Below are 144,179 nucleotides of genomic sequence, written 5' to 3' on the forward strand. Positions count from 1 at the left end.
CGCGATAGGGAGATGACCAGTTGCGTGTCGTCTGCGTATGACACGATTTCCAGACCATGACTCGCGGCAATCGAAGCCACTGGGGAGATGTAAAGATTGAATAGGGTTGGGCTCAGGGACGATCCTTGGGGAACGCCCTGTCCCAGACCCATGGCTCTCGAGTAATGGTCGCCCAGGCGGACTTGGAAGCTTCTTCCAGTCAGGAAGGATTGGATCCATAAGAGTGCAGCTTCAGATATTCCCCCATCATTTAAACACTGTAGCAAGTTGGCGTGAGCTACAGTGTCGAATGCTGCGCTCAAGTCCAATAGGATGAGGGCCATAGTATGACCCTCATCCGCACCCTGACGAAGAGCCTCCGCTGCAGTTAAGAGAGCAGATTCTGTGGAATGACGGGGACGGAAACCGAATTGTGTCTTGTGCAATAATGCCGCTTTTTCGACGAAGTCCATCAGTTGTGAGTTGACCAATTTTTCGGCTACTTTGGCCAAGTAGAGGAGAAGAGAGATAGGGCGAAGGTTCTCAAGTTTCTCGAAACTGATGGTCGGTTTTTTCCTAAGGGGTAGGACCACCGCCTTTTTCCAATCTTTAGGTACAGTGGAGCTACTAAAAGATGTATTAAGTAGGTGCCTGATATAGGGTTCTAATACCACTAGGCTGTCTGCCAGGCGCTTAGGTGTAGTGGGGTCTCGAGGAGAACCCGACTTCACTGATTTGCAGATTTTTACGAGGTCTTCAGGTGGAGGGATAGAAAAGTGGGTCAGTCTGATTCTGTTGCTCCATTCCCTGGGGCTTTCGATGAATTCTGCACCCGCTCTGGGTTGTGTTGGGAACGCTGCGTATATTGTTGCTATTTTCTCGGAGAAAAAATTGGCGATTCTATTGCAAGCGTCGGGGGAACAGTCATCTGGGACACTGGATGATTTCCCGCTCGAAAGGGTTTTGTAAAGCGAGAACAGCTCTTTAGTAGAATTACTGGCTTCACTAACTCTAAGCGTGTAGTATGCAGTTTTGCACTTTCTAATTTGACCGTGGTAGAGTCGCCTCTCGGTTAGGTAGGTGGCGCTAGAATCTTTAGAGAAGGTCTTGCGCCATTCTCTTTCGAGTTTCTTCAGTGCAGATTTCAAGGATCTAAGTTCATCGTTGAACCATGGAGCTGTTTTTTGTACACGGCCCCCGGAATTAGTTTTTTTGATTTTTTGAAGAGGAGCCGTGCAATCAAGTGCCTCAGTGATACGTGTGCACAGATTAGTGTTGGCTGAATCTGCGTCAGCCCCCCCCGGGCTTCCCCCTTTAACCAGTGCCTCGCAGAATTTACGCTGGGAAAAGGTGGCCCAGTTACGCCTAAGATGATATAGCAAAGCCGGCTGCGGGGGTCTATATCCAGGGATCCGAATGATAAAGGCAACTAAATAATGATCCGACCAGGGGATAGGAATAGGGGGTTTAGATTCTACTTCCTCCCAATTTGCGAATATGGGGTCCAAAAGATGACCCAACTGATGTGTAGGGCCGTTCACTATTTGAGTCAGCTGGAGAGCACCTAATGCCTGGCTGAAATTCGTGCTTGTACTGTTTGATGGGTTGTTGAGATGCAAGTTGAGATCACCAAGTACCAGAAATTTATTGTTGCATAAAGCAGTCTCCATGAACCCTTCTATTAGGCTTTCCTCAAACTTGGCAATGGGACCAGGGGGTCTGTAAATTAGCATGCCCTTTAGCGTGTAGCTGTTGTTCACTTTAATGGTGAATTTCCCAGCCTCGCTGTCCAGGATAGGGGCACTTTCAAACTGGCATTGCAGACTTTCACGGGCAATAATTGCGATGCCTCCTCCTCTACCAGTGGGTCTATCTTGTCTATATATAGTGTATCCCACTGGTAATGCCTCAAGGGCATTGGCTGTAGACTCATTATCTAGCCATGTTTCTGTAAGGAACATAAGGTCCCATTTAGTCTCAGAGAGAAGATCATGTAGGTCCAACTTATGTTTCCTTAGTGAACGCACGTTGAGTAGTCCACAGTGTATAATGTGGTCGCTAGTGTTCGGGTTCTTGTCAAGGACATAGTGGAATTGGCAATGTTCACAGCCTGCAGTGTTTTCTACATGTAGCTTGTGCATGCATGACACGGTGACCGTACGACGTAAGGCAAGTAAATCCTGCTTGCTCCATATATAGATGTATACAAATATAAAGCATTGGAGGAGGAGGAACAATCAAATGAAATATGTACTACCAACAACATCTCAAGTTGTACAAAGTGTCAGTTGGGGAAACTAAAAGAATTTAAAACTATAGCTCTATTATAGAAGTTACTTACAAATCAAAAGAACTTTAAGAACATGGATTATTATTTGGGGTGGGTGACGTTCCACCTTTAAGAATAATACCACTTCTTGTCAGGGTGAACCCTCAAAGTCACTAAATTAACCTGAGCTCAGCCCCTTTCTAGTTGTGGCACAAATCAGACAGGCATAACTTAGGCAATGTCCAAAATATTTATGCAGTATGAAACTATTAATAAAGCCAGAACAGGGGGGCGTGGCCTAGCGTCAGCCATGATGGCTGTGTGAACCGGGATCTCTGCCGGAGCCGCGCTGAAAGCCCATGATATCTGTCCCAAATCCTGTTCCTGCAACGTAAAATCGCCAGCAGGGAAGCGGGACGCCGAGCGCTATTGCCTAGTGTTCGAAAACCGGAGCCACGCTGTACATGACAGCGAGGGGACGGCATAGAGCTGATCGGGCTGGCTGACGTGGAAGGCCTCCGGAGCGAGTGGGCAGTGCCAGAGTTGGCCGCGTCCGGTGGTCGCGATATCCCTGGCCTCGAGTGTGGCCGCGAGGTTGACCAATCCAGACAGCACAAGAGGGCTTTAAATATCTGGGGATTTTTATCACCTCTGATGCTAAACGTCGCTACAAAGCAATCTCCTCAGTGGGGCAGCGGAGTCAGCCCCACCCTGAATGGATGGAACGGGTTGGTGGGGCAGACACATAAGAGAAGCGGGCCTGGTTGAGCTCTGAGTGAATGCGCGGTCCTCCTATTTAGCCAGTACTGCAGCTTCACCCCGGCACAGCGAATTGCGATCAGCTGGACGACGCTTTTGACAAGGACACTTGAACTGATGGCCTAGACGTCGTTTACCCTGCAGATTTCACAGGGGTGCTCCTTCACTATTCCCGTTATGCCATTATGACACCGGGGAGCCAAAGGGGCATTCATCACTTCGCATCTATACTGAGGCCCTATCCAGTGTACTATGAAGCCCAAGGGAGCCGTGCCGATACAGTCCAACAAACTGGACATATATGCAGTTCTGAAGCACCCTCCCACGGAGTAGGGGGCAGTTGGGGGCCAGGAGGAGACATCCGAAACATCATTAAGCTCCATAATGGTGGCTATCCACATTCTTGGAACGACACTGGAGACAAAGATTGATAAAGTTTCAATCGAAATGAACTTGATCCGTGCAGATATGAACAAGACCTCTGAGAGGGTCACGACGGCGAAGACGAACATAGTAGAGTTGCAATCCACCACATGCAGGTTGGGAGAGCGGGTACAGCTATTGGCGCACCAGCACAAACAGGTGTCCCTGCAGCTGGAGGACCAGGAAGGTAGGGCCCGACGCAACAACACATGAGTAGTGGGGGTCCCAGAGGAGGTGGAGGGCCCTAGTACGTACAGCCTTCCAGACAGCTCGTGAGCCAGTCTGAGGTATCGACGGACAGAGCGGTGCCTCCTTCTCCGAGCGGTCAGCCGGGTGAGGTGAGGCTTTTCTCCCACACAAAGCTGGGAATGAAGACATCGTTCTTACGCTCTAGTTTGAGCCTTTTTTTGGTAGGGTGGCAATTGCCACACCGGTATCCCACATTCACATTTGGTGTATGGGCATAGGTTTACCACTTTTTCCTAAGTTTTTGCAGTAGCACTTTTTTATGGTCCTGAAGAAAGCCGGGTAAATTTACCTCAGCGGCTGAAACATGTCGACCACGCGCTCACATGAACCAAAGACTAGCCTGTAGAAATATATGACAGACTATAGGTTCTTTTAGTCATGAAACTTGGTTGATCCCCATTAAACATATTTTTCGACCAAGTATTCATTTTTAACTTCACTTCACTTCTTTGCACTGTACATCACTGGAGCCCTCAACTATTTGGGCACAGACCCTGGCAGGAGTTGATTTTATTTTCTTTTGGGGTATCACTGTCCGGTGCACCTAGGCAGAGTCTCTGCATTCATGGGCCAGGACAGCGTTTCCCAGGAGTACCAGATGACGAGGCTCCGCCAATAAGGGTGGGCTGATGGACTCCTACCTCCTGCGGAGGGCTTGTCTCATTTATTTGTAGGAACTCTCTTGTTTTCTCTACATTAACTACTGTTCCGCCATTTTGCTACGGACTGTGCACCTTGTTGTTGTTTTCACTGTGTACTTCTGGGATTGGAGGTGTTTCAGTCCTTAAACCAAGTCCCTCACTTTGACCCTCGTTTAAATTTGTTATTTGGGCCCTAGTACGTACCTTGTTTTGGTAGACCTCATAGTGACTCATCTTAAACCCAAACGGCTCGCCACCCTTTTTACTGTGGAGCGGGCCCACAGAGCTCCAGTCCCTCCGCCGAAACCAGGGCTCCCCCTAGGACAATTATTGCATGGATCTTGAATTATAGGGACCAGGATGTTATTCTGCAGGCTGCTCGCATCCAGGGCGATCTTGCCTACGAAAACTCAACTGTTAGATTTTTCCCAGATTTCACTGTGAAGGTTCAACAGGAGGGCCGTACTTTTGATGGAATCAAGCGTGCCCTGAGGGAGCAGGGAATCAAGTATATGATGTTCTTTCCAGCGAAATTGAAAGTCATTGACCAAGGCAGATCCTGGTTCTTCACGACCCCCTTGGATGTGCAGGCATGGTTGGACCAGGGGTGGCCACAGCAACACAGTCACCACAGGGAAGAGGGCTGTAGAGACACTCTGAATTGTATGTCCGGCTCTTCCAGTGGGACCGAAGGACTAGAGCGGCAAGGGACACGACAGCGGCGGTCCCCATCGTTATGCCCAGCGGCATCAGAGACTGGTGGAGAACGACACTTGGTGCATGAACATGGGGGTGGACGCGCTACCGGCTGCACCTCGTAACATATAAAGAAGTACCAGTGTAATGGGTCTTGGCAATCGTCATGTGGGGTGGCTCCGTGAACTGTGATAATGTTTTGCAAAGGAATTGTATTGGACTCGGGATTGATAGCAGCCCCGGGGGAATTTAGGGTGGTGACCCTAGGCAGACCCCTTTTGTGATCTGGGATTGTTCTCTGGATGACAAGCACTCTGCTAGTTGGGGATGTGGGTAGTTCCAGGACTACGAAGCAGGGTAGCAGGGTAGCAGGGAGAGGGGTTGTTGTTAACAGGATTTTTCTTTGTTCAGTGGTGTTGAACTTACTTCTGAAAATTCTTGCCATTCGCAGAATTCCCCGATTGTTTTGGTTGTTTGTATGCATGGGCACTATCCTGGGCCTCCAACAACACTGCACTGCAACATGGATTGAGGGAGGGGGTGGTCTAGTATTGGGAGGAGGGGGGTAGTTCTTAGGTTGCCACAAAGAGTTTTGAGATTTTGGGAGGGGGGTTGTTGGGAGGAAATTGTATAGTCACGCTTCACACGAACACTAGGGTTAGGACTCAGCTCCAGACGACGAATAACAGACATTTATCACCTTACCCACAATGAGTACGCATTGGGACAAGAGCCTTAAGCTCCTGAGTTGGAACATCAATGGGCTTGGAGACAAGATAAAACAGAGTCCAATACATCAAACGTCACTCCCCAGACATAGTCTTACTCCAAGAGATCCACTTAGTCAGAAACACTTGCAAGGCCTTAACCCCTTCAGTGCCCGCCCCTTTCCCCGCCCAGTGCCGGCCGTTGCATTAGCGGGCGGGGTCTATGACGAGCTGGACTCGTCATGGGCACAGCGCCACCGCGGCCCATGACGAGTCCAGCTCGTCATGGGCACTGAAGGGGTTAAACAGATGGGGGTTTAAACTTGTTGCCCACTCCGGGTTCCCCTTAGGCTCAAGGGGAGTGGGTATTCTTCTTAAACACTCCTTCCCATTCTCTGTACTACACACTTGGTCTGACGAACTGGGTCGCTACTCCGTCATCTCAGGACAATGGGAGAGTCATACACTGACAGTTGTGGCGGCTTATGTGCCTCCGAGACTACAAGGCCAGACATTCAAAGATCTAGGCACTCTCATCCTCTCACTCCCAGAGGGCCAACTGATTGTGGGAGGAGACTTCAGCTCAGTGGTCTCTGGCGACCTGGATTGCTATCCGCCTCGAGACATCGGCACTGTGAGCGGCTGGCTTACAAACTTCCTTGAGGCCCTTGGCCTTACGGATCTTTGAAGGGCATACCACCCTGAGTGCATCTTGTACATATTCTATTCGGGGGCGCACAACACCTTCTCTAGAATAGACTACTTGTTAATGCCTGCCTCCCAAACGACGACAGTACGTGAAATACGACACATGGCGAGAGGGATCTCTGACCACTCTCTGGTGTGGATACATCTTGCCCTGCGTGAAAACAGAGTGGGGAGTGTAGCACCTATTAACCTGTGGTACCTCTGTAACCCAGCAGTTAAATCTGCACTTCTAGAGGCTTTAAACCACTATTTCCAGGACAACAAAGGGTCAGTCGGGTCTTCCCTGACTCTTTGGGAAGCATTTAAAACAGTAATCAGGGGGCAGGCATTATCCGCTATAGCCGGAGTGCGTAAAGAGAAATTCAATGACATGGTCCGCCGCGAAGCAGATCTCCTCCGTCTTGAGGAAGAAATGGGAGAAGGGAACCGGCAAGAGGTACTCCATACCCTACATCTTCAAAGGGAAGAGTACAAAGCAATTGTCACAGATATGGCTAAGACCTTGGCAAGAGACAGGGATGGCAGACTATATCATCAGGGAGATAAGCAAGGGAAACTGATTGCATGGTTAGATCGGAAGGAGAGAGAAAGTAGGCTGGTCCCAGAACTACAGGGTCGCTCCGGCGATATGCTATCAGATCCCCAGGCCATAGTTAACGAATTTGCAGATTATTACAAAGTGGTATACACAAAAGGCTCGGACTTACCTGAGGAGGACTCGACAGTGCTCCTTGCTGATATCACCTTACCTACCCTGTCAAATGATGAACGTCAGACTTTAGACAGTCCCTTTGCAGACAGCGAAATAGCACAGGCGATAGGGAACCTCCAACCAGGCAAAGCCCAAGACCCTAATGGGCTGCCCATTAAGTTATATAAATTAAACCCAGACAAACTCGCCCCTCATCTCAAAGCCATGTTCGAGGAAAGTAGAAAACGGGGTCAACTCCCTCACGACCAGAGAGTGGCAAAGTTGGTCGCCATTCACAAGGAAGGAAAACCAAGGGATGTTTGTTCATCCTATAGACCAATTTCCCTCCTGAACGCAGAACCCCAATCCTAGCTAAACTGCAAACTGGTGTATCCTGATCAATCCGGCTTCATGCCTCATCGTAACACAGCTTTAAATTTGCGCAGGCTACATGGTGTTCTGGGAAGACTGGACACGATCCAGGAAGATGCGATTGTGTTCTCACTGGACGCCACAATGGTGTTTGATTTCATTGAATGGCCATACCTTTTTGCAGTACTTAAAAAGTTGGGCCTCGGCCTGGGCTTCATCGGATGGGTGGAGCTCCTCTACTCAGCCCCACTAGCACAGGTAGTAGTTAACAATAAGAAGTTGGATGTGTTCATCCTGGGTTGTGGCACTCGGCAGGGCTGCCTACTCTCTCCCTTGCTCTTTGCTCTATCCTTGTAACCACTAGCGACATGGATACGCAGAGACTCATCATTTACAGGGCTTAAGTGGACGGAGGTGTTGGAGAACCGCATATCTTTGTATGCTGATGACATTGTCCTTTATCTCACCTCCGCGAAAAACATCACTGCATGGGGTTCTCGAGATCTTTACCAACTTTGGGAAAAACTCTGGGTATCAAATAAACTGAATCAAGTCTCTACTCTATGTCTTGCATGGGGATCCTCCTACCCCACCCAGAGGTTGCCCAATCCAGACAGCACAAGAGGGCATTACATATCTGGAGATTTTAATCACCTCCGATGTTAAACGTTGCTATAAACGCAACCTCCTCCCCCCACTGCAAAGATTAAAGCGCAATGCTACGAGCTGGAAGGCGCTGCCGCTATCACTTCTCGGAAGAGCTGCACTCTTTAAAATGATGCCCTGCTGCGCTTCCTTTATGTCCTGCAGAATTACCCGGACTTGGTCCCGGCCAAGTACTTTAAGGAACTAGAGAGCATTCAGAGAGAACTGCCGTGGAACGGTAGACCCCGCATTGCTTTACACAAACTCATACTTGGGTGCTATGACGGCGGTATAGGACTACCAGATATTATAAAGTACTATTGGGCTGCCTACTTGGCAGCGGTGAACCACTGTACCTACCGCCTTAGAGATGACACCGGTACAGAATGGATAGATGGATACTCCCTGGTGGGAACTTTAACAGAACGCTCTACTCCAAACCTCGCAAATAGTTCCTTACAGGACTGACAAAACACTCCGTCCAAATCGGGCACACCGTGAACCGTAGCTTAGGGTGGGACCGAACACTCACATTAGCCACCCAACTATGGGACTCGGAACAATTGGGTACCCTGGGAAGGCCAAAGGGGTTTGACAAATGGGACCTTATAGGGATATCACAGATCGGCGACTTATGGGAATCAGACAAAGTGGTAGAGTTTTGCTTCACTCCAGCGCACACACCAACTGGCAGACACTGAATATTTTAGATACTTGCAAGTCCGACACTCCCTCCAATCAAATCTGCCAGAGGGAACTTCTACCCCAGAAACCTCCCCCGTAAAGAACAGATTGCCTGATGGTTACCTGCCAGATAAAGTAATCTCCCTTACTACAAAAATCTTATTAACAATACTGCAGATCCTCTAGTAGCTCTGCTGGAGAGATGGATGGGTTGCAACTGGATGACAAGGAGTGGCAGGAGGCAGTAGCCCCCCCACGGGAGGTGGTTATCTCATCCAGATTATGGCTTGTCCAGCTGAAAATTTTACATAGAGTCTATGTCTCTGGACCAAGGTTGCCACGTATGGGCAGGGCGACAGACGACTAATGCAAGAGGCGGTGTGGTCTAGAGGGCTTTTTTATGCACATTATATCAGAGTGTGGGTACATCCAGAAATATTGGAAGGAGGTGCATGACTGTATGAGCGAAGTGCTGGAAATGGTGATTAGGCCTGAAGCAAAGAGGTGCCTTTTGAACGTGTGGGAGCCCACGGACCTCAACAGTAAAGATCAGCTATGGGCAACCTTGGGCCAAATGGTAGCAAAAAGGAATATTGCATGACTATGGGGGGCAGCAATACCGCGAAGATTAAATCCTGGAAGGCAGATATGGACTGGTGCTTGATCAGGGAAAAAACTGTCTATGTGGCACGAGGATGCCCTAAAAAATGGACCGCTATCTGGGACAAATGTAATGCGTATCGAGGGTATATCTGTGTGCCACTTGTCCTTCCTTCCCAAGACGATCCAACATCACTGTAACTAGAATAACTTATTTTGTCTCAATGTAAAGGTGCTTCGAAAATGTTTCTGTCATGTCCCCATAACTGTAATATTCATCTAAGTGACTGTCTGAAGCTGTGATCAACCATTGGTTAATAAAAAATTATTATTAAAAAAAAAAGTAAAGCCAGACCATTAAGCAATAAAAATCACAAACGGAATTAGAAAAATACAGCACAATTTAATAAACAAAATGACACCAAATCAATAATCCAATACGGGGAATCGGAGATAAACAATATTACATTTTAAGTAGAAATAGAGTCAAAAACCACAAAGCGCTAATGATAGTCTATGAAACTGGTAGTCCAGTGCCTAGGTAAATCAATCAGCATTTGTAGAGTGTGGCACTGCCACCCCTGGGGGTATCTGGGTGCTGGGGTGCGAGGTCTCTGTCGAAAAGCCTGGTCTTGAGAAAATGGCAAGAAGAGGGAAGAAAACAGCAGAAAAAGGCAAAACATAGGTGCTTGCCATGATGGAGCCTGGGCCAGATACACCAGTTGGATTAGTCCCAGTAAAAAGTCTGCAAGTCAAATAGTTAGAAAATTTTTCTAAGTCCAAATTCAGAAAGAGACTTTGCTAAGTCCAAATTCAGAAAGAGACTTTTTCACTTTTTGGGAAGAAAAATCCTCCCCCAGAGGGCTGCCACTAAAATTGTAGCCGCTGCAATGGAACTAAAGACTGCATACCTGAAGCAGACTACTTTCGCTGGAGCTCTGGAGCTTCAGAGATGTCTCAGTGAAATTTCTCTGCATGGCACTTTTTTTCAGCAGTGCTGGGAGCCTTGGGCAGGACCAAGTTGAAATTCAATCCTTCTGAGGCTTCCAGGATCTCAAGGGATGGCACTTAGAGACTTTCCCAGTGCAAGGAAGAGACCAATAACAAAGTCCAGTCCAGGTTCAGTTGCCCTTGATCAGCTGGGCACTTCAGGGAGAAGGTCTCTTGCTGTTTAATGTGTCTCTTTTGACACACAAAAGGTCTGCCAACTGACCCTTGGAGTCTACTTCTTTTGCCTGAGTACAAGAGGGAGCAGGTCCATAATTCAAGACTCATTTCATGGCACAGACAGCAGGTCCAGTCATCTTCTGATCCTCCAAGGGTCTAGAAGGTGTTCTAAAAATGGTGCCTTGGGATGCCACATTTATGCCTGGCACCAGCTAGTGACTTCTTGGCATTCTCTAACCAATGGGGTTAAAATTCCCATGGGCATCCCTACCTACTCTTTCAGCAGTTCCTGTTTACCCCACTTCAACAATTCCATAGTGCCCCTCGCTCTCAAAGTTCAAGATGGAGTAAACCTTTCTGCCTTGCGCAGAGGCTGCGTGCCTACCGAGAGGTGAAACTATGATAATCAGTGGTCTTCTCCTCTGTGGTCACTCTGCACCAGTTCTGGGGAGCTTTCTTTCCAGTGGATTTGGTGCCAGCCTCACCAGGGAAGCAAAAGACTGGGGCCTTTCTAGCTGTCACCTAAAATTCACTTATGACAGGGCAAGCCCCTTTAAAATAAATTAGGTCCCTGGGCCTTCCCCAGCTGATATTTCTGCAAGGAAAGAAAATAACCTCCCCACTCCCAGCCATTCTCTCTACTCTGGCAACTGTTTTCACGCCTTATTTAGGCCAAGTACAGGCTGAGCAGTGGATGGAGAGCTAATGCAAATTAGCCCCCAGTAGCTTCACGCAGGGTAAAAGTAGCTTTCTAAAATGTTAATTTACATTATATTTAATAAACATCTGATTACATTATTTGATTGGATTTTTATTAAATATAAGCATAAGTGTTCCAAGGGAGTTTGTAGCTGGTACAGGTCAAAAGTTATTGATTAAAGTGTGTAATTTATACTTTGACTTTTCCTATGTGCCAGCTATAGCTTGACCATTCCTAATGTCACACATGTTCCACTCCTAAATATTATGCTCCCTACCTACTAGGGAGCAATGTGTGTGTTTAATATTTAAAATCAGGGTGTTTTTGACTGGTGTGCGCAGCAGGGAGCAGGTTGCTGCTGTCAGGCCTCACAAAGTAGTCCTGAAGCCATGCTTTCACTGCCACTATAGTGGACGGCACAAAAGCTGCTGTAGTCCACAGCTGACATTTAACTTTCCATGCCAAGGGTTTATTCTTGCACCATATACTATGGCCTTGTAAGAAAGTTAATGCAATCAGGTTTACGCTAATGTCAACATGTTTAAAGAGGGACCAAAGGCACATTACTTCTGTTTAGCAGGGGTAAAGTGCATAGAATTCTAAAGCCAGCAACATAGATAGGGAAAAACTAAGGGGACATCCCATGAAAGATTACAATTTCATACAGGAACTTTTTTTAAAAAAAATCTCAGAGTTTTAATGTATTATGGCATCCACAATGGGTGTCAATCTTTTGCAACCTATAACAATTCAGGGTCTCTACTTGACCCTTGCCTATGGAAATATTCAAGTGAATTATTTCATTAACAATGGCTGCTGTTAAGAGGACAGATTTAGAAAGTGGACATACATCTCCTCGTATTGCTTTGTGTGTTGATAGCCTGTGCCTAATACTCGTCTGGGGTGGGTGACAGCTACACTTTGTGCATTTCCTCTAGACAGCCACAAACACAGGAAGTGTAGGTGTGACAGAGGACTCTTCTACATTCATCTGCATCTTAATAGCTCTCCCTGGGCAGGAAGATAGGGAAGATAACACTTACACCTGAATAGGCAGTGTCCTGTTTCCCATACAAAGGGTTGATTACCCCTTACTGATAGTCTGGAGCCAGGCCTGTGAGCACTTCAAAGACCCTTCTTTGAAGTCACCCACGCTTAAAAGGCACAACTGGGTACAAGTACTATGGCTCTGACCCTACCAAAACAGTACACTACTAGACCTGTGAAGAACTCTGCCAGGAATAAAGACTGTTGTGCTACAAGGATCGCCACTCTGCGTGACTGCTGCTCTGGAAGAACTGCTTTTCTGCTTTGCTCCTCTGTCTTGCTGCCTGCTGATCTCTGCCCTGCTGCGGACAACAACTGGACCCATCTCACTTAAACTCAGAGTAACTCTAAGGGCTTGCTGGCTTGCCCCCTGTTCTGAAGTCTCAAGGCCATCAAAGACTTCCTTCAGCAGCACCTGGACTAAGCCATCTGTGAGTGCTGCCCTGCCAAGTGGTGCCAATCCAGTCCTGAACCCTGAAAGGTGATTCCTGATATGCTGATCCATCAAAACTGAAGCACCGACTACTTTGCACTGATCAGAACCGACGCATTGCCCTTCGACACAGATGCAGCTGCTGCTCGACAACATCACTTCAATTGACTGCACAGCTCGATGACAACGGACTGCTCGGCTTGACAATGATGCATCGCCTGCATCATAAAGGGGTTTGTCAACAAAACCTTCAGCGACTGCACGGATCACAACTTATGCATCACCAGCATCCCCTGCTCCTCGCACTGAGTCTTAGACGTTGATGATTCCTCCACCAAAGGTACTTTTTCAGCAGAACCTGCATGAGTCCTGTAGCTGACCTGCCCGCTATCATGGTCAGCCTGAACTTTAGATTTACCCCAGTCTAGCATCACCAAATGTCCCTTTTTGGTGCTTTATGACTCTAAGTACTATAATTTGATTTAATCTTTAAAAATTCATAACTCCAGTTCTATTTATGGATTTTGCCATTTTGGTCTTGATTTACTCATAACATTATTATCTATTATTATAACCCTATGTAGAGTATTTTATTGGTGTTTTCATTGTGTTACTGTGTGTGTGTGTGTGTGTGTGTGTGTGCGTGCGTGCGTGTGTGTGTGTGTGTGTATGCATTTATATATTTAGATGTGCACACACACACATAGATATAAAAAAATATTCAAAATGTATCTATTTTTGTTTTTCCTTGCTCCCTTCTAAGTGAGGAAGAGTAAGTAAGTCTAAGTTCATAGAATTTCTATAAAGTACATTTTGAACATGAAATACAAAACCCTTTTAATTCAGAGTGGGTTAGTACACCATAGCTTTTCAAGTATTACACACACCTCCCTTTGTTACTGTCTAGTGGGAGTTATACCTTTTTTTAGGACCTGTTAGATACTGTAACTGCATTGTCCTCAGCTTGGCAGTAAATATAAGACCCACACTGCTTATGTCAAGCTTTGCTGGCTGCGTTGCAGTGGCACAGTTACAATCATCATCATCAAGCTCAATTTCTTATTCAATCTTTCCCATCCAAGCACAGTGTCACGTGGTTTTAGGCCACTCCCTATTTACATTGCTAAGTTAGCTCAATCACGTTAGCTGTTAGACAGCCATCTTGCTGCTTTTGCTGCCTTTGCACCCGACACTGTTGTTACATGTTATTCATTTGAGAAATGCAGACTCGCTCTTGTCTCAAGTGAATGTTATTTATACATCCTTAACAGTTGCTAGTGCCCTTGGTCTGTACATCGAGTAAAGAACTGTTCTAGGACACTAGACGGTGCCGGCTGATTGTGTTCAGGGTGATCGTACCACTGTTTAGTCATAACATGCACGCAGCTGCAAATACCAGAAAGTCGTAGGCTTTAAAATTACAGCGCAGCAGGTTTTTAGACACATTCGATAGAAGAGCTGAAGCAGAGAACACTGAGCTGATCCTGTGATGTGATACACCTAAGCTGATCTATACGGTATGGGGTCCCCTATGCAAGCCTATGAGACCTTCTAATAGTCTAATAATATTTTATTAGTTGCTAGAGAAAGGAGGGTGGTTGTTTTCCACTGTCATTATTAATATGATCGCTCCTTTCATTTTCTATGGAATTGTAACAATGCTAATGGTAATGATCTTAACCATTTGTCTGCTTATGTTAGCCAAAGTACTGTATAACAGGACTCGAGGTTTATGAATAAATTCTTTAAACTTTACCGTGTCTTAGTTATTCTGTTGTGGACTGATATATATGTGCAAACGGGTATTTCGGGTTCCCACCATTCCTGAGAATAACTAAGTTGCATGTTCTGGGTTGTCTATACATTGGGACCGCCGAGCTAAATCTCGGATAACGAATGGGACACTAAGCTAGTCGGATAAGGGGTTCTTGGTTCTGAGGGGAGTTTCTGGTACACCACAATTCTCTAAGGTTCTGGTTTCCTGCGCATAGTTCTGTGCATACGCAGAATCCCTACAACATGGCGCACCTAACGTTTGGTCTTAATATCTGAGATGCCTTAGAAGTGCTTTTATTAGTCCACAACGCCCTCACTCTGGTTTCCGGATAACGGGAGTGACGGTTTAACCTACCTAGGTTTTAGGCTATAGGTTCTTTCAAGCTTGATAATAAAAAAGGTTACACTAATCTAAGCCCAAGTGCTACTGAAGATCTCGTTGTATCTTCTTTTTAATCCTAATGGCGGTAGAAATTCCCGCTCATAGTAGGGTGTCTCTGCGTGCTCATTTGAGGACATATGGGGTGCCTGATGACGGGATGGCAGTGGTGTTTGTCGTTAGTGCAAGTGCCACTTACCCTTATGAGTTGTTTTACTCTTGGGTTACCTTTGAGGCTGTGGAAGATACCGATAAAACGTTCCACAAATACACTGCTACGCAGGTGCCTCTTCGTTATACCCCATATATGGCTTTAGAAATTCCTATTTCTACCTGGCAACACACTATTTGGTTTAATGGCGCCCTCCCCCACACGGTCACCCCGGCGAGACTGGGCCCTTTGTCAATTGAAGGAGCTACTTGGCCGGTGCTGGCCGGACATACACCTCATCCACGCTACCTGACGGTAGGTGTGGATAGCTTACGTATACTACACACAACCCTGATTACGGTCCATAGGGCTTTAGTGCAGTATGTGTCGCGCACTGTACAGGTGGGGGCACCTGCAGTTGCGGGACACGGGGCTGATCACCATCATGCGGTGGTGATCAGTCCTGTAATGGTAAACGCGGTTGTTGGCAAGCGCCCCCAGAATAAGGATGAGTTTCCTTATTGGCTTGCAGAAAAATTCGATCAACTAGAAGCCGTGTTTCCTAACACTAGTCCTGTGGAAAAGCACAGGATACTCACTATTACTTTGCCGAAAGAACTAGTCCCAGACATTGTCGATTGTGACAATTGGGGCAAGGTCTTTGCCGCGACCTATTCAAAGTGCTTCGGCACTACGTCTATGTCGGTACTACCTTCCGTTATCAAAAAAGTCCAGGAGGATCATGGTGCGGAAGCAGCTATTGAGTTGGGAATGCGGCTTATCGACAGCTTCGATGTGGTATGTTCCATGATTATGGGAAATCTCAAAGGAGATGCCATGCAGTTTCAAGTGGAAAACATGATGGAACTAATTGCAGAAGAAGATAAGCCGAGGGAGTTTGCAAAAGTTATTGCAAAAGCCTATAGGATGGTTGGACGTAGTGCACTAGGCGTGAAACCCAACATCAAAATTCCTGATGTAGTACAGCACACTAAAGTGAGTTCGTCTACAAAAGACGTTAACCCAACTTTCCAAAACAAAATTGGCGAGCTAAGAAACAAGATAAACAGCAACAGAAACAGGATACTCGTCCTGCCTCTCCTGTTCAGGCGTATGTTGAACGCACTTATGATTTGCGTGATCGTTCTCGTATTAAGTCACCTGATAGATTTCAGGTTCCTGACCAGCGCTCTCCTCGTTCTTCACAGGAATCAACGGCTTCACACTTTGGTGGCGGAGACCGTGGGAGAGGCCGGGGTGCTCAAGGTCGAGACCAGCCCCGACAGGCAGACGGAAAAGGCAAGCAAGAGGAATCTGCACGTCCTCCGTTTCAGAAAAAGAAAGTTGCTGCAATCTCAGCGAAGTATGCCTCAGATGGTACGGACACAGCTTCTGAACATGAAATGGGCGCTGACGCTGCTAGACAGCGCGGCGGAAGTTACAGTAGTGCGGGGAGCACTGCGTCCATTTCTGGAGGCGACAGCAACTAAAATCTATGTGACAGTAGAAACTGCTGATACTCGCGTAGCCCCCCTGAGAGATTATTTGACGTAGTCCTCAATATTGAGGGTGACATACAACGAAAAATTAACGCGGTATTTTGGGATAATCTGACGACCACCTATGATATACTATTGGCGGAGAAAGATTGGCCCCCGGCTTTCGTTCTAAACGCTCCAAGGGGGGAAGAAGTAATTCTTCCTTCTTTTGGACACATAGTGCCCAAGGAGGAGTCTGGGAAGTTAGCCGAGGAGTGGGCGCGGGTGCTAGCACCTGCGTTGTATCGTAATCAGGTGGGGTGGGATAAATGTTCTGCCCTCCACGAAATTCCATTGCGGTTCGACCCCCAGCCACAACCTCAATACCCTATGCGTCGGGAAGCTAGGTCTCACGTCGTGTCTATCCTTGAACAATTGGAATATCAGGGAGTAATTGAAACGTGTGTGTCACCCATGAATAATCCTTTATTCACAGTAACGAAGCCTGACGGATCGTACCGCCTAGTTTTGGATTACCGGCACTTAAACTCGCACTGCCGGAATTGTGCGGTGCAAAATACACACAGTTCGGCTCTCGTCGATAGTCTTGTGAGAAAAAGGTTCAAAACCACACTCGACTTGTCCAATGGCTTTTATTGCCATAACATTTCCCCTCATAGTTATGAGTGGACCGCCTTTACTTCGGGTGGTAAACAAAAAGTGTTCAAAAGGCTTCCTATGGGCTATAAAAATAGTCCTGGGGTATTTGCTGCCCGTGTGGTCTCTCTATTAGAGATGGTAGACCCGGAGGCATACTCGTACGTTGATGACATATACTTAACAGACGACGAGTTGCTTCCACACCTTGCTCGCGTGGACAACATAATTACTATGTTTGCGGACTTTGGTTACAAGTTTAACTTTAAGAAGACCCACATTGCCGAGTACACAGTATTATTCTTGGGGTACGAACTCAACAATGAGGGCCGCGGCTTGGCTCCGCAGTTCCTTGAGAAATGCGCACGCCTTCGTATCCCTGCAACATTGAAACAACTACAATCATTGCTGGGCTTTCTGAATTTCGGTCGTACCTACATTCTTGAATATGCCCAGCGTATCAAGACACTATATGCCTTGGTACAACCAACTTTTACCAAATCTTGCTGGCTGCCAGAGCATTCAGCTGCATTGCAATCTTTGCAGTCTGACCTTCTTACTGCGAAATATTTACAAACTCGTGATAACCACACAAACCTGGTCATAAGAATTGTACCGGGTGTGGAGGGGTTCACGTACTTAACATACAATGAGGGCGACACAGTCCCCATTGCTTACAAATCTCATTTATATACTTCGGCTGAAATGCGTTTCTCCACTGTCGAAAAGGTTTTGACAGCAGTTCAGATGGCAATCCTGAAAGAACGAGCGCTATCACAGGGGAAACGCATGATGGTGGTGACACCATTTCCTGCCCTAGAGGCGGTCACTAAAGCAAGTGTGCCGAATTCTAAAGCTTTGCATCCAAGGTGGATACAATGGGCGACCTCCTTAGCCTCGCCTGACGTCGAATACATCTTTGACGCAGGGCTACAGACTCAGGAGAGTTTGGAGTATGAATTAGTTCATCCGGCTCCACTTACAATGCGCCCGTTGGAGGAGTTCCATTGTGTCATATACACTGATGGGTCCGCGCAGCCCGCAACTGGATCAAGGCACGCTTATTCAGCGGCTTGCGCAATTGTTGTTGGTACTTTCGTGAATGGACAATTGGCGGAGCTTCGGGCTCTGGTGCTTGCACTGGAGTTTGCTGATTATAGAGTCACAACTCTTATAGTGAGTGATTCTTACTATTGTGTTCAGTCTTACAACGACAATCTGATGTTTTGGATCGCGAATGGATTTCGTGATTCAAAAGGTAGCACAGTGAAGCATAAAATGCTTTGGGCTAGTGTGGCTGAACTAAAAGACAGTCGGCCCCTTGTGAATGTTATTCACACTCTTGGTCACCAACAAGTTGGCGTCCATGCTGTCGGTAACAGTTTGGCTGACGAGGCAGCTAAAACAGCAGTGGCAACATACTTGGTAGCAGCAGTTACAAGATCCAAAAGTAAGATCGATGATGACATCTTGGCAGCCATTGCTGCTTCAAAGACTGGGACAGACTTCCCTAGAGGTTTCCCTTCTCGATACCATTATCACTTAAGTCCTGATAACGTCCCGTTAGTGAGGATAAATGATGTTGGGGATAGAGTTATTCCCAATGCAGACTGCAGGCCTGCTTTGGTGCAAGCTGCGCACGAGGGTGTTGCGTCTGCGCACGCCGGAGTGTCCGCGACTGTGTCACTGTTGCAGCAGCGTTATTGGTGGTACGGTTTGTACAAACATACGCGGACTTATGTCCTCAATTGTGGTATTTGCCAACAAATAAAGCCGTCTTCTGTGGCGCGTCCACCACAAACGCAGCTGCATATATCTAATCAACCACTAGCGTGTGTTTATTTAGATCACTGCGGTCCTTTTTCCTCTGACACTGCGTACAAGTATATCTTGGTTGCAGTGGATTCGTGCACACGTTTTCTTTGGGTGTGGCCACACAGGAGTGCTGACGCCCGGACTGTCATCAAAGCATTGCGTGTCTTTATAGGGTGTTTTGCATGTGGAACCCTTCACTCTGATCAGGGCCCGGCGTTCGCCTCTAAGGCGTACAAAGAAGCTATGAGAAGTTTGGGGGTCCAAGTCAAATTTTCGTCTCCATACCGGCCTGAGGGCAATAGTGTTGTGGAAAGAATGAACCGTGACCTAAAGCAATCATTGACAGCCAGGGTGTTAGGTACTGGCAAAAACTGGCTAGCTCATTTGTATGACGTCCAACGTGCACTTAATAATCTCCCTAGAAGGTCTCTGGGTGGGAGGACCCCGTACATGATGCTCTTCGGGGTTCGAATGTTTGTCCCAGACCTTGAGGGTCTAGACATGGCGGCGGCGGCCGCGCCTTTTGACTTAGATGACCACTGTACTGTCTTACAGAATCTTCAAGAAGCAAGAGACACTCTAGCAAAAGAGCACATATCCTCTGCGTCCGAAGCTGGACTTCAGATTCCGGTAGTCGGCTGGCTACCCAGAGTTGGTGATCTGGTCCGTGAGAAGGTGGAAAAGAAGAAAGAGTTTGGCCCCTCTTATCGTGCACCAGTGCCGGTGCTTGGAGTTGAGGGTACACGTACAGTTGTTTTACCTCCACTTCCTGGTCACAGAGACAACAGGTACATTTCAGTTGACAATGTCAAGCTACACAGGGTGGCCGATACTCCATAGTCTGACACCTTCAGTTTCTTGCCCTTCAATGATGCGCAGTTCTGTTGTGGTGCCACCATCTGACATCGTGCCTGAGGTTGCCATTGAAATGCAAGTACTTTCTGATTCTGCTGTATCGCCTGCGGATGGTGATTTGCCTGATGATGCTGAGTATTCTTATCCTGCTGATGTTCCATTGCCTCTTTTGCACTCATCAGAAATTCCCCAGTCTAATTCTTCCTTTGGAACTGAATCATTGACTTCCACTGCCCCTTCCAAATTTTCAAAATGTTTTGCCTGGTTCAAGAGACAATTTTTGATTCCCCCCTGGATTTACATTTGGCTGGTGCTCATTTGCATTTTTTTGTTCATGTCCATTGGTTTTGTGGTGGTGTTTTTTAGACTTATAAATGGACACTACCTGAATGAACGTTCTACAATTAGATTAATTAATGGAACTTTGGCCCCACATTCTTCGTCGCACATCATGAAGAGGGACCAGACTTTTGTGAACATCACCGCCTGGCCTGTCCGTGATGGGATAGCATGGGATGCAGTAAAAATTTCAAATTCATGGGCCCACGGAAGTGATTAATGTACCATCTGTATATCGTGTTTCTATGGGTGATGTGGTAAAACAGAACATTCGATCTGATGATTGGGATGTAAAAACTATACAGACACTGTTTTCTGATTTAAAATACTATGCTGCATTTGATGCTGAGGATTTGTGTTTGAATACTGAAAACTATGCAGAGCAGTTTTGTTATCAACATTATGGTACTCATTTTCTTCATAGGGCTAACACATTTCGTAGTTTAGTCAACTTTACTCAGTGGGAACATTGCCCTGCCCCGAGGATTGGTAGTTCAAAAACTTTGGTCAACAAATTTTCATATTTTTCAGATTTCAGTGTGTCCAATAATGCATCCTTTTATTTTAAACTTAAGGACGAACCTATTTCAAAGGTGCGTTTGACACACACTAAATTGTTGTTTTCTAAGTCCTTTATGGACGATTTGGCAATTGGAGGGTATGACGTTTGGAAAGATACTATTGATCTCAAATCGGTTTGGGGCACTAAGTCTTGGCAAGTACAAGGAACAGAAGCTTTACATCGTGCCTGCCTCATCCCAAACCACATGTTATTTTTAAATTCCACAATTTTTCAGACAACCTGTTTTGGATTGGCTATTTCTAAAAAATTAACTTCTCCCTCGATCCCGGATCTGAGTGCTTATCCTGGTTGGGAGAATCACACAGATCTGTCCCTTGCTATGTTGCAGTCTTTTCTTTCGAATTCCACCTTCAATATTAGTGCATTTGACCCTAAAGGTTGGTTGATATGGCAGAGAAGTTCGGATACCTGTCAACGCAGATTTTTGGGGTTGGTTTCGGGATACATACAGGATAGAGTAGACCCTCGTTTTGTGTCCTCACACACTGTCACTACCTACTCGGTAGGTAAATTGTGCCAGACATGGCTGCAACATTCCACATTGGATTCTGTAAAAATTCACTTGTCCCGTTTACATGACAAAATAGATTTGAATGATTTTGTTAAAGGTCCCGCATTGGGAAGATCCAAAAGGTGGGTGTATGCTGTTTACAACGAGGTTTGGAAGTTGTCGCAGATTGAGGCTGCTTCCAGGCTCCGTGCTATTGACCAAGCCAATATGGAAAAAGTACTGGCAGTAATAGATAATAGTATTAACACCTTATCTTCGAGAATATATACATTGGATAACATTGTTTCATCTGTTGTAGATATTGTCCAGGAGGATGTGTCTGTGTTATATCATGGTCAAAATCAATTACGATCGATTATGCAATTTGCTTGGACTTTGCAGACGTTAAAGGCGGGGAAAGTACCTTGGGATTACATGAATGTTTCTTCTTTATTCCGCCCATTTAATCTGACAGAAAAGCAGCAATTCATGTCCATGAAAGATGCTACGTATTCACTACTGCATATAGAAAAGTTAGAGCCTTTGCCTTTTTCAGTGGCTGAGTCTGATTATGCAGTGTGGCTAATCCATGGGATGGTCACTCTCCCGATTTCTATGTATAAGTTTAGTTCGTGCATGAAACATTACGCATTGGGCAGATATGAAAAACTAGGTTCTGCATTCTTGCATGAAGTCTGGTCTCTCCCATTTACATATCGATGTGAGAGAGAAGGCAAAGAAGTTTATTTGAAGGGTGAGGAGTGTACGTCTGCTCCTGATCATTCTGTAGTGTGTAGACATATCCAATTACATGGATCGTGTAATATGAATGCCCCTAATTTAGCTTGCGTGTTGAAGGGCATTCCTGTGCCAGTTATAACGCCGTCATTTACGCTGCTTGCTAATGGTAGTTATCTGCTTTTAAATAGTGAGGCTTGCTGTGGGATGTTAGCTGGTATTCCCTATATTGTTTCGGTTTCACGGAGGGTAATTTGCTGTAATAACGTGCTCTTCCCACCCCCGCAAGGCCGGCTTGATATATCCATCTGGCCGACGATTCCAACCTTGAAAGCAGAGTTCAATAGGATGAGCAGAATAAGGGCTCTTTTGTCTCAAAAGGAGGTTGCGTTGACTTCGTCTCGTGAAACATTTCTCCTTCAAGTGGCGAACACTCGCACAGAAGTTCAAGCTCTTTTGAATACTGACCTCCCCCTGCATTTTGGCACATTAATACACACTATCTTCAATGCTTATTCCACGACTGGTCTGGTCCATTTTTTTAAAATTGTAGGCTCTGGCCTTGTGACGTCTTTCCAGTCTATCTTTGGTATAATACCAGCTATTTTTCATTCTATTTTTTCTGGTGTTTTCGGAGGGTTTCCTCTAATTCTCGCTTTAATTGCTGGCAATCCCTACAACAACAGAACACGCCTGATGTTGAGGGCGTGTTCCCACAGTTCACTATGAGTGTTATCCTTTCACATAAAGAACTTGAGTAACAACCATTTTTGTAACCATAACATTCTTTCACATAATTGATTGAAGGACAACACCTAAACACGTGAAGTGGCTTTGGCGGTTAGTTGAATGGAGGTCCAATTGGGTGGAGATCCAGTTGACTGGATGAGTAAAATTTCTGGGGAAATTGTTTGTAATAAGACTGGGGGTCACAAGCTTGATCATGTCCAAGTGAGGGGTCAGGCTTAATGAACATGCCTTGAGTGAGGTCTCAAGGTATATCAAGTCTTTTCGTCTTTGGCTGACACTCTGGAAGAACTTAGTTGTAGAGAGTGCCTGTATGTTTCTGCTGGATGGCTAATATTCCAAAATGGCATGCTCCGTGCCCCTTGGCTTGTACCTTGATGTAGTGATGACGACCTGTCACGTGCTCTGTCACTGTCATATAGTTTTGTAGAGGCTTCAGAGTCAAGACCTTGATAGCTCTTATATGCAGACACATTCTCTTTAATGTGGATAATCCTTTTGACAAAACCATTGCATTTCTCTGGGTAGTTTCCCTGAATGATTATGATGTGAAGGGCATCCTGAGCTTTGCTCCTGGGTATTGCATGAGATTTCCTACCCGGATGTATGAGATTCTGGTGCATCTCCACTGCTTCACCTTGTTATTACTCTACTGGTATTTGACCTCCGTTCCCTCTGTCAAGGGAGAAGGGTAGCTGGATGCCAGGATGAATGAGCAGAGATGTTGACGGCAGTGAGACTTCTCATGACAACAGCAGTTAGGAAAGTGTGTGTTGCCTCTTCTGTGGGAGTATTCTATAATTCATTTATAGATACAGAGACTATTTGTCGACAACTATTGGCAACTATCTCTCATTGGTGGTGACACAAAAATCGGCACTCATTTTTTCCAGGAGATTCTTTGAAAACTTGTGTGATGATTTTTCTCCCAGTTCTGTTGCCTAACTCCTAGAAGCACATTGTCGCCTCGCTTTCCACCAAAGCATCAAATCAGAGAGCAGCACCCTCTTGTAGATTCAGGACTTGATCACCGCTAGAACCTAGTGTCTCACAAGTGCTAGCTTAATGGTGGGAAGAGGCAATGTGTGAGGCAGCACAATGCAGGACCCTGAAGACCAGATATTTCTCATACATAACATAACTGGGGTATTTGTAAAGCAGACAATTCACCCGGCACGGGGAGTGGGAGGGCTTATTGTTTTGGACTGACAACAATTATTTATTGTTATCTGACTCAATGGTTCTCATTGTATCGATCTCCCAGGAATTAAATTCTCAATGAATTGATTTATATTTGAAGCTATGACCTTGGGAGCAAATACATACCTTTGTAGTAGATCCATTAGTGCACTGAGTCACCACAACTAGCCTATGTTTCTTTCCAAGTGGTGATGATAAATGTTAGCATCTTCCGGGCCCATAGTGTCTGCTCCATTTGCTAATCAGATGTTCTGAGATTATGGTACGCACCAATTTACCCTTTTGTGTGAGTTCTAAATGACTCTTCCAGCTTCAGGGCTGTAATACAGCAAATTTGGTGATTGGCTTCACTTCCTCGGTACTGTCCACCTCTTCTTTTCCTCTGATGAACCTATCTAGGGTGCCTTTGGGAAATCAGCAGGCTTATCTGTAGGCCTATTGTTGTACCTGGCTCTTCTTACAGGTTTACCCCCTGACATTTTGCCTCCTATTTTTCTGACTTGTTTTGGTTGGCTTTAGGACTCTGGGCACTTTACCACTGTGGATCAGTGCTAAAGTGCATATGCTCTCTGAGTAAATTGTACTTCTGATTGGTTCTCCATAACTAGCATATTTGATTTACTTGTAAGTCCCTAGTAAAGTGCTTTATGGTTGCCCAGGGCCTGTAAATCAAAAGCTACTAGTGGGCCTGCAGCACTGGTTGTGCCACCCACATGAGTAACCCTGTAAATATGTCTCAGGCCTGGCATTGCAGTGTCTGCATGTGCAGTTTTTAACCTGCTATGTAGAACTGGCAAGTTCACCCACTTGCCAGACACAAACCTTCCCTTTTACTACATGTAAGGCACCCATAAGTTAGACCCAAGTCGCCCCACATGGGCATGGTGCACTGTATGTGAAAGGTAGGACATGTACTGGTATGTTTTACATGTGCTGATAGTGAATTACTGATAATTCTGTTTTTCATTATTGCAAGGACTATCTCTCCCATAGTTTATCATTGGTTATAATTGGAGCTGCCTTGCAACATTTTGAAAGTGTACCTTTCAATTGAGAAGAGAGAGAGAGATTTGGAGTTTGGGCCCAAAGCTCAGGATTTAAAAATACATCTTTTAGTGAAAGTGGTTTTTAAATTGTGTGTTTGAAAATGACTCTTTTAGAAAGTGGCATTTTCTTGCTTTATCATCCTGTGCCTATTCCTGTTGTGGGATCAACATCTGGTTTAGACTGACAGATGGGTTGTTTGTGCATTCACTCTAGGCAGTCACACAAAGGGAGTTGAACTGTGCCCTGCATATCCTGATGACCCATCACCAGGCTGATGGGCCACCCCGAGCTAGAGTGGTAGGAGGAGTTGTCACATACATCTGAATGGGGCTGTGCCTGGCCTCTCACGGTGCTATTTTCAGACCCCTGGCGTGTGGCTGGAGCCAAGACTAGTCAGGACAAGAACATGTGCACTACAAAGACAATCATTTGAAGAATGCCTACTTCAAAGGCCAAAAGGGGTATAAGTATTGGTACTAAAACCGCAGAATTTTAGAACACTTCCGGAATGAGAGGAGACTGTCAAGGAGAAGAGCTGTAAGGAGGAGTACCGCCCCTTTGCTGTGTGTTGCTTTGCAGTGGTGGCTTGGAGTTGCTGCTTCTGCTTTGGAGAGGAAATGGACTGGACTTTGCTGTGTATCCTGCTTGTGAAGTTTCTCCAAGGGCTTGTGCATGCTTGCCTCCTGTTGGAAGTCCCAGGGTCATCAAAGACTTCACCTATAGCACCTTGACTCCATTGCTGGTAGTTCTGAATTTGCTAAGTGGCGTAAATTCCAGTTCTGGGCCACTGGAGGTGTTTGCTGGGCTGTAACTTCTAGAAAAGGATTCCTGAAGCCATCACTGCCGCTGCCTGCACTGAAGCCGTGGTCACCACTCACTGAGCGAGCTCAGCACCGACCTGAACGATACCGCAGCCCTAGTCTCAGCGACGACGACGCTTCACATTGTCAGCAACAAGGCTGCTTGCACCGTGGGTGTGGACACTGACTTCTACAACCCTACTCTTACCTACGACACCGCTTCGTACCGCCCTCGACGGCACCATAGCCCCTGGTCTGCCGACGGCAGCACCATCGACTCTGAGATCGTCACCTGTCGCCGCTGCCTGCACTGAAGCCACGCTCACCGCCTCGTGAGGAGCACGAGATACCGACCGCGACAACACCGGATCCCTGGGTCAACCGACCACTGTGCTGAACAGACGCCACACCGCTGCCTGCACCGAAGCCACGGACACCGTATCATGAAGTGTACGACGCACCGCCTGCGATGACAGATGAGTCGTCAGCACTCCTGAACTCAACTTAATGGAGTTTGATCTGCAAAGCGTGTGACTTCAAGGGCTCACCGACTTCCACACTGACATGCAGCACCGACGCCGCTCGACTCAAGCGACGCCTCACTGCTACACTTCACCGCAGGGTCCTCGAGGCCTCTTCAAATCCAAGGTACTGTTTGCGGGTCTTCCCAGACACTGTAGCCAGCGCTCGACTCCATCCAGGTCGGACTGAACTGTTGGATTTGTTGGTCACAATTCTGTGATAGCCCTGTTTGGCGCTATCAACTTCAAGGAACTGTATTTTTGCTTTATTCTTAACAAAATCATATCTTTCATTGTGTATGTTGGATTTTTGTCGTTTTGGTTTTGTTCAGATTAGATAAATATTGGCTATATTTCTAAACTGGTGTGGTGTCCATTTTGTAGTGTTTTCACTGCGTTACTGTGTGTGTTATGTATAAATACTTTACACATTGCCTCTGACATAAGCCTGACTGCTCATGCCAAGCTACCAAGGGGATAAGATGGGGTTATCTTAGCTGTGTAATCCCCTTACCCTGACTAGAAGGTAGGGTCCGTACTTGTACCGCTGTATACCACTGCCAACTAGAGACTCCGATTTCTAACACTTATCCATGGCAAGTTGGTACTCTACTCTAAGGTGGCACTCTTGCATCTGCAGAACATACTCCTTTTCTTGGTGAGGAATATTGGGTTAGACTGTGTTGTAGAGTAATCAGTAGCTAATGATCATTGGCTTAATTGAAGGTGTGCACAAAGCAAATACAAGGAGAAGATGGACGGCACACTGAAACTTTTCAGGCACTAACCCTCAGTCACAGATCTGGGTTGAATCCATCATCGTTCTTTAGCTCACTTCGCCACCCCAGTTCGGACCCAGCTATATGCAAATCAGTCTTGACCCAGTGCCTCATGGGAACAGTCCAGCTCCAACTACCAAGCCAGGTCTTCCGTGGAGCGGAAACAAGCATTCTGGGACCGGTTTCGGGGTAACCTCCCTCATCAGCTAGGCTAGCTTGAAACCAGAGGCAAAGTGAGCAAGGGACCCACGTCAGGGCATTCCCTGCCAACTTAAAGTGAACAAAGCAAACACAAGGAGATGATGGACGGAGTGCCGAAACTTTTCGGACACTCACCCCCCAGTCACAGATCTGGGTTGAATCCATCATCGTTTTTTAGCTCACTTCGCCACCCCATTTGTTTTTTCTCAGGTGGATGGTTAAAATGGGCTTTTTTATCATTTCAATAAGACATTAATATCCTGAAAGTGACCAATATCTCAATACCTTCATTTGCCTCTCGTTTGCTGTTTGAACTAGACTGTCTGGCTTCCAAGCAGCTCTTCCCAAAACCACCATCTTGTCTGGCCCAGAGACCAGTGGCGTAAAGTTATGATTGAGCCATTTGAAGATCTTGAAATTCTATAAAGCGGTTCTTTTTCCATAGGCAATCTATGTTGCAGCACCTCTTTTTGAGCGCTCTCTCCATTTAACCTGAACATTGGCATATGTGAGAGCTGTCTTTCTTGCAGATGCCTATAAACTAGGGTTATATATGAGATTAAACACTTTGTTCTAGTTTTCTAACACATGTATTGTTGCTAATTCATTGCTTTTGTTTTGACCTTAGAAACGAAAATGGATGGATGTATATAAAGCCAGATCTATTCCCAATCTGGTATTACCTTGTGTGGTTGCTCAACAACGCCCTCAACATCGGCTGGCTTTTCCTGTGGGATCGAGAGAAAGTCTAAACTGTGATATATCTAAAGGAGTATTCACCATTTAAAGCCATAATATAACAAAAAAAGCTATGAAATGTTCTCAACCAGAGAAACTGAGATATCTCTTGCAGAAGAGGATGCAGACGTTGAGGGTGGTCAGTGGAGCTCTGGTGAGGATGAGCTGCCCCTATCAATTACTGCCATCCTATACAATGTGCCAAATACTTACCATCATCTTCGTTACTCTGCTGAACCCCTGTGCTCTATTACCTACCACCTTAGGTGTGTATAGTTCCCACTAAGCACCGCTTGACTTACACTCGGGCCTTCAGGAATCATATCACTGCACCAGCGACAGCCAGAAACAAGTACCCCCCACTGCCGCTCCACTGCCAACATTGAGGAGCAAACGGCAAGTCCGACTCTCCGCAGAGTCCCTCTCTCCACACCTACCTTGCCAGACCAGGATAAAGAAAGCAAGAAAGAAAAAGCTAGATAGGTTGACTAGGCTTATCTGAGTCTGATGAGTAACATCCTCTGGAAGAGCAGGTAAAACAGCAGGGTGTTGTGGGGCCTCCATGGCCCTTGATAAGAGGGAGGACTTGAGGGGAAGAACAGAGAATTGTGCAGGGAGTTTTTTTTTCTTTTTCTTTTGCTTGGTGAAATGGTGCCTTGAGGCACACAAACATTTGGAAAGGACTCGGACTGGAAAGAATTGACAACTGACACATTGTGGAGGCTTGTGGTTAGCTAGATAGGTGGAGAGGGGAGGGAGACTGGGGGAATCAACTGACACAGAAGGGAAAGATTGAATGGAAAATTTCTAGATGGCGCTTATAACATTTTGGTGGTAACTCCTGGGATCTTTTCAGTGAGCATCACTTTGAGATTGTAAGCAGAGTGACCAAAGCCAAGCAGGTGAATGTATTCGCTCTGGGGTGGTGGAGGAGAGGCGCTGTATCGCCATTCACCTACCCTCAAATACAAACCTACACCACAAAATGTAAATATGCAGTTTCACAAAATACATGTGAAATTGTCTATATATTTTCCCCATAACACATCAAAGCTGAACGTAGAGCAGAAATTAAACAGTTTCTGGTTATTTGGAGTAGATAAGAGTGACGGTCACAAAATTAACTCTGACTTCAACACTTAGCCCAAGTCTCTGAGACTCGGTACGTGGACTCGAGTTCCCAGCAATGCTCGTTTAAACGGATAGGCGACTCCCCTCGAAAACACAGTTTACTGAATGAAGTTTGCATTAAGAAAGATAGGGATGGGTGGAAATGATGCTGCCTGGGGTGGCATCAGCCGATCTGTCATCATAATTGGCTTACATGATTTTGATAGCACATTATTCGTGCAGCTGCTGAGCGATGCATGTGGTCTCCGAGGGAGTGAAAAGGAAAAACATCAATGGAAGCTTCAATGTGTATCTGCTTTTATCCTATTACTTACCGGTAATCTTCATTACTCCTGGTCCCGTAGTCCTCGTCCCATTCCTCACAAGTGGAGATTACTATCTCCGCGACAGAAAAAAAGAACAGGAGCATGCTGGGATACATAACCCACTCCCTCCCGCTGGGAGTACATAAGCGGTACCAGCCCAGCATGCAGCCTGAAAATACCAAGCCAAAAAAATGAAGGCCGGCCTCCAGGGAGGGAGGGAAGTAAGGAATGGGACGAGGACTACGGGACCAGGAGTAATGAAGATTACCGGTAAGTAATAGGACATTACCCCCAGGTCCCTCCGTCCTCGTCCCAGAGTAGAAAGCGCCAGCAGCAAGCAAGGTGAGAATACCACAGAAGCAGCCAAGCAGTTCCCCCAGCCAAGACCGCCGAAGCAGCCCACCGCGCACAGCCAGACCCAGCAGGCAAAGCACAGACCACAGAGCCAGAGGAACATGTAGCGAAGAAAAGCGGAACCGCTATGCGGTACTCACCACAGGGGCAGGAAGAGCACACCAAAAGTGCCCTGCCCCCAAGATCCAGCCGAGGCGCCCTCCAAGACACCGGCGCCGGGCGAGGAAGAGTGCTGCAGCAACCGGCCAGACACTGACCCCCATCAAGGTCCGCCCCTGCACCAACATCAGGAACAGCAGGGGCAACAGGGAGGAAAGAAGGCGAGCAGCACACCAACAAGCCAGGCAGGGAGACCAGGAGCACCGCCCGGCGCAGCCCCTGGACCCCCATAACAGCCATATCAGCGCGTTTTCCAGCCAGGCCAAGCCGTAGGAAGACGCGCGCAGTAACCCGGAAGAAATCCGGAGATCCGGCGCCCCAGCCGCAAAGGGCCGGGCGCCAATCAACGCGACTCCCAGCAAGCACGGCAGGCCAGGAGACGCGGAACAGGACGTCGAGGACAGCCCAGCAGCCCGACGACACATCCATTGAAGAAACACACAGGTAAGTCAGCAACACCTCCCATTCTGTCGGAAGACAGAAAAAAAGAACAGGCTGCATGCTGGACTGGTACCGCTTATGTACTCCCAGCAGGAGGGAGTGGGTTAGGTATCCCAGCATGCCCCGGTTCTTTTTTTCTGTCGCGGAGATAGTAATCTCCACTTGTGAGGAATGGGACGAGGACGGAGGGACCTGGGGGTAATGGGTGAGGAATTGGATTTTGTGCAGTACCGTGTGCTTAGCCATACACACAGCTTCTCATAGGAAGTAGGGGATGAAGCTCCTCCTTGCACTTGACTCAGTGGCCTGCTGGATGCTGGCTCATGGTGAGAGCAGACCCCGTGGCAGATGCTCGGAGGTCGGGATGCTGAGGCAAAACAGAGAATAAGACAAAATGCAGTGGACTGCCATGAGAGGAGGTGACAAGAGTGAAGCTCCACTTCGGCAAGGAATAGAGGGAGCAGATCTTGCCCTCCTAGACACTGTGAAAGGCAGTATAAAGGATTTGTTTCAGGGAACATACAGAATTTCTTACCAAAAGTGATGAGGTCTCTGAGAAATCTTTAAGGCTTGCTCAAACACTCAAGGAAGATGGCTGCCAACCGGTTCCTCTCTGCATCGGTACAGAGGGAGCTTGCATGTGCTGATCTATTGATGTTATTAACAAAGAGTGGTCAGATAAGCTTAGAGGAGGCTCCCCAGCTGAACACCTTTAGAATACAGCCAAGGTAGTGATCCTGGGGGCCATGCTTAGTGTTACTAGTCATAGTGGTCAAGAAGCTCGCTGGCAAAAGGAAAACACATGTATACAACTTTCAAATCTAGAGCTTGAGTATGGGTTTTTGATCCGCTCGCCTGTGCCTGGATGAGGAAAAGGAGATTTACAAACATTAAGTGGTCAGATGTTGCTTGCATAAAAGCAGCTCAGAGACATTATTGAAAGGGTGTATCATAAGCACTCAGTGTTCGAGCATAGTCAGTAGGTGAGACATTGGCCCTTAATATTAGCGAAAAGGCCAATCACGAATATAATATTAGGGTATATAATAACGTTGGCATGATGATAAAACAAATTTGTGGGAATTTTAGATGTCTTTTGGGAATTTTATTCTCAACTTAATTATGAAGATTCAGACTGTTCTGTTGAGTATCCTAGGCCATTCTGGCTGGGGCTAAAATGCCTCTTTATGAAGAACTCCCCACTAAATTTGAATAACCCTTTACATTGGGGGAGAAAATCATGGGAATAAAAGGTCAACTTGGAAGTAAGTCCATTGGTTCAAAATTAGTTCCATCTGAATTTTTAATGGCATGTTAGCCCATTTTTCCTTGATAAAATCAATGGGTTTTTTGAGCAATTAAAGGTCCCTTTATCAAAAATGTAAATAAACATAGTGATATTCCTGGAGAAAAATAAACACACCAGGCAATATCCTTCTTACGACCTAATATCCTTTGATTAACACTGGTGTTTTTGAAAGTCTTGAGTAATCGTTTGGCTGGGATAATCTATCAATTGGTTTCCTCGTGCAGCATGGATTTATCCCTAGTAGATATTCCACTGTTCATATGAATATGGCCATCTCAAAAATGATTGCTCACCTAGTGACCCCCTGTCACCCTCTGACACCCAAAGACATCTGTATCTGGTGGCATGCAGACACTATATACACCTCACCTCCATGACACAATACTGCGGCTTTTAGGGAGAAGGAGGCATCTATATTGATCTGCATTGCTGCCACTCTTTATTTGACAATGCTAGCACTTATCAGCTGAATTTTCCTTGGGACAGTACCAGCTCTTCTTAGCAGAGGTGCTCTTATGACCAAGTAGCTGAACTTCTGGCCCATAGTGTAGTGCCTTTGATGGAACAGTAGCAGCACTTCCCAGCTCTTAAACACTGTACCCCTGGCTAATTCTGTTAATTTGTCTATATAGTGAAAATGTCACCGTATCTCCATGCATCTATTGTTCCACTTCTTCTTTTACAGGTATATCATTCCAGCCCTGGTGTTCCTGGCATTCATTGCCTTCACAAACTACAGTGTCTTCATCATCTCTTACCGCGCACTGTACATTAATGGCTTGTGGCTGCAGAAGTCTAGAAAAATAGACCTTTGGCTCATCCGGATTCTCGTAAGTTCCTCTTTATTGTTAATACCAGGATTGTGTGCAGTACCACACCATTAGCTACTTCACAGATATCTGTTGAATAAAATAAAAACCAACAAACAAACAAAATAAAATGTGCAGGTGCCCAATTTTTTCTTATGACCCATTGCTGAATGCCAGGGTTGCCATTACTAAGGAAGCTTAGTCTTGAATCCACCCCATGCGTCTTTCCTCCACCACTCTACACTTCTTGTTTCTTTATCTCACTTTTTGGGCCTCGCCTACAGGCAGCTTTTAGGGGTATGTTGTCAAAAAGGCATATTGTGTCCTGCACTAGTACATTTTTGTGCCAGCCTGTTTCTTGGCACAGACTTTCTTTCTTGGCAGTCTCATTTGCTTGCTTCCTATTCAATGGCTTTCCTCCTCCTTATGTTTTTCCCTCCTCTGGAGCACAGTTTCTTTACCAATCTTTTATTTGGATGGCTTTTATCCTTCCACTGCTTACATATAGGAGACTACTTTTTGCTGTCTTTCATCACTTTATGGGATTGCAGGCATTTTATTTTGCCCTCTCTTCCTCATGTGCTGCTTCCACCTAAATGCTCACTCCACCCCATTTGCACCGTGTTACTTCCTCCTCAGCCTTCCTGTATAGTTGCTATATCTTTTTTTTTCTTTTTTTACATTTATTTCTCCCTCTCACCTCAGGCTCCTACCTTGATCATGCAACCCCCCCCCCCCATCTCTTGTTGCCCACGCCTCTATGTTTCACTCATTGTGCTCATTTCAGAAATGCTTTTACAAAATATTTTGGAGGGCTCAGCTGCTTCAATTTGTTGCCAGACTACTCCTTTTTTTATGTTTGTGTACATTTGACTTTCTTTATATTTACTGCTCCACGATTGGCGTCCGTTGTCTTGGAACGGTGAGTAAAAACAAAATGGATGCTGATCCATGCCATATGTGAATGCGTGGTGAAGCATGCAGGCATTTAACACAGCATGCCTAGTCGACTTGGCATCATGATGCAAGTGTGATGACTTATGGCTATGTTGACGTTTGTTTTGTTTTTATTCTTTCCTCTTTTTGCCATATGCTGCTTTGCCAATTGGTTTGCTGAAGGCTAGACCTATTGACTTTGCCATAATTGTTTTTTAATTTTTTTCTGCTTTCCCTGTGAATCGCTGTTTTCTTGTGTTTCTCTTCCTCCTCCTTTCTCCTGTTTCTGCCTTTCTCTCTCTTGCTTTGGGTCAAAGATGATAAAAAATCCTTATTGGTCCGCAACGACTGGCTCAAATTAAACGACAGTTGAATAAGGACGATGGCAGGAAGTCAGAAAGTTGTCTGATTTAGGGAGTTATTTCCTGTCTATCATTTCTCAGTTGTATTCGGTGTTCAGGCGCCTCTTGAAGCTAATGTAGCATGGTTGTGTCTGGAGGTGTAGACTCACTCGAACTACTTCACATATTTGGTGTAAATTTTTATGGTAACATCAAAAACTAACTATCGTATCATGCTTATTTTCTGGCATGGATGCTGGGTTGTGACGAAGAAAATGTTTAGAAATATTTAAAGATACTCCCTGGGCACCTCGCAGAGGAAACAATGATGCTTTCTGTAAGTTGTCAGTTTGAGTACTATAGGTTTGGCTTGAATGTTACCATTTAGGGCCCCTATTGTGCATCGGGGCAAATAGGTATAACTAGGTAACATAATTTTTGGGTGGTGATGGAGTAAAGTCTCTAAAACATGTGTAGATTGGTCTATTTTGTGCATGCTCAGAAAACATGCACGCCACGGGCACTCGAGTGTGAAGAATTAAAACCAAATGCACAACATTGAGGAACTCAACGCTTATAGAATTTGCAGAACACAAAGCAGCGACAAGAGTAGGCAAAAAGTTACTATCACTCAGCGCCTTATCTGTAGAGGGTGAATACTACTGTTGGCTGGTGAAAGCTGGTTATAGTTGCACAGGCACAGGCCTTTTCACTTGTACAGTTGGAAAGGAGAGGGAATACAAGCTTTCCCCCTAAAAAAGCTGTATAGTCCCCATAGTCGAATAGCTGTATAGTCTCTATCGTCTGTGCATGGTTAGGTACACGTGTTGTGTGGGGGCTGGACAGACAATGAATGGTAATTGGTGTCTATATAGGAGCCAATGCGGTGAGCCTACAGAAGTTGACAACCAGTTGCGGCTGCTACCGACCAGGGGATGGGGGCAGGAGGAGGAAAGGGAGAGGAATAATAAGAAAAAGCATTTACATCTTTACCGCTGGCCGCCCCCTATTCTTTCTCCATCCTCCTCTCGGCAGGAAGTGCACAGCCTCCCAGAATCCCCTGACCAATCAAAATGCTGCCTTAGCAGCGTTGTAATTGGTCAGAGGGCCATGGTTCAGCGCTTACACCGGGGCTGGCAGGCTGTGCATGTTCTCAGCCAGCGTGGATAACTTACAGAGTGCGAATGTGGCTTTGGACGGCCCAAGACTGCCGGCCAAAGCATCATGCGCACTTTAGGTGCTGCCACCTCCTTCCTGACTTCAGCTTCAAGCTGAATACAAAAAACTAAATGATAATAACGAGCGTTATTATCATTTTATGTTTTGTATTCAGCTGGCAGCTGAAACAGTGGGGTGACGTTCCTCTACCTTAGCGGAGGAGCCACCACTGTTGACAACCAGTTTCCCTGAACGAAAAATCCAGAGTTGACTGGTAGGTTGAGGGAATCTACATCAGTCCCTGCATATTCAGTTTCTTCCTCCCCTGTACTTACAGCTCCCTCATTCCCACTCAGGGCCTGCTTCTAAGGCAGAAGGTGAAACTGGTGTAGAGTTTTTCATAGATGAGATTGATACTATGAGGTTCAGCATCCCCAGGGCCAAATTCCAGAGTGAATCTGAGATTTTTCTGTATGCAAAGTAAATGGTAAGCATTTTGATTTAAATTCTGACATTTCCTCAGATAGCTTTTATGTGTTTCAAGTATACAACTACTCCTCTATTTGCCCTTCTTCTCAATGCTTAATCTCCTCTTGATCGAGCAAGTCTGCCACAACTGATCTTCAATGCATTTAGGCTAGGTGCAAAATCCTCACAAACTTTCAGGGGAAAATATTGGTATTGGGAATCAGTGATACACATATACGCAGTTGTACACAATCAGCACCCTGACATGTAGAAACACTGGCTGACCATGCATAAGGAGAGTGCCAATACACTAAGTTTTGCTCACCCAGATGATGCCTCCTGCAGAGTGTGATAAGGCATGCTACCTGAGGTCAGGTGGATAGGTCACTATTCATCATGTGCCAAACTAAAATACACGACTACAAGAAATACTATTTGGGAGACACAGACATGCTAATAGGGAAACAAGACAACAGAGGGGTCGGGTGGATAGGAGATAGTAACAGGCAGTGGTTGTAGACCAGTGGAATTTGTCCATGTTGCGTTGTCATTGTAAATGTGGTCTAAATATCCAAAATTGACTGCCGTGGATGCATCACAAAATTCCACCATATTTCCTTGTTAACTTTATAATTCAGCAGCATGGAGGTTCAGAACAGAATATTCAAGCCAATTACCATCCCCTATGCATTTTTACTTTTAGACCCCTTCCTCTTGAGACCTGAATACTCACTCTTCTCACAGCAATTGAGAGTAGTCTTCTTTAATAGCTTTTTTCACTCAACACACAGTAAAACACCTCGCAGAGTGCTCCCAAGGCTGCCCACCTCGTAATAGTGTTACGATCTTGGCCATGAGGAGCTCGATGGTGAAGCATGTCGGTTAGGGTTTTATGTACTTTTTAAAAAAGAGACATCACACAGTGGGGCAAATGCAGTAAACATTCGAGTCTACCTTATCCCAATTTAGGAATCTGTAGACACTCCGTTTTTTTCCTTGCCGTTCTTGTACCCAATAACCTATGTAACTATTTATAGCTTCGGAGGGTTTATTGGACATTGTTGTCCTTTGCTTCTCACTGGCGTTTTAGAGATCCAAATATCTAAGTCAGTTTTTGCCCCTGGGATACTAGCTCTTTTATAAAGCACAGTTGTGAGCCCAGCATACAATTTTGAACTAAACATTATGCTAGGTCCATTAAATCACAGTATCTCACATACAGGCACCAGTGAATGTATTCCCTTTGATGGTCACCCAGTGGTAATGAAGGGGGTCAACATTGCAAGGTGGAGTAAGTCGGGTCTTAGTCATTGTGCTTAGGATAATACAGTGAAAATAAACCTTTTGCCAATAACTCCTCATGTGTTAAATAGCTTAGGTCTACCTTACAGCTATTTATTGTAGACGTCATCTGTTGTGATCTGTACAGGATGACACTTGTAGCCATGTTGTAGGTTTCAAAGCCTTCTTTATTGTACCAGTTCCAGATCACTCCAGACAAGGTTCAGCCACGTACCAGCTCCTGCACTAGTCCCTACTTAGGCCCTTGTTACAGCCCATATCACGGCCCCACCAGGAGCAGCCTGCCTAGCTGCTCAGCCCATCTCCAACTGTCATCACTCACCCACACAGGCACCCAGGCATTCCATTCATCACAGTCACACCAACATTCCGTTACCATCTCTCACTCTGGCTGAGCAGCTAGGAAGACCTAGGCTAATTACAATTAAGTAAAACCCAGGATATAACATCATCCAAACACAATTTCTTAAACTTTGTCTGGAGTGTCAACTACAACCCAGTCTTTTCCATCAGAACACTTAAGGTTCCAACCACCTTTGGAGGATTTGAGTTTCCTGACCTTAAGATTTACCTCAAGGCATTTATCCTGTGTTAAGCTACATATAGGCTTCAAACAATTCAGACATCCCCAATTGTGTCTCAATAGAAAATGATGTCCTCCGGTGATTGTTTACAATCTTCATTAACAGCTAATAAGCACAGAGTGCACTCTTGCTTTATGGTTACGGTTAAGACCACACACTACACATTGTGTTATGTGGGTGCAGAGTTGCAAGTAAACTCCAGACTCCTCTTGCTGTCTTCAATTTGGGACATTACTGAAAGCTGCTGTGCAGGTAAGAAAATACATTGGCAAGTGTGGATTGAAAAAGGAATACACACCATAAGCCAAGTAATAAACAGTGGTTCTGTTATTCTATTCAGTGTTTGATAGAAGGCTTTTTCATATCTCCCCATTAGTGAAGTATAAATAAAGAAACTATATAATTGTGCCGAAAGCTGTAATGCCACTAGTGAATGAGGTCTCAAACAAGGCTGATATAATTCTCTAAATATTAGGATTGCTAACCAGCCAATTCTATTGGAAAACTTCAATATCCAAAATAATCTAACTTACCCCCGCAGTAAAGTTTATCCTGTTTAGGAAAAGAGAGAACTGGATGGAAAATTGAACTCAGAATTCAAATCCCAAATGCAGCTTATTATTTTTATTATTATTATGGAATTTTATAAAGCGCATGGTTACGCACCCCGGCGTGTCCCCGCGCTGAGTAAGAAAAGTGAGGCGGCTAGAACAAGGAGGTTACATCAATGCTGAGCGAAAGAGGTGAGTTTTAAGCGCTCTGCGGAACTTAGCCTCTGAAGGTTCGAGACGCAGCTCCATCGGAAGCATATTCCAGCTCTTGGCTGCAAGAAACCTGAAAGATCTCCCCCCCATACGAGCTTTATGGATTTTGGGGACGACTACCAGTCCGGTGCCAGAGGATCTGAGCATCCGCTCCGGTCTATAGGGGGTGATGAGGTTGTGTAGGGGAGCGGGCGCCCAGCCCCTAATAATACCGTGACACATGCAAAGTGCTTTGAAGGTAATCCTTTCTCTGACCGGAAGCCAGTTTAGGGACTTCAAAGCAGCTTTAGAAGCCGTTCTTCTTGGAAGCCTCAGCACCAGCCGGGCTGTGGCATTTTGAAGAACCTGGAGACGATTGAGGCTTCTAGCTGTTATTCCCAGGTAGAGGAGGTTAGAGTAATCGAGTCTAGATGTGACCAAGGCATGCACAAGAGTCTGCCTGGCACCAACAGGGAGTAGGTCCAGGATCTTCCTTAGACTCTTGAGCATTCCGAAGCACCTTCCGACAACCCTATTAATCTGGGGAGCTTGCCAAACTTACTAAACATCAGCCCACATGGAGCAATACATTCAGCAAAGAATCATACTGTGTAGCTGTTGGACGCCTTAATAAAATGCAAAACTTGAATGTGATTACTCACTGTGCTGTCCTCTCAAGCTAATCTCACTCATATGGTACAAAAGGGCCACATACCACAAGAACGTAAGGAATTTGTTACTGTACGTTACTTTGTTTTAAATCACAAAATCGATGTAGATCATTCAATATTCTTCTTCAGTGACCTCTCCACATTTTCCAGTTTGACACCGTTCCATGAGAAATGGCTTGTAAAAGCTCTTTAGTAGCAATAAGTCTTTATCAAGTGTCTTATGTTTGGTTTCAGGGATTCTCATCCCTCTCTGTTTGGGGAAACTCCACCGCCACATTTCAGAGTTAGATTTTTCCAAAAGGATACTGGACTGAAGGATAAATTCTGTACCTTAAAGTATTATCATGGCGCAATCTCATTTCTTCAAAAGATGAATTCCACATGAGCTCCTTCTACTAAGTGCTTAAATGTGTCACCTTGTAGCTTATTATGAGATGACTGTATTACATTTTGTTTTTCAATAAAAAAAAGGAGAGGACTCAGTGCATCGTTTATTAGGGGCTCCCTCGGTACTGGTGCAGTAAGTTATTTCAACTAGGCGTTGGATCTCTAGGGATTCATGCAAACGAGAATGAATACATAGGAAAAAAATGACCCTTTTTGTCGTAATGTTATTCATACTTTTAAGATCTTAATTATTTTGTAGGTCCATAATGGAATCGCAGTTTATGCTACATGGACAACTATAGCCACACTTTTGAACTTTTCCGTTGTGTTAACGTACAGTGGAGATGTGGCCAATGCGACTTCGACTACGGTGGCATTAGCAATTTTATCCTTCGAGGTTATTTTATGGTATGTGAAGTCAATATATTTAATAAAAATATACAGCTTTCATTTGATCATTACACTCTTCAAATTAAGGAAACATTTCCTGTGGCAGAAATTGCACCTGTGTTTCCTAATGCTTTGGGGGATTTTTTAGTAACCCAGAGGCTCTGTGACAAGCTGCATTCTCCATCAACTGTTGTTTTATTTAAATATATTAGGCCATGTAAAAAGTTGATAATCTACCACTGTATGGTTAGCCCTACATTTGGAGTAGATTTCTGAATTTCAGGGGATTAAGAAGAATCCTAGGCTTGTTAGTATAAATGTATTTCAGTTGTTGATTTCCAAGCAATAATCCAATTTTTCCGAATTAATTCATGCTTATTTCCGACAAGTCTGAAAATTTGAGAGAGCAAATTATTCAGTAATGTAGACTTAAAGAAATCTATAGCAGGGAGAGTATTTTCTACTCTGTAAGTTCTCTGTGATATATGTGTGTGTTACTTGGAGTGGACTTCAACTCTGGCAGCTACTAAAAGGCATAGGGTCCCTGATGAATCTGCTTCCCTGTTACCTAGGGAACATGCAGTGGTGTCTGCGCACATACTGGGGCTTATTTACAAGTCACTTTTAATATGGGAAAAAGTGATGTACCGGCGGCACAAGGGGTTTGTAAAAAGGCTCCAGAGTGTATGTGGAGCGATGCAGCTCTCTCCAAGCAGAAGAAAGAACTTCAGGGTCTTTTTCCCGCGACAACTCCTTTAAAAGGAAATTCGAAAGTACTTTTTATGAGTTTTATCGTGTCAATAGAAACAAAGAATCAGCCAACAGGGTGGCTTCAAACATCTGCAAAGAAATAGACAGAGACAATAGTTTACTCTCTCAAACTCAGTCTGTATGTTAAATATATAGCGTATATGTTTTATTACATTTAAAATGAACATTTATTTAACAGACAATACAAATAAGTGTTTTTGGAACTTAAATGTTAATTGCTTCTTCCTAACTTAGTTGCACTCATGTTATCAACTTACAGGCTGCTGTTTACAGCTAAGACATAACCCTCCAAGCTATTTTACCAGGAATATGATTGGGTTACAGATAATAGCTATCAGCAGGCACCCAATTCAGCCACACAATTTCATGTTGCAAATCTCTTAACATATATTACACAAAGTCTCTTTTAGGCCAACAGAGCCAGATCAATTTTCTGCACACAAGTTTTCTCGGAGACAGACTTAGTAAAAAATAATTTACATAATTACTGGCCATTGGTTTGCTGATGTTGACTTCATACCTGACAACTCACACAATGCCACCGTGTGAACTTTTACGTGATTTCGGCTTCTTTCACACGGTCACCTAGTGAGGACAATGTGAGTTGGAATGCTCTTGTAGGGAGTGTTTCCAACTCACATTGTGTTCAAGGTTGAGCTGATGTCCATTGAGGTTTTACAACCTTCCCAAGACATCATTGTCGGCCTTTGAAACAGCTTTCAGATTGGAGGGTGGTGTAGTCTCCCAAAGATTTCCCTAATTCCCCTGGGTCAGGCTTGGTTTGGTTATTTCAAGTTTCCAGTCTCTGCCATGGACTGATACCTGCGATAGGGCCATTGCAGTTTTCAGTTCAGTGAGAGACTTGATGATGTTAGGGTGTGTTTTTTGGCAGTGTAACAATGGGTGTCTATAGAGCATTGATACTAGTCTGTAATTCACACTACTACAAAATGCAAGGTATTTTTTTACATCTACCAATGACTCACCAGTGAGGAAACCAGTCGTGGGGTACTCTTAATACTGAAAATCTTTCCAAATGAGAAGTATGAGGATGGGTGAAACACTTCAAAGTAGAATATGGCTTGAGGTTTTCCAAAAGTTATACTTATCACTATTAATCTCAAAGTCCCTGAGTGTTCCATACTGTCCACTAGCATCTTCAACCTCTACATTCACCCCTTGTGGCTCTACTCACAGGTAACAGCATCAAAATCCATTAATCAGTTCATCATTATGCTGACGGTGCACAACTGTACAGACATTCAACACTTCAGACACTGCCTAAAGCTTATCCAGACAAGGATTTCCATCACCCACCCAAAGATCATACCAGCCAAGAAATAATTTATGTTGTTTGCCTAGAACAAAAAGCAAAAACTAGTACAAACTTGGCTTAATGACATGAACCTTGACAGCTTAAACCCCAACTGTTATTCAATGCCTTCACTAGGATTTACCCTGGACACCACCCTCACCCTCAAGCAACACATTGCCATGAAGCCAAAGACAGCCTGATGCCATCTCTTTCAAAGAAAGCAAAACTGTTTCTTTGATCAAGCCTTCCTACACTCACATCTGGATAGTGGTGAATGCCCTGCTGCATGGCCTCCCAAACTGCACAATGCCCCCCCACCCTCCTATTAAGGTCATCCTATGCTCTGTAGCACTACTCATCCAGGGCCTGAAGAAACAAATATATGCTCAAATCGTCCCTACTGTAATGGAAATAGATTGGCCACCCCTCGTCAGCCAACACCATGTTTAAAACCATCTGCTTCTTTTTTTTACAAACAAATATCACATCCACCCCTGCTTATCCTGTAGACAGGATCTCTGGTGGCTCTCGCCACACCCGCAGCAAGGGCATCATGAGACTGCAGACTAAGAATTACAAAGAAAAAAACAAGGCAGCAGGCTTTTTCCATCTATGCACCCAGGATATAGAAGAACATCCCAGTATCCATCAAGAGTGCACCAATACTGATCTAGTTTAGGAAAGAGGTGAAGTTGCAACCCTCTGAAGAACATTACATTACATTACAATACAGTAACCGTACACTTCTGCTCCATGACTGTATGTTTGCCTTTGACCATGTAAAGCACTCCAATGCCTTTTTGGCTAGGTCTGTGCTATACAAATACCACATACATACATACATAAATACATACCTATCTTCTCAGTGTTTATGCTTATTTCACTCCCTGAATAACATGCAACAGAATGCACCATTCCTCTAAAATTAGATAAGTGGTTTTTGGCCATTATGAATTGTAAGTAGACCATTAGAACTAATCACCTCCTCATAACAAGCGTTGGATTCTCAGCGAATCAATATCTCCCAGTCACAAACATGTCTTGCATGGTACTCCAAGGAAATGACCCCTAAGGAAAGCATAGTTTTGCTACTGGCCCTTCTGGATGGGAATATGGCTGTTGCCCACTGACTCACAACTTACTGGTGAGTGGCATACTGCATGACCGCCACATATTCTGACTGTCCTACAACTATAACTGAAAGGCCTATGATAAGAAATGAACGGCATACTATTTAGAAGCCTCAATGCGATGCAGACCCCCGTTCCAGGCACCAATAACGCCGGACTGACCAACTAGCCTTCTGGAATTTTCTGGTCCCCAATTAGGAGCCGCACCAGTTGTGATAAACTGTAAATTGCCCAGAAACCATGGAAACCTATCAGGCTAGAGAAAGCGCTTACCTGCCAGAACAATACACTTTTGTTCATCTCTGTACGCTTGGAATAAGGGGAAATGCTTCATCCTGAATTGCCCTAGAATCTATTGCTTTCAAACCTAAATCTGGTCTCCAAATAAATCTCAGAAGAGGTGTAATTAAATGATTTCTAAAAAGGTCATCCCAAAACTGTTATCAAACAGTGATCATGCCATGGAATACTTGATGATCAAGGTGCAAGCCACTGAACTCCGGAATGTAATGCAACTTCTATTCACAAACAACGTAGGATACTCTCTGGAAATATTTTGATCTCAACACAAACTGGCAGGTTAGATAGTAGTGGTGAGATTCTTATTCCTTACTTCTCCATTGTGTATTTTGTAATGAAATATAAGATTTTACTCATCCAGAGAACAACAGAGATCCTGGTGTGGTTTATGGTTAGGTTTATTCAGAGTAAAATAGCCAGCAGGAATTACAGGTAATTTGTGTTTTCAGAGATCCATTTTCCACCCATTCGGGCACCGCAATCTCTTATCCCTCCACCACCCACCACCACCTTACCTTATTTTCTGATCATGGATTTAATATTAACATGGGAACAGAGGACAAACAAAGCCCTGCTGTTGCAGTTCTCCATCTTAATATGTTAGCAGTTCAGTTTTGCCCCCCCCTCCCCGAAACAACAAGACAAATTACCTCAGAAGCCATGCACGTGCTCTATGTAATGGGAAATGTACATCAATGCAGTGGGGAAGGTGCCAAAAGCAAATTATGCTGACCAAAGCATTGGTGCAGCTTCCAACACCAACATATTGCTCATACCCTTCCCAGGAGGATGGACTACATTGGGAGGAGACAAGGAAAATCATATCAAGGAAACATAGAAGAAGGGAAGAATTATGGCAACATAACATCTGTGAAGCCAAATAACTAACTAAACCCTAATCAGACCTATAGTACTTTAGAAGGCAAGCCTCAGACACAGCCATGCAAAACAAGGTACCAACGCTAACTAAAATTAAAATAAGTATTAAGTACCCAAAAGAATGAATCCAGGCATAAGGAGCAGGAGGCAATAGGAGGCAGAAGAAGGCAGGTATGCAGCATCACAAGAATGGTTGGGAACAATCTCAGCAGATGAAGATGAAAATGCACAGAAGCACTGCAAGAGAAGAAGTTGCAGAAAGACCTCCAGCCTGTAGTTCACAACCATCCAGCTATGGTGAAGTACTGTGTATCTAGACACCTTTTATAGGCGTACAAAGTAATGGGTGTCAACTGTAGTGGGGGCTATCTCCTTGACCAGTATACCATGGGTTGCCGCATAGGCTCCGTAGAAGAAACTTGTGTTTTCATTGCATAGCTAATGTAGGCCCAAGAAGTGAGCAGTACCAATAATAATGTTATGCTTCTGTAATAAGTGTATGACTACAGGAAATTGCCCCCGTCAGATTTACATGATTCCCGAACCACCTGGAATTAGGGTAAGATGTGTGATTGTACCCGCATGATTTTTTGGAATGTTGTAATGTGCATGCTTACGTGTGCCGTATAATCTTGCAATGGTTTACCATACTTCCACTTTATAGCATCATTTTATATCACACCATATGAAATATCTTTTAACTAGGTATTAATCTGATATAGACAGATGCTTGATACCGGTTGTTGGCCACTTAATCCAGGTGTCCCCCCACCAGCACATGCTGTCACTAAAGTTGATTGTTTATAACTGATATTTACAGTCCTAGAAAGGACTATGTGACACATGTATTATTGTCCCTAGGACTTTCCAGTAGGGGTTCCAAAAGAAGCTGAGAGCCTTAGGCCTCATAACTACGCATGGAACAAATGAGTAGATAGGCAGGGTTGTTAGCAGCTTAGGCAAAGGCATCAGACTTGTATGGGCTTTAAATGGTGGCCGAAACATATTGGCATAAACAGGGATGATTGAGTCATTAATTCTCAAACAGGCCCCACAAACTGCGTTTATCCATGTCTAGTTTAACCAACTAATAGATAGAATGTATCTGGGTATAACCTAGACATTTTTTGTTTTTTCTTCTGGATCCCTGCTTAGAATTCCAGTCACAATTTAAATAAGAACTCCCAACCTTGGTTGAATCTGCTCTGGTGGTACCATCCTTCCAGGGTGTGCATAGACCCCGATAATGAAGCATGCCACTATTTAGTGGGTGAGCCGTCTACTCCAAAATCTTTGGAATTCCCTCTAGGACCTCGCCTTGACAATCCAGCTTAGTTGCTCACATGTGTATAAAACTGTGATCGATGGGTGAAGGGGTATCAGCGATGGAGCCTCCATTTAAAAAAATTAATGGTAGGCACTCAACTCTCCCAGAATGAGGCCTTCAGGCATGAGAGCTGGGCAGCCGGTAAGAGACAACAGTGTCACAGGTGAGGCACCATATGCAACTCATGGTGGCTGCCTCAACAACATACAAGAGGAGAGTGCCCTTCTTGCACAGGCAACCAGGAGCCGGCTTCAGTCTTTCCCTGCACAGGAGGGCACCGGTTGCTGCAGTGTGGGAGGGGCATTAAGATCTCCACTTACATCTTTAGCCTTATTGAGAATAATGGTGTAGACCTTGGAGAACCCTGTGGTGGAAGGTCCTTATGAAAAGTACCTGTATGCCTGGAAAGCTAATTGGATCAGCCTCTTCTTGCATGAGAGATCTTCCCTACTTAAGCTATGTGGGCTTTGCTGAGAGGAAGAATCCGGTGACCACTTGTGTGTCTACAATTAAACCCAGAAAGTACATACATTAAAAAGGAGAATTACTGAAATAATTGACATTTACCATTAAATAATTGTAATTTGAGTGTAGATTACTTCCTGCCACTGGCATGATGGCCTGTCACAGTTGGTTAGATGATGGCCAGGTGCCAACCTCTGTTGAGAAGAACTTTGGTAAAATGTTGAGAAGCTAAGAAAAGGAGGTTGATACAGTGGAACTGCTAGACCTGCTCTTCCTTAAGGAACTGTAGGTTCCTCTGATTCTGTTGGAGTATGGAGATTATCAAATGTGCATCTTTTAGGTCCAGACAAATCATTCTTGGTCCCTTTTGTAGAGTATATTTAAATAAAAGAACAGCAGCTGTTTTAGGCCTCGTGGTCTACTAGGCTTGCTTGTCCTTGGAACATCAAAGTGGTGAATATGGATTTAGAAGCCATTATGAAAACCCAATCCTGTTTCTAGATCCCAGTGAGCAAAAAAAGTTAATTTCCACCCCTGGAGAAAATCATTTATCCTTTCTAAGAATCAACCCTCGATGGTTAAAATGATAGTGAAGAAGAAGTTACTTATAGAGGTCTTGCCTCTTCTGGATGATCTGTTGTGAGCCCTTCCTCACTGTGAGACTAATCCAGTTGTCACCTCCATCTCTCTAGAGTTGAAGAACACATTCAATAGTGACCTTGGCTAAAACATTTGAGTAGACATTCCCTAAGTCTGCCTGTCATGACAAAAAATATCTACGAAGAAATCACACTACCTACCGAAGATGCATACATGCATTTACTCAGTTCAGTAATGAAAGATGTACTAGCCACATGAAATTTAGAGGCAGTCTTGTAGTTCATCTTTAGCAAACCTTCATAAGAGTGGCATTGCACTGTTTGCCTTTTAGCATTGTTCAGATGATACATTGCATTCTAGTAGAAGAGCAGGGTCAACACTGACTAACTCCTTCAGACCTGCCCAGAATAAAGGTAATCGTATCTGTGAAATCTATAAGTTTCTCATGACAGCTTCAAGCCGCCTCATCAAGGTATTTCCTAGCTCTTTCCCCTTACAAGAGAAGAAGGACACTTTGACTTTCAGGAGAGGTGCTTTCCACACACACTGTCAGGGTGTGCATTAACCTCAAACTTACAGAAGCAATGTGCAGACTACCTGATCTCTAAACTTGCCTCTGTCGAACATCCGTGCTCTGAGCTGAAACTCAGTCTGAGGCCAGATAGGGAAAAGGAAGGCTTTGGGCTCTGGTAGCAGAATCATCTAAGCATGTCCTTTGTTCTCATTCATGTCATCAGGAGAGGAATGACTTATTGAAAATGAAAATAAGGAAAACTGCAACAGATACAAACACAACTGATAAACAGCAAAAACACAGCTGTAGAAGGTCAGAGACATTAGCAGGGATTTTATCAACCTAGTGTTTATTCAGAGCTAGTGTTCTGAACTGGTTGAGAATGGACTGAACAGTGAATCTAGGAAAATACAAATAAGTACATAAACTTGGAATTACCTATATGAACACTAACATAGATTAGTCAAGTCCAGAAAATCAGGTTCTACTTTACATCTGAAAACACCAACCAATATGCGGATATTCTTTGGATATTTTGTCTGTAGATGTCTTAAGGTTAAATAATTTGTATTTGAATACCATTGCAGGATTACAAATAGAAGGTAGCCCTTACTGCTTATAAAGTCTATTATTTAATTTTACAGTTTTTTTCTCCTTTACACCATTAACTCTAGAACATTTCTATTTCAGTTTCTCTTTCTACTCCTTCAGGGGCCGGTGCTGGTGTACACGCACCAATTAGTGGACCCCTCACAAATGGATGGAGTGCATGATGATCTGCCCTTTAGGCGCTTCGTCAGAGCTAAGAAGGGTAAAATGGTGACCAACCTCAACATTTCACATTGGGTTACCCTTTGTGTTCAAATATGCTATGTATTGGCCAAGAAATACCCTCCAGCTGGCATTTGTGTCCTGTCCACGAGGACAATCGCTGATTCCATGAGTCTCACTGCAGATTTTCTGATGGTTGTCATCTCATGAGCAGCCTAGTGGTCATTTGCATACGTTTGCTAAACAATACTGAGCTACAGATCAAGCACTCAGCAATGGATACTATGTCAGGATTCTGTTGGGCTCCATTTCGCGTGTTCCTTCATTAAAAGCCACTTCTGAATCACGCCTCATTAGGTGAGGAACCTGCAGGGAGAAGTAGCTGTCTGTAGAAAGTTACATTACCTTCAGTAATAGTATTTCCAGCGGTTACTATCTTCTGTTCTCTCTTTCCCTTCTCCTCCTCCGGAAGGTAGTGCCACGATTAATAAGATCCCAGGATAGGCAAGCAAATCATATGTTACCATGTGGCTGTTGTAGCCGTTCTCTCAATTCCTCTCCACACGCCTCATTGGCACTGGAACAAAGCACCAGAAACTGATACAAATCTACTCGTTCACGCCTTTAACAGGTGGAGTCACAGTTGAAATCAAATTGTGCGACCTGCAGTGATGGGAAGATATTGCTAGAGAAAAGAATTTCAGATCCAGAATGCCTGGAAGATATTCCTAATGTGGGTAGATTATAGCAGTCTTCATAAATATTGTTATCCAAGGTAAATAATGCATTTTCTTCTAAGCAAATATGTTTCTTATACTTTCTTAATTCATTTGTATAGGACCTTTTAGCGTTTACATTTAGCCAATAAGCATTTTATCTTTTTCTCATGAATAACTCTTCTTTCTACAATATATCTATATATGGCAAAGGTATTTTCCAGGAACATTCAATATTGGTTCATTCGTGATTCTCATATACGCTGAAAGATTTATAGAGGAAAAAAGCAGGAATAGACCTAGCTATCAAGACAGGAAAATAGATAAGGAGGGAAAGCAATTGTTGGGATGTTTACCATGCAATACAATTTCTCACGCCCTATCATTATAGTTAGAAATGTATACTTCTAGCAAGCTGAACTAAATATCCTCAAAATATTACATATTGATTTCCGCTCTGAAGGATGCCCTGTACACGCTTGTGAAATGTACCAAACCCGCCAGTCCCACTTCTACCCTAGGTTTCCTAATGAGCTTCCATTTCCCAGAAGATCTCTTTTAGCACATATCACAGCTCTCAGCAACCACATTTTATGGTCTTTTATCAAACTATGAGCTGTCTTGTCACATCCTGATATAGATAAATATGCATCTAACTTTACTCGCTCACAAAAGTAATTATCATTCTTACATCAGTTCTGTCCAAAATTTATATAATTTTTGAAGTTTGACAAACACATGCCTATTTTATAAAGCTTTATTTGTTGCATCCAATAGATCATGAGAGACCTTTCACACTTGTGAATGATGCTGCTAAAATGTATCCAGTAATTGAAGCTAATGTTATGACCCTGTTCTTCAACCCATTTTCTTGAGGGTAGGATGCAGGGGTTCTCGCCTTGGTCGCATGTTCCCTGAACCTAAGTTCAGGGTGAGTGCTCTTGGTAGCCACTTTGCCAGCCAGCCGATGCATTACACAAAGCTAGGGAGTGTTTTCCAAAGAGTCAAAAAATGCAGGAGGAAATATCATATAGGAATAAAAACCTCCCAAGAACTGAGGCAAGGCTAAATACCTGCAGAAAATATCCAAATGCACTGACAAATCTTAAAAAGAGAACAGCCATGAAAAGAATCAGGATGATGCTCACACTTTAGCCTTAAATATGAAAGAACCCGCCTCACCTCCATCGACCTTCACTGTTCAAAGACAGGTCAGATGACTGACTAAATCTAGGCCTGCCAACATCTTTGAGGCCTCAGCCTACCCATCCGTGTTTGTGATTGAGGGCATCCTGAGTCTTCTGTGTCGACTTACCATGTAATTATGTGTCCCATCCCTACCAAGTCTATCCCAGATCCACAGGCTGTCAAGCTACCCTGACTTAACATATGTCTAACCGAACATTTTTACTACTGCTGTTTCCAGTGCTTACCACAGACAGATGTTCCTGACGTTGGGAACTCACAGTGAACACACTCTAGGTTGCAATACGCTATACCCCACAGCTACCTGCCTTCCAAGACACTACTCTGACCTCACTGATTTCCAACTCAGTGTACCCTCAGCAGTCTAAAAGCTCTATGGTACTCTCTGTTACTACAGTGGTGGGTTATGTGTCTTAATGTGCACCTCTAGTTCTCCAGCATAAGCAAAGTTTTTGTACAGGGAAAGACATCCCACCCTCCAAGGCTGAGCAAACTACTGTCAATATGAACATCCTTGCTCTGAGTTAATTAAAACAATGTTGGAGCTTACCAAAACGTCCTCAAAGCTTTGAGCATCTACCTCCAAGCACTGAAATGACATCTTAGAGGACCAAAAGCATTCATTTCCGTGCACTGTAAAATTGAAACCAGACACACCAAGAAACTGCTCCTATGAAACAGCTGTTCTCATTAATAACAATTATTTCATAACGTTATCAGGACGGTACATTTACTATAATGAATAGGTGCATCTGGACATACTTATCACAAATCAGTGGATGACTGAAACAATGAATGATACATAACAGGGCTAGACACAGCCTCACACAGAAATTTTAGGTATTTACTACCTGTTCACGTTTCCACTACTCGCCTCTGCTAATGTTTCATTTATTTTTTACAATTATACCTTTTTATTTTTTAAAGACAAGGTTAGTATCAAATAAATACTGTCGCATGTTATTCCTTGAAACAGAATTTTCTCTGGAGGAGGTTCCTGTGTCTATCTTTTCTAGATTTGCAAATAAAATCCCAGGTCCAGATAGGGTGCCCATGGGCCTCTATAAACTCGAGGTGGATATGTGGTCAAACAATGCTAATTTGGCTCCCTGAACCGGATTCAGTGGCTATAGGCCAATTTCCCTGTTAGATTCCACAGTGAAAGTCCTAGATAAGGCTATTCTTAATAGATTAACATTTTGGGTGCCCGACAATCATATAATATCCAGAGTGCAGTAGGGATTTAGGTCCGGATTAGGTACATTGGTGCAGTGTCTTGACCAGCACCTCCTGATATGTATGTACATGATTGCCAAATGCAGTCTCATTTATCTAGCCTTTAAGGTTCACTCCTGTGCGTACAGTGTAGTCAGATCCAAATTGTGGGCCATATTAGAGTCTATAGGGGTTGATAGTGGTTTGGTTTCTTTTTTACAAGCTTTCCATCTTGATTTTAAGGCCTCTGTAAGATACTAGGCAAACGGCAAATGCTTAGAGTCCTTTAGTCTGGGACGAAAAATTCAAAAGGGCTATGTCTTAGTGCCCATCTTAATACCCTAATACATCAATGGGATAGACTCGGCCCTTGTTAGCAAGAGCAGGAGCATGTCAACTTTGAAGGGTAGTGCCACATTTCCTGTTACATGGGGATGATGCTGTATTACTATCTAGAACATCCAACTGTCTCCAAACCCTTCTACACGCTTTTATTAGCTTTATGGACGGTCTAGGCATGACCACCAACCTAACCCAAACCTTTGAAATGGACTGTATCCCAAGGAACCTTAGGCCACTGTGTATCACACTACATTGTTCCCCCACTGCAAGAATACACAAATGTCCTTTTTTGGGGGTTACTTTAGATTTTCAGGAGGCAAGGTTGAAGTTTTGCAGTTCTGTTGGTTTTTTATTTAACCTTGCTCCCAAAAGTGATAAAAAGCTTATAGTGCCACTTATTGAAATTTATAAAAGAAAATGCTTACAAACTCTAACTTATCGATCTGGTGTGTGGGGTTATAAGGTTGTCAAATGTCTGCAGAGTGAGGAAAACAAAAGCATGCAGTCACATTCTGGATATCTCAGTCAGGTCACCAACCTATGCAGTCCATTAGGAACTTGGGTTATCTAATGTCGAGGATGATATGAACTGTACCCCTTAATGTTCCTTTTGGTGCCATCCTGAGGTTGTTTATAACAAGGAGAGTAAAACGGACTGCTTCTCCTATGTAGGGGCCTCTGGATCCATTGGTTATGCTATACCAAGGATGTTTGCACTAAGCTAGTTGGCCCTCTTTCTTCTTAAACCCTGAATTGTTATCTGCATTGGATAAACACTGGCTTAAAATACATTTCATGGACGCCAGGCAAGGGGAAATAGGGAAGGTTGAACTTCAGAAATCTGCAAATAAAGATCATATGTTGATTCAAACAACACAACGTTTGGAGCCGTATATCGACATGGTGACCAACACGTGGGATAAGTTAATCTTGCCTAGATTTAGGTTTGGAACCATTTGATGCCAGCTTTGCTTTTGCTTGTGTCAATTTAATTCATCTGCTGTCCTTACCTGTCTTTGTGTTGAGCACTCTCCCGAAACCCTTGCAAACTTTGTATTTTTTTGTAAATTTTATCGTATTTACACCAAAAGGTTTTTAATCTCGCCACTCCGGAGTGCCGCATTGACCAGATGTATTCTTGTGGTATTATATTTACAGATGCTCTGTTTCCCTGAGGTTTGTGCATGCATTGCAACATTTCTCAAATTTACCCTGCGTTGTAGGCAGTCTCTACTGTTTTAAACTGTTGGATATATATTTAGGCTGTTTTTATTATGTTTATCATCTTTTAATCTGGGTTTGTATTTCTATGAGTTTTGTATACTGTTGATGTTGATGTGCTTTTTATGATTTTTTTTAATATCAAATAAAGCTTATTGATTGATATTTGTAAAATATAGGCTCATAGCTGTTTTTGAAGTCTCATCCAGAACAAAGGGGAAGTTCAACGTATGTAAGTGCCCCTTGCAGAGTTATTGACAGATCTAAAGTAATCACCATACGTGTCCAGCCTTGTGAATTATGTCTAGGGAATGGTTAGTGAGAGCCCCATCTCTTATCCTTGCTTTTTGGATCCTCAATCTCGTTGAACAAATCAAGGATCTGGGCAAAAATCTTTTGGCTGATATCACACCCTGAGTCCTTCACATTTTTAAATGGTAAGGCGACACTGGGTTAACTACATGTTTGTGTGAGTATTATGTTCATAGTTTGCTTTTGATTCACTGACTAATACAGTTGTTATCTTACACATTTTGTGAAGTGTACTGTTCACCATTTCACTGGCATCCTGACAATGTTGTTTGCCTCGGTACACAAAGGGGGTCTGTTGGATGAAAGCTGTGCCAGTACCAAGGCTTCATAAGAGGTTTGGGTTTCTGGTTTTGGAATTCTTGAACCACACTGCCTGGGAGCACACTGTGACACTGTCGCTATGCAATTGTTCCCCTATGAGGGATATGTCAGCTCTTGTGGTTTGACAGCAGTGTGTTTTGGAGGATATGAGAGTTGCCTCCCACACACACTCCTCCACTTGTGCCAGTTCCCATGGTTGGGAAAAGAGAGAGTACGAGCGGGTATTGGCGCTGTCCTAGGTTTTCAATTCCCTTAATTTCTTTACCTCTTCACATTTTGTTTATACGGATTGTTACATAGCTCAAACTTGACCCGGTATCGGGTATCAGAGCGCTTTACATAGCACCAGTTGCGTTACATGAGGACACATTCACTTTTGTTAGGCACGGGGAGATGAAGTGATTTGCCCAGAATCACAGGATGTTCAGCGTCCTTGCCGAGACTCGAACCCGGTTCCCCAGATTCAAGGTCGACCGCCCTAGCCGTTAGGCCAACTCCTTCACATCCTCAGACTCGAGGAGAACGCTGACTGGACCACCATTGGCATCACAGACTTGTACCCTACTTTCTGGGAAAAGAGCAGGAGGGGCATTTCCATGTAGGGGGAGGGGCAACAAACACTCACTATGCCCTCTCAGCAGTGGGACAAGGGGTGGCAGAAAGGAGGACGGTCAGTAAAGGCGAGGTCCACTAAGAGAGAGGGTTGGGATTAGAGGAGGGGCTAAGGTACCGGTACTCAGATCTCTGTGTAGTAAGGGTCAACAACCTCGTGAACTACACTGGGGAGAAGATTGATGTCATTGGTTTTAGGCAACTTGTTTTCAGATTCAAGGGTAGACATGCATTATGTAAGTTGTACGGGGCTAAAGAGGGACCCTCAGTTTTGGTCTGGAAGGATCAGAAAAAACTTGAGATTATCCTAGATCCCAGCAGTCCAGAGAAAACACTAATAAGTGGGTCTTACATGAATTTCCAACTGTCCGCAATGGCAAAATCGAAAAATTGAAGGGTTTCGCTCATGTTATTAGGTTAAAACAGGAAGCCCCACCTAAAATTCACAAAGCACGCAGCATTCCCTTCATTGTTAGAGATGAAGTTAAGTCAGAATTAAATAAATTGCAGTATTCTAGTATCATAGAGCCCATAGAAGCCTCTGAATGGGTATCTCCATTAGTTGTAGGCAGACATGCCAATGGCAAGGTGCATCTGTGTGTGAATTTGAGAGGTCTCAATGATAACATCATCGTGGATCAGTTTCCTCTCCCACGCATTGACGAAATGTTAACTTTAACTAGAAATGACAAATGGTTCTCCACTTTAAACATGTCTGCTGCTTATCACCAGGTTGTATTGGATAAAAAAGTAAACATCTTACAGCCTGTTGCACACCCTTTGGATGCTTCCAATCCAAACGTATGCCATTTGGTTTAGCATCTGCAGCAGCCTTCTTCCAAAGGCTTATGTTTGAACTTTTCAGTGACTTAAAAGAGGTGACATTTTTAAGATGACATCTTGATTATGGGTAAAACTAAACAGCATCACGATGAAATTTTAAGGAAAGTACTCAACATTCTTTGTATGAAAGGTTTAGCTGCTGAAATTAGTAAATGTAAGTTTGCTGAAAAAAAAGCCACTTACCTGGCATATGAAATTAGCGAGAAAGGTATCAAACCCAAGGAGAAACTTGTAGAAGCAATCAACAAAGCTCCTTCTCCCAAGAACAAAGATGAGCTATGCTCATTTCTGGGCTTGGCAGAAATGAACTCTAAATTTGTTGAAAATTTTTCTGAACGAACCTATGAAATGCGTTCTTTATTAAAGAACAAGTTCAAATTTGAATGGACTAACTTAAGTCAAAATGCTTTTCTTGATATTAGGGGGCCATCAGCGAAGCTTCTAAGTTACAAGCTTTTAATCCCTCTGCCACAACCTTTATCGCTACTGATGTGAGTGGTAAGGGTTTGGGCTGTGTCCTCACTCAAATTGATGATGTGGCGCAGAAATTGTCATAGCGTTCGCCTCTAGGTCACTTTCCCCCACGGAACAATAATACTCCGTTATTGAAAGAGAGACACTGGCCTGCGTATGGGCTCAGAACATTTTCGGTAGTTCTTTTGCGGAAGGAGGTTTACTGTTCAAACTGATCATAAGCCTTTAGCTAAATTGCTTACTACTGATGGTTTATCTAGGGCATCTGCAAGAATTGCCAGACTTTCCATGCGCCTACAAGATTTTATTTATGATGTTAAATATGTTCCGGGGAAAAAGAACGTCACTGCTGATTTGTTTATTAGAATGTCTCTCCCTCTGAGGGAAGTGGATGCCAGTCCTTGGAATGATGTGTGTGTTGTGAGTATTTTTTCGAAAGACAATGAAAAAGGCTTACAAAAAGAACAGTGGGAAAAAGCTCAAAAGGAGGATGAAACTCTTAACCTTGTCAGGACCAAAATTCAATGTGGTTGGGGTTGTATTAAATCCAAACTGCTTGGTGAGTTAAAAGCGTTATGGGAAGTTAAAAATGAACTAGGAGTTGATGGTTTGTTTGTTAAGATAGGGGACAAGATTATTCCTCCACGCAACTTAAGGAGTAAAATTAGTTATTCTTTATCATGAAGGTCACATTGGTATAACATGTTCTAAGAAAAACATCAAATCATTCTATTGGTGGCCTAAAATTGATATTGAAACAGAGAGGTTTGTGCGATCGTGCATGGAATGTGAGGATTCTGATAAATCTCAGAAAACCCTCAACCCTCCTTTAAGCTCTTTAGGTTGCACTTCTCTTCCCTGGTATGATGAAGCATTGGGTATTATAGGTCCCATTGTTTGGTCTGATGAGTCTCAGAGGTATATTCTCGTGTAAGTGGATTTGTTTTCAAGGTGGATTGAACTTAAAGTTGTCAATAAAGTTGACACTAGTTGTGTCATTAAATTCCTGGACAGTGTATTTCTGTGTGAAGGTTTCCCTAAAACCATTCTTACAGATAATGGTGTCCAATTTAAGTGTGTTGAAATGAAGGAATTACTTGAGGTGGTAGGGATTTCACATAGATGCACTGCTCTCTATCATCCTAGGGGAAATGGTGCCGTGGAAAGGATCAACCGCGTTATTAAGGATGTGTTGCAAATGACTAATCAAAGCAGGAAAAATATTGATTGTGAACTTAAGAAAATGCTATGAACCTACAGGGTTACTAGTCACAATGCCAAAGGTGAGAGTCCCTTTGGTGTTATGAGAGGCCGTATTCCTCACTCTAAGATCAACCCATGTTGGATGAATAGAAGCAAACAAGTGGAATAAGATACAAAAAAGATCAGGAGTTGTATTTTAACTTCTCAACTTAAGGACAAAAAAACCTTTGAAATGAAACATGGTGTCTGTGATGTAAAGTTGACTGTTGGTCAATGGTTTTGTGTAAAATCCAATAGAAAGGTAGCTAAAGGTAAAAGCAAATTTAGTGCCCCTGTACAAATTGTCACGGTCATGAACAACACAGTGAGATTAACTGATGGCAGTGTATGCCATGTGAATCATTTATCTTTAGTTAAGAATGTTCCTTGTCACATGTTGAATTATGCTCAACAACGAGCAGAACTATTGGTGGATTAATGTCCACACTGAGAGTTTGTCTTCTTCCAATCCTGTTGATTCCAATATTTGTGTTCAGAGTGGAGATGATCTGAGGAATGAAGCTTGCTCTGAGCTGTGCCTTGGCTCTGGGCAAGGTGAGTTTAGCGGAAAGAAAATTAGCACCTTCAGTAAAACCATTGTGAAACTGAAGTGACTTGAAGACTATGATTCACAATTTCCATTTTATCTTGTGCAGTCTCACCAGTTTTTTTACAGTTTTTTTTCTCCAATTTTCTTCTCTTTTTTCTGTAAGAAGGGGGATGTGTAGTATTGTTTTTTTTGTATTTCTCTTTGGAAGAATTGTCCTGGTTCTGTGGAATTAAGAATCAGAACACTTAGAGTGTTCTCAGTACTTATTAATGTGTGTTTGAATGTTAGGGAGATGCATTGGAGCTGGTGACATTGCTGCTTGCCTGGGCCTCGCTCGGGGTTGCCAAATAAAGAAGAAATCTACATCTTTATTAAGTCTCCTGGTCATTACTTCAGCCTCCTCTCTAATCGATACATTTACTTGCAGCTCTCCAGATATATCAAATCAATTGCTTGCAAAATTAACAGGAAGACTGATCGTTGGGCAACTTTTAAGTGATTACTCATGCTTTGTGGCAGACCTTTTTACTTTAATTTAGTTCATAAACCAAACTACTTCCAGTGCATGTCTAAGCTATAAGTAGCACAGATTCTAGCCAAGGTGTCCCTGCTCTGAGTTAACACATATGCATTTAAACTCCTCATTTCTTGCATTCTACTTTTCAAAGAGGGAGCAGCTCTTACCCTTCCCCTGTTCTCATGGACCTGTCTTGTTTATGAAGGTAAGAGAACACGCCTGTGATTCTACTCCTAAGGTTGTTCGCCATTTATGTGTAGGTGAAGTACCATTTTGTAGCACCTGAACTATAGTGCTTCATGCACAGTGAACAATGGATGTTTGTGACGAAAGCTTGTGATATGTATAAATGGCAGAAACAACTGCAATACTTCCCTGTTGTTTAAGGATTGTGACCCTTAGTACAGAATGTGATGCGAAACGTGGAAAGACACTATGGTGGAAGAAAATGAAGAACCAATTGAACAATATTGGTTAAAAGAATTCAGGTAATCGAAAAACATGTTGATAGTGCTCGTCAGTTTCGTTAAAACGTCTAGGAAAAAGCTGCTGCTTGTTTTTGCTTTCGTTGTTGCTTCTCCAACAGCTGTCTATGATTTAGAATTTTTGGTAAAAAGATGGCATCATGTTGAAAACAAGTGATAGATCAATTTTGGGTTATGCATTTCATTTAACAATAGCCATGCTCCATCTTGATGTGTCTGTCTGTGTTTGAAAAGAAAACTGAGTCATACACCAGTGATGTTACTTCCTATTTGAGCCAATGTAAGTTTTTTTGCATCTTGTCACTGGTTGCCGTATTTTAATTTGTTGTTTCCTGTTAAATTGTTTCCCATCGAAGGTTTATTCTTGAAAACTTTGTCTTCGACGAGTATGTGTGTTACACCCTCACTATATATCCAGTGGTAATTGTCTCATTATCTGGAAGCCTTAACAATCACTTTGTATCATCAGATCCAGAACGCAACAACATCTTTTTAGGTACAAATAATTTTTTATTAAAATTAATGGTCATGTTGGTCGTTTTTGTTTTTTGGTGGAAGCAGTAAAAGTTCCAAATAAGTGTAAATGTCATTCTTGTGATGATGATGGATCAGGAAAACTTCTGCAGTGGTCGGTTCATTAGAGAAACTATGCTTGATGTAGCTTATTTCTGAAATTGAGAGGAAATGGGCTTTGATTATTAGTCTACAATATATGTTGTTTCATTTTATTACAGTACTTCAGTGAGTCGATTTCTTCAGTTCTTTATGGATACCATTATTGAGCCTCGCTGGCCAACAAATTAGGTGCAACTTACCCTTGATCTATGATCATTGTTAAGATGTATGTGTGCTCTTTATTTATTCCCGAGAGTCTTGTAGAAACTGAAATTGCACTTACTGTAAAGTTCCTCTTCAGTGATAAGTTCCAAACAAATCGTGAAGGCATATTGAGATCTCCACCCAGCATGTGGAAGTAAGTTGTGCGGGGTCTGGAGGAGGAGTAGGCTGAGTCTGACACCAATAGGAACCTCCCATTCAATGTACACAAATAAAGAGAGAGCAAAATAAAATGTTTACTGGGAGGAGCAAATGTTCCCTTGAGCCCCATAAATATGAGGGCTATATGTTTGTTTTCCCCAGAGTCACCTAAAACCTTCCACTTTCTTAAAATTGATGGTATTACTTAATTTGCTTGTTTGCTTAGTCTACCTGCAATTCTGCCATTATCACCTTGGTGTCCGATTGCTTGGTAGGTATCAAGGGGTGCTGCTCCCTTCGGGTTAAAAGTTTGGCTGATGCAACACGCAGCAACCAAGGATGAATTGGATAAACCCATCGGAGAGTAAAATTATTTATTGCTTAAATAATATGCTATGACACTCTATGGTTGCATCAAAATGCTGAGGTGGGCAGTGTAGAAGAAATGAAGAAGATGGAGAAAATAAGGTAGCCGTAAAGAAGAGGGAAGGAGCCTTGTGAACAGAGTTGGCCGTCTCTAAATTCTTATATCTTGCCGGAAGGGGTAAATAAGCTTTGTGGACTGCCAACGTAAAGTGTCTAGTTAGAATAAGTGCCCAATCACCCTTAAGGCTGTATCATTGGTTTGCAAAACTGGCTAGTGCTTTGGCACAGCAGTGTTTTGGTCCAGCGAGTAATGGCAGAACAGGGTGGCATCAAGACACAGGATGAGGGAAATATTTAGTTTACAATCTATAAGTCAGTGGTTACCATCTTGGACTACAGCTCCGCATCGAGCATTCCCCTATACACGTGGCTGACTGGTCACTTGAGCAGCAAGAGAGCCTACTCTGAGCCCTTCTACTCTGCCACTGACTCTTGTGGTTTGAGGGTACGTTGCAAGCTTCCAAACGTGGTCAGTTGGCAGATGGAGCCAGAAAGAAGCAGGTTCACGAGGAGTTGTCTTTGTTTATGACCTTGCATCTCTACTGGTCAATGTAAATACTAAGTCCCTCAGGTAATCCAGTCTATGAGGTGGTAAAATATAGGGGCTTGGATATCTAGGATAAATGCAAGCTGTTTTGCAAGATGAAAGAGGTGACCTTCCAGCTTTGCAGTTGTGGATGTAGTGTGTTTTACATATTTTCTTTTGCCATGGATTTCAAAAACTGTCACAGTATTTTAGACAAAGATCCTGTAAAAGAATTGATCCCAAATTAATCCATTACTGCAAAAGAATTGATAGATTGTTATGGCCTTTAGGGAGCAGTTTTGTTTGGCACTGTCCTGTATACAGGACTATTCAAAACAAGCATTAACAAAGCCAGTAGGCGTTGCCTTTGTCAATCACTTGTGGCAGTGCTGCCCAGCGTTGGGACACTATGCAGCATCGTCAAAAATGTATAATAGCACAATGCAGCGTGCACCATTTCCTTTAGTTTTGTATTTACCAATCCAAGATGACAAATGCCACTTGTATCGGTAAAAAAAAAACAGTAAGCTATTTTTTGCGTGAAAGCCCCAATTAGAAAAAAAAAGGACGGCAGGTGTTAGAGTGGGTGGGGGGGAAAGCGCCACACAGAGGCCACGGGGTAGAAGCACAAGAGCATAAGATCATCAGAGAATCACACAGGTGACTAAGGCTAATGAGCAGTTTAGTTTCAGAAAGAAAGATGTCACTCAACATACTGTTAGTTACAGATTTATTGATATCTCACAACAAAATTACTCAAGATTTCTTTTCAAATAAAACATGCAAGTTCCCTCTTTTTGTCTTCTTGCACTACCCAACGTTTACTTCACAGGTAATCAATGATTGTTCACGCTAAAGGCCCTGCCTTGATAAAGTCAATTCTGTACGAAACAGTTGTTGATTGCCCTTGGAGCAATGTAATATGTTATTGTGAAATATTTGCAGTTGGCTATTTTTAAAAATAAAATATAATGATACTTTACAAATTATGACCAGGAAGCATAATTATGAATTTTTGTTTGAAAATAAAGGTTAACAAATTGTGGTTATATCAATAAATCTGCATTGAATTCAAGGTGTCTCCCATTCTTTCGAAGAAACACCAAAATGCCTCAGCAGTCTCTACAGCATCAGGATACTGAGGGTTTAGAACCCGCCACACATACTCTTTGATAGATACAAATTGAGACTTAGTTGGTGTAGGTGCATACCCAGTTTTCACAGATGCTGTTTGTCTTTTGTAATACGGCGATGTACTGTTAGTGTTTATTTCTCAGTTTCCTAATGTCATGTAAGGCCGCTTTCAGACCCGCTATTCCAAAGGAGGATATAAGTTACTTGGAAAGTGAAGATATTTTCAATTTTCTTGGCTATCGTATCCAAATTTACCAAAAATCACTTTAAGCACATTTTACAAATATAGGGCCATATGTATGAAGGCAATTTTGCGATCGCAAACACTGAAATCGCAGAATTTCGGCGTTTGCGATCGCAAAACAGCAGTGTCATATGTATGACACAAACCACCCCTCGCAAAATAAGGAATCTCAAATTTTGCGATACTCTATTTTGCTATTGCATTTAAGGAATCGCAAATTGAGATTCCTTAAATGCAATGTAAAAAGCACAGAAAAAGTGCAATTTTGACTTAAGGAATCGCAAATTACCACCAACCTCAAGTTGGTGATAATTTGTGATTTCTTTGAAAAATGCACTTTCATGCATTTTTCAAAGTGCCATGTGACTCACATACATGCCCTTAGGGCATGTATGTACGCCAAATCTGCACCCATGCTCATTTCAGGGGTGCAACAGGGTCCTTTTGACACCCTAGCACCCCTGAAATTGCATTCCCAATTTGCGAATCTCTAATTGGGAGTCGCAAATTGACAATGTCTTCCCATTCATCCCTATTCATAGGAATTAATGGGGAGGTATGCCTTAATTGCGAATCGCAATTTGCGATTCGCAATTAAGGAACATGTAGGATTCACAACATTTATTGCAAATCCTACATACATAGGGTTTTGCGATTCTCAAATAGCGATTCACAAAAAATCGTTATTTGAGAATCGCAAATGGGCATTTTCATACATATGGCCCTATGTGACTAGCTCCACCAACCAGGAATAAATAAAATAGTTTTGTTCGGGCAAATCACATTTGAGGCTTCATTTATTAAAACCGTTGCAACGCTGTGACAAAACAGTGATGCAACAGTTTTCACTGCGCCCGATGGATGTGCCTTATTGAATGTACGTCGCTCCATGGGAAAACAGATATGTCAGGAATCCTGACGTGTCTGTCGGCACAAAAGTCATGCATTGCTGGAGTTGTGTTGCAAGCATGAAGCAACTCCACTAATGAGTCGGCGAGGCTTATCCTTAATGCACTGCATCACCCTACGCCTGCCAGGAGAAAGGCGTTAGGATTTGACGCTATGGCATCCTAGAAGTGGTGCACTGAAATCTTATAGACTTCAATGCACCACTTCTACGAGGCTTTTATGCGGGGGAATGCCTACCCTGCATACATTATACCTGGCGCAGGTATAATGTGGCACAGGGGTTTACAAAGTGACGCATCTAGCTAGATGCGTCACTTTGTAAATAGGGCACAATGAGGCGCATTTTTTACACCACCAGTAGGGCACAAAAAAGTGACGGCGGTGTAACAGTGTTGCAAAAGCTCATAAATGAGCCCCTTGGTGACAGTGTTTAGTATCGTACTAGGAAAGTTCATGATTGGAGCCTTGATGTTGTTACCATTGCCAATATCGCTGCCTGCCAGCTTATACGTACTCTTGTCTCTGTGGCTGAAAGTGAGCGTTTTCTTGTGTTTTCCTTGGACTTTGTTAGTGTTCCTGTCTAAAAAAGGAGAACCATTAAATGTAGTTAGGTTAAGGTTAGTGTTTCTTATAGGCTGATCATTATGTGATTAGGACCAACTACTAGTAGATAACTTAGCCTCTTCGGATACCTTGACAGATCTCAGTTTTAGTCTGAGCTTGATCAATAGGAGCTATGCGTCCACTAGGGAAGGCGATGTAATTTCCTTATTGTGTTGATGAATATGTTTTTTAAGTTTTTCTTTGTTTGCCCTGCATGCATTTTCTAAAACTTCCTATTTCAGAATTGATTGTGCATTTCTAAAAGCATAGTTTTAGAACAGGTTCCTTCCAGTTATATTGTTATTTCACATAATGTTTTAGTGACTGATAGGATTCAGCCCCAGGAGAAACTGCTGGCAATAAACGTTCATTTGTTATGGAAACAAAATGTAGATACACATGCTTTGTTTTTAGGTCTTGGCTGCAGATAGATTTAACCGTATGTAGGCCGACCTGTTGTTTCCAACACATAATCTATACTTAGAATGGGCTTCGTGCAGACCCTTGATCATGATTGGGCGACTCAGTTGACTATCTTAGTAGACTGCCCAAGATTTGATAGTTGTACTCCCTATGCTTATGTCTGTCTTGCTGATTAGCATTTTGTTCTTGATGTTCTGAGTGAAAGAGGTGTGTCGGTCCAATGCATGATGGAGGCGACTTTTTTTTTAGTATTGAATGTTCCATTCGAGTTAATGTGTTTATTTGCTTTTTACCTGCCTAAAGTCTCCCTCTTCCACTCCCCCCAGGTGTGCTGTCATTTCACTCTCCTAGATTTATCTCAGCCCGCTTCCTGCCTCTCTCCCCGTGTACCATTTTTGAAATTGTTATTATATTTATACAATGACCTGGCAGTTAGAAAGTGCTGCCAAGATTCTTGTTTCCTTTTTTGCATGCACTTTCGTTGTTTTAAAAATTTTCATTTCCCGTTTGGGCTAGAAACAGCCTAAAATACCCACAGCAGCAATCATTCAATGCTGATATTAAAAGTCATAGTTTCAATTCTGTCAATATTTTGTCTCAAGACGTACAGTATGGCATATCAGTCAGTCAGTCAAAGCACTTTATTTCGATTAATTAAAATCATAAAAGCAATGGGCATCACATAAAATTACAGACAGACAAATACAACTCATTAAAAAATGTGTATAAAACTTTTGTTAAAACAAATGTAATAAAAACAATGATAAGAGGAATTATTAAAAAGGTAGGAAGACATTCCATGTGCAAAAAGCAAGTTCATACGGAGCCACAAAATGCAGGTTGGGAGAAACTCTAAAACCCCAATTGTGCAAATTAGCAATCAAGCTCCCCAGAGAGAGGCAGTTTTTTGTTCTTGAGCCTCATAGCTGCCACCAGAAAGCTGGCCACGTAGAAAATGTCACGGGTACAACTCAGCATCTGTAAATGTATTAGGGCTGGTCTGACTTGAGTGAAACCTTTCTCTTTTAAAAGTGGGAGCAAAATTTTTTCCCTCATTTCAGAATAAAAACTACAAAACATAATAAAATGCAGGGTATCTTGGGTTGAGAAATTGTCACACCTGCAGGGCATACTACATTCAGGTTTGGCCCACACAGGGTAACTGCCCAGAGAATAGTGGATTAAGTTGAATCTGAACCTGGTCAGTAAAAATCTATGAAAAGGTTTGGTTACAAGCTGTAAATATGGCTCCAGGGAGGGCGAGGTGACTAGAACATAGTTCTGTCTCACAACTGGTTTTTTAAGCTCCAACTCCTCCCGGGTCAGCCTTGCCTCTTCTAGAAAAGTAGCCCTGATCCAATGAACGTCCTTCTTAACAATGTTCTCCGGGGAGGTAAAAAGCTCTGGGCGTCCTAAATCAGCAAAAGCCTTTCTCACGTACTCAACCCAGGGGATCCTTTTAGCATTTTCCATAGCAATAACATCTGTAAGAATGGCATGGTTCAACGTGATTTCCTTGTTTAACCATGTTTTTGCCCAACAAACCAGGGGGGCCACCCTTAACTTGTCCGTAACATATCCAATCCCCACCTCTGTGTGAGTGCTAAATGTGGGGGTGGATTGAGGGACAGACAGGAGGGATCTCAGGAACCTATTTTCAACTCTTTGAATTTGGAGTTGGGCTATGTGGCCCCACAACGGGGTGCCATACAAGACAATGGACATACATTTAGCGTTGTATACTTTTATCAGTGCCTCCATGGGTCTCGCCCCCAACCTTTTTGAAAAGCCCAAAAGAGCACTAGTGGACCTTGCCATCGAAATACTTTTTAGCTTAATTTGTGGGCCCCAAGAGCCCTTATGATCAAAAAGGACGCCTAGGTATGGGAAGGTACGTACCCTTGACACCTCCGCCCCCTTGCAATAAAAAGTTTTTAGTTTACAGCTGCGGCTACTTCTACCCACGACCATGGCATGAGATTTATTAATATTCACCTTCAAGTCAAGCTGGTCCATAAAAGAGGCAAAAGAATCCAGCATCCTTTGCAAGCCCACTCCCGTGCGAGCCAGTAAGACAGCATCATCCGCGTATAGGAGAACAGGGATTGATAAAGCTCCTACACGCGGAAGGTCTGCCCCAGTGGTGCCCAGAGAGCTATCCAAGGTGTTTATATAAATAGTAAAAAGGAGGGGGGCCAAAATACAACCTTGTCTATCCCCCCTCTCTGAACTAAAGTGTCTAGTGCATCTTCCCTCTTGATTTACCCTAATGGTGGCAGAAAGCTTTTCATGTAGGGCCGCTAAGAAGTTAATCAGTGGAGGATCAATGCCAATATCGTGTAGGATCCTCCAAAGCTTGGCCCTGTTCACCATGTCAAAGGCCGAAGATAGGTCCATGAATGCCATAAATAAGGACCCATCCTTTGCCACCGTATACTTGCTTATTAGAAGATGTAAGTTTAAGCATTGGTCCATGGTACCCCTTTTTTCTCGAAAGCCATATTGTAAATTAGAGAGCACCCCTAGCCTCTCCACATTTTCCCTGAGTCTAAATAGAAGGACTCTGCCCAAGATTTTAACGGCGGAGTCAAGCATGGAAATGGGCCTATAACAAGAGGGGTCCATGCGCTGTCCTTTTTTAAAAATCGGGACTATGACCGAGGTGGACCAAGAGGCTGGAAAAGGGTTGCAAACAGATGCATTAAAAACATTAGTTAAGATATTTGCCCAAAAGGTTGGTGAATTCATATATAAGTCAGCGGGGACGCCGTCTGGACCCGGGGCTTTATTTTTTAATGTCTCTTTAATTGCTCTTTCGACCTCCCCCCGATTAAAATTTATTGGGGGCAATGGGTACTATATTTCGGGGGGGCCCCGGTTACTCATTCCACCAACACCGTAAACCTCTTCAAAATGGTGAAGCCAAGCATCGTCTCGAATAACACAGTCGGTATTAGTATTCTAAGCCTCCTTTTTAATTAACTTCTTGCGCCCTTCAATTGCTAGTTTATATGCCTTTGGTAAGTTGGCTACCTCCCCCCTATCTCTAGGGCTTGTTTTTAGTGCTAGTAGTAGCGCCCGATGTGCCCTATATATGGTAAGTCACTGCCGCAACTCCGTCCTCAGTTCTTTGCCAAGACTGGTTTGTTCTCTCAGTTGCTGACCAAGAACGTGAAGAAAAGCATTTGTGTTTTTTCTAGAATGTTGATTGATTGATTCATGGACTGTATTATTTCATCAATTGACATTTATCTCATTTTTTTCCCTTTTCAGCTGTGCTGCTGGCCGTGGCTTGTGCTGCATTTCTTGTTCGTCCCATACTTGTCATATGGAGACACTTTAAAAGGCCGCTGTACAGGTCTCAAGTCTTGAAAGGGCCAGAAAACTCCTACTAAAGCTCAATGATTGCACAGGTGGTGCATGTGAAGGACTGGGCGATAATGTGAATAATGTGCCAGACCATATAATTAGGCGTTTATTATAAAATTATTGTATTTTTTCGTAATTTCTAAGTTATAGTTCTGATATATCTGCGTAAAACTCATGTTAAAAAGTAGAAAATAAGTATCAGATGTTTGTTTTTTGTTCTGCGCTTCCTTTCTAACGCATTAAGAATGGATGTATGAGAATAAAAGAGCTAGCATCGCTGGTCTTCCTGGCACCCATTCTGTCCTTTCCTATTGAGTCTTTGCTGTAACCATAAACATATGTTTTGTCAAAGGAGGCCATATTTGATGTTGCTTTAAGGGGTGACACAAATCACTCCATCCCACAGGAAGTGACACGCCTCACACCCCATTTCTACAGGAAAGAATACAAATAAGTGGGAGACAGAAACAACTGTCTAATGGTCCCTAGTTTTTAAAGAGCACTTTCTTGCATTCACCATGGAATCTATCCGTCATCATACTTAGCAGCATGATCCATGCAACTGGAAATTACCCTGGCGCAGTTCACGTCTTACAATGTTTTCCTGGATGTCGTGGTCGCTGTGCTTTGGCACCTGTTTTTTTTATAGTGGAAGAACACATTGTGATGAGTAACATGTCCTCAGAAGTTGGGGCTAGTTCTTAGGATGGCTGCTGCAAGGAGGAACTGACTGAGACCATTTCGGAATCTTGTAAAGACATAAATATATTGTTAGAGTGGGATGTGCTCACTGGATTATCAAAAGACCAAAGAGAGAAGAATCTCTTACTGGTCACTACAGCACTAACTCATCTTAAAGATTTTGAGAAGAAAAAGGAGACTTGTGGGAGCTCATGGAACATGCAGGAGATGGATGAAGGAGTTTGCTGGTGTGTTAGAACACCGTTACCATTTCTATCCAATAGACCTTTGTGGTTGACTGAGAGGCAAAGGAGTTAGCAGTCAATAAAACAATTAAAAGTTTGTGTAGCTTATTTGACAACACAATAAGGACCAGGATTCGGTGAGTTTATCATACATTAATAATCAATGCAAATTAAGCATCAGCTTAGATACAGAATTTGAATTGGAACATTAGTCAAAGATGTAAATTCAGTTTGGTAGCATCAGACTTGGCACAACATAGCCACATAAGTACAAATGGCAAAAACCAGAAGTTTATGTTCCTTAAAGAAACTCAAACTCTCCTTGTCAGCATGCATAAAGCTTAAAGCCTTCTAACCAGGACTCCAAGTTTAGATTGAGGATGGTTCAGAATTGAAAATCTCAGAGAAATTTAACAAGCAAGAAGGTAACATTAACAAAGTAGTAAGGTGTTAGTATGGGGAAGATTTCAGTAAAGATCTTCTCAAAGGGAACGAGTGCTTAGCATATAGCTTCACACTCGTGCGAATAGGGTAAGCAGAGAAAGTAAACATCGTTTGCCACAAATCCTTTTCCCCGCAGGCTATTACAGCGCAGTCGTTACGACGACTGCTTTGTAACAACGCATACCATTACCCCGCGAATCATAACAAGGACTTGCGGAGGGGTCAGAAGTTGTTGGATTTAAAATCCAACACCTTCCCTACTGTTGCACAGACTGGAGTTGGAATAGTAAATTATACTATTCCAACATCCAGCACCCCCTCTAGTGCAAGTCGTTGTTATGGCTTGCGGTGTAATGGTATGCGTTAGTAACGACCGCTTTGTAATAGCCTGCCAGGAAAAGGAATGCGTTGTGAGGAGGCATATTCAAGCAGAGAAATTTGTACCTCTCAGAGTTCAAAGGGGTCTGCCGTAAACTCTTAACAGTGTATACATTAATTAAAGCATACAGATACATTCTCGTCATTCGATCTTCACACCTCCCCTCTGGGGACCAATGGAGTTGCACTTCACATTGCTCTGTGGCAAAATCTTCAGATTTTCTAGACATTTACAATACCTTGGGTAGTACACCATTACTGATACGAGATAAATGGGAAGCTTCTTCAGATTATTAGCTTGTCACGTCTCTGCCAAGATTTTCTTCTCACGCCTCACTATCTCTAATACACATTCATCCTTTCTCTAGCTACTGAAGCCTTGAATCCACATATGCAGAGGAGAGTACATGCAAGGCAAAAAAATGCATTTCAAATTAAGGCCTAGTTAAATTCGCTATGGTGAAGTTTCACAATCTGCACTTCCGCTACATAATGGTTTCAAAAAATATATTTTTGTTTAACACTTTTGAAACTACATAGTGTACAGAGCTACTGTAAAACATCATATATTTGCCAACACACACTGGCAAGTTATAAAACATACAATGCCAGGTTAATATTCACATGACTCACTTCTAATGATACTTTGTTGTTTATATATCAACATTGCAACCCCCTGTATGTACAGGCTTTCCTCTTTCCTTATTCAGTTTACTAATGACGGATGGAAGTTGCCTGACTCGTCACACATTTTCAGTCCATAGTTTCGTAGCCAGGAGCCCCAGATCTTGGAAAATTTATTTGGGCACCATCTTGCTTCATGTCACTTTTCCCTCCCCCATATAGAGGTTCTTCCCCGACCTCCATTCTGCCATCGTTGGAATGTTTGGGGGCCTCAGTATTTCGCTATATCCCTTTTGGCTACTAGTAGTCCTAAGTCACCGAAAGTAAGGGTATGTCTGGGAACTTCTATGTCTGAGGGTATACCTAATAGAGCGTATGTGGCATCTCTGGGCAGCTGTAGTTCCTCAAATATCTTGGCCCAGTATTTTTGTATCTGGGGGCATTCCCACAGGGTGTGTATGTAACTCCCTACTTTCCTGCTGCACCGCAGACAATCCGGGGATGCCGCCCACCCAATTCTATAGAGGCGGTGTCTGTCAAAGTATGTCCTGTGTAAGCTTTTAAATTGTATCAACCGTAGTTGCAATTTACTAACTATCTCCATTGGGTACATTAAAGCCGCCTTCCAGTCTACGTCTTCTAGGTCTCCCAGGGTGTCTTCCCTTTGCGCCCTAAGACCCTTTAGATTATCTGGGATATTATTCATTAGGGTTTTATATATATCCATGAGACAGCTTTATCAGGTATTTCTCCAATACGGAGTCATTCCTCAAGTGATGCATAGTCGGGTATGTTGGACATGTCAACCCTCTTAGCCCTCCAGGGATGATATCATTGCAGGTATTGATATCCCTGGTTATCAATTAACTGGATTTCCATTGTAGGGAGCTGAAGGAAATCAGTGACCCTCAAGGAGGTCTCCCAGCATGGATGAACAGATTGCATCCCAGGGCCAAAACCCCCTCAGTTTCCCTAGTTCTGGTAGGCGTGTGCCCTCCCAAATTGGGGTCTCCTTTGTAATTTTCTTATCCAATTTTTATTTGTCTCTCAGCTCCTTTCCAGGCCTCTATTGACTTCTGGGGCACAGATAGGAGTTGCTGTAGTCCCTTGCCCCATGTATGTAGTAAAGTTAAGTGCGGGATTCAAATTGGCTCCTCTCAAGTGCGTATGTTGGGTGATCCCCTGGTTAGTGTCCCCACTCATTGATGGCTATCAAATGTGCAGCGCAGTAGTATGATCTTATGTCTGGGAGGTCAATCCCACCATTGTATTGGTTGCGTTGGAGTGTTAGGAGTGCAACCCTCGGCTGGCCCCATCCCATAGTAACGTTTGCAGCTCGTCGTTTATTGTTCTAAAAACATCTTCAGGTATCTTGTTATAGGTATTTTGGAGAACCTACAGTATTTTCGGAAGCGTGATCTTTTTAAAATGGCTGCTCTACCTAGTAAAGTCAGAGGTAGCCATCGTTCTACCTCCTCATGGAAGTCTGTTAAGATCCTATGGATATTTCGGGTGAGGCTCAACGTATTATTGGTAGTTATGTAGATACCTAAGTATTGAAATCCCTCATGTTTTACTTGCAGTTGGCAAGGGAATTCACGGGTGTGGATAGGTCCATAGTTGGATAAAGATTGGTTTTATTCCAGTTAATTCTGTATCCCACATGCCTTCCATATTCCGCAAATATGTGTAGTATGAGTGGGAGTGTCACAGTGGGGTTGGTGACATATAGGAGGATGTCATCGATCTATAGAGAGATCCTTTCGTCATGACTTGAATCGGTGTCCTAGGTAAATCCGCTTATTTCTGGGTGGGCCCTGACTAGTCATGCTAGTGGTTCTAGTATTAAAGCAAATATCAAGAGTGATAGGGGGCAGCCCTGTCTAGTGCCCCGTTCCAGTGAGAACGGTTTTGAGATAGCACCATTGACCCGTACCTTTGCCTGCGGTGAGGTATATAATAATTTGATCCAAGCCAGAAATACCAGACCAAAGCCATACTTCCTTAGTGTGTGTCGCATGAATGGCCAGTGTATTGCATCAAAAGCCTTTTCTGCATCTAAGGCTAGGAAAATGTGGGGGTCTGTTCTATTTTTAACCCTATATAACCAGTTCAATAGACTATGCAGATTAAATCTTGTCGATGTTCCTGGCATGATCCTGACTGATCTGCGTGCATTAGAGAAGTAATAACTGACAGCAGTCTCATCGCTAGGATGGTGGCAAGTATTTTGGTTTCTATATTTAGGAGTGATATTGGCCGGTAGGATCTACACTCTGTCCGGGGTTTCCTGGCTTTAAGAATAACTACTATTGTGGCCATTTGGAGGTTAGGGGGAAGTATATCCTCTGTTTGTGTTTCCAGGTACATTTGCAATAGGTATGGACTTAGTAGGCTAGAATTTGCCTTGAAAAATTTGGCGGTATTCCATTTGGTCCTAGGGTCTTCCCAGTTTTTTGTTTGCCTATTGCCATCACTACGTCTTCTAGGGTAAGTTCTTTCTCAAGAGCCTCTCGGTCTTTTGAGGACAGGGAGGGGAGGTCAACCGACTGGAAGTACTTTTAAATTTGGGGACCTTCTGCCAAGGTCCTGGCTTTATATAAATCTGTGTAGTACCCTGCAAAGGCGTCTGCTATGTCTTGTGCTGCTGTTAGTATACTAGCTCTCCTGTGTATGGCGGACACCCATCTAGTTTCTCTCGCTTTCCTTCCCAACCATGCTAAAAGCTTCTCCGTCCTGTCCCCAGTCTCATAAAGGCGGTATTGTGCGGCCAGAGATTTTACCTCTCGGCGGGCCAGGGCAAGATATTTCTTGTGTGTAACTGATATCTGACGTAGAAGGAGTTGGTCAGTGTCTAGGCCTATATCCCTTTCCAACTCCAGGACCTGACTTTCCAAGGCTTCAACCTCCTGCTGTTTCTTCTTCTTTTTTTGTGCTATTGTATTTTGTGCCCTGTCTCATAGTTCAGGGTTGAAGGCCTCACAGAGGACCACCGCGGAGGACACTGAGCCCTTATTTTCGCAGAAATATAGTTCCGAGTTTTTCTTACTATCTTGGGTGATATCTGCGTCTCGGAAATTCCATGGGTTGAGTCTCCATTGATTGTATGTTTTTTGGAGGCGCCCTTCTATTTTGAGCCATAACTGGGTGTGCTCGGACAAGCCCCATGCCAAATATTCTACCGTGATCACCGGCCCTATATCTCCAGCTGGGGCTAGAAGGTAGTCCAGTCTGGAGAGGGCTTTATAGGCACCCTAGAAATATGAGTACACATGCTCTGTGGGGTGGTGTAGGCACCAGAGGTTGGTTAGGTCCAACGTTTGCATGAATCTGGCCGAGGGTGTGTCTCCTCATTGCTCATGGTTTCTGTGTGTTCGATTCATAGACGGATCCGCCACGTCATTGAAATCTCCTCCCACTATAAATGTAGAGGATTCAGAGCCCGTTAGGATCCCTGTTACTTTTTCCAGGGTCTGTTACTGTAGTCTTGGGGGTGCTCAGACACTAATCGGAGTGAGTTCTTGTCTCCCCCAATCCCCTAGTTCTGAAGTGTATATACTATTTGGATCCACCCATTTTCTATGTATCTGAAAGGGTGGTGTCTTTTTAATGAGGATCGCCACCCCCCTGGAGCCTGTAGAGAATCCTACATGTGCCAGTGTTGTGTATGTCCCCCTTCCAAGAAAGGCGCAGTGGGTTTCTCTGAGGGGTGTCTCCTGGAGGAGGACTATATCTGGTTTCAGTCTCTTGAGATAGTCACCAGCCCTCTATTAATCTTGTGGGCTAGGCCATTGACAATCCATGTCATATTGGAGTACCCCTCCTTATCACGAGTCTGAACTGATGGGTCTGTTATGGTTCCTGTCTGTGCGCTGCCTGAAGTGTGGATATGTCTTCATGTGTGCGGTCTTGACGTCTAGCTGCTCTATAATACATCTTAAGCTGCCCTTTCTCCTGTTTCTTGGAAGCGGTGCTGGCCTTCCCTCCCACGCCACTCTCTCCCACTGCCCATGCACTTTCCCCGAACTGCCAACATGCCAACTTTGTCGTAGGTTAAGCCTGAGAGGTCTGTAACCCCCAACCCCCTAATAAAAGAACAACAACAACTTTACTAGGGATGTGTCTAAACACTTGACCTTTAGACCCTTCTTTGATGTATTAGGAGAGTCCCAAAAGGGGCACCCAGTGCCGTCTTACTGTTCTTCGGCCTCTGACTGGCCCAGGGTGTTTCATCCTTCCTCGCTCTCTTCATGCAGTAGTTGCAGGGGGTTTTCTTCTGCTGCTTTGCCTGGTTCCTGTTCCTCCATGCAGGTGATCTTTTGCAAAACAGGGTGCTCACTTTCAGAACCGGTCGAGAGTTCCAGTTCCGTAGGGTCAGGGGTAGATTGTGTTCTCGGTCGGGTCTTAGAGAGGTTCTTCCCAGTTTTAACTTGTGGCTGACCTTCATCTGTATCCGAGGCATGGATTTCTTCTTCTGTGATCCACTCCGATGTGAGAGGGGTGCCTCTATGTAGCTTGCCTGTGCGTCCTGGGCCACGCTTCAGTTTCAGCCTTTGTGACCGGGTTTTGATGTCTGGCATGTGAAGCACTGCCGGATATTCTGCCGGATCACTTTGTTGCCGCATGGAGGGAGGTTCTTCTATCCAACTCCATGTCTCCTCTGGTGTCTGAAAAAATAATGTTTTGCTTTTGAAAATGACATTTAAATTCACCACAAAAAGTAGCATGTATTGAATATGAAGGTTTTATAGTTTTTCTTTGACCGAATCGAAAGTTCTCCTTTGTTTCTGGACCTCTCAAGAGTAGTCTGGAAACACTATTATTTTTGATGTTGGCAAGTCGGATCTCCCCTATCTGCTGCATCTCGTGGAGTACAAGGTCCCGGTCTTTGTAGTTCAGGAAACGGGCAATTAGTGGTTGTGGGGGGGACCCGCCGGTGGTTTCAGGCCCGGCATTTTATGAGTCAGTTCAATCACAAAACAGGACGAGAACTGTGACTTCGGAAGAGAGTCTTTGAGCTATTTATGTAGAAAGGTTTGCTCGTCAGATCCCTCAATGGCCTCCAGAAACCTATGAATCGTAGGTTGTTTCTATGCGTACGATTTTCTGCATCATCTACTTTCCAGGGGATTTCCTTCATGGAGAATGAAAGACAAGTAACCTCCTTGCGCAGGGTGTGAGTTGTATCTTCGACCTCCGATATGCGTTGTTTTGCTAATGTGACTTTTTCTGATATGTTGCCTAGGTCTTGTCTCAGTAGGTTGCCGTCAGAGCAGATTTCGTCCATTTCTTTTGCTTCCAATACTCCTCTGGAGGATTGTATTGCCTGCCAAAGGATTGCATTATCAGGCACATCCACCGTCCCCCCCACTGTCTCTGGGGGAACGGCCAGCACTTTTGCATATTTGTCCATGTTCCCTTGTATTTGTGGCTTCGGTTCCTTGTCTCTTGCCATTAGGGAAGAGTGTGATCGGTTGTGTATTGGGGTATTGATCTGGACTGCGGCTGACCGAAAGATGCCGTCTGGATTGTTCCTTCCAGTCTCTGCACCAATGGCTCTTACTTCGTGAGCGTTGGCATTTATAGGCAGGCCTTTCTTTTATCTTGGCTTTTTAACCCTGTGGTTCACCAAATATCGCACAGCCCTGGCGATCTTCCCAGGCGTATTTCTTCTGTTTTGAGGAGGGCCTATCAGCCCAGGCACAGTATAGCACCTATTCTGGATTGCACGCTGGTGTCTTATCGCCAAGGCAGCAGTTCCATCGAGGCCCGTCCAGTTGCGGCAGCATTTTTTGATCTAGGCCTCCACTAGTAGTTTGCTGTGTTTTTCGTAGATCTCGCGGGGTTCGGCCCGGAGTTATCTCTCTAAGTTGTGCCTTCGAAGGGGGTTGTCAATCCTGATGGGGCAATCACCAAGGATGGGGCCAGGGAGGCTCTTGATGGGCCTGGTTTTCATCTCCTTCAGAACAAAGGGGAGGTTCAACGTATGTAAGTGTACCTTGCAGAGTCATTGACATAACTAAGGTAATCACCATACTGGTCCAACCTTGTGACTTATGTCCAGGATATGGTCGGTGAGAGCCCCATCTCTTTTCCCCGCTCTGTGGATCCTCAATCTCGCTGAACAAATCAAGGATCAGGGCAAAAATCTTTTGGCTGCCATCACACCTTGAGTCCTTTACTTTTTTTGACAGTCAGTCGACACTGGGTTAGCTACATTTTTGTGTGAGTAGTATGTTAATAGTTTGCTTTTGATTCACTGACTAATAACATTTGTTATCTTACACATTTTTGTGTAGTGCACTGTTCATCATTTCACTGGCCTTCTGACACTGTTGGTTGCTTTGGTACACAAAGGGGAGTCTGCTGAAAGAGAGTTATTCCAGTGATAGGGCTTCATAAGAGAATCGGGTTTCTGGCTTTGGTATCCTTGCACCACACCACCCAGGAGCACAATGGATAGTTGCCCCCTCAGTGTGGTAATTCTTGGTATTTTGCAGGCATTCTTCACATGAGATGATGTATGTGCATAAAGAGCAGAATCTATGTGTGTGTGGCAAACTGATGTTTGGGCACCAAACGTGTTTGCAAAAAAAGAAAAGTTAGCATTCTTATTAAACTTTTCAACATTTGCATTAAGGAATCAAGTTTGTTTGTGCAGACTGAAAAGCTGATATTTGATAACAAAATGTGTGTGTTTTATTGAATTGGAAGCTGCTGTTTGGGGATTTAATTTCTATATATATATAGCCGCAGATTCCTTAACTTAGAATATCCCCAGTCGTCAGACTGGATCCGGAAAACTTTCTGCAGCTGCACCTCTGCGTGCCGGAGGCAGCGTCGCACGGCTCCACCCTGACGTCGTCCACAGATGTGATGTCAGCGGAGTCATATAAGCCCCTCCCGGCGCACTGACATCAGTTTTCATCTGAGAAACTTTTCCACGGAGCCACCACCAAAAACTGTGAGAGTATGGGAACAGTGTGCGAAAAGGATGAAAAAAGAAAAGAAATTGAATGGTGAAAAACAGCACCATAAAGGGCATGACCCCGCATATTACATCACTCCTGACATGGTCAGTGATATCACTGATGATATCTCAAATGATGATATCCCAAATGACATTACTGATTATATCATCCGGTGAGTGTGAGTGTTTTATAAAAGTTTCTGAGTGTTCAACATATATACTAAGATACTACAAAAGTTTAATTACTATACTTTTTGTACTAGTAACACAAACAAAACTATTTTTAACATATACTATGTGAGTGGCTGTGTGACTGTGTATCTGTGTGAGTAGGTGTCTGAGTGGCTCTATAGGTGTGTAAGTGGGTGTATGGGTGAGTGAGTGGCTGTGGGAATGCAGGAGCAATCCTTTTGTCTGTTTCCTGCCACCTCGGGCAGAGAAACAGACGAAACCTCTGCTTCCAGCAAGCAAGAGCATTTTGTCAGCTCTCGCCTGCTGGAAGCGGAATATTTCCTCTGTCTTGGCAGGTGCTGTCAAAGCAAACAGCTATATCCCAAGGGTGGGCACCCCAGGACATATCAGGAACCGGCCTTGGGGGGTGGCGGTCTCCAGGGCCACTATTCACTCCAAGTGGGGGTGGGTCTGTGCACCCCCCCTCCTGTGAGCACGGGCCAGCCCTGGGGGGGTGGTGGTCCCCACTATTGACTCCAAGTGGGGGGGCTACACGGCCCCTTCCTTCTGTGAGCACGGGCCGGCCCCCGGGGAGGTGGTGGTCCTCAGGGCCTTATATGGCCTAGGATTGGGACCGCACAGCCTTCTCCCAGTTTTATTTACATATTAGGCCCCGGGAAGGTAGTGGGCCTCGGAGCCTGGGGGGTCCGCATGCTCCCTTATTGGTTTTAATTTAGACCCAGGGAGGTGGTGGTACCCAGGGCTTGAACCCACCCCAGGAGGAGGGTCTGTATGGTCCCCTCCAAGCTGAAAACAGCCCCGGATAAGTGGGTGTCCTCTGGGCTCAAAAGAGCCAAGGAGAGGGTCCGTGCTGCCCCCTCCATTATATTAAAACAGCCCTGGGGAGATGGTAGTCCACCGAGGTTTAAAATAGCATCAGGAGGGGGCCCCCATGCGCTCCCTCCTTTTATTATTCCTGCGTGCCCCCGGGACCTGGCCTACCCGCGGGCTAAATAGTAGAAAAGTGCAGGATCTAATGCTTCTTTATTTCAAAATAGTCAGCGGGAGCCGCGTATCCATCACAAATCCAGCCGAAAAATATAAAAACATGCTTTCTTGCCCCCGGCGGGGTCCTTGCGGGACCACCCCTCCCCCTCCCCTACTCCAAGAGGCATAGGGGTGAGGGTATTCCTACCCTGTCCCCTTCTCTTTTTTAAAAACTTTTTTTGTGGGACTTGGCTGAAACAGAGTCCCAAGATGGCTGCCAACACTTCCTGGGTAAATCATATTTCAGCACAGGGATGTCGGATCCTTGGAAGATCCGTGTCCCTATATATTGAAAAAAAAAAGAATTCTCAAAAGCTACTGAATGGATTTACATCAGATAACAAAAATGGTTCTTTCTGGACCAATAGCTACCTTTCTGCCTTTTCCTGCTTGACTGATCTCCCTGAAACTTTCCATGCGCAATAAGAATCACAGGACACTTTTTTGGGAAAATTTCGTGAAGATGTGTCAACCGGCGCCAAAGCTATAGGCAAGTCAAAAAACGCTTTTCCTATGGAAACATGGTCCTAACCATGACTACCTACTGGCGACCACCAGTAGGTAATACATATATCTTCAAGGTACATAGATGTGGAGTTAGGAATTTAGGAATAGTAAGTCTTTCTAACTCTATATGCACTTACCTTTTGATATTTTGGTTGTCAATATTTTGTCGATGATATTCTTTTGCCACAATATTCCTATCCTCGATATTAAGTAGTACAATCGCAACATATCTTGTCCTGAATATTATGCTGTTACTCCAAGATTAAGACCCATAACAACTTCAGTAATTTCACTTCGCTTACAAATTGTCTTTGACTAAAGCCCCCGTGGCTTTATTGTCCACTATGTTTCAGTCATTGTAGGAACATTTCAAGGATTATGGGAATGCCGCACACTGTCCAAACTGATATTTAGCTTCTTAAAACTTCCATGTACCAACGACTCACTCATAAACTGTATACACTTAGCCATCCCTCCATTAATTAAGGCAGAAATAATCTCCTCCTTAGGTCTCTAAGACGAGCACCTGCGTGTTATGGAGACAATAGGAGGAGTGGGGGCTTTTATAATTGACAAATGAGGTATATATCTTAGTTTCAGTCATTGACCAGTCAGTGTCTATAGTGCTTGTTCCACGTTTCCTAGGGCCACTTTGTCTGAGCAGACAGCAGTGCAATAAATCCTGAATGGAGTCTCAGACCCCATTCATGTCCAGTTCTGGTATTCACAGTTCCCAGTGTCTTGCCATTGCCATATTTGCTTAAGGAGGCATTTTTCTGAAATATCTATATTTTTAGCAGCAGGGCAAGGTATTTAGTGTTACATTTTAAGCACCCAAGTCTCTCCTGATTCAATATCTGCTCTTCAAGAGACTGGTTGCTCTGACTTTCTCTTTTTGTGCTGCTTAATTTAAGGGTGCTTCTAATGTTTGTCTCTTTGGCAACCCCAAAAGCATGTCACATGCATTGACTCCACTATGGTAAACTCCTCAGTTCAATTTATTAGTCAAGGATTTATATAACGCTGCTTATCACTTAATATGGCATACAGGCGCTTGCAAGTCCCGATGGACTTATTAGTGCAGCCAGGTTTTGAGGACCTTTCAGAGTTCTGGTAGTAAGGTGATGGTCCAGAGCTGCGGGGAAGGCTGTCCAGGTCTTTGATGTGATGTAGGAGAAGGAGCTTCCTCCGCGTTTGCTTAGGTGGTTGTGGGGTGTGCAGGGAACTGATAGGGAAGCAGAGTGTAGTGGTTTATGTAGACGGGTCCATGGTTGTGTAGGGCTTTGTGTGCGTGTGTCAGCAGCTTGAATTGCCCTCTCTTCTGTATTGGGAGGCAGTGGAGTTGCCTAAGGTAAGGTGTGATGTGGGTTTGTCATGAGGGAGGTCAATGAGGAGTCTGGCTGCTGCGTTCTGTAAAGTTTGAAGTCTTTGTAGGAGGTGTGCTGTGATCCCTGCGTAGGAAGCTTTGTCATAGTCCAGTCAGCTGGTGATGAGTGCCTGTGTCATAGTGTGCCTCATGTGCAGGGGAAGCCATTTGAAGATTCTCCGTGGCATGCATAGTAGTGTGTGGATGCAGGCGGAGGAGATGGCGTTGATCTTCGATTTCATGGTCAGCCTACTATCGAGGATGATTCTGAGGTTTCTGGCATCGTCAGTGGAGGTGGGTGCGGGTCCTAGTTCCGAGGGACATCAGGAGTTGTTTCAGGGTTTGGTGTTGTTGCTGAAGATCTGTACCACAGTCTTGTCCTGTGTTGAGCTTCAGGCAATTGTTCTTCATCCAGGTTGCGATGCTTGTCATGTATCTGTGAAAGTTGGTTCTGGTGGTGGTTGGTGTAGTGTCCTCCCCAGCCCTGGTACATGTAAAGGACCATGCAGCCATTAACTAAACATTCTGCAGCAGGAATTCTATCACCCACATCCAAGCACTCATGTCACTGTTCTACGGAATACCATCAGAGGCTAATAGGGTCCCATCATCTCTAACTCACAAGACACTACATCGCTCCCTTTGTTAAATAAAAAGTACACATAACTACATATGTTCATCACAACCCTTCTATAAGTTGTTTTGGTGCTCGAATCAAACGCACAGATCTTGTCATGTGAGGCTGCGGAAATACAGAAGATGTGTCCATTACCTACACTGTAGATAAAGACACAGGTACAGTTGTTGGGCTCTCTGGATTCTGAGGTGGATAAGTCTTACTTCTGACATCTGAAGTTGGTAAAGGTCAGGGCAGGTGCTTGAAATGCGAAGAATCTCATGTAATGGACTTTCCAGGACGGTTAGCAGTTACCATGTGTCCTTTACTGGTCACAACGCTCAGTGGTTCAACATCAAAGGAACATCAGACTTGCGTTCTGTTTCTGCCTGACAATGACTTGGTCTCCTGTTTTGAACAAATGCTCTAAGCACAGTAGCTTCTAGCTAAATAGGGCTTCATTTTGTATTTTGTGAGACAAATCAGTATTATGAAGTTATCTATTCAATAGGTCTTTGGGCGATCCATTGCGGCAATTTTTTTCCCATGGCTCTAGCAAACATGAAGGTGGCAGGGCTTTCACACATGGTTGAATAGGGAATTAACCTGTATGCATGCAGTGTATACTGAAGAACTGATTTGAGTTCCCGCTTCTTGCGGGTGCTCATAATTCTCTCGGCAACCCATTCACCTACGGCCAAAGAGGTGTTCTTTTCTGATTCTTGACATTTAAATGAGTCAGAAAGTCTTAAAATGTTTTACTATTAGGAGTCGGCCCATTGTCAGACTTCACAGACTTCAAAATTACAGGAATACCCCATGTTGCATAAATGCCTTATAATCATTCAGTGACTCTGTCATGAGTAGTTGACGGCAGATCTTTCACAAGAGGAAAATGGGAGTATTCGTCAACAATTACTTGTAGATGATGTCTATTGTCTAGGGAACCAAATAAATCAATTGCAATCTTTTCCCATGCATGCTTTGGAAGATCAGACATGTTTAATGGGTGTGGGGTGTCTTGAATGACAAGCAGTTGTACAAATGACAGGCCCTTAATTATTTTTCTACTCTTTCATCCAGACGAGGGAACCACACTAGGTCCCGTAGAGCTCATTTAGTAGCAACAACTTCACGACATCCCTCATGTGCCAGTTCATCGACTTGTCTTAGATTCACAGGAATTACAATTCTCGACCCTCATAAAATGATGCCTTCGGGAAAGTTACTGAAAGTTCTTCCTGTGCATTTTTGAATCTGTAGTATTCTAGGTCATCATAAAGAGAGCAAGCATGCTTTCTCTACGATTGAGGGATAATAATTTCTTTGAGGATTTGCAAATCTCTGTCAGTGCTAGTGGCAGCACTGATTTGCTCTACAATATGGCAGCTGGCGTACTGGATTTCACAATGAAAATAATATAAGCATCTGCAGCTTCAGAAGCATTGCCATGATGTCGTATTGGGACATGTGAGAAGTAATCAGCAGGATTCTGGCCTCTTCCTGGATGGTGCACAATCGTATAATCTACTCGTGCAGTTGTAACCCCCACCTCGAAAAGCGAGGAGCAGCTTGGCTTTAAGATTGCTGAAAATGGTGACCAATGCGTGGTGATCGTTGACAACCTTGAAAGGCTTTCCATACAGGAGCACATGAAAATGCTCACAAGCCCACACCACAGCAAGACTTTCTTTTTCAGGTTGTCAATAGGCACATTCTGTCAATGACAATCTCTGAATAAAATGCCACAATGTTTTTGATAGCATTGGGATATCCAGCAGGGGTTTTGGAATTGAATAAAATTTCTACTTGTCCATGGGACAGGCTGCTTCATAAATCCACTTGTCCTGTAACAAAATCCACTTGTCACTTTGGTGCCATGTAGTGCAGTGGCAAATTATAGCAGCCATCTCCTTATATTAGACTTCTGATAAGAAGATCTCTGACTGTGCCCGAGCTCATACCATAGTAGGATTTGAATACTAGCAATTCACTTAATTTGCCATCTTTCCACAGACTGTAGCTGGAGGCAGCGGTAAGCAATAGTTCCCAATGGTTGGAATGCCATTTTGAGTCTGTGCAAACCTACTAGCATGTTTTATGGGTTTTCATCAGCTCGTCTCTAATATTTTACCCTACAGAGTAAGGCTGGAAATGTACCTCCCTGACACGAGCAGAGGTCAACCATCCAGAGTTTGGGAAAAAAGTAGTTGGTGGGAAAGTGAACTTGTTACTGCTCAACAGATTTCCGCATAAGCAAATCTACACATGCATATTTGCTCATGCTAAAATGCAGCTCACAAATATTTTCTAGGCGTCAGAATGCCTAACCTGCTCATGTAGATTCTTGTGAATACATGAAAGCCTTAAATCTGCACTAATGCAAGAAATTAAAGAATCATCAATTTTGCTTTCAAGCTTTTGCATATATTTGCATCTAATCAGAGAGCATCCTGGAAGCATTATACGCAGCCTCATATTATTAAACTTTGCAAACATACTTACACATTTTTATACTGGAATCAGTGTCAGTAGTGTAGTCTGCACTTACAGCATGTCCTTAGAGCACTCACCCTAACAATAAAGGCTTTCTATTAATGAACCAAAAATACAAGTTGGAATGGCATTAACATATGACACAACTATTACCTTAACTGCAGACAATGCCCTTCCTTGATCCATGATGTGGTAACTAATCTGGCAGCCAAAGGGTTTATGCTTCAGGGGGTTGGGCCTACTTGTCCCAAGAACAAACTAAACTGAAAACGTGTTGTCCTTGACCCCAAACAATTTTTCCTGGGCTTTGGGCTAAAGGAATTCCACACCCCTGGTCCAGTGTGCTGGGCAAGGATGGCAGCCAACCCCACTGGGCTTGCATCAACAACAACCTCGGTCTGCGGTTTCAGATCCAAATATGTCATTTCAGTGACTTTGTCAATTGCATGCTCGAAGCTCTGTTTACATTCACATGACCATTGAAATGGAACATTTTGTTTCGTTAAATCGTTCAAATGGGCAGTGTTGGATTTGGCCCTTTTTGGCAGGTTCACCCCTGAACTTTTTGCCTTAAGCTCTGACATGGTGGTAGTGATTTTAGGCCTCTGCACACTTTAGCACTGTGGCCCAGTGTAAAGTGCGTGCGCTCTCTGTGGTACATTTGGAAGGTTGGCCTGCCCTCCCATAGGAATGCATAGGGATGCCCTGATCAGTGTGTGTCAGCTGTAATTCCTGTTATGAGAGGAGCTGTGTGGTCAACTCTGGTATGTCTGAAATCGTGTGAAAAAATGCCATGCGCAATAGTGTGCGCAGACTTATTGTGGTTATGTTAGAAATGCCACTTTTAGAAGTTGGCATTTCTGTGTCCTATGTGTCTGCCTGCATGATGTGAATTGCATATCTGGCTTGTGATTGACAGGAGCTGAAAGGGCTGGGGAATTCCAGGAGCCAGGATGAGTCTGCCCAGTGGTGAATAGAGAGATCTGCATGTAGATGAGAGGGAGGAGTTGCACCTGGGACCTGAATAGAGCTTTGCCTCCCCACCACAATGCTGGCTCCACCTCCTGTGGTGGGTCTGATGTCCCTGGCTTGTCCTGTGAAAAGAGGGAAGGAGTCATGTACACAAAGTGCTCCTGAACCAGTTGTATCTGGTTCTCCCATGCCCTGCACTTAGACAAAGGGATTTAGTAGTATAAATATAGGGGCTGTGACCCCATGTAAATGTTCAGTCTTCTGGAGTGCTGTTCCTGCCAGGGCATGCTGCTGCTTGTGCCCAGGGGGATCTACCATGAGGGCTTGCCTCCCTGGGCCCTGCATTGCCCTTTTCATCTTTGAGGACCTTTTTGCTAGGACCCCTTTGACTTTGCTTCCTCTTCCTTATCCTTCAGGACTCTGTGCTGCTAGTGCCTCGTGAGCGCTACATTTTAATGATTCCCCAGGAAAGGGGAGAATGTCGGCTGCGCAGTGCTACGCTGCAGCCCTTGCTGGGGGGAATCCACTGCGTAGGGATTCCCCTGTTATGCCACTGCGGCGGGTGCCCACCCCGCTTTCATGCCGCATTTCTTGTTACTTTGTGGGTGCCCACCCTGCTTATTTTTATACTCAAATAGCGGGTGCCCACCCCGCATTTCGGCCGTTGTTTATTCCTTAGCGGGTGCCCACCCCGCTGTATATGCCGCAAATGTACTGTATTTCAATGCGGGAGCCCACCCCGCGTTTCACCGCCGCCGGCCCGACCAAAAACCGGAAGTCCCGCCCGCCGGAGAACGCGAGAAGGAGAAGTGCGGCGGTAGCTGTGCTGCGTGCTGGGGAAGGACGGGAGCCTACCCCGCCTCCCCGAGTACTGATGACGAGTCCCGGGTCCCAGGAGGGGGCCCGGGTGAAGAGAGCAATGCCGCTACCCTGGGATACTCCAGGCGGGACTCCCGGAGTGAAGAGGGAGTCCCGTGGGCTGCCGCCGAGCAACCGGGAGAGGAGCAGAGTCCCCACCCAAAGTCCCGGTGAGTGCACAGTTGACGAGCGGCCCCAGCTGGCAGCGTGCCGCTCCACCATTGAAGGAGCAGTTCAGTTCCTTTGTGGGGCCTGTTTTGTTTTAGGAGCCAGCACGCTCCAACGCTTGGGGGCAAGTTATTTTTAGGGCATACCTGTTTAGGAGAGCCCGTGTGCTCCAACGTGGGGGTCAATTTTATTGAAAACACCCAGTGGGGCCCCGAGGGCACAGATGTGCCAGGGCCCCTTCAGTTTATTTACTCCAGCTGCCCCAGTCGCAGAGGGCAGCTGCAACGATGGGGACAGTTCCTTGAAGGGCCCATTGATGGGCCTAATTTGTTTTGGGGGCTGAGGAGGCACAGATGTGCCCGAGCCCCGTCATGTTCCTCATTCTCACACGCTACGGACTGCTGCCAGCGCGTTTCCTGCCGTGATTTGCTCACTCCTGAATTATTCTCCTTGCAACAATCCCGGGACGCTTGATTCCTCCAACGTGTCCCTCTGACAACACGGGCATTCTTCTCCCCGTTTTGGATCCCTCGGCCAACTCAGCCCGGTTTCCTTGGACCTTACAATTGCTACTAATTCACGTAATCTTACGTGCTCGCACTTACACTGTCCTGATGATGATCTTGAATTACTAAAATCGAAACGCTGTCGACTACAATTTCAAAGTTCCCTAATATTGTTTAAATCATTTGGGCTCCTTTGACCTTTTTTTCTATGCGATGCAAAGTTTTTATTGTCAGTAAACACTTCACTTCACGCACTCTCACTTATGTATGTGTGAGCACTGTATTTAATGTTTATTCTTGAAATGCAAAAAATGACAGAAACGGAAGCTACTCCATTTTATGATGTTTAATAAAATGTGATGCCTTCCTCTACTCTCCTGTGTCCTTGCATACGTTTCTGAATTGGATCCGGCTGGGTTCAATATATCAATGAATGTAATTTAATTTTTCTATAATTAATAACTGTAGCCTGGCTACTTGAGGATCCTTGACCTCACCAGACCACTGTCTTTTTGAACTATCTACCTACCTCAGGTCACATACGTGTGGGGTCCCCTTGTTTTTCAAACATGTTCCTCATTCTCAGCTGCCCCGCCAGACAGTGGGCAGCTGCAACATTTGGCAAATTGATTCTAAGGGCACCAGGAGTGTCCAGGCCGCATTTGGTATTTACAGCTGCCCAGCAAGTAGTGGGCAGCTGCACCGTTTAGGCGCACAGTTCTTTGGGGGCATGTTTTGAGTTAGGAGTGAGATGCACTCCTTTGCCCCATACTTTCCCAGCTGCCCAGCAAGTAGTGGGCAGCAGCAACATTTAGGTCTGCACAGATTGCACACCCTTGACTTTCGCTGCTTTGGCAGTGCGCCCTGACTTCTGGACGTAGGGCATTTGAGCCCCTTAGAAATGGCCTGTTGGCCAGGGGGACTATTAGGTTTGTAGGGCGCCAGGCCCTAATGTGATTTGTATAGGTGCTAGGAAATGTAATTTATATAGTATGTTTTATGCACCCTGCTTCTAGATGTGATTTTATGATTATGAGGTTTTACCTACTGTGGTATGTTTTATTTTATTCTCCACTGTGGTTTAGGTATGAGTAATTCCCTACTGCGGTTTATGTTATGAATGAATGATTTAAATCTTATTGTGCGCAAACTTTGCCCAATGGGCGTCAAGGCGCCTAAATCAAATGATCCAAATAATCCAGCTCGTCACTCGAAACAGCGAACTTTTATTAATATGCTTTGGTAAAGTACCAGGTTTTAAGGGCCTTTTTAAACAAATCCAGAGAAGGAAGAGTTTTAATCTCAATTGGAAGAGAATTCCAAAGCTTAGGGGCAACCACGGAAAAAGCTCTTGCTCCCCATCTGGCTAATCTCGTGCGTGGGACTACCAATTGAAATAAGCCAGCAGACCGAAGAGTTCTGGAAGGGCAATAGCGAGTAAGCAAGGATCCTAGTGCATTATCGGTGTCAGCAACAAGGGCCCTGTAAGTAAGACAAAGAATCTTAAAGGAGACTCTATGTTGGACAGGAAGCCAGTGAAGATGTTAGTAAGTTTATTTCCTAATACGAGTTATGTTTAGGAGGTTATGGTCTACTATGTTTAGGCTTACGAGGTTGGCGCAGAATATATTTCTCGCCTGATGTGATACTGTGCATGATATGATTTATGTTACAGGATGATGCTGAGTATAGTGTTTGCCAGTAATTTCTGGTTGTGGTCTACGTTTATGATATGTTCTTACTTTTACTTTTTTTACCAAGCGATGATCCTGACAGTGGCCCACGTGGCCCTGTCATGTGTAAATAATCCCCTGTAAATATTGCCCAGTGCCAGTTGGCACAGTGTATATTGTGTGATTACCATCTAATGTGTTTTATGATAATACAAAGGCTATTTTTATATATAACCTTGTGTGGAGTTCCTTTTGTGGTGTGCCTAGTATGTTGTTGCTGTGTGTGTTGCGCAAATGCTTTACACATCGCCACCGGGATAAGCCTGACTGCTCGTGCCAAGCTACCAAGGGGGTGAGCAGGGGTTATCTTTTACGTGTAACTCCCTTGCCCTGACTAGAGTGGTGGTTTCTGCCTGGCTTTGGCGCAAGCCTTAGCCAACCAGAAAACCTATTTCTAACAGGTAGTCACAGTGGCATAGTCACATATACACCTTGAACAATACTAACTGGCCATACCAAGGAAGGATCACAGCATAATTACATCTTGTGGTGGGAGGGGAGTGGATGACAAGGCTTGTACTTTATTTGGATCTGGAGTCATTCCCCCATCTGAAAAGATATTACAGAAGACCTTGAGTTTTGTTTTCTGCAGTTTAAAGTGAGACCTGCATTAGCAAGTATCTGAAACACTTATGTAAGAGCTTTAGCATGTTCTTTTTGTGTGGCCCCAAAAACTAATATGTCATCACTCTCATTAAAAACATTAGTGACTGGCTATATCATGCAACGAATTACATCCTGAAAGAGTTATGCCGCGGAGGACACTCCAAAACGTAGGTGTTTCTATTCAAACAGCCCAACATGAGTTGAAAAGGTAGTAATGCAGCTGCAGTTTTCTTCCAGTTCGAGTTGGTGATACCCTTTGTTCAAATCAAGGCTGGAAAAGCCTTTGGTTCCATTTAGCTGCATAATCAGTACAGTAATATGTGGACCTGGATGTCGTTCTCTTTCAATCGCCTTGTTTTCTTCGTGCATATCAACACAAATGCGCTCTCGGCTCCTCCACCATCCTTCTTCGACACTTCCACTATGGGGGACACCCATAGCGTCGGAGGAGTGGCTCACTCATTAATATCATGTTTCAATAATGTCTCAGTTTGTTTCTCAACAGCCTCTTTCAAGTCAAATGTAATTCGACAATGTTTTTGAGCAACAGGATGGATGTTCTCATTTATGTGAAGTTGTCCTTTCATTGTCTTAAGTCTTCCTAGTCCATGAAACAGAGATGTAAATAAATCTATTACCTTGTGATAGGCATTGACGTAGTTTACAGAAATCAGCTCCATGTCAGCAGCAGTGCTGAAATTAAGTAAACATGCACTCGATGAAGTGCCTTAGAGGACATGAATTGCTGCGTGTACTTTTGTCTTTTTATGATTCACCGTTGCCATAAATGAGCCTTGACTTTGCAGGGGCGTTGAAGCATCCCATGCATACAATTTGGTTTTCATTGGGGTTAAACGGTGCTCTAGAGACAGTTCATGGTACTTTTCCGCTGGCATAATGTTTATCGACGTGCCACTGTCTATGATAAATGGTATGGAGCACCCGTTAACGTTCAGTGTGATTTTGGGAGAGTGTCCAAATTAATTTCACACTTTCACTTGTCGATCTTGTTTCGACTGGCACTCTTCCTTATAAGAAGCTAATCCTACATCTGCACATTGTTCAGTGGTTGACATTGACATCACACACCTCTCTTCGTCGCTGTCATTTGAAAATGACTGTTAAACCAGATTGGTCGCACACTGCTACACCTACCAGGCGTGTTCCCCCAATGAAAATGGTCCCTGAAGGTCAGCGTCGGCGGATACACCTATGCTCGAGTGTGAATGCAAGTATGCGTGGTGTGGGCCATCCCTGGACACGTGTTTCGAGGTAGTTGCCTCTCGTCAGCAGGGAGTAGGAAAATGTGTGGGGTTGCTGTGTAAGCTGCTAAAATCGTTATCAGGTCTAGTACCTCTCGTAGCGCGCAGGTGCGTAACCATGAGTCCGTCGACTCCACCGGCTCAAGGGAGCCTGAATATAAAGTTAAACCAGATTGGTCGCACACTGCTACACCTACCAGGCGTGTTCCCCCAATGAAAATGGTCCCTGAAGGTCAGCGTCGGTGGATACACCTATGCTCGAGTGTGAATGCAAGTATGCGTGGCGTGTGCCATCCCTGGACACGTGTTTCGAGGTAGTTGCCTCTCGTCAGCAGGGAGTAGGAAAATGTGTGGGGTTGCTGTGTAAGCTGCTAAAATCGTTATCAGGTCTAGTACCTCTCGTAGCGCGCAGTTGCGTAACCATGAGTCCGTCGACTCCACCGGCTCAAGGGAGCCTGAATATAAAGTTAAACCAGATTGGTCGCACACTGCTACACCTACCAGGCGTGTTCCCCCAATGAAAATGGTCCCTGAAGGTCAGCGTCGGCGGATACACCTATGCTCGAGTGTGAATGCAAGTATGCGTGGCGTGTGCCATCCCTGGACACGTGTTTTGAGGTAGTTGCCTCTCGTCAGCAGGGAGTAGGAAAATGTGTGGGGTTGCTGTGTAAGCTGCTAAAATCGTTATCAGGTCTAGTACCTCTCGTAGCGCGCAGGTGCGTAACCATGAGTCCGTCGACTCCACCGGCTCAAGGGAGCCTGAATATAAAGTTAAACCAGATTGGTCGCACACTGCTACACCTACCAGGCGTGTTCCCCCAATGAAAATGGTCCCTGAAGGTCAGTGTCGGCGGATACACCTATGCTCGAGTGTGAATGCAAGTATGCGTGGCGTGTGCCATCCCTGGACACGTGTTTCGAGGTAGTTGCCTCTCGTCAGCAGGGAGTAGGAAAATGTGTGGGTTTGCTGTGTAAGCTGCTAAAATCGTTATCAGGTCTAGTACCTCTCGTAGCGCGCAGGTGCGTAACCATGAGTCCGTCGACTCCACCGGCTCAAGGGAGCCTGAATATAAAGTTAAACAGATTGGTCGCACACTGCTACACCTACCAGGCGTGTTCCCCCAATGAAAATGGTCCCTGAAGGTCAGCGTCGGCGGATACACCTATGCTCGAGTGTGAATGCAAGTATGCGTGGCGTGTGCCATCCCTGGACACGTGTTTCGAGGTAGTTGCCTCTCGTCAGCAGGGAGTAGGAAAATGTGTGGGGTTGCTGTGTAAGCTGCTAAAATCGTTATCAGGTCTAGTACCTCTCGTAGCGGGCAGGTGCGTAACCATGAGTCCGTCGACTCCACCGGCTCAAGGGAGCCTGAATATAAAGTTAAACCAGATTGGTCGCACACTGCTACACCTACCAGGTGTGTTCCCCCAATGAAAATGGTCCCTGAAGGTCAGCGTCGGCGGATACACCTATGCTCGAGTGTGAATGCAAGTATGCGTGGCGTGGGCCATCCCTGGACACGTGTTTCGAGGTAGTTGCCTCTCGTCAGCAGGGAGTAGGAAAATGTGTGGGGTTGCTGTGTAAGCTGCTAAAATCGTTATCAGGTCTAGTACCTCTCGTAGCGCGCAGGTGCGTAACCATGAGTCCGTCGACTCCACCGGCTCAAGGGAGCCTGAATATAAAGTTAAACCAGATTGGTCGCACACTGCTACACCTACCAGGCGTGTTCCCCCAATGAAAATGGTCCCTGAAGGTCAGCGTCGGCGCATACACCTATGCTCGAGTGTGAATGCAAGTATGCGTGGCGTGTGCCATCCCTGGACACGTGTTTCGAGGTAGTTGCCTCTCGTCAGCAGGGAGTAGGAAAATGTGTGGGGTTGCTGTGTAAGCTGCTAAAATCGTTATCAGGTCTAGTACCTCTCGTAGCGCGCAGGTGCGTAACCATGAGTCCGTCGACTCCACCGGCTCAAGGGAGCCTGAATATAAAGTTAAACCAGATTGGTCGCACACTGCTACACCTACCAGGCGTGTTCCCCCAATGAAAATGGTCCCTGAAGGTCAGCGTCGGCGGATACACCTATGCTCGAGTGTGAATGCAAGTATGCGTGGCGTGTGCCATCCCTGGACACGTGTTTTGAGGTAGTTGCCTCTCGTCAGCAGGGAGTAGGAAAATGTGTGGGGTTGCTGTGTAAGCTGCTAAAATCGTTATCAGGTCTAGTACCTCTCGTAGCGCGCAGGTGCGTAACCATGAGTCCGTCGACTCCACCGGCTCAAGGGAGCCTGAATATAAAGTTAAACCAGATTGGTCGCACACTGCTACACCTACCAGGCGTGTTCCCCCAATGAAAATGGTCCCTGAAGGTCAGCGTCGGCGGATACACCTATGCTCGAGTGTGAATGCAAGTATGCGTGGCGTGTGCCATCCCTGGACACGTGTTTCGAGGTAGTTGCCTCTCGTCAGCAGGGAGTAGGAAAATGTGTGGGGTTGCTGTGTAAGCTGCTAAAATCGTTATCAGGTCTAGTACCTCTCGTAGCGCGCAGGTGCGTAACCATGAGTCCGTCGACTCCACCGGCTCAAGGGAGCCTGAATATAAAGTTAAACCAGATTGGTCGCACACTGCTACACCTACCAGGCGTGTTCCCCCAATGAAAATGGTCCCTGAAGGTCAGCGTCGGCGGATACACCTATGCTCGAGTGTGAATGCAAGTATGCGTGGCGTGTGCCATCCCTGGACACGTGTTTCGAGGTAGTTGCCTCTCGTCAGCAGGGAGTAGGAAAATGTGTGGGGTTGCTGTGTAAGCTGCTAAAATCGTTATCAGGTCTAGTACCTCTCGTAGCGCGCAGGTGCGTAACCATGAGTCCGTCGACTCCACCGGCTCAAGGGAGCCTGAATATAAACTTAAACCAGATTGGTCGCACACTGCTACACCTACCAGGCGTGTTCCCCCAATGAAAATGGTCCCTGAAGGTCAGCGTCGGCGGATACACCTATGCTCGAGTGTGAATGCAAGTATGCGTGGCGTGTGCCATCCCTGGACACGTGTTTCGAGGTAGTTGCCTCTCGTCAGCAGGGAGTAGGAAAATGTGTGGGGTTGCTGTGTAAGCTGCTAAAATCGTTATCAGGTCTAGTACCTCTCGTAGCGTGCAGGTGCGTAACCATGAGTCCGTCGACTCCACCGGCTCAAGGGAGCCCGAATATAAAGTTAAACCAGATTGGTCGCACACTGCTACACCTACCAGGCGTGTTCCCCCAATGAAAATGGTCCCTGAAGGTCAGCGTCGGCGGATACACCTATGCTCGAGTGTGAATGCAAGTATGCATGGCGTGCGCCATCCCTGGACACGTGTTTCAAGGTAGTTGCCTCTCGTCAGCAGGGAGTAGGAAAATGTGTGGGGTTGCTGTGTAAGCTGCTAAAATCGTTATCAGGTCTAGTACCTCTCGTAGCGCGCAGGTGCGTAACCATGAGTCCGTCGACTCCACCGGCTCAAGGGAGCCTGAATATAAAGTTAAACCAGATTGGTCGCACACTGCTACACCTACCAGGCGTGTTCCCCCAATGAAAATGGTCCCTGAAGGTCGGCGTCGGCGGATACACCTATGCTCGAGTGTGAATGCAAGTATGCGTGGCGTGTGCCATCCCTGGACACGTGTTTCGAGGTAGTTGCCTCTCGTCAGCAGGGAGTAGGAAAATGTGTGGGGTTGCTGTGTAAGCTGCTAAAATCGTTATCAGGTCTAGTACCTCTCGTAGCGCGCAGGTGCGTAACCATGAGTCCGTCGACTCCACCGGCTCAAGGGAGCCTGAATATAAAGTTAAACCAGATTGGTCGCACACTGCTACACCTACCAGGCGTGTTCCCCCAATGAAAATGGTCCCTGAAGGTCAGCATCGGCGGATACACCTATGCTCGAGTGTGAATGCAAGTATGCGTGGCGTGTGCCATCCCTGGACACGTGTTTCGAGGTAGTTGCCTCTCGTCAGCAGGGAGTAGGAAAATGTGTGGGGTTGCTGTGTAAGCTGCTATAATCGTTATCAGGTCTAGTACCTCTCGTAGCGTGCAGGTGCGTAACCATGAGTCCGTCGACTCCACCGGCTCAAGGGAGCCTGAATATAAAGTTAAACCAGATTGGTCGCACACTGCTACACCTACCAGGTGTGTTCCCCCAATGAAAATGGTCCCTGAAGGTCAGCGTCGGCGGATACACCTATGCTCGAGTGTGAATGCAAGTATGCGTGGCGTGTGCCATCCCTGGACACGTGTTTCGAGGTAGTTGCCTCTCGTCAGCAGGGAGTAGGAAAATGTGTGGGGTTGCTGTGTAAGCTGCTAAAATCGTTATCAGGTCTAGTACCTCTCATAGCGCGCAGGTGCGTAACCATGAGTCCGTCGACTCCACCGGCTCAAGGGAGCCTGAATATAAAGTTAAACCAGATTGGTCACACACTGCTACACCTACCAGGCATGTTCCCCCAATGAAAATGGTCCCTGAAGGTCAGCGTCGGCGGATACACCTATGCTCGAGTGGGAATGCAAGTATGCGTGGCGTGTGCCATCCCTGGACACGTGTTTCGAGGTAGTTGCCTCTCGTCAGCAGGGAGTAGGAAAATGTGTGGGGTTGCTGTGTAAGCTGCTAAAATCGTTATCAGGTCTAGTACCTCTCGTAGCGCGCAGGTGCGTAACCATGAGTCCGTCGACTCCACCGGCTCAAGGGAGCCTGAATATAAAGTTAAACCAGATTGGTCGCACACTGCTACACCTACCAGGCGTGTTCCCCCAATGAAAATGGTCCCTGAAGGTCAGCATCGGCGGATACACCTATGCTCGAGTGTGAATGCAAGTATGCGTGGCGTGTGCCATCCCTGGACACGTGTTTCGAGGTAGTTGCCTCTCGTCAGCAGGGAGTAGGAAAATGTGTGGGGTTGCTGTGTAAGCTGCTAAAATCGTTATCAGGTCTAGTACCTCTCGTAGCGCGCAGGTGCGTAACCATGAGTCCGTCGACTCCACCGGCTCAAGGGAGCCTGAATATAAAGTTAAACCAGATTGGTCGCACACTGCTACACCTACCAGGCGTGTTCCCCCAATGAAAATGGTCCCTGAAGGTCAGCGTCGGCGGATACACCTATGCTCGAGTGTGAATGCAAGTATGCGTGGCGTGTGCCATCCCTGGACACGTGTTTCGAGGTAGTTGCCTCTCGTCAGCAGGGAGTAGGAAAATGTGTGGGGTTGCTGTGTAAGCTGCTAAAATCGTTATCAGGTCTAGTACCACTCGCAGCGCGCAGGTGCGTAACCATGAGTCCGTCGACTCCACCGGCTCAAGGGAGCCTGAATATAAAGTTAAACCAGATTGGTCGCACACTGCTACACCTACCAGGCGTGTTCCCCCAATGAAAATGGTCCCTGAAGGTCAGCGTCGGCGGATACACCTATGCTCGAGTGTGAATGCAAGTATGCGTGGCGTGTGCCATCCCTGGACACGTGTTTCGAGGTAGTTGCCTCTCATCAGCAGGGAGTAGGAAAATGTGTGGGGTTGCTGTGTAAGCTGCTAAAATCGTTATCAGGTCTAGTACCTCTCGTAGCGCGCAGGTGCGTAACCATGAGTCCGTCCACTCCACCGGCTCAAGGGAGCCTGAATATAAAGTTAAACCAGATTGGTCGCACACTGCTACACCTACCAGGCGTGTTCCCCCAATGAAAAGGGTCCCTGAAGGTCAGCGTCGGCGGATACACCTATGCTCGAGTGTGAATGCAAGTATGCGTGGCGTGTGCCATCCCTGGACACGTGTTTCGAGGTAGTTGCCTCTCGTCAGCAGGGAGTAGGAAAATGTGTGGGGTTGCTGTGTAAGCTGCTAAAATCGTTATCAGGTCTAGTACCTCTCGAAGCGCGCAGGTGCGTAACCATGAGTCCGTCGACTCCACCGGCTCAAGGGAGCCTGAATATAAAGTTAAACCAGATTGGTCGCACACTGCTACACCTACCAGACGTGTTCCCCCAATGAAAATGGTCCCTGAAGGTCAGCGTCGGCGGATACACCTATGCTCGAGTGTGAATGCTAGTATGCGTGGCGTGTGCCATCCCTGGACACGTGTTTCGAGGTAGTTGCCTCTCGTCAGCAGGGAGTAGGAAAATGTGTGGGGTTGCTGTGTAAGCTGCTAAAATCGTTATCAGGTCTAGTACCTCTCGTAGCGCGCAGGTGCGTATCCATGAGTCCGTCGACTCCACCGGCTCAAGGGAGCCTGAATATAAAGTTAAACCAGATTGGTCGCACACTGCTACACCTACCAGGCGTGTTCCCCCAATGAAAATGGTCCCTGAAGGTCAGCGTCGGTGGATACACCTATGCTCGAGTGTGAATGCAAGTATGCGTGGCGTGTGCCATCCCTGGACACGTGTTTCGAGGTAGTTGCCTCTCGTCTGCAGGGAGTAGGAAAATGTGTGGGGTTGCTGTGTAAGCTGCTAAAATCGTTATCAGGTCTAGTACCTCTCATAGCGCGCAGGTGCGTAACCATGAGTCAGTCCGTCGACTCCACCGGCTCAAGGGAGCCTGAATATAAAGTTAAACCAGATTGGTCGCACACTGCTACACCTACCAGGCGTGTTCCCCCAATGAAAATGGTCCCTGAAGGTCAGCGTCGGCGTATACACCTATGCTCGAGTGTGAATGCAAGTATGCGTGGCGTGTGCCATCCCTGGACACGTGTTTCGAGGTAGTTGCCTCTCGTCAGCAGGGAGTAGGAAAATGTGTGGGCTTGCTGTGTAAGCTGCTAAAATCGTTATCAGGTCTAGTACCTCTCGTAGCGCGCAGGTGCGTAACCATGAGTCCGTCGACTCCACCGGCTCAAGGGAGCCTGAATATAAAGTTAAACCAGATTGGTCGCACACTGCTACACCTACCAGGCGTGTTCCCCCAATGAAAATGGTCCCTGAAGGTCAGCGTCGGCGGATACACCTATGCTCGAGTGTGAATGCAAGTATGCGTGGCGTGTGCCATCCCTGGACACGTGTTTCGAGGTAGTTGCCTCTCGTCAGCAGGGAGTAGGAAAATGTGTGGGGTTGCTGTGTAAGCTGCTAAAATCGTTATCAGGTCTAGTACCTCTCGTAGCGCGCAGGTGCGTAACCATGAGTCCGTCGACTCCACCGGCTCAAGGGAGCCTGAATATAAAGTTAAACCAAATTGGTCGCACACTGCTACACCTACCAGGCGTGTTCCCCCAATGAAAATGGTCCCTGAAGGTCAGCGTCGGCGGATACACCTATGCTCGAGTGTGAATGCAAGTATGCGTGGCGTGTGCCATCCCTGGACACGTGTTTCGAGGTAGTTGCCTCTCGTCAGCAGGGAGTAGGAAAATGTGTGGGGTTGCTGTGTAAGCTGCTAAAATCGTTATCAGGTCTAGTACCTCTCGTAGCGTGCAGGTGCATAACCATGAGTCCGTCGACTCCACCGGCTCAAGGGAGCCCGAATATAAAGTTAAACCAGATTGGTCGCACACTGCTACACCTACCAGGCGTGTTCCCCCAATGAAAATGGTCCCTGAAGGTCAGCGTCGGCGGATACACCTATGCTCGAGTGTGAATGCAAGTATGCATGGCGTGCGCCATCCCTGGACACGTGTTTCGAGGTAGTTGCCTCTCGTCAGCAGGGAGTAGGAAAATGTGTGGGGTTGCTGTGTAAGCTGCTAAAATCGTTATCAGGTCTAGTACCTCTCGTAGCGCGCAGGTGCGTAACCATGAGTCCGTCGACTCCACCGGCTCAAGGGAGCCTGAATATAAAGTTAAACCAGATTGGTCGCACACTGCTACACCTACCAGGCGTGTTCCCCCAATGAAAATGGTCCCTGAAGGTCGGCGTCGGCGGATACACCTATGCTCGAGTGTGAATGCAAGTATGCGTGGCGTGTGCCTTCCCTGGACACGTGTTTCGAGGTAGTTGCCTCTCGTCAGCAGGGAGTAGGAAAATGTGTGGGGTTGCTGTGTAAGCTGCTAAAATCGTTATCAGGTCTAGTACCTCTCGTAGCGCGCAGGTGCGTAACCATGAGTCCGTCGACTCCACCGGCTCAAGGGAGCCTGAATATAAAGTTAAACCAGATTGGTCGCACACTGCTACACCTACCAGGCGTGTTCCCCCAATGAAAATGGTCCCTGAAGGTCAGCATCGGCGGATACACCTATGCTCGAGTGTGAATGCAAGTATGCGTGGCGTGTGCCATCCCTGGACACGTGTTTCGAGGTAGTTGCCTCTCGTCAGCAGGGAGTAGGAAAATGTGTGGGGTTGCTGTGTAAGCTGCTATAATCGTTATCAGGTCTAGTACCTCTCGTAGCGTGCAGGTGCGTAACCATGAGTCCGTCGACTCCACCGGCTCAAGGGAGCCTGAATATAAAGTTAAACCAGATTGGTCGCACACTGCTACACCTACCAGGTGTGTTCCCCCAATGAAAATGGTCCCTGAAGGTCAGCGTCGGCGGATACACCTATGCTCGAGTGTGAATGCAAGTATGCGTGGCGTGTGCCATCCCTGGACACGTGTTTCGAGGTAGTTGCCTCTCGTCAGCAGGGAGTAGGAAAATGTGTGGGGTTGCTGTGTAAGCTGCTAAAATCGTTATCAGGTCTAGTACCTCTCATAGCGCGCAGGTGCGTAACCATGAGTCCGTCGACTCCACCGGCTCAAGGGAGCCTGAATATAAAGTTAAACCAGATTGGTCACACACTGCTACACCTACCAGGCATGTTCCCCCAATGAAAATGGTCCCTGAAGGTCAGCGTCGGCGGATACACCTATGCTCGAGTGGGAATGCAAGTATGCGTGGCGTGTGCCATCCCTGGACACGTGTTTCGAGGTAGTTGCCTCTCGTCAACAGGGAGTAGGAAAATGTGTGGGGTTGCTGTGTAAGCTGCTAAAATCGTTATCAGGTCTAGTACCTCTCGTAGCGCGCAGGTGCGTAACCATGAGTCCGTCGACTCCACCGGCTCAAGGGAGCCTGAATATAAAGTTAAACCAGATTGGTCGCACACTGCTACACCTACCAGGCGTGTTCCCCCAATGAAAATGGTCCCTGAAGGTCAGCATCGGCGGATACACCTATGCTCGAGTGTGAATGCAAGTATGCGTGGCGTGTGCCATCCCTGGACACGTGTTTCGAGGTAGTTGCCTCTCGTCAGCAGGGAGTAGGAAAATGTGTGGGGTTGCTGTGTAAGCTGCTAAAATCGTTATTAGGTCTAGTACCTCTCGTAGCGCGCAGGTGCGTAACCATGAGTCCGTCCACTCCACCGGCTCAAGGGAGCCTGAATATAAAGTTAAACCAGATTGGTCGCACACTGCTACACCTACCAGGCGTGTTCCCCCAATGAAAATGGTCCCTGAAGGTCAGCGTCGGCGGATACACCTATGCTCGAGTGTGAATGCAAGTATGCGTGGCGTGTGCCATCCCTGGACACGTGTTTCGAGGTAGTTGCCTCTCGTCAGCAGGGAGTAGGAAAATGTGTGGGGTTGCTGTGTAAGCTGCTAAAATCGTTATCAGGTCTAGTACCTCTCGTAGCGCGCAGGTGCGTAACCATGAGTCCGTCCACTCCACCGGCTCAAGGGAGCCTGAATATAAAGTTAAACCAGATTGGTCGCACACTGCTACACCTACCAGGCGTGTTCCCCCAATGAAAAGGGTCCCTGAAGGTCAGCGTCGGCGGATACACCTATGCTCGAGTGTGAATGCAAGTATGCGTGGCGTGTGCCATCCCTGGACACGTGTTTCGAGGTAGTTGCCTCTCGTCAGCAGGGAGTAGGAAAATGTGTGGGGTTGCTGTGTAAGCTGCTAAAATCGTTATCAGGTCTAGTACCTCTCGAAGCGCGCAGGTGCGTAACCATGAGTCCGTCGACTCCACCGGCTCAAGGGAGCCTGAATATAAAGTTAAACCAGATTGGTCGCACACTGCTACACCTACCAGACGTGTTCCCCCAATGAAAATGGTCCCTGAAGGTCAGCGTCGGCGGATACACCTATGCTCGAGTGTGAATGCTAGTATGCGTGGCGTGTGCCATCCCTGGACACGTGTTTCGAGGTAGTTGCCTCTCGTCAGCAGGGAGTAGGAAAATGTGTGGGGTTGCTGTGTAAGCTGCTAAAATCGTTATCAGGTCTAGTACCTCTCGTAGCGCGCAGGTGCGTATCCATGAGTCCGTCGACTCCACCGGCTCAAGGGAGCCTGAATATAAAGTTAAACCAGATTGGTCGCACACTGCTACACCTACCAGGCGTGTTCCCCCAATGAAAATGGTCCCTGAAGGTCAGCGTCGGTGGATACACCTATGCTCGAGTGTGAATGCAAGTATGCGTGGCGTGTGCCATCCCTGGACACGTGTTTCGAGGTAGTTGCCTCTCGTCTGCAGGGAGTAGGAAAATGTGTGGGGTTGCTGTGTAAGCTGCTAAAATCGTTATCAGGTCTAGTACCTCTCATAGCGCGCAGGTGCGTAACCATGAGTCAGTCCGTCGACTCCACCGGCTCAAGGGAGCCTGAATATAAAGTTAAACCAGATTGGTCGCACACTGCTACACCTACCAGACGTGTTCCCCCAATGAAAATGGTCCCTGAAGGTCAGCGTCGGCAGATACACCTATGCTCGAGTGTGAATGCAAGTATGCGTGGCGTGTGCCATCCCTGGACACGTGTTTCGAGGTAGTTGCCTCTCGTCAGCAGGGAGTAGGAAAATGTGTGGGGTTGCTGTGTAAGCTGCTAAAATCGTTATCAGGTCTAGTACCTCTCGTAGCGCGCAGGTACGTAACCATGAGTCCGTCGACTCCACCGGCTCAAGGGAGCCTGAATATAAAGTTAAACCAGATTGGTCGCACACTGCTACACCTACCAGGCGTGTTCCCCCAATGAAAATGGTCCCTGAAGGTCAGCGTCGGCGGATACACCTATGCTCGAGTGTGAATGCAAGTATGCGTGGCGTGTGCCATCCCTGGACACGTGTTTCGAGGTAGTTGCCTCTCGTCAGCAGGGAGTAGGAAAATGTGTGGGGTTGCTGTGTAAGCTGCTAAAATCGTTATCAGGTCTAGTACCTCTCGTAGCGCGCAGGTGCGTAACCATGAGTCCGTCGACTCCACCGGCTCAAGGGAGCCTGAATATAAAGTTAAACCAGATTGGTCGCACACTGCTACACCTACCAGGCGTGTTCCCCCAATGAAAATGGTCCCTGAAGGTCAGCGTCGGCGGATACACTTATGCTCGAGTGTGAATGCAAGTATGCGTGGCGTGTGCCATCCCTGGACACGTGTTTCGAGGTAGTTGCCTCTCGTCAGCAGGGAGTAGGAAAATGTGTGGGGTTGCTGTGTAAGCTGCTAAAATCGTTATCAGGTCTAGTACCTCTCGTAGCGCGCAGGTGCGTAACCATGAGTCCGTCGACTCCACCGGCTCAAGGGAGCCTGAATATAAAGTTAAACCAGATTGGTCGCACACTGCTACACCTACCAGGCGTGTTCCCCCAATGAAAATGGTCCCTGAAGGTCAGCGTCGGCGGATACACCTATGCTCGAGTGTGAATGCAAGTATGCGTGGAGTGTGCCATCCCTGGACACGTGTTTCGAGGTAGTTGCCTCTCGTCAGCAGGGAGTAGGAAAATGTGTGGGGTTGCTGTGTAAGCTGCTAAAATCGTTATCAGGTCTAGTACCTCTCGTAGCGTGCAGGTGCGTAACCATGAGTCCGTCGACTCCACCGGCTCAAGGGAGCCTGAATATAAAGTTAAACCAGATTGGTCGCACACTGCTACACCTACCAGGTGTGTTCCCCCAATGAAAATGGTCCCTGAAGGTCAGCGTCGGCGGATACACCTATGCTCGAGTGTGAATGCAAGTATGCGTGGCGTGTGCCATCCCTGGACACGTGTTTCGAGGTAGTTGCCTCTCGTCAGCAGGGAGTAGGAAAATGGGTGGGGTTGCTGTGTAAGCTGCTAAAATCGTTATCAGGTCTAGTACCTCTCGTAGCGCGCAGGTGCGTAACTATGAGTCCGTCGACTCCACCGGCTCAAGGGAGCCTGAATATAAAGTTAAACCAGATTGGTCACACACTGCTACACCTACCAGGCATGTTCCCCCAATGAAAATGGTCCCTGAAGGTCAGCGTCGGCGGATACACCTATGCTCGAGTGGGAATGCAAGTATGCGTGGCGTGTGCCATCCCTGGACACGTGTTTCGAGGTAGTTGCCTCTCGTCAGCAGGGAGTAGGAAAATGTGTGGGGTTGCTGTGTAAGCTGCTAAAATCGTTATCAGGTCTAGTACCTCTCGTAGCGCGCAGGTGCGTAACCATGAGTCCGTCGACTCCACCGGCTCAAGGGAGCCTGAATATAAAGTTAAACCAGATTGGTCGCACACTGCTACACCTACCAGGCGTGTTCCCCCAATGAAAATGGTCCCTGAAGGTCAGCGTCGGCGGATACACCTATGCTCGAGTGTGAATGCAAGTATGCGTGGCGTGTGCCATCCCTGGACACGTGTTTCGAGGTAGTTGCCTCTCGTCAGCAGGGAGTAGGAAAATGTGTGGGGTTGCTGTGTAAGCTGCTAAAATCGTTATCAGGTCTAGTACCTCTCGTAGCGCGCAGGTGCGTAACCATGAGTCCGTCGACTCCACCGGCTCAAGGGAGCCTGAATATAAAGTTAAACCAGATTGGTCGCACACTGCTACACCTACCAGGCGTGTTCCCCCAATGAAAATGGTCCCTCAAGGTCAGCATCGGCGGATACACCTATGCTCGAGTGTGAATGCAAGTATGCGTGGCGTGTGCCATCCCTGGACACGTGTTTCGAGGTAGTTGCCTCTCGTCAGCAGGGAGTAGGAAAATGTGTGGGGTTGCTGTGTAAGCTGCTAAAATCGTTATCAGGTCTAGTACCTCTCGTAGCGCGCAGGTGCGTAACCATGAGTCCGTCGACTCCACCGGCTCAAGGGAGCCTGAATATAAAGTTAAACCAGATTGGTCGCACACTGCTACACCTACCAGGCGTGTTCCCCCAATGAAAATGGTCCCTGAAGGTCAGCGTCGGCGGATACACCTATGCTCGAGTGTGAATGCAAGTATGCGTGGCGTGTGCCATCCCTGGACACGTGTTTCGAGGTAGTTGCCTCTCGTCAGCAGGGAGTAGGAAAATGTGTGGGGTTGCTGTGTAAGCTGCTAAAATCGTTATCAGGTCTAGTACCACTCGCAGCGCGCAGGTGCGTAACCATGAGTCCGTCGACTCCACCGGCTCAAGGGAGCCTGAATATAAAGTTAAACCAGATTGGTCGCACACTGCTACACCTACCAGGCGTGTTCCCCCAATGAAAATGGTCCCTGAAGGTCAGCGTCGGCGGATACACCTATGCTCGAGTGTGAATGCAAGTATGCGTGGCGTGTGCCATCCCTGGACACGTGTTTCGAGGTAGTTGCCTCTCGTCAGCAGGGAGTAGGAAAATGTGTGGGGTTGCTGTGTAAGCTGCTAAAATCGTTATCAGGTCTAGTACCTCTCGTAGCGCGCAGGTGCGTAACCATGAGTCCGTCCACTCCACCGGCTCAAGGGAGCCTGAATATAAAGTTAAACCAGATTGGTCGCACACTGCTACACCTACCAGGCGTGTTCCCCCAATGAAAAGGGTCCCTGAAGGTCAGCGTCGGCGGATACACCTATGCTCGAGTGTGAATGCAAGTATGCGTGGCGTGTGCCATCCCTGGACACGTGTTTCGAGGTAGTTGCCTCTCGTCAGCAGGGAGTAGGAAAATGTGTGGGGTTGCTGTGTAAGCTGCTAAAATCGTTATCAGGTCTAGTACCTCTCGAAGCGCGCAGGTGCGTAACCATGAGTCCGTCGACTCCACCGGCTCAAGGGAGCCTGAATATAAAGTTAAACCAGATTGGTCGCACACTGCTACACCTACCAGGCGTGTTCCCCCAATGAAAATGGTCCCTGAAGGTCAGCGTCGGCGGATACACCTATGCTCGAGTGTGAATGCAAGTATGCGTGGCGTGTGCCATCCCTGGACACGTGTTTCGAGGTAGTTGCCTCTCGTCAGCAGGGAGTAGGAAAATGTGTGGGGTTGCTGTGTAAGCTGCTAAAATCGTTATCAGGTCTAGTACCACTCGCAGCGCGCAGGTGCGTAACCATGAGTCCGTCGACTCCACCGGCTCAAGGGAGCCTGAATATAAAGTTAAACCAGATTGGTCGCACACTGCTACACCTACCAGGCGTGTTCCCCCAATGAAAATGGTCCCTGAAGGTCAGCGTCGGCGGATACACCTATGCTCGAGTGTGAATGCAAGTATGCGTGGCGTGTGCCATCCCTGGACACGTGTTTCGAGGTAGTTGCCTCTCGTCAGCAGGGAGTAGGAAAATGTGTGGGGTTGCTGTGTAAGCTGCTAAAATCGTTATCAGGTCTAGTACCTCTCGTAGCGCGCAGGTGCGTAACCATGAGTCCGTCCACTCCACCGGCTCAAGGGAGCCTGAATATAAAGTTAAACCAGATTGGTCGCACACTGCTACACCTACCAGGCGTGTTCCCCCAATGAAAAGGGTCCCTGAAGGTCAGCGTCGGCGGATACACCTATGCTCGAGTGTGAATGCAAGTATGCGTGGCGTGTGCCATCCCTGGACACGTGTTTCGAGGTAGTTGCCTCTCGTCAGCAGGGAGTAGGAAAATGTGTGGGGTTGCTGTGTAAGCTGCTAAAATCGTTATCAGGTCTAGTACCTCTCGAAGCGCGCAGGTGCGTAACCATGAGTCCGTCGACTCCACCGGCTCAAGGGAGCCTGAATATAAAGTTAAACCAGATTGGTCGCACACTGCTACACCTACCAGACGTGTTCCCCCAATGAAAATGGTCCCTGAAGGTCAGCGTCGGCGGATACACCTATGCTCGAGTGGGAATGCTAGTATGCGTGGCGTGTGCCATCCCTGGACACGTGTTTCGAGGTAGTTGCCTCTCGTCAGCAGGGAGTAGGAAAATGTGTGGGGTTGCTGTGTAAGCTGCTAAAATCGTTATCAGGTCTAGTACCTCTCGTAGCGCGCAGGTGCGTATCCATGAGTCCGTCGACTCCACCGGCTCAAGGGAGCCTGAATATAAAGTTAAACCAGATTGGTCGCACACTGCTACACCTACCAGACGTGTTCCCCCAATGAAAATGGTCCCTGAAGGTCAGCGTCGGTGGATACACCTATGCTCGAGTGTGAATGCAAGTATGCGTGGCGTGTGCCATCCCTGGACACGTGTTTCGAGGTAGTTGCCTCTCGTCTGCAGGGAGTAGGAAAATGTGTGGGGTTGCTGTGTAAGCTGCTAAAATCGTTATCAGGTCTAGTACCTCTCATAGCGCGCAGGTGCGTAACCATGAGTCAGTCCGTCGACTCCACCGGCTCAAGGGAGCCTGAATATAAAGTTAAACCAGATTGGTCGCACACTGCTACACCTACCAGGCGTGTTCCCCCAATGAAAATGGTCCCTGAAGGTCAGCGTCGGCGGATACACCTATGCTCGAGTGTGAATGCAAGTATGCGTGGCGTGTGCCATCCCTGGACACGTGTTTCGAGGTAGTTGCCTCTCGTCAGCAGGGAGTAGGAAAATGTGTGGGGTTGCTGTGTAAGCTGCTAAAATCGTTATCAGGTCTAGTACCTCTCGTAGCGCGCAGGTGCGTAACCATGAGTCCGTCGACTCCACCGGCTCAAGGGAGCCTGAATATAAAGTTAAACCAGATTGGTCGCACACTGCTACACCTACCAGGCGTGTTCCCCCAATGAAAATGGTCCCTGAAGGTCAGCGTCGGCGGATACACCTATGCTCGAGTGTGAATGCAAGTATGCGTGGCGTGTGCCATCCCTGGACACGTGTTTCGAGGTAGTTGCCTCTCGTCAGCAGGGAGTAGGAAAATGTGTGGGGTTGCTGTGTAAGCTGCTAAAATCGTTATCAGGTCTAGTACCTCTCGTAGCGCGCAGGTGCGTAACCATGAGTCCGTCGACTCCACCGGCTCAAGGGAGCCTGAATATAAAGTTAAACCAGATTGGTCACACACTGCTACACCTACCAGGCGTGTTCCCCCAATGAAAATGGTCCCTGAAGGTCAGCGTCGGCGGATACACCTATGCTCGAGTGTGAATGCAAGTATGCGTGGCGTGTGCCATCCCTGGACACGTGTTTCGAGGTAGTTGCCTCTCGTCAGCAGGGAGTAGGAAAATGTGTGGGGTTGCTGTGTAAGCTGCTAAAATCGTTATCAGGTCTAGTACCTCTCGTAGCGCGCAGGTGCGTAACCATGAGTCCGTCCACTCCACCGGCTCAAGGGAGCCTGAATATAAAGTTAAACCAGATTGGTCGCACACTGCTACACCTACCAGGCGTGTTCCCCCAATGAAAAGGGTCCCTGAAGGTCAGCGTCGGCGGATACACCTATGCTCGAGTGTGAATGCAAGTATGCGTGGCGTGTGCCATCCCTGGACACGTGTTTCGAGGTAGTTGCCTCTCGTCAGCAGGGAGTAGGAAAATGTGTGGGGTTGCTGTGTAAGCTGCTAAAATCGTTATCAGGTCTAGTACCTCTCGAAGCGCGCAGGTGCGTAACCATGAGTCCGTCGACTCCACCGGCTCAAGGGAGCCTGAATATAAAGTTAAACCAGATTGGTCACACACTGCTACACCTACCAGGCGTGTTCCCCCAATGAAAATGGTCCCTGAAGGTCAGCGTCGGCGGATACACCTATGCTCGAGTGTGAATGCAAGTATGCGTGGCGTGTGCCATCCCTGGACACGTGTTTCGAGGTAGTTGCCTCTCGTCAGCAGGGAGTAGGAAAATGTGTGGGGTTGCTGTGTAAGCTGCTAAAATCGTTATCAGGTCTAGTACCACTCGCAGCGCGCAGGTGCGTAACCATGAGTCCGTCGACTCCACCGGCTCAAGGGAGCCTGAATATAAAGTTAAACCAGATTGGTCGCACACTGCTACACCTACCAGGCGTGTTCCCCCAATGAAAATGGTCCCTGAAGGTCAGCGTCGGCGGATACACCTATGCTCGAGTGTGAATGCAAGTATGCGTGGCGTGTGCCATCCCTGGACACGTGTTTCGAGGTAGTTGCCTCTCGTCAGCAGGGAGTAGGAAAATGTGTGGGGTTGCTGTGTAAGCTGCTAAAATCGTTATCAGGTCTAGTACCTCTCGTAGCGCGCAGGTGCGTAACCATGAGTCCGTCGACTCCACCGGCTCAAGGGAGCCTGAATATAAAGTTAAACCAGATTGGTCGCACACTGCTACACCTACGAGGCGTGTTCCCCCAATGAAAATGGTCCCTGAAGGTCAGCGTCGGCGGATACACCTATGCTCGAGTGTGAATGCAAGTATGCGTGGCGTGTGCCATCCCTGGACACGTGTTTCGAGGTAGTTGCCTCTCGTCAGCAGGGAGTAGGAAAATGTGTGGGGTTGCTGTGTAAGCTGCTAAAATCGTTATCAGGTCTAGTACCTCTCGAAGCACGCAGGTGCGTAACCATGAGTCCGTCGACTCCACCGGCTCAAGGGAGCCTGAATATAAAGTTAAACCAGATTGGTCGCACACTGCTACACCTACCAGACGTGTTCCCCCAATGAAAATGGTCCCTGAAGGTCAGCGTCGGCGGATACACCTATGCTCGAGTGTGAATGCTAGTATGCGTGGCGTGTGCCATCCCTGGACACGTGTTTCGAGGTAGTTGCCTCTCGTCAGCAGGGAGTAGGAAAATGTGTGGGGTTGCTGTGTAAGCTGCTAAAATCGTTATCAGGTCTAGTACCTCTCGTAGCGCGCAGGTGCGTATCCATGAGTCCGTCGACTCCACCGGCTCAAGGGAGCCTGAATATAAAGTTAAACCAGGCTGGTCGCACACTGCTACACCTACCAGGCGTGTTCCCCCAATGAAAATGGTCCCTGAAGGTCAGCGTCGGTGGATACACCTATGCTCGAGTGTGAATGCAAGTATGCGTGGCGTGTGCCATCCCTGGACACGTGTTTCGAGGTAGTTGCCTCTCGTCAGCAGGGAGTAGGAAAATGTGTGGGGTTGCTGTGTAAGCTGCTAAAATCGTTATCAGGTCTAGTACCTCTCATAGCGCGCAGGTGCGTAACCATGAGTCAGTCCGTCGACTCCACCGGCTCAAGGGAGCCTGAATATAAAGTTAAACCAGATTGGTCGCACACTGCTACACCTACCAGACGTGTTCCCCCAATGAAAATGGTCCCTGAAGGTCAGCGTCGGCGGATACACCTATGCTCGAGTGTGAATGCAAGTATGCGTGGCGTGTGCCATCCCTGGACACGTGTTTCGAGGTAGTTGCCTCTCGTCTGCAGGGAGTAGGAAAATGTGTGGGGTTGCTGTGTAAGCTGCTAAAATCGTTATCAGGTCTAGTACCTCTCGTAGCGCGCAGGTACGTAACCATGAGTCCGTCGACTCCACCGGCTCAAGGGAGCCTGAATATAAAGTTAAACCAGATTGGTCGCACACTGCTACACCTACCAGACGTGTTCCCCCAATGAAAATGGTCCCTGAAGGTCAGCGTCGGCGGATACACCTATGCTCGAGTGTGAATGCAAGTATGCGTGGCGTGTGCCATCCCTGGACACGTGTTTCGAGGTAGTTGCCTCTCGTCAGCAGGGAGTAGGAAAATGTGTGGGGTTGCTGTGTAAGCTGCTAAAATCGTTATCAGGTCTAGTACCTCTCGTAGCGCGCAGGTACGTAACCATGAGTCCGTCGACTCCACCGGCTCAAGGGAGCCTGAATATAAAGTTAAACCAGATTGGTCGCACACTGCTACACCTACCAGGCGTGTTCCCCCAATGAAAATGGTCCCTGAAGGTCAGCGTCGGCGGATACACCTATGCTCGAGTGTGAATGCAAGTATGCGTGGCGTGTGCCATCCCTGGACACGTGTTTCGAGGTAGTTGCCTCTCGTCAGCAGGGAGTAGGAAAATGTGTGGGGTTGCTGTGTAAGCTGCTAAAATCGTTATCAGGTCTAGTACCTCTCGTAGCGCGCAGGTGCGTAACCATGAGTCCGTCGACTCCACCGGCTCAAGGGAGCCTGAATATAAAGTTAAACCAGATTGGTCGCACACTGCTACACCTACCAGGCGTGTTCCCCCAATGAAAATGGTCCCTGAAGGTCAGCGTCGGCGGATACACCTATGCTCGAGTGTGAATGCAAGTATGCGTGGCGTGTGCCATCCCTGGACACGTGTTTCGAGGTAGTTGCCTCTCGTCAGCAGGGAGTAGGAAAATGTGTGGGGTTGCTGTGTAAGCTGCTAAAATCGTTATCAGGTCTAGTACCTCTCGTAGCGCGCAGGTGCGTAACCATGAGTCCGTCGACTCCACCGGCTCAAGGGAGCCTGAATATAAAGTTAAACCAGATTGGTCGCACACTGCTACACCTACCAGGCGTGTTCCCCCAATGAAAATGGTCCCTGAAGGTCAGCGTCGGCGGATACACCTATGCTCGAGTGTGAATGCAAGTATGCGTGGCGTGTGCCATCCCTGGACACGTGTTTCGAGGTAGTTGCCTCTCGTCAGCAGGGAGTAGGAAAATGTGTGGGGTTGCTGTGTAAGCTGCTAAAATCGTTATCAGGTCTAGTACCTCTCGAAGCGCGCAGGTGCGTAACCATGAGTCCGTCGACTCCACCGGCTCAAGGGAGCCTGAATATAAAGTTAAACCAGATTGGTCGCACACTGCTACACCTACCAGACGTGTTCCCCCAATGAAAATGGTCCCTGAAGGTCAGCGTCGGCGGATACACCTATGCTCGAGTGTGAATGCTAGTATGCGTGGCGTGTGCCATCCCTGGACACGTGTTTCGAGGTAGTTGCCTCTCGTCAGCAGGGAGTAGGAAAATGTGTGGGGTTGCTGTGTAAGCTGCTAAAATCGTTATCAGGTCTAGTACCTCTCGTAGCGCGCAGGTGCGTATCCATGAGTCCGTCGACTCCACCGGCTCAAGGGAGCCTGAATATAAAGTTAAACCAGATTGGTCGCACACTGCTACACCTACCAGGCGTGTTCCCCCAATGAAAATGGTCCCTGAAGGTCAGCGTCGGTGGATACACCTATGCTCGAGTGTGAATGCAAGTATGCGTGGCGTGTGCCATCCCTGGACACGTGTTTCGAGGTAGTTGCCTCTCGTCTGCAGGGAGTAGGAAAATGTGTGGGGTTGCTGTGTAAGCTGCTAAAATCGTTATCAGGTCTAGTACCTCTCATAGCGCGCAGGTGCGTAACCATGAGTCAGTCCGTCGACTCCACCGGCTCAAGGGAGCCTGAATATAAAGTTAAACCAGATTGGTCGCACACTGCTACACCTACCAGACGTGTTCCCCCAATGAAAATGGTCCCTGAAGGTCAGCGTCGGCAGATACACCTATGCTCGAGTGTGAATGCAAGTATGCGTGGCGTGTGCCATCCCTGGACACGTGTTTCGAGGTAGTTGCCTCTCGTCAGCAGGGAGTAGGAAAATGTGTGGGGTTGCTGTGTAAGCTGCTAAAATCGTTATCAGGTCTAGTACCTCTCGTAGCGCGCAGGTACGTAACCATGAGTCCGTCGACTCCACCGGCTCAAGGGAGCCTGAATATAAAGTTAAACCAGATTGGTCGCACACTGCTACACCTACCAGGCGTGTTCCCCCAATGAAAATGGTCCCTGAAGGTCAGCGTCGGCGGATACACCTATGCTCGAGTGTGAATGCAAGTATGCGTGGCGTGTGCCATCCCTGGACACGTGTTTCGAGGTAGTTGCCTCTCGTCAGCAGGGAGTAGGAAAATGTGTGGGGTTGCTGTGTAAGCTGCTAAAATCGTTATCAGGTCTAGTACCTCTCGTAGCGCGCAGGTGCGTAACCATGAGTCCGTCGACTCCACCGGCTCAAGGGAGCCTGAATATAAAGTTAAACCAGATTGGTCGCACACTGCTACACCTACCAGGCGTGTTCCCCCAATGAAAATGGTCCCTGAAGGTCAGCGTCGGCGGATACACCTATGCTCGAGTGTGAATGCAAGTATGCGTGGCGTGTGCCATCCCTGGACACGTGTTTCGAGGTAGTTGCCTCTCGTCAGCAGGGAGTAGGAAAATGTGTGGGGTTGCTGTGTAAGCTGCTAAAATCGTTATCAGGTCTAGTACCTCTCGTAGCGCGCAGGTGCGTAACCATGAGTCCGTCCACTCCACCGGCTCAAGGGAGCCTGAATATAAAGTTAAACCAGATTGGTCGCACACTGCTACACCTACCAGGCGTGTTCCCCCAATGAAAATGGTCCCTGAAGGTCAGCGTCGGCGGATACACCTATGCTCGAGTGTGAATGCAAGTATGCGTGGAGTGTGCCATCCCTGGACACGTGTTTCGAGGTAGTTGCCTCTCGTCAGCAGGGAGTAGGAAAATGTGTGGGGTTGCTGTGTAAGCTGCTAAAATCGTTATCAGGTCTAGTACCTCTCGTAGCGTGCAGGTGCGTAACCATGAGTCCGTCGACTCCACCGGCTCAAGGGAGCCTGAATATAAAGTTAAACCAGATTGGTCGCACACTGCTACACCTACCAGGTGTGTTCCCCCAATGAAAATGGTCCCTGAAGGTCAGCGTCGGCGGATACACCTATGCTCGAGTGTGAATGCAAGTATGCGTGGCGTGTGCCATCCCTGGACACGTGTTTCGAGGTAGTTGCCTCTCGTCAGCAGGGAGTAGGAAAATGTGTGGGGTTGCTGTGTAAGCTGCTAAAATCGTTATCAGGTCTAGTACCTCTCGTAGCGCGCAGGTGCGTAACCATGAGTCCGTCGACTCCACCGGCTCAAGGGAGCCTGAATATAAAGTTAAACCAGATTGGTCGCACACTGCTACACCTACCAGGCGTGTTCCCCCAATGAAAATGGTCCCTGAAGGTCAGCGTCGGCGGATACACCTATGCTCGAGTGTGAATGCAAGTATGCGTGGCGTGTGCCATCCCTGGACACGTGTTTCGAGGTAGTTGCCTCTCGTCAGCAGGGAGTAGGAAAATGTGTGGGGTTGCTGTGTAAGCTGCTAAAATCGTTATCAGGTCTAGTACCTCTCGTAGCGCGCAGGTGCGTAACCATGAGTCCGTCGACTCCACCGGCTCAAGGGAGCCTGAATATAAAGTTAAACCAGATTGGTCGCACACTGCTACACCTACCAGGCGTGTTCCCCCAATGAAAATGGTCCCTGAAGGTCAGCGTCGGCGGATACACCTATGCTCGAGTGTGAATGCAAGTATGCGTGGCGTGTGCCATCCCTGGACACGTGTTTCGAGGTAGTTGCCTCTCGTCAGCAGGGAGTAGGAAAATGTGTGGGGTTGCTGTGTAAGCTGCTAAAATCGTTATCAGGTCTAGTACCTCTCGAAGCGCGCAGGTGCGTAACCATGAGTCCGTCGACTCCACCGGCTCAAGGGAGCCTGAATATAAAGTTAAACCAGATTGGTCGCACACTGCTACACCTACCAGACGTGTTCCCCCAATGAAAATGGTCCCTGAAGGTCAGCGTCGGCGGATACACCTATGCTCGAGTGTGAATGCTAGTATGCGTGGCGTGTGCCATCCCTGGACACGTGTTTCGAGGTAGTTGCCTCTCGTCAGCAGGGAGTAGGAAAATGTGTGGGGTTGCTGTGTAAGCTGCTAAAATCGTTATCAGGTCTAGTACCTCTCGTAGCGCGCAGGTGCGTATCCATGAGTCCGTCGACTCCACCGGCTCAAGGGAGCCTGAATATAAAGTTAAACCAGATTGGTCGCACACTGCTACACCTACCAGGCGTGTTCCCCCAATGAAAATGGTCCCTGAAGGTCAGCGTCGGTGGATACACCTATGCTCGAGTGTGAATGCAAGTATGCGTGGCGTGTGCCATCCCTGGACACGTGTTTCGAGGTAGTTGCCTCTCGTCTGCAGGGAGTAGGAAAATGTGTGGGGTTGCTGTGTAAGCTGCTAAAATCGTTATCAGGTCTAGTACCTCTCATAGCGCGCAGGTGCGTAACCATGAGTCAGTCCGTCGACTCCACCGGCTCAAGGGAGCCTGAATATAAAGTTAAACCAGATTGGTCGCACACTGCTACACCTACCAGACGTGTTCCCCCAATGAAAATGGTCCCTGAAGGTCAGCGTCGGCAGATACACCTATGCTCGAGTGTGAATGCAAGTATGCGTGGCGTGTGCCATCCCTGGACACGTGTTTCGAGGTAGTTGCCTCTCGTCAGCAGGGAGTAGGAAAATGTGTGGGGTTGCTGTGTAAGCTGCTAAAATCGTTATCAGGTCTAGTACCTCTCGTAGCGCGCAGGTACGTAACCATGAGTCCGTCGACTCCACCGGCTCAAGGGAGCCTGAATATAAAGTTAAACCAGATTGGTCGCACACTGCTACACCTACCAGGCGTGTTCCCCCAATGAAAATGGTCCCTGAAGGTCAGCGTCGGCGGATACACCTATGCTCGAGTGTGAATGCAAGTATGCGTGGCGTGTGCCATCCCTGGACACGTGTTTCGAGGTAGTTGCCTCTCGTCAGCAGGGAGTAGGAAAATGTGTGGGGTTGCTGTGTAAGCTGCTAAAATCGTTATCAGGTCTAGTACCTCTCGTAGCGCGCAGGTGCGTAACCATGAGTCCGTCGACTCCACCGGCTCAAGGGAGCCTGAATATAAAGTTAAACCAGATTGGTCGCACACTGCTACACCTACCAGGCGTGTTCCCCCAATGAAAATGGTCCCTGAAGGTCAGCGTCGGCGGATACACCTATGCTCGAGTGTGAATGCAAGTATGCGTGGCGTGTGCCATCCCTGGACACGTGTTTCGAGGTAGTTGCCTCTCGTCAGCAGGGAGTAGGAAAATGTGTGGGGTTGCTGTGTAAGCTGCTAAAATCGTTATCAGGTCTAGTACCTCTCGTAGCGCGCAGGTGCGTAACCATGAGTCCGTCCACTCCACCGGCTCAAGGGAGCCTGAATATAAAGTTAAACCAGATTGGTCGCACACTGCTACACCTACCAGGCGTGTTCCCCCAATGAAAATGGTCCCTGAAGGTCAGCGTTGGCGGATACACCTATGCTCGAGTGTGAATGCAAGTATGCGTGGAGTGTGCCATCCCTGGACACGTGTTTCGAGGTAGTTGCCTCTCGTCAGCAGGGAGTAGGAAAATGTGTGGGGTTGCTGTGTAAGCTGCTAAAATCGTTATCAGGTCTAGTACCTCTCGTAGCGTGCAGGTGCGTAACCATGAGTCCGTCGACTCCACCGGCTCAAGGGAGCCTGAATATAAAGTTAAACCAGATTGGTCGCACACTGCTACACCTACCAGGTGTGTTCCCCCAATGAAAATGGTCCCTGAAGGTCAGCGTCGGCGGATACACCTATGCTCGAGTGTGAATGCAAGTATGCGTGGCGTGTGCCATCCCTGGACAAGTGTTTCGAGGTAGTTGCCTCTCGTCAGCAGGGAGTAGGAAAATGTGTGGGGTTGCTGTGTAAGCTGCTAAAATCGTTATCAGGTCTAGTACCTCTCGTAGCGCGCAGGTGCGTAACCATGAGTCCGTCGACTCCACCGGCTCAAGGGAGCCTGAATATAAAGTTAAACCAGATTGGTCACACACTGCTACACCTACCAGGCATGTTCCCCCAATGAAAATGGTCCCTGAAGGTCAGCGTCGGCGGATACACCTATGCTCGAGTGGGAATGCAAGTATGCGTGGCGTGTGCCATCCCTGGACACGTGTTTCGAGGTAGTTGCCTCTCGTCACCAGGGAGTAGGAAAATGTGTGGGGTTGCTGTGTAAGCTGCTAAAATCGTTATCAGGTCCAGTACCTCTCGTAGCGCGCAGGTGCGTAACCATGAGTCCGTCGACTCCACCGGCTCAAGGGAGCCTGAATATAAAGTTAAACCAGATTGGTCGCACACTGCTACACCTACCAGGCGTGTTCCCCCAATGAAAATGGTCCCTGAAGGTCAGCGTCGGCGGATACACCTATGCTCGAGTGTGAATGCAAGTATGCGTGGCGTGTGCCATCCCTGGACACGTGTTTCGAGGTAGTTGCCTCTCGTCAGCAGGGAGTAGGAAAATGTGTGGGGTTGCTGTGTAAGCTGCTAAAATCGTTATCAGGTCTAGTACCTCTCGTAGCGCGCAGGTGCGTAACCATGAGTCCGTCGACTCCACCGGCTCAAGGGAGCCTGAATATAAAGTTAAACCAGATTGGTCGCACACTGCTACACCTACGAGGCGTGTTCCCCCAATGAAAATGGTCCCTGAAGGTCAGCGTCGGCGGATACACCTATGCTCGAGTGTGAATGCAAGTATGCGTGGCGTGTGCCATCCCTGGACACGTGTTTCGAGGTAGTTGCCTCTCGTCAGCAGGGAGTAGGAAAATGTGTGGGGTTGCTGTGTAAGCTGCTAAAATCGTTATCAGGTCTAGTACCTCTCGCAGCGCGCAGGTGCGTAACCATGAGTCCGTCGACTCCACCGGCTCAAGGGAGCCTGAATATAAAGTTAAACCAGATTGGTTGCACACTGCTACACCTACCAGGCGTGTTCCTCCAATGAAAATGGTCCCTGAAGGTCAGCGTCGGCGGATACACCTATGCTCGAGTGTGAATGCAAGTATGCGTGGCGTGTGCCATCCCTGGACACGTGTTTCGAGGTAGTTGCCTCTCGTCAGCAGGGAGTAGGAAAATGTGTGGGGTTGCTGTGTAAGCTGCTAAAATCGTTATCAGGTCTAGTACCTCTCGTAGCGCGCAGGTGCGTAACCATGAGTCCGTCCACTCCACCGGCTCAAGGGAGCCTGAATATAAAGTTAAACCAGATTGGTCGCACACTGCTACACCTACCAGGCATGTTCCCCCAATGAAAAGGGTCCCTGAAGGTCAGTGTCGGCGGATACACCTATGCTCGAGTGTGAATGCAAGTATGCGTGGCGTGTGCCATCCCTGGACACGTGTTTCGAGGTAGTTGCCTCTCGTCAGCAGGGAGTAGGAAAATGTGTGGGGTTGCTGTGTAAGCTGCTAAAATCGTTATCAGGTCTAGTACCTCTCGAAGCGCGCAGGTGCGTAACCATGAGTCCGTCGACTCCACCGGCTCAAGGGAGCCTGAATATAAAGTTAAACCAGATTGGTCGCACACTGCTACACCTACCAGACGTGTTCCCCCAATGAAAATGGTCCCTGAAGGTCAGCGTCGGCGGATACACCTATGCTCGAGTGTGAATGCTAGTATGCGTGGCGTGTGCCATCCCTGGACACGTGTTTCGAGGTAGTTGCCTCTCGTCTGCAGGGAGTAGGAAAATGTGTGGGGTTGCTGTGTAAGCTGCTAAAATCGTTATCAGGTCTAGTACCTCTCATAGCGCGCAGGTGCGTAACCATGAGTCAGTCCGTCGACTCCACCGGCTCAAGGGAGCCTGAATATAAAGTTAAACCAGATTGGTCGCACACTGCTACACCTACCAGACGTGTTCCCCCAATGAAAATGGTCCCTGAAGGTCAGCGTCGGCAGATACACCTATGCTCGAGTGTGAATGCAAGTATGCGTGGCGTGTGCCATCCCTGGACACGTGTTTCGAGGTAGTTGCCTCTCGTCAGCAGGGAGTAGGAAAATGTGTGGGGTTGCTGTGTAAGCTGCTAAAATCGTTATCAGGTCTAGTACCTCTCGTAGCGCGCAGGTACGTAACCATGAGTCCGTCGACTCCACCGGCTCAAGGGAGCCTGAATATAAAGTTAAACCAGATTGGTCGCACACTGCTACACCTACCAGGCGTGTTCCCCCAATGAAAATGGTCCCTGAAGGTCAGCGTCGGCGGATACACCTATGCTCGAGTGTGAATGCAAGTATGCGTGGCGTGTGCCATCCCTGGACACGTGTTTCGAGGTAGTTGCCTCTCGTCAGCAGGGAGTAGGAAAATGTGTGGGGTTGCTGTGTAAGCTGCTAAAATCGTTATCAGGTCTAGTACCTCTCGTAGCGCGCAGGTGCGTAACCATGAGTCCGTCGACTCCACCGGCTCAAGGGAGCCTGAATATAAAGTTAAACCAGATTGGTCGCACACTGCTACACCTACCAGGCGTGTTCCCCCAATGAAAATGGTCCCTGAAGGTCAGCGTCGGCGGATACACCTATGCTCGAGTGTGAATGCAAGTATGCGTGGCGTGTGCCATCCCTGGACACGTGTTTCGAGGTAGTTGCCTCTCGTCAGCAGGGAGTAGGAAAATGTGTGGGGTTGCTGTGTAAGCTGCTAAAATCGTTATCAGGTCTAGTACCTCTCGTAGCGCGCAGGTGCGTAACCATGAGTCCGTCGACTCCACCGGCTCAAGGGAGCCTGAATATAAAGTTAAACCAGATTGGTCGCACACTGCTACACCTACCAGGCGTGTTCCCCCAATGAAAATGGTCCCTGAAGGTCAGCGTCGGCGGATACACCTATGCTCGAGTGTGAATGCAAGTATGCGTGGAGTGTGCCATCCCTGGACACGTGTTTCGAGGTAGTTGCCTCTCGTCAGCAGGGAGTAGGAAAATGTGTGGGGTTGCTGTGTAAGCTGCTAAAATCGTTATCAGGTCTAGTACCTCTCGTAGCGTGCAGGTGCGTAACCATGAGTCCGTCGACTCCACCGGCTCAAGGGAGCCTGAATATAAAGTTAAACCAGATTGGTCGCACACTGCTACACCTACCAGGTGTGTTCCCCCAATGAAAATGGTCCCTGAAGGTCAGCGTCGGCGGATACACCTATGCTCGAGTGTGAATGCAAGTATGCGTGGCGTGTGCCATCCCTGGACACGTGTTTCGAGGTAGTTGCCTCTCGTCAGCAGGGAGTAGGAAAATGTGTGGGGTTGCTGTGTAAGCTGCTAAAATCGTTATCAGGTCTAGTACCTCTCGTAGCGCGCAGGTGCGTAACCATGAGTCCGTCGACTCCACCGGCTCAAGGGAGCCTGAATATAAAGTTAAACCAGATTGGTCGCACACTGCTACACCTACCAGGCGTGTTCCCCCAATGAAAATGGTCCCTGAAGGTCAGCGTCGGCGGATACACCTATGCTCGAGTGTGAATGCAAGTATGCGTGGCGTGTGCCATCCCTGGACACGTGTTTCGAGGTAGTTGCCTCTCGTCAGCAGGGAGTAGGAAAATGTGTGGGGTTGCTGTGTAAGCTGCTAAAATCGTTATCAGGTCTAGTACCTCTCGTAGCGCGCAGGTGCGTAACCATGAGTCCGTCGACTCCACCGGCTCAAGGGAGCCTGAATATAAAGTTAAACCAGATTGGTCGCACACTGCTACACCTACCAGGCGTGTTCCCCCAATGAAAATGGTCCCTGAAGGTCAGCATCGGCGGATACACCTATGCTCGAGTGTGAATGCAAGTATGCGTGGCGTGTGCCATCCCTGGACACGTGTTTCGAGGTAGTTGCCTCTCGTCAGCAGGGAGTAGGAAAATGTGTGGGGTTGCTGTGTAAGCTGCTAAAATCGTTATCAGGTCTAGTACCTCTCGTAGCGCGCAGGTGCGTAACCATGAGTCCGTCGACTCCACCGGCTCAAGGGAGCCTGAATATAAAGTTAAACCAGATTGGTCGCACACTGCTACACCTACCAGGCGTGTTCCCCCAATGAAAATGGTCCCTGAAGGTCAGCGTCGGCGGATACACCTATGCTCGAGTGTGAATGCAAGTATGCGTGGCGTGTGCCATCCCTGGACACGTGTTTCGAGGTAGTTGCCTCTCGTCAGCAGGGAGTAGGAAAATGTGTGGGGTTGCTGTGTAAGCTGCTAAAATCGTTATCAGGTCTAGTACCACTCGCAGCGCGCAGGTGCGTAACCATGAGTCCGTCGACTCCACCGGCTCAAGGGAGCCTGAATATAAAGTTAAACCAGATTGGTCGACCACTGCTACACCTACCAGGCGTGTTCCCCCAATGAAAATGGTCCCTGAAGGTCAGCGTCGGCGGATACACCTATGCTCGAGTGTGAATGCAAGTATGCGTGGCGTGTGCCATCCCTGGACACGTGTTTCGAGGTAGTTGCCTCTCGTCAGCAGGGAGTAGGAAAATGTGTGGGGTTGCTGTGTAAGCTGCTAAAATCGTTATCAGGTCTAGTACCTCTCGTAGCGCGCAGGTGCGTAACCATGAGTCCGTCCACTCCACCGGCTCAAGGGAGCCTGAATATAAAGTTAAACCAGATTGGTCGCACACTGCTACACCTACCAGGCGTGTTCCCCCAATGAAAAGGGTCCCTGAAGGTCAGCGTCGGCGGATACACCTATGCTCGAGTGTGAATGCAAGTATGCGTGGCGTGTGCCATCCCTGGACACGTGTTTCGAGGTAGTTGCCTCTCGTCAGCAGGGAGTAGGAAAATGTGTGGGGTTGCTGTGTAAGCTGCTAAAATCGTTATCAGGTCTAGTACCTCTCGAAGCGCGCAGGTGCGTAACCATGAGTCCGTCGACTCCACCGGCTCAAGGGAGCCTGAATATAAAGTTAAACCAGATTGGTCGCACACTGCTACACCTACCAGACGTGTTCCCCCAATGAAAATGGTCCCTGAAGGTCAGCGTCGGCGGATACACCTATGCTCGAGTGTGAATGCTAGTATGCGTGGCGTGTGCCATCCCTGGACACGTGTTTCGAGGTAGTTGCCTCTCGTCAGCAGGGAGTAGGAAAATGTGTGGGGTTGCTGTGTAAGCTGCTAAAATCGTTATCAGGTCTAGTACCTCTCGTAGCGCGCAGGTGCGTATCCATGAGTCCGTCGACTCCACCGGCTCAAGGGAGCCTGAATATAAAGTTAAACCAGATTGGTCGCACACTGCTACACCTACCAGGCGTGTTCCCCCAATGAAAATGGTCCCTGAAGGTCAGCGTCGGTGGATACACCTATGCTCGAGTGTGAATGCAAGTATGCGTGGCGTGTGCCATCCCTGGACACGTGTTTCGAGGTAGTTGCCTCTCGTCTGCAGGGAGTAGGAAAATGTGTGGGGTTGCTGTGTAAGCTGCTAAAATCGTTATCAGGTCTAGTACCTCTCATAGCGCGCAGGTGCGTAACCATGAGTCAGTCCGTCGACTCCACCGGCTCAAGGGAGCCTGAATATAAAGTTAAACCAGATTGGTCGCACACTGCTACACCTACCAGACGTGTTCCCCCAATGAAAATGGTCCCTGAAGGTCAGCGTCGGCAGATACACCTATGCTCGAGTGTGAATGCAAGTATGCGTGGCGTGTGCCATCCCTGGACACGTGTTTCGAGGTAGTTGCCTCTCGTCAGCAGGGAGTAGGAAAATGTGTGGGGTTGCTGTGTAAGCTGCTAAAATCGTTATCAGGTCTAGTACCTCTCGTAGCGCGCAGGTACGTAACCATGAGTCCGTCGACTCCACCGGCTCAAGGGAGCCTGAATATAAAGTTAAACCAGATTGGTCGCACACTGCTACACCTACCAGGCGTGTTCCCCCAATGAAAATGGTCCCTGAAGGTCAGCGTCGGCGGATACACCTATGCTCGAGTGTGAATGCAAGTATGCGTGGCGTGTGCCATCCCTGGACACGTGTTTCGAGGTAGTTGCCTCTCGTCAGCAGGGAGTAGGAAAATGTGTGGGGTTGCTGTGTAAGCTGCTAAAATCGTTATCAGGTCTAGTACCTCTCGTAGCGCGCAGGTGCGTAACCATGAGTCCGTCGACTCCACCGGCTCAAGGGAGCCTGAATATAAAGTTAAACCAGATTGGTCGCACACTGCTACACCTACCAGGCGTGTTCCCCCAATGAAAATGGTCCCTGAAGGTCAGCGTCGGCGGATACACCTATGCTCGAGTGTGAATGCAAGTATGCGTGGCGTGTGCCATCCCTGGACACGTGTTTCGAGGTAGTTGCCTCTCGTCAGCAGGGAGTAGGAAAATGTGTGGGGTTGCTGTGTAAGCTGCTAAAATCGTTATCAGGTCTAGTACCTCTCGTAGCGCGCAGGTGCGTAACCATGAGTCCGTCGACTCCACCGGCTCAAGGGAGCCTGAATATAAAGTTAAACCAGATTGGTCGCACACTGCTACACCTACCAGGCGTGTTCCCCCAATGAAAATGGTCCCTGAAGGTCAGCGTCGGCGGATACACCTATGCTCGAGTGTGAATGCAAGTATGCGTGGAGTGTGCCATCCCTGGACACGTGTTTCGAGGTAGTTGCCTCTCGTCAGCAGGGAGTAGGAAAATGTGTGGGGTTGCTGTGTAAGCTGCTAAAATCGTTATCAGGTCTAGTACCTCTCGTAGCGTGCAGGTGCGTAACCATGAGTCCGTCGACTCCACCGGCTCAAGGGAGCCTGAATATAAAGTTAAACCAGATTGGTCGCACACTGCTACACCTACCAGGTGTGTTCCCCCAATGAAAATGGTCCCTGAAGGTCAGCGTCGGCGGATACACCTATGCTCGAGTGTGAATGCAAGTATGCGTGGCGTGTGCCATCCCTGGACACGTGTTTCGAGGTAGTTGCCTCTCGTCAGCAGGGAGTAGGAAAATGTGTGGGGTTGCTGTGTAAGCTGCTAAAATCGTTATCAGGTCTAGTACCTCTCGTAGCGCGCAGGTGCGTAACCATGAGTCCGTCGACTCCACCGGCTCAAGGGAGCCTGAATATAAAGTTAAACCAGATTGGTCACACACTGCTACACCTACCAGGCATGTTCCCCCAATGAAAATGGTCCCTGAAGGTCAGCGTCGGCGGATACACCTATGCTCGAGTGGGAATGCAAGTATGCGTGGCGTGTGCCATCCCTGGACACGTGTTTCGAGGTAGTTGCCTCTCGTCAGCAGGGAGTAGGAAAATGTGTGGGGTTGCTGTGTAAGCTGCTAAAATCGTTATCAGGTCTAGTACCTCTCGTAGCGCGCAGGTGCGTAACCATGAGTCCGTCGACTCCACCGGCTCAAGGGAGCCTGAATATAAAGTTAAACCAGATTGGTCGCACACTGCTACACCTACCAGGCGTGTTCCCCCAATGAAAATGGTCCCTGAAGGTCAGCGTCGGCGGATACACCTATGCTCGAGTGTGAATGCAAGTATGCGTGGCGTGTGCCATCCCTGGACACGTGTTTCGAGGTAGTTGCCTCTCGTCAGCAGGGAGTAGGAAAATGTGTGGGGTTGCTGTGTAAGCTGCTAAAATCGTTATCAGGTCTAGTACCTCTCGTAGCGCGCAGGTGCGTAACCATAAGTCCGTCGACTCCACCGGCTCAAGGGAGCCTGAATATAAAGTTAAACCAGATTGGTCGCACACTGCTACACCTACGAGGCGTGTTCCCCCAATGAAAATGGTCCCTGAAGGTCAGCGTCGGCGGATACACCTATGCTCGAGTGTGAATGCAAGTATGCGTGGCGTGTGCCATCCCTGGACACGTGTTTCGAGGTAGTTGCCTCTCGTCAGCAGGGAGTAGGAAAATGTGTGGGGTTGCTGTGTAAGCTGCTAAAATCGTTATCAGGTCTAGTACCTCTCGCAGCGCGCAGGTGCGTAACCATGAGTCCGTCGACTCCACCGGCTCAAGGGAGCCTGAATATAAAGTTAAACCAGATTGGTTGCACACTGCTACACCTACCAGGCGTGTTCCTCCAATGAAAATGGTCCCTGAAGGTCAGCGTCGGCGGATACACCTATGCTCGAGTGTGAATGCAAGTATGCGTGGCGTGTGCCATCCCTGGACACGTGTTTCGAGGTAGTTGCCTCTCGTCAGCAGGGAGTAGGAAAATGTGTGGGGTTGCTGTGTAAGCTGCTAAAATCGTTATCAGGTCTAGTACCTCTCGTAGCGCGCAGGTGCGTAACCATGAGTCCGTCCACTCCACCGGCTCAAGGGAGCCTGAATATAAAGTTAAACCAGATTGGTCGCACACTGCTACACCTACCAGGCATGTTCCCCCAATGAAAAGGGTCCCTGAAGGTCAGCGTCGGCGGATACACCTATGCTCGAGTGTGAATGCAAGTATGCGTGGCGTGTGCCATCCCTGGACACGTGTTTCGAGGTAGTTGTCTCTCGTCAGCAGGGAGTAGGAAAATGTGTGGGGTTGCTGTGTAAGCTGCTAAAATCGTTATCAGGTCTAGTACCTCTCGAAGCGCGCAGGTGCGTAACCATGAGTCCGTCGACTCCACCGGCTCAAGGGAGCCTGAATATAAAGTTAAACCAGATTGGTCGCACACTGCTACACCTACCAGACGTGTTCCCCCAATGAAAATGGTCCCTGAAGGTCAGCGTCGGCGGATACACCTATGCTCGAGTGTGAATGCAAGTATGCGTGGCGTGTGCCATCCCTGGACACGTGTTTCGAGGTAGTTGCCTCTCGTCAGCAGGGAGTAGGAAAATGTGTGGGGTTGCTGTGTAAGCTGCTAAAATCGTTATCAGGTCTAGTACCTCTCGTAGCGCGCAGGTGCGTAACCATGAGTCCGTCGACTCCACCGGCTCAAGGGAGCCTGAATATAAAGTTAAACCAGATTGGTCGCACACTGCTACACCTACCAGGCGTGTTCCCCCAATGAAAATGGTCCCTGAAGGTCAGCGTCGGTGGATACACCTATGCTCGAGTGTGAATGCAAGTATGCGTGGCGTGTGCCATCCCTGGAAACGTGTTTCGAGGTAGTTGCCTCTCGTCTGCAGGGAGTAGGAAAATGTGTGGGGTTGCTGTGTAAGCTGCTAAAATCGTTATCAGGTCTAGTACCTCTCATAGCGCGCAGGTGCGTAACCATGAGTCAGTCCGTCGACTCCACCGGCTCAAGGGAGCCTGAATATAAAGTTAAACCAGATTGGTCGCACACTGCTACACCTACCAGACGTGTTCCCCCAATGAAAATGGTCCCTGAAGGTCAGCGTCGGCAGATACACCTATGCTCGAGTGTGAATGCAAGTATGCGTGGCGTGTGCCATCCCTGGACACGTGTTTCGAGGTAGTTGCCTCTCGTCAGCAGGGAGTAGGAAAATGTGTGGGGTTGCTGTGTAAGCTGCTAAAATCGTTATCAGGTCTAGTACCTCTCGTAGCGCGCAGGTACGTAACCATGAGTCCGTCGACTCCACCGGCTCAAGGGAGCCTGAATATAAAGTTAAACCAGATTGGTCGCACACTGCTACACCTACCAGGCGTGTTCCCCCAATGAAAATGGTCCCTGAAGGTCAGCGTCGGCGGATACACCTATGCTCGAGTGTGAATGCAAGTATGCGTGGCGTGTGCCATCCCTGGACACGTGTTTCGAGGTAGTTGCCTCTCGTCAGCAGGGAGTAGGAAAATGTGTGGGGTTGCTGTGTAAGCTGCTAAAATCGTTATCAGGTCTAGTACCTCTCGTAGCGCGCAGGTGCGTAACCATGAGTCCGTCCACTCCACCGGCTCAAGGGAGCCTGAATATAAAGTTAAACCAGATTGGTCGCACACTGCTACACCTACCAGGCGTGTTCCCCCAATGAAAATGGTCCCTGAAGGTCAGCGTCGGCGGATACACCTATGCTCGAGTGTGAATGCAAGTATGCGTGGCGTGTGCCATCCCTGGACACGTGTTTCGAGGTAGTTGCCTCTCGTCAGCAGGGAGTAGGAAAATGTGTGGGGTTGCTGTGTAAGCTGCTAAAATCGTTATCAGGTCTAGTACCTCTCGTAGCGCGCAGGTGCGTAACCATGAGTCCGTCCACTCCACCGGCTCAAGGGAGCCTGAATATAAAGTTAAACCAGATTGGTCGCACACTGCTACACCTACCAGGCGTGTTCCCCCAATGAAAATGGTCCCTGAAGGTCAGCGTCGGCGGATACACCTATGCTCGAGTGTGAATGCAAGTATGCGTGGCGTGTGCCATCCCTGGACACGTGTTTCGAGGTAGTTGCCTCTCGTCAGCAGGGAGTAGGAAAATGTGTGGGGTTGCTGTGTAAGCTGCTAAAATTGTTATCAGGTCTAGTACCTCTCGTAGCGCGCAGGTGCGTAACCATGAGTCCGTCGACTCCACCGGCTCAAGGGAGCCTGAATATAAAGTTAAACCAGATCGGTCGCACACTGCTACACCTACCAGGCGTGTTCCCCCAATGAATATGGTCCCTGAAGGTCAGCGTCGGCGGATACACCTATGCTCGAGTGTGAATGCAAGTATGCGTGGCGTGTGCCATCCCTGGACACGTGTTTCGAGGTAGTTGCCTCTCGTCAGCAGGTAGTAGGAAAATGTGTGGGGTTGCTGTGTAAGCTGCTAAAATCGTTATCAGGTCTAGTACCTCTCGTAGCGCGCAGGTGCGTAACCATGAGTCCGTCGACTCCACCGGCTCAAGGGAGCCTGAATATAAAGTTAAACCAGATTGGTCGCACACTGCTACACCTACCAGGCGTGTTCCCCCAATGAAAATGGTCCCTGAAGGTCAGCGTCGGCGGATACACCTATGCTCGAGTGTGAATGCAAGTATGCGTGGCGTGTGCCATCCCTGGACACGTGTTTCGAGGTAGTTGCCTCTCGTCAGCAGGGAGTGGGAAAATGTGTGGTGTTGCTGTGTAAGCTGCTAAAATCGTTATCAGGTCTAGTACCTCTCGTAGCATAGGTGTATCCGCAGACGCTGACTACAGGGACCACAGTTCTTTGGGTTAACCATTTGGATTTAATTATTTAGTGGCTCCATGAGCCGGGGAGTCAACGGACTCAGGTTACGCACCTGCATTGCTACGAGATGTACTTTACCTGAGAATGATTTTAGCAGTCTACACAGCAACCCTACACTCTTTCCTTCTCCCTGCTGACGAGAGGCAACTACCTCGAAACACGTGTCCAGGGATGGCTAACGCTATTCACACTTGCACTCACGACACGAGCATAGGTGTATCCGCCGACGCTGACTACAGGGACCACAGTTCTTTGGGTTAACACGCAGGTAGGTCAGCAGTGTGCGACCATTTGGATTTAATTATTTAGTGGCTCCATGAGCCGGGGAGTCGACGGACTCAGGTTACGCACCTGCGTTGCTACGAGGGGTACTTTACCTGATAATGATTTTAGCAGCCTACACAGCAACCCTACACTCTTTCCTTCTCCCTGCTGACGAGAGGCAACTACCTCGAAACACGTGTCCGGGGATGGCTAACGCTATTCACACTTGCACTCACGACACGAGCATAGGTGTATCCGCCGACGCTGACTACAGGGACCACAGTTCTTTGGGTTAACACGCAGGTAGGTCAGCAGTGTGCGACCATTTGGATTTAATTATTTAGTGGCTCCATGAGCCGGGGAGTCGACGGACTCAGGTTACGCACCTGCGTTGCTACGAGAGGTACTTTACCTGATAATGATTTTAGCAGCCTACACAGCAACCCTACACTCTTTCCTTCTCCCTGCTGATGAGAGGCAACTACCTCGAAACACGTGTCCAGGGATGGCTAACGCTATTCACACTTGCACTCACGACACGAGCATAGGTGTATCCGCCGACGCTGACTACAGGGACCACAGTTCCTTGGGTTAACACGCAGGTAGGTCAGCAGTGTGCGACCATTTGGATTTAATTATTTAGTGGCTCCATGAGCCGGGGAGTCGACGGACTCAGGTTACGCACCTGCGTTGCTACGAGAGGTACTTTACCTGATAATGATTTTAGCAGCCTACACAGCAACCCTACACTCTTTCCTTCTCCCTGCTGACGAGAGGCAACTACCTCGAAACACGTGTCCAGGGATGGCTAACGCTATTCATACTTGCACTCACGACACGAGCATAGGTGTATCCGCCAACGCTGACTACAGGGACCACAGTTCTTTGGGTTAACACGCAGGTAGGTCAGCAGTGTGCGACCATTTGGATTTAATTATTTAGTGGCTCCATGAGCCGGGGAGTCGACGGACTCAGGTTACGCACCTGCGTTGCTACGAGAGGTACTTTACCTGATAATGATTTTAGCAGCCTACACAGCAACCCTACACTCTTTCCTTCTCCCTGCTGACGAGAGGCAACTACCTCGAAACACGTGTCCAGGGATGGCTAACGCTATTCACACTTGCACTCACGACACGAGCATAGGTGTATCCGCCGACGATGACTACAGGGACCACAGTTCTTTGGGTTAACACGCAGGTAGGTCAGCAGTGTGCAACCATTTGGATTTAATTATTTAGTGGCTCCATGAGCCGGGGAGTCGACGGACTCAGGTTACGCACCTGCGTTGCTACGAGAGGTACTTTACCTGATAATGATTTTAGCAGCCTACACAGCAACCCTACACTCTTTCCTTCTCCCTGCTGACGAGAGGCAACTACCTCGAAACACGTGTCCAGGGATGGCTAACGCTATTCACACTTGCACTCACGACACGAGCATAGGTGTATCCGCCGACGCTGACTACAGGGACCACAGTTCTTTGGGTTTACACGCAGGTAGGTCAGCAGTGTGCGACCATTTGGATTTAATTATTTAGTGGCTCCATGAGCCGGGGAGTCGACGGACTCAGGTTACGCACCTGCGTTGCTACGAGAGGTACTTTACCTGATAATGATTTTAGCAGCCTACACAGCAACCCTACACTCTTTCCTTCTCCCTGCTGACGAGAGGCAACTACCTCGAAACACGTGTCAAGGGATGGCTAACGCTATTCACACTTGCACTCACGACACGAGCATAGGTGTATCCGCCGACGCTGACTACAGGGACCACAGTTCTTTGGGTTAACACGCAGGTAGGTCAGCAGTGTGCGACCATTTGGATTTAATTATTTAGTGGCTCCATGAGCCGGGGAGTCGACGGACTCAGGTTACGCACCTGCGTTGCTACGAGAGGTACTTTACCTGATAAGGATTTTAGCAGCCTACACAGCAACCCTACACTCTTTCCTTCTCCCTGCTGACGAGAGGCAACTACCTCGAAACACGTGTCCAGGGATGGCTAACGCTATTCACACTTGCACTCACGACACGAGCATAGGTGTATCCGCCGACGCTGACTACAGGAACCACAGTTCTTTGGGTTAACACGCAGGTAGGTCAGCAGTGTGCGACCATTTGGATTTAATTATTTAGTGGCTCCATGAGCCGGGGAGTCGACGGACTCAGGTTACGCACCTGCGTTGCTACGAGAGGTACTTTACCTGATAATGACTTTAGCAGCCTACACAGCAACCCTACACTCTTTCCTTCTCCCTGCTGACGAGAGGCAACTACCTCGAAACACGTGTCCAGGGATGGCTAACGCTATTCACACTTGCACTCACGACACGAGCATAGGTGTATCCGCCGACGCTGACTACAGGGACCACAGTTCTTTGGGTTAACACGCAGGTAGGTCAGCAGTGTGCGACCATTTGGATTTAATTATTTAGTGGCTCCATGAGCCGGGGAGTCGACGGACTCAGGTTACGCACCTGCGTTGCTACGAGAGGTACTTTACCTGATAATGATTTTAGCAGCCTACACAGCAACCCTACACTCTTTCCTTCTCCCTGCTGACGAGAGGCAACTACCTCGAAACACGTGTCCAGGGATGGCTAACGCTATTCACACTTGCACTCACGACACGAGCATAGGTGTATCCGCCGACGCTGACTACAGGGACCACAGTTCTTTGGGTTAACACGCAGGTAGGTCAGCAGTGTGCGACCATTTGGATTTAATTATTTAGTGGCTCCATGAGCCGGGGAGTCGACGGACTCAGGTTACGCACCTGCGTTGCTACGAGAGGTACTTTACCTGATAATGATTTTAGCAGCCTACACAGCAACCCTACACTCTTTCCTTCTCCCTGCTGACGAGAGGCAACTACCTCGAAACACGTGTCCAGGGATGGCTAACGCTATTCACACTTGCACTCACGACACGAGCATAGGTGTATCCGCCGACGCTGACTACAGGGACCACAGTTCTTTGGGTTAACACGCAGGTAGGTCAGCAGTGTGCGACCATATGGATTTAATTATTTAGTGGCTCCATGAGCCGGGGAGTCGACGGACTCAGGTTACGCACCTGCGTTGCTACGAGAGGTACTTTACCTGATAATGATTTTAGCAGCCTACACAGCAACCCTACACTCTTTCCTTCTCCCTGCTGACGAGAGGCAACTACCTCGAAACTCGTGTCCAGGGATGGCTAACGCTATTCACACTTGCACTCACGACACGAGCATAGGTGTATCCGCCGACGCTGACTACAGGGACCACAGTTCTTTGGGTTAACACGCAGGTAGGTCAGCAGTGTGCGACCATTTGGATTTAATTATTTAGTGGCTCCATGAGCCGGGGAGTCGACGGACTCAGGTTACGCACCTGCGTTGCTATGAGAGGTACTTTACCTGATAATGATTTTAGCAGCCTACACAGCAACCCTACACTCTTTCCTTCTCCCTGCTGACGAGAGGCAACTACCTCGAAACACGTGTCCAGGGATGGCTAACGCTATTCACACTTGCACTCACGACACGAGCATAGGTGTATCCGCCGACGCTGACTACAGGGACCACAGTTCTTTGGGTTAACACGCAGGTAGGTCAGCAGTGTGCGACCATTTGGATTTAATTATTTAGTGGCTCCATGAGCCGGGGAGTCGACGGACTCAGGTTACGCACCTGCGTTGCTACGAGAGGTACTTTACCTGATAATGATTTTAGCAGCCTACACAGCAACCCTACACTCTTTCCTTCTCCCTGCTGACGAGAGGCAACTACCTCGAAACACGTGTCCAGGGATGGCTAACGCTATTCACACTTGCACTCACGACACGAGCATAGGTGTATCCGCCGACGCTGACTACAGGGACCACAGTTCTTTGGGTTAACACGCAGGTAGGTCAGCAGTGTGCGACCATTTGGATTTAATTATTTAGTGGCTCCATGAGCCGGGGAGTCGACGGACTCAGGTTACGCACCTGCGTTGCTACGAGAGGTACTTTACCTGATAATGATTTTAGCAGCCTACACAGCAACCCTACACTCTTTCCTTCTCCCTGCTGACGAGAGGCAACTACCTCGAAACACGTGTCCAGGAATGGCTAACGCTATTCACACTTGCACTCACGACACGAGCATAGGTGTATCCGCCGACGCTGACTACAGTGACCACAGTTCTTTGGGTTAACACGCAGGTAGGTCAGCAGTGTGCGACCATTTGGATTTAATTATTTAGTGGCTCCATGAGCCGGGGAGTCGACGGACTCAGGTTACGCACCTGCGTTGCTACGAGAGGTACTTTACCTGATAATGATTTTAGCAGCCTACACAGCAACCCTACACTCTTTCCTTCTCCCTGCTGACGAGAGGCAACTACCTCGAAACACGTGTCCAGGGATGGCTAACGCTATTCACACTTGCACTCACGACACGAGCATAGGTGTATCCGCCGACGCTGACTACAGGTACCACAGTTCTTTGGGTTAACACTCAGGTAGGTCAGCAGTGTGCGACCATTTGGATTTAATTATTTAGTGGCTCCATGAGCCGGGGAATCGACGGACTCAGGTTACGCACCTGCGTTGCTACGAGAGGTACTTTACCTGATAATGATTTTAGCAGCCTACACAGCAACCCTACACTCTTTCCTTCTCCCTGCTGACGAGAGGCAACTACCTCGAAACACGTGTCCAGGGATGGCTAACGCTATTCACACTTGCACTCACGACACGAGCATAGGTGTATCCGCCGACGCTGACTACAGTGACCACAGTTCTTTGGGTTAACACGCAGGTAGGTCAGCAGTGTGCGACCATTTGGATTTAATTATTTAGTGGCTCCATGAGCCGGGGAGTCGACGGACTCAGGTTACGCACCTGCGTTGCTACGAGAGGTACTTTACCTGATAATGATTTTAGCAGCCTACACAGCAACCCTACACTCTTTCCTTCTCCCTGCTGACGAGAGGCAACTACCTCGAAACACGTGTCCAGGGATGGCTAACGCTATTCACACTTGCACTCACGACACGAGCATAGGTGTATCCGCCGACGCTGACTACAGGGACCACAGTTCTTTGGGTTAACACGCAGGTAGGTCAGCAGTGTGCGACCATTTGGATTTAATTATTTAGTGGCTCCATGAGCCGGGGAGTCGACGGACTCAGGTTACGCACCTGCGTTGCTACGAGAGGTACTTTACCTGATAATGATTTTAGCAGCCTACACAGCAACCCTACACTCTTTCCTTCTCCCTGCTGACGAGAGGCAACTACCTCGAAACACATGTCCAGGGATGGCTAACGCTATTCACACTTGCACTCACGACACGAGCATAGGTGTATCCGCCGACGCTGACTACAGGGACCACAGTTCTTTGGGTTAACACGCAGGTAGGTCAGCAGTGTGCGACCATTTGGATTTAATTATTTAGTGGCTCCATGAGCCGGGGAGTCGACGGACTCAGGTTACGCACCTGCGTTGCTACGAGAGGTACTTTACCTGATAATGATTTTAGCAGCCTACACAGCAACCCTACACTCTTTCCTTCTCCCTGCTGACGAGAGGCAACTACCTCGAAACACGTGTCCAGGGATGGCTAACGCTATTCACACTTGCACTCACGACACGAGCATAGGTGTATCCGCCGACGCTGACTACAGGGACCACAGTTCTTTGGGTTAACACGCAGGTAGGTCAGCAGTGTGCGACCATTTGGATTTAATTATTTAGTGGCTCCATGAGCCGGGGAGTCGACGGACTCAGGTTACGCACCTGCATTGCTACGAGAGGTACTTTACCTGATAATGATTTTAGCAGCCTGCACAGCAACCCTACACTCTTTCCTTCTCCCTGCTGACGAGAGGCAACTACCTCGAAACACGTGTCCAGGGATGGCTAACGCTATTCACACTTGCACTCACGACACGAGCATAGGTGTATCCGCTGACGCTGACTACAGGGACCACAGTTCTTTGGGTTAACACGCAGGTAGGTCAGCAGTGTGCGACCATTTGGATTTAATTTGATAATGACTGTGACAACATTTAGACGAGGACTTTGACGTCAGTCGACATCGTTCCGTTTCTGCTTGCCTCAACTGATGTTGCCACTTGGCCTTGTGGGCGTTGTTTTAATGTTTTTACTTTCTGCCATCCATTGTGTTTTCTCATTGTGATGCACTTGATCTTTCCGTCATTTTATTTTCTTGATGTGATGCGGCTTATCTTCCCCACGCTTTGCAAACCGTTACAAAATTGTTCTCTTTCCCGAAGCCCTATGCATATCTGTCCACTGGCAGAGCATTTACCTTCAAGTGGAAAGGAAAATCTACATCGAAAACACAACTTCTTTTTCTTTGGAGACATTGCTTTATGGCTTTCTGCCTTGTGCTTCAGCTTACTTTTCACACTCAGGGCAGATTCATTTTGGGCAGTTCTGGCCTCCATGTTAGCTGCTTGTCTGTCAGCTCTTTCTTCCACTCTAGCATCCATGAGTACTCGCTCCAAGCTGAGTGTCTGTTTCAGCATCCGCTGTCTGAAGAAATCGAAGAGACAACTATCTATTACTCGGATGAGCTCTTCATTGTTGAACTTGCAAAGCTTGATGAGCAAATCAAGTCTATAAACAAACTCATCCATCATTTCGCCAGTTTTCTGCCTTTCCTGTCTGAATGTATACCTTTTGTAGTCGATATTCATCATTGGATTAGACTCGGTGTTTAGTTCCTCTTTGATTTCACAGTGCCTCACTTCACCACTGTGTGTTTTTTTCTTAATCATTTCTTTTACTCATTCACCCGCTGTGTTCTGCAGATATTTAATGATAATTTTTGTCATTTACTTCTTCCAGTACATCAATGAAATTATCAAATGCTTCGATCCAGGCAGTCCATCTGTCGCCTACATTTTGCTTTTTGGTGGTATCGTAGGGAGGCAGTGGGTTCAAGAATGCAACAGCATCATAACCTGTGAAACTTTCTGCTGCCCAGAGCGGAGCCCACCCCTGTAGTGTCGGCTGCCCAATCAGACCTGTATCTTCTTTAAGTACTAGCCATGTGCCAATATTTGGGTCATCGCGCCCACTCTCTGCTTGTGAGGTACTGTCTTTTTCTTTTGCGGTGAGTAGCGTTTTCATTTCTTGCACAGTATCTTCACCACTCTCGCCTTTTTGTATTGTACCTTGTTTCTACTGCATTTAGCGTTTCTTTGTGTTGGAAATATTTCCGCTTATAGCACTTCTTTGCACTCAGATATAAATGCCTTTAGCGCTTTGCTGTACCTCGTTGTCTATGTCTTTAGCGTTGTTGTACCCCATGAATGACTGCTCTGTGTGTTAGGCTGTGTTAAGCTTTCGATAAGGCCTTCACTTTTCTCACTCTCCTTGCACTGGCTGGAGTGGTGATTTGACTCCACATACGCCATCTGCCAATTTTCTTTTCGACTGGGGCATACGCGGCACTCAAAAGCAGTTTGCTGGACAATGACAAACTCTCTGGGAGGGCATGCTCTGTTCTTTGGTTCACAGCATTTATGCAATACCCTCTCATCGCCGCCAGTTGTAGCATTCTGTCCTGCCTGGGTTCATGTAAAGGATCACGCCACACATGGAGCTTGGTATTACACGTCTTGATTCCTCAGTGTGCAACTGTTAACTGAAGATTCTACAGAATGAATTCTATCACCCACACCCAAGCACCTACGTCACTGTTCATACTTAGTCCATACGGGACTAAATGGTCCTTTAATCTCTAACTCACAAGGCACTACAGTCGGGCCATCAAAGGGGATGAGTTGGGTGTCATCTGCGTAGGACATAATGTTGAGCCCATGTGCTCTGACGATGTTGGCCAGTGGGGTCATGTAGGTGTTGACGAGTGTAGGGCTGAGCACTGGGGAATGCTGCAGATGATATCCTTGGCCTCGGAGGTGAAGGGTGGTAAACAGACCCTCTGTGTCCTTCCTGTGACAAAGGAGGTAATCCATCTGAGTGTGTCCCCTTGGATGCTGATGTTGTGGAGTTTTTCAATCAATGTATGGTGTGATACAGTGTCTAAAGCTGCTTAGAGGTCAAGGAAGATCAGAGCCGCCATTTCTCCCTGGTTGAAGAGGGCTCAGATGTTGTCGGTAGCTGCAATCAGGGTGGTCTCTGTGCTGTGATCGCTGCGAGATCCAGTCTCGGAGGCGTCAAGTAGCTAGCTCTGCACAAGGTGTTTCATTAGTTGTCTGTTGATAGTTTTTTCCTGAACTCTGGCCCAGAATGAGAGCAATGAGATGGGCTGGTAGTTTATGAGTTCGCTGAGTTGGCGGAGGGCTTTTTAAGTAGGGGTTTGGCTTTGGTGTGTTTCCTGACTTCTGGAAAAGTGGCAGTGGTGATTAAGTTGTTGAGCAGGGCGGTGAGTTCCTGGCTGATCCTGTGGCTTTTGAGGTTGAAGATGTGGTGCGGGCATGGGCCGTCGGAGCTCCTGAGTGGATGGAGTTCATGTTGGAGGTGATATCCAGGGTGGAGAGCTGGTTCCAAGTGGTCAGTCGGGGGTCTGTGTTGGTTGCACTGAGGGTGTTTCGGTTTAGAAAGTCCCTGTGGGTTGGTGTTTGAAGTTTCTGTATAAAGTTGTGATATTGTCATGGAAGGAGTCAGTGAGGTTGTCGCAGAGCTCTTGTGAGGGGGTGATGTTGTTTTCAGTGGCTTTGACACTGTTGAAGAGTTCTGCTGTGGTTGATGCTGGTTTTGATGCATGCGGCTAGGGCATCCTTCTTTTTTACCCTCAGCAGGCAGTGGTAGAGGTTGAGGGAGGTCTTGAAGGCCGTCCTGTCAGAGGTTACCTTGCCGGTGCGCCATCTATCTCCTCTCCAGTGTGCGATCGTGTTTTGCTCTTCTCAGTTCTTGGGTGTACCAGCTGACCTGTTTGGAGGATCTTCTGCATCTGTTGCTCTTGATGAGGGCAATGCTGTTGGCGCAGTTGGTGATCCAGGTGTTAAAGCTTTTGACTCCCTGGTGCACGTTGGTGGTGGCAGCTGGGTTAGAGGTGTAGAGGGTGTCTGTTCAATGGATCTCTGACACTTTGCTCCAGCTGCGGTGGGTGGCACTTGCCATCTTGGGGGTGGCGGTGTAGGGCCTGGAGATTATGAAGTGGACGATGGAGTGGTTGGTCTATGTGACTTCTGTGAGGTGGCTGTACTTGACGCAGTTGCTGGAGGGGAAGATGGTGTCCAACGTGTGTCCTGCGGGTTGTATGGGGTTGCAGACTAGTTGAGTGAGTTTGAGGTTGTTCATGCTGTCGAGGAGATTGGCGGTGTTGTCGTTAGGATCATCAAGGTGGAAGTTGAGGTAATTGAGGAAGATGTAGTTGTAATCCAGGTCGAGGGGTGCGTCAAAGTCAGCAATGGTGTTGTAGAAGCTGGGGCGCGGTTGGTATGCAAGTGCCCCTCTGCTGGTTGACTTGCTGTCCTTGTGGAACTTGAAGTTGAGGTGTTCCATGGGGGTGGTGGTATTCACGGTGGTGGTGCACTAGATGGTAACTTAGTAGATGATGGCTATTCCTCCTCCGGGGTTGTTGACGTGATAGTGGTGGGTGATTTTGTATCTGTCGGGTGTAGCTGTGGCAATGTCGGGGCAGATAACCGATTGAGCCAGGTCTTGGTGAGGAAGACTATGACGGGTGTGAGGGTGATGATGAGATCTCTCAACTGAATGGATTGCTTGTACATCAAGCACATGTTGAAGAGTAAATAATAGAGCTGGTGGTACACTGCTGGTCTGGCGTGGCGAGAGGTTGGCGTGGAGCTCTGCAGCGTGATGGTACAACTGGTGCAGGAAAATGGTTTTACCATAGAGTGTGGTGCGTCAGTAGTGGTTGTTGAGGGGTCCGGTGTTCAGGGTGTGGAGGTCGGTGGCGAATTAGCTGTAGGGTGATGAGAGCCAGGGTTCCTGGCCCTGACGTGGTCCGGGCACGAACGGGCACAGAAAGGCTTGTCTTTGGCACGCCTGCAGCACCCGCTGTGGGCTCCATTAAGTAGGTCCTAGGAGGTGGGAGGGGCTGTGGGTTGCAGTGGGTGGGGCTTGGTAAAAGGTGGGAAACAGGTGGAGCGGTGGCAAAATGAGCAGGAGGGGAGTGCGAAATACAGTCACAAAAGGCCAAAAAGGGTGAAAAAGAAAAGGCACAACAGACAAGTAAATATCAATGGCACAAGAAGCAAAGGAAATAAGAGGCACACATGGGTAGCTGGAGGAGAAGGTGCAAAAGAAGTCAGAGGGGGAAGGAAGCACAAGTGGTCACAGCAACAGCAGCACAAATAGGAGATCTCAGAGGAGAGAGGCACAAAAAGAGGGGACGTACTAAGTGAGGGAAAAGGCACAGTAATGAGTGCAAGAAGAGCGAGGCGGAGGTAGGACTGGTAGCATGAGGGAACAATGGATCTGGGACCTGCTCCCAGACCACAGGAATTGTCCACTTACTTAATGTTTGACTTTCTGGCTCTGCATCCAGTCTATACCAGGAGAATCAGTATACTGTGTATTCCCCAAGTGTTTTGTGTACCTCAGTTCTGAAATGTTGTACTTCACAGTTTCATCAAATCCAATCTGTTCCAGCAAGAGACAACTTCATAAATCTGGCAATAGCTTGTACTGCTCTACAGATATGGTGAGAGCATCAGCCACGTGGATCAACATGCATGCTTCTGTCTTCCAGCAATAAGACATGTCATACCCTGGCAACAGTAAAAACATGATTTGCCTAAGAGTGCATTCCCACCTTTCTGCAAAGTCTGTGTGTCTCATCTGGCTCTGCTTTCTTTTCCGTGCTGAGTTGGTTGCAAGCCCACAAAGCCCTTTTGAAGCAACGGGCTTTGGCATTTCTCATCCATATCCTTATATTGCTGATGAGGTCATCACGAAGAGGCCAGCATAATCCAGTCCAATCAATTCCCCCCCACTATATGATGCAATTATTATTATTTTTTTTATATTTGTCAAAGGGGAGAAATTTGCCACTCCTTTGAAAGACTGCCACAGGCACATCAGTTGAGAACTAAACCAGAAATTCCTTTCTGCAGCCTAGCTGGCTAGGACCCCCTCATTAACTTTAAAATGTACTTGCTTGGCCAAAATGTCTCTTCACATTGGCACTATCAAACAAAATATTCCAAAATGGCAGTGATAAGACTTTTTTTGCACCCTACTCAAGCTAGTTGTCTGCGCACAAGCTGGCCTGTAAAGACCAAAATCCTCTGTCCCCATCACATCTAAGAATATCTGTACCTTCCACTCAGGCGCTCAGCCAAAACGTTTACAAAAACTGTACTAATCAGTTTACTCACATTTATCAGACTCGCCTGGTTAAGACTAATGGAATATTCTTGTCTTACAAATGTGGTACTCCTGCATCACATTGTGGAAAAAAACCAGCCTTTTATCACCAGCATTTCTGTTGGTTACTCTGCACAAATACTTGCATTAAAGCTTGCATGAATGATCTTTTTGCAAGGCATTTCTCATGTATCTGTGCAAAGTGCTAGTATTCATGGTAATAGTTTATGGGTATAGTAACATAGTTATTGCTTCTGCGGTATTGCCGCAGACCTAGAAATCCACATAGATAAAGATCTCTATCTCGTCCCCTAATAACTACATGCCCACATGGCTGCTGAAATTACTCATGAAGGTCCTCTACTCCCTCATCATTCTTCACTAACTCTTTCCAGTACTCACTGCAAGGTAGGAGAACAGTTTCCCACATTGGCAGTATTGTCTTTCTACATTGTGTCTTCCTCACCTGATCACTTTGTTCCTTCCAGATACATTTTCATAATTGCTAGCACTCTTCGGGGGGGTCTGTCAGATTACTGAGTACAAAAATATTGACATGCCAAAATATTATGATGAAAATACTAGCAACTAGAATATCATGAAGGTAAGTAGAGATTGATAAGTATAGATTTACTGTCAGTAATTCCACATCTGCATACCTGGAAGATACATATTATTCAAAATCATATAATATGGACTTAAGCGTAGCAAACCGATACCCAAATATGCTTACCTTCATGATATTCCGGTTGTTGATATTTTGGCATGTTGATATTTCATTCTTGATATTCTGGTAGTATACCGGCTGGGGCTTCAGTCTGTCTTTTCAGATGCTAATATAATTCCAAACCTCCAAGTCACCTCTTATAATGCTAACAGCCTTCTACCTCTTACCTGCGGGACCATAAATGTGATATTGAGCACCTGCTGCTCCATGTTGTCTCTTTACCGTGATTTCATGAGCCATGCATTTGTACAAACCCTGTACGTTTCTGTATGTAGGCATAAGGAGGGGTGGGTAAAGTCTGAGAACTGTTTATGCTTGTTAGCTTACCCATTGTTTTCAAGAACTGAAGGAACAAGAATATAAGAATTAGATAAGAAAGAACGATAAACAGCAGATGTTGAAACCGCGCCTGTCCTCTCACCATTAAAATTTATTCATGCTTTGCTATTCAATATTTATTTGCATTAGAGGGGACAGTTTTTCCTGCTGTATCATGACACTTGAACTGTGAACATTATTTGGTGGGGGGGATGCACAATTTGGTACTTGCCTGACAGCAAACAGGAAGCATATTTACACTTGACTAATATTGTAATAATTATACCTATTATTACCATTAATATAGTCCAACCCCGGGCTCCAAATAGTGAAGAAATATCATCCCACATGTTCGTTCAGCAAAATTATGCACTTGTAACACTATGTCATGTAAATTCTCCATGGCCTTATAAACATTCGGGGCTTTACATGTACAAATGTTCAGCATTCAGTGTACATTATTTTGCAAACGCCCCCTTTCTCTTCGAGTAGCATGTCAAGTGCCATACGATTGTGGAGAGTTGCCTGTTTCATGGCTGCCATTTCTACCCTAATATTACCTAGGACACATGTTGTTTCATTTATTGTTGCTTCTAGCAATCGGCCTAATTACCTGATACGTCTAGAATTCATTGCTACCCCTAGCATAGATAGTATTTCAAGCTGAAAATCACCAAACTCCTGAGCAGAGGTATCCGCTAGCTCCACTGGTAATGAGGGCCAAGAGGCGTTGTCCAGATTGAATACATGGGTGCAGTTACTCCGTCTCATTGCTCGTGATCCTCTTGTTACCCATAAGGCCAGAGGCTAATTAAGGTAGAGGTGCTGTAATTGATCTATTCTTCCCGAGGACAATTTGTTTATATCTTTTACTCATGACACTATCTTTGAAGGCGTCCCTGTAGGGTGATCCTTCCCCTCAGAGAAAATAACCCAAAGGTACCACTATTTCATCTCTGTATTTGCATCTGACATCAATACCCCTCGGGCCAGAAAACCAGGTGATCACTGCTTTAAATAGAATATAACAAGAATCATTAAGTGTCAAACAGAAGGAGGTTTTAGACAAATCCAACAATCAGAGACATTTAATTCCTTGTGATAGGCATTCGCCATGGCATTCATCATTGTATGGCATCCTTTTCACTGGACTTTTGGAATGGTGATCGTGCAGATCTTCAGTAAGTGTGGTATTATTTGAACCCAGTAATTTCAGGAAGTATAAATCATGCAAGCAGATGACAATGGCTGAAAGTCTAGTAATGATCAGAGCAAATGGTATTCCCAATTTCTTTGTCAGAATGGTTCCTTTCCATTCTCCTTGTCCCTCCTGAGCAGTAAGGGTCTTTATTCTTTACCATCGCTAGGCCCTGAGAGGTCACCAGTACTTCGCAGCTCTGGACCCGATAGTAAACTATAGTTGGTTGGGTCAAAAAGATGGACTTACTGTAGGGCCTGGGCACGGCTTGTATTGCGGGCCAGCATCCTTGATGGGCTGAGGTGGGTGAGGTGGCACTTTTGTTGGTGTAATACTGTGTGCTGCAGCCGGTGGCAAGGTCTGAGGCAAGGGAGCTCTTTCCACATTTAAGGCATGAATCCAATTCTTATATCCTGGACACTTCACTCCTGTTTGTGTTGCTAGCGGAACTCGTACAGACCCTTCCAGCATGGTTGTAGGCAATTAGAACTCTGAAAGTTCTTGACCATCATCCATTTGCCAGGTTCAATATTGTATCAAGGCCTCCTGATGAGCCAAGGGGTCTTTCACCTGTTTATGAATGGCAGAAACACGTTTTGTCAATTTAACACAATACTCTTGGAGCAGGTTATCAGTTATTTGTGTTAGCAATGTCTTTTGGGACCCCGGAACAGGGGAGGGGCCTTCCAGTCACTGTTTCATGTGTGCTGAGATGTGTTACAGTATCTGTGGTAGTTCGCATATTCATAAGGACAAGTGGCAAGGCATCTACTTAAGTCATTGTGGACTCTGAACATATTTTAACTATCTTGGCCTTCAGGGTACTATTTCTCAATTTGATGGCACCGGCTGCCTTGGGGTGATATACACAATGAACTTCTGTTGTACTCCCATTGCCTTGCAGACCAACTCCATTACCTTATTGAGGAAGTGCACCCCATTGTCACTTGGAATCATCTTGGGCAAACCAAAAAGTAGAAATAATTAATGTTAATGACATGACATTCTGTGCTGTTTGTCTGATTGTTTCATCAGCAAAGGCATTTCTCTTTACCACATCAGCTGTTATTTTTTTTGTGTACATTACATTTGACAATGGCTACTCTTTTTGGCAGTATAAAGCATTCTGTATTTAATCAGTGGACCATATTGTATCTTTGTTCCATGAGACGTGAGGAAACCGTTTCCTGGCCAAAGCTTGTCAAATTTATGTGCAACTTCAAATGCAAATTGGCTATCAGTATATACATTCACAGTTTAAAACAAAATGTATTTAAGTTTTTATTGAGGCTTCAACATAAGCACAATGATACATGCTGTTCAGCAATGGCATCAATCTGTTACATAGGATTTAAGGCACATTCTTCGGTACATTAGTAACTTGACCATAGCCATATGAAAGCGGAAGGGGTTTTAGAGAGGCAAATAGAGACATAACAGTAATCATATATGTGGAGTTCCACGTGTCCCCTATCTAGGCATCTGTTGCCCGCGCAGGTGTGCACTCCGAGCTACTCACTGGGTTGTGGTGATCCGAGTGTTGTCCGCCAGACTATGTAAATAAATGATCAGAGGTCCCCATATATCGTGCTGCCTGCTAGCGCTCGGCATAACATTCCAAAATTCTGTTAGTTGTGTCTGACAATATGGGGCATCAGCAAGCTAAAGTTTGAGCGTAGGTGCCGGTCTTCGCCCCCAGTGCTTTGCCACTCTGTGTTTGGCCAAGACCAGCAACATTGCCACAAGGCACCTGGGGGCATCGGGCACCTCCTTGACATAGCCAAGTAGGTACAGAAGGGGGTTTGGTGCAAGGGTGGTTGATGCGATAGCACCAATGGATACGCATGCTTCCAGCCAGTAGGCTGCCACTTTGGGGCAGGACCACACTAAATGTATAAAAGAGGCGCCAGGCGACGCACAGCGCAAGCAGCGTGCGTCCGTAATGAGGCCCATCCTGCGCAGCCCAATTGGAGTACGGTATAGCCTGTGGAGGAACTTGAAATTTAACTGTCTGAGTCTGTAGTTAGGGGAAAGTTTTTCTGTTTGGCTGCAACAGTATTGCTCGGGTGTAGGGCGGGTGTAGGGCTGTCGAGCAGGTCCGCCCACCAGGCGCTGTGTGCCAGCTCGGCGCTAGCAGATGTAGCCGCCATGGATAGTGAGTACAGTCTGGTGACAAGCTTACGGTGTGTAGTGGCTGTGTGGATATATTCCAACGCTGCGTTAGTGGGAGGTGGCGCTGGGAGTAAATTATTAGAGCTTTTGTGTATCACATGCATCTGGTGATACAGCAGGCTATCCAATAGTGTGGGTGTCAGTGTGTCGGTGCGTTTAGGGGGAGGAAGGAACTGGCCGTCTGGGTGTAGGTCAGCATTTATGCTAATACCAAGCGCTTTCGTGCTGCGAACCGTGCCAGGATTTTGTAGCGGGGGAAGGCGGGATTTGCAGTAAGTTGCATGGATGGAGCGTATAAGGTGTCAGTACCGCTAAATTTACGGAGTCCCTCCACTGCCCAACGCAAGAATTCAATAGTCTTTATCTCTTTCCGGGGTTTTTTATAGGTCTGGAACAGTGCAGTGCTAAGCGGCCACGGGGAGGCCAAGTCCGCCTCTACAGCTGTGTGTGGTTGGAATGGTGTCGGGTGGAGCCAAAAATGCAAGAAGCTAGCCTGGGTACTGTAAGCTTATAGTTGCAGGTCAGGGGCCCCAAGGCCCCCGCGTGCAAAAGGGAGCATCAGAATACCATAGGCGATATGTGGTTGGCGCCCTGCCCATGCCAGGGAGATTAGATTGGATCAGAGTCTGTTAAAAAATTGCATGGTGAGTGGGAGTGGTATGTTTAGGAACAAATATAGGAATTTTGGCAAGAAAATCATTTTAGCAATTGCGATACGGCCATATAAGAAAAGTGGAAGTTTGTTCCAGATTGGGATTTTGGCTTCCAGCCATTCAATGGCTCTACCATAGTTAGCGGACCAGATTTCTGCTGAGCCAGATGCCCAGGTAACTAATTGGCTCAGTTGCCCATTTGAGCAGAAACTCGGTCGAACAAGGTTGTGTGGCATCCGCCAGGGGGAATGAAATGGATTTGCTCCAGTTCACTTGTATGCCCGAAAGTCCCCCAAAGCATATGACCTCTCTGGTCATAGGATCTAGATTCTTGTGCGGCTTTTGGATAAATAATGCAATCTCGTCCACTTACATGGAGGGGACCAAAGCGCGGGCAGAGAACTGAATGCCCTGGTGTGTGTGATGTTGGCAGAGCCGCGCAGCAAGGGGTTCCATGGCAACAGCAAAGAGTAATGGCGAGAGTGGGCATTCCTGCCGTGTGCCCCTAGTGATTTTGATGGGGTTGGTGATCTGGCCGCTAAGTTTGATGCGAGCCGTGGGGAGAGTATATAGCAGTTTAATGTTTTAAATAAAGCCCGCAGTGAGGCACAGGCGGGTCAGAAGAGGAAACAAGAAAGGCCGTTCGAGAGAGTCAAACACTTTAGTAGCGTCGAGAGGTGCAGCCACCGGGGGGAGAGAGGGATTAATTTGATCGAGAAAATGGTTCGGAGGTTATGCTACGTGGCGCGGCCAGGAATAAAGTCAGATTGGTCTGGACGTTCTATTAGCGGCATGAGGGCAAGCAGCCGGTTTGCCAACACTTTGGCCAGTATTTTATTGTCGGTATTGATGAGCGAAAGTGGACGATAGGAGTCGCACGATGTTGGTGATTTGTCAGGTTTCAATATAAGTGTGATGAGCGCCTCACGGAGCGAGGGATGAAGACAACCGACCTCGATGGATTCATTATACATCTCCACCAGATGGGGTATCAAGAGTGGGGCATACTCTTTGTAAAAGGTGGGTGTGTGGCCATCCGTGCCGGGGGCATTATCGACAGGGAGTCCCAAATAACCTGGGTGATTTCCTCGTTGGTAAATGGGGCATCAAGGTATTCATGGTGTGCCGGGCTGAGCCACAAGAGCTTGATTGAATCAAAATATTACTGAAGGGAGTCAGGGTCCTCTACGGAGTCTGTCTCCGGAGTCGGAGCGTATCCCCGCCATATAAGTAGACGCGTGAGGCTAATGCAGCAAGTTAGCCAGAGTTCTGCCCGGCCGCTCACCCTTGCCATATCTGCAGGGCCATCGCCTCGCAGCCCAGGCAGCTGACTTCGCGGTCGGCCTCCGGATGATATTCGGAGGTTTTAACCGGAATGCTAGCAAGAATGTCTGGGTTTGGGTTGGAGCAGTGAGCCTTGTCTAGGCCTGAGAGTTCCGATCTAAGTGCTTAAAAGTGTCCCTGATGGCCCGGAGGACCCAGGCTTGTTTTGCGATGCATACCCCTGTTCAGTATATATATTCACAGTTTATCCACTGCTCAGCTCACATGCTCTTGTTAATACTATTAATTTGGCTGCATGTGCCAATAATTTGAAAAGCATACACATGTCAATGGCATTGTGTAAGGTGGTAACAGCATAGGTTGCAGTGGTTGTCCCACCCTTGAGCCTAAAGCAAGAGCCATCAACCCATAAGTTACCATCGCTTTCTTCCATTGGTGTGTTCTATGAATCTATTCTCCCTTTGGTCAGTTCTTCTGTGATCAGTACACAATCATGGGGCGTGTCCGTATCATTCTGAGCAAAGAGCAAGAGGGTTGTTGGATTAAGTCTGGTACATCAATGTATTGTGAAATGAGGATTAAACAAACATTACTCATTACATCTGTTAGTTTGGCATTTGGCAAATGTTGAGTCTGCTTTTTTTAAATAGTATATCTAAAGAGTGAGGCACACACAGATGCACTTTGTGTCTGAGAATCAGTATTTCTGCTTGTTTTAGAGAAACAGCTGCTGCTGCAGTTGCACACAGACATGCTGATAAGCCTTGAGCAACCATTTCTAAGGTGGCGCAGGGCATTTTCTGGTTGTCCTATTGTACAAAAACAGCAAGTGTGCACCCATCTACCCATGTACAGGAAGATGAAATACTTTAGTATAGTCAGGCATTCCAAGAGCAGGAGTGTCGCAAAGTGCCTGTTTGATTTGCAGAAAGATATTCTGGTGTTCAGTTAACCACAGTAAATGTTGTGGGTTGTCTTTAGTTGTGAGATTTTACAAGGGTTTTAAAAGAAAGTAAAAAATAGGGATCAATAGTCTGCAAGAGCCTGCCATACCCAGGAAGGCTTGTACTTGTTGTTGTGTTGTAGGGGATTGAATGTTCAGGATAGCTTTCACTCTTTGAGGGTCATGTCTCGTTTCCCCCTTCAACAGGAGGTGGCTTAAGTAGCAGTTTAGTGGGAGAGAACTTGTGGCCATATGTACCAAGGACATTTAATAGGGCAATGATGTCATAAGCGCAATCTGTTTCGCTGGTGCTGGCCAATAATATATCTGTGTATTTTATGAGAGTGGTGATTGGTGTCAACTGAAAGGTGTCTAGTTGTGCTTTTAGTGCTTGATAAAAAAAGAGGGGCTTTCCCTGAAGCCCTGTGTAATACATGTGAAACAGGAGCGATTTTCAAATGAAAAACTGAATAGGTATTGTAAGTCTTCATGCAGGGGAATGGAAAAGAAATCATTTTTCAAATCCATGGCAGAAAAGTAACATGCAACAGGACGAATGTCAGCTAACACGGTGGCAATGTTATGTACCACAGGAAAATGTGGTTTCAATATTTTGTGAATCTCGTGGAGGTCAACCACAAACCTCCAGACATCTTCCTTAGTGGGGTCATCACTCTTTTTTTAATACAGGGAGGATTTGGCTATTGCATGGGAAACCCTGTATCTCTCTTATCACCCCTTTCCGAACCAGGTCTTGTATAACTATCTCTATTCCGTGTTCCCCTTCCAGTGAAATTTTGTACTGTGGTATTTGTGGAAGGGGAACATTTTGTTTAAATGTTATATGTGCAGGTGCTTTTGTCATATGCCCCATGTCATTTTTACCAGAGACCCAGGCCTTTTTGTCAACTCCGTCAAACACCCAATATGGTATTGTTGTTTGGGATTGGACAGTGTAAGTGCGGGTGAGTAAGGGGTGAGTTTTCTGTACTGTTGAGGTAAATACCATTGGCAGTACATTTTGGTACAGTTTTTAAGCAAATCTATGTCCAACAAGTTATGGGCATATTTATCTGTTAACACAAAAGAATATTTTCAGTTATTGGGCCAGTGATATATGTCAGTGGGGCGGAGACAGGGCTATATATGGCGATGTTTGAAAAACCCACAGAGGGGTTGTACTTACCCGAGTGGAGTGCATGTGGGATTATTTTTTGAGAAATGGAGTAATTAGTAGACTCAGTCTCCAGGAGGAATTTATTATTTTGTACTTCTACCATCACGTCAATATATGGCCCTCTTGGATCTACTGGGATCTCCACCTGCTCCACACTCCTTCCCGGGCTTCCCTATTATACAAAATCATAATCGGGCTAGGGGACAGTTATCATCTGGGATCTGTTCACTATCTAACAAGGTAGTTTTTTTAGTGTCCCCGGGAACTAGTGTCATTAGCATAAAATGTGGCATAGGGGCCATTATTGGGCTTATCATTATTTTGTTGTGACCCTCTTTTAGAAGAATTTCTGTATCCCCCTGAGGCATGTCCACGGGACATGGAGCATCGCCTGTTTGTTTTCTGTAGTAATGGACACTCTCTAATCCAATGATTAGGGTATTTGCAAAAGTGGCACTTATTATATATTTTGGCATTGTGGGGTCTGTAATTTGGTGCAGAGTATCCCCTTATTGTTCCCGAAATGTGGACCTGACTCTGCCTTGCTGTAGTTGCTGGAACAACACTTTACTCTTTAACTCCTTATGTTTCTTATACTTATTCTGATCTTCCCCTGCCTGTCTCTCAGTTTAGTATTGGGGAATGACCAGTACTTCTGTTAGTGGATTTACTCCCCATGTTGGTTCATAAGTGTGGATGGTTAATCTTATACATTCTAGATGGTCATTTACAAAACA

General features: G+C 46.7%; 1 protein-coding gene across 1 annotated transcript; it reads left to right on the forward strand.

Annotated features, from left to right (window-relative positions):
* The first annotated feature begins 7,533 nt into the window (after nt 1-7,533).
* On the forward strand, nt 7,534-66,328 carry LOC146829223 (uncharacterized). Its single transcript, XM_085606450.1, has 7 exons — nt 7,534-7,752; nt 8,305-8,453; nt 27,955-28,068; nt 32,449-32,593; nt 39,422-39,570; nt 58,037-58,176; nt 66,197-66,328. Exons 1-7 carry the CDS (start codon nt 7,534-7,536, stop codon nt 66,316-66,318), a joined length of 1,038 nt encoding a protein of 345 aa, XP_085462576.1. The 3' UTR covers nt 66,319-66,328.
* The last annotated feature ends 77,851 nt before the right edge of the window (nt 66,329-144,179 follow it).

Source organism: Triturus cristatus, chromosome 5_2 (assembly GCF_964204655.1).
Source record: "Triturus cristatus chromosome 5_2, aTriCri1.1, whole genome shotgun sequence".
NCBI lineage: Eukaryota > Metazoa > Chordata > Amphibia > Caudata > Salamandridae > Triturus > Triturus cristatus.

Excerpts from the sequence above, each read along its gene's own strand:
- LOC146829223 (XM_085606450.1), top strand. The coding sequence starts at position 7,534 with ATGCCTCATCGTAACACAGCTTTAAATTTGCGCAGGCTACATGGTGTT. Across the intron at positions 7,753-8,304 it reads ACTCAGCCCCACTAGCACAG|AATTACCCGGACTTGGTCCC; the intron begins GTAGTAGTTAAC and ends TATGTCCTGCAG. Across the intron at positions 32,594-39,421 it reads TTTGGCTCATCCGGATTCTC|GTCCATAATGGAATCGCAGT; the intron begins GTAAGTTCCTCT and ends ATTATTTTGTAG.